At 42.1% G+C, this 144,179-nt stretch overlaps 2 protein-coding genes across 3 annotated transcripts; one reads left to right on the forward strand and one right to left on the reverse strand.

Annotated features, from left to right (window-relative positions):
* Positions 1 to 2,967: 2,967 nt before the first annotated feature.
* Positions 2,968 to 44,868, reverse strand: mRpL10 (mitochondrial ribosomal protein L10). Of its 2 annotated transcripts, none has more exons than XM_080281002.1 (6): positions 44,803 to 44,868; positions 15,502 to 15,749; positions 8,951 to 9,115; positions 8,496 to 8,597; positions 3,878 to 4,066; positions 2,968 to 3,096 (listed from the first exon to the last, which is right to left on the reverse strand). In XM_080281002.1, the coding sequence occupies exons 2-6, from the start codon at positions 15,721 to 15,723 to the stop codon at positions 3,013 to 3,015; spliced, it is 762 nt and encodes a 253-aa protein (XP_080137128.1). In that variant the 5' UTR covers positions 15,724 to 15,749; positions 44,803 to 44,868; the 3' UTR covers positions 2,968 to 3,012. The 2 variants fall into 2 exon arrangements, with proteins under 2 accessions (XP_080137128.1, XP_080137129.1); XM_080281003.1 differs by lacking the exon at positions 44,803 to 44,868 and adding an exon at positions 22,482 to 22,621.
* A 257-nt stretch (positions 44,869 to 45,125) lies between these two features.
* LOC145410948 (nuclear nucleic acid-binding protein C1D-like) lies at positions 45,126 to 86,522 on the forward strand. The gene is made up of 3 exons (XM_080281004.1): positions 45,126 to 45,393; positions 64,916 to 64,982; positions 85,627 to 86,522. Exons 1-3 carry the CDS (start codon positions 45,223 to 45,225, stop codon positions 85,839 to 85,841), a joined length of 453 nt encoding a protein of 150 aa, XP_080137130.1. The 5' UTR covers positions 45,126 to 45,222; the 3' UTR covers positions 85,842 to 86,522.
* The last annotated feature ends 57,657 nt before the right edge of the window (positions 86,523 to 144,179 follow it).

Raw genomic sequence — 144,179 nt, forward strand, 5'->3', positions numbered from 1 at the left:
CACCTCATCCTATGTGATTTAGTTAATGTGTTGCATGTTCATACTGTCAGTACTTGTCTATTGCTGGACGCCTCAGTCCGATAAGAGGTGGCCACACAAATCACCTCCATGTCGCCCTGACCTCTCCCATTTGGCAACCCTCCTTCCAACTTACACCCTTCTCTCCCATATATTTCTCCACTCCATCCCACCATCTCATCCTTCATCTCTCCCTCCACCTCATTCACATACACTTTTCTAGTCAGTCTTTCATTCTCTGTCCTCTCCACATGGCCAGTCCATCTCAAAGTATTTCTCTTGACATTTTCAGTCATATCTTGTATGTTATGTATATCATTTTAACTCCAATTTTGTTTGCATTATTATCATTTAAATTTGAATAAATCACCAGGGAAGTGTTATGAAATATCCTAGGCTTGGCTGATGAAGTTACAGGTACTGCCTTTTGTTATGTTGTGCCAACTGTTTGTACTACTGTATACTTTGATGGGTACTGTACAGTGGTTTATAGCAAAACATCTTGAGGTGAGGCTTGGCATGTTTGGAATTTTGTGTATACAATACTGAAACAAGTAAAATTTGTAGATAAATTTTTTTCACTGAATGCACAGCATAATTATTCCCTTGACCAGAGATTTTTGTACTGTATTTTATAAGAGTACAGTATTGTTTTAATTCTTTGTATTCAAGCAGTAGCTGTGTCTTGTACTGAGGATACTTTGACATTGGTGTCAGTAACAGAGGTGTACTGTATCTCTGCTGAAAGTACAAAAGTTGTTTTTGGTATATCACCCAAATTTCATTGCCCTTATCAGTACCTATAATTTCCTTCATTAAAATATTGACATGTACTTAATGAGTTGTACACTGTAATGCATTTAATATGGCAGTTGGCAGTAAGGCTTTGCAGTACATCATTGCTTTCAAGATCCAAAGAAGCATTACATCATACCTGTATATTACACTTAGAGGGATGTTTTTCTTCTTCTGCCAGACTTCATTATGGGTATTCTGGATTCAAACTAACTTCTCTGTTAAGTATTATGGTACTTCAGAGTATAGTCTGGGGAAATAGACTTGTAAAGTGCATAGATTTTTCTATTTTATATACCGGTATATATATATATATATATATATATATATATATATATATATATATAATGAATCAACTTTTTTTTAGTATATTTTTGCTACGACCAAATGATTTAATCCAGCTTAAGAAGAGTCCTCAAGTATTGAAGGGTTTAATGAAGGTTACATCTAGCCCCTCTAGTTCAAAAATTATATTCTGAGCTGGGTAAAACCATGTGGAGGTAGCAAGAGTAACAAATGAAAGACATCATAGGACTGAAGGGCTCAAATGGTTCAGATACCAATTTAAATTATGGTAACATGTAGAGATGTATTGTTTGATATGCCTTGTTTGACCTGTGCTTCAAGGTCACTTGTGGAGTGTGTGTTATAGTGAATGGAAATATGATGGAATAATCCTGAAATTCTTTCCAGGCATAGCTTCTGATGCAAAGTGCTTTGTCCATGAGATAATACATTTTTAATTTAATGTCATGAATCACCATATATCACTTTGTATTCATATCCAAACATGCCTAATAAAATAAAAAAAAGAGAATCTGATTACCTCTTGGAACATTTTTGCATTGCCATATCTGATTACCAGTATTCATCATCATTTCTTGAAATTCTGTAATTTTCATAGAACAGCTGTAGAGATAAGCTGGATGGATGGGTAGAATAAGTGACCAAGAAATTTATGAGAATTAATGTATGAAAGAGCATTAAGAGTGGGATGTGTCATTGTCAAATGGATTAACAGTTTGAGAAGGTACTGTTGTCAAATGGAGACTACATGTACTGTATTATGAAAAAGATGAAAACCTGTAAGAGAATGAAAAACTGTCTAGAAAAGTGTATGTAAGTAAGGTGGAGGGAGAGATCAAGGATGAAGTGGAGGGATGCAATGGAGAGAGATATGAGAGAGGGAGGTGAGGGTTGGTGGGAGGGTAACCAAATGGCAGAGGACAAGGTGATATGGTGGTTTGTTTGTGGTTGCTCCTTTTTGGATTGAGGCATATGGCAGTAGACAGATAGATAGAAGAGAAATATGAAAATGGGTGACAGAGAGAGTACCAGTACATGAAGCCTGAGTAGCGTGGACATGGTTTTATTATGACCACTCCCTTCAAGAGGATATCCAGGCGGGAGCAGAGTGTCAGAGATGAAGACAATGAAGCACACATGAGCATGTTAAAATAGATGAACCCCCCAAATATGCAGGGGTGAGTGATGAGTAATTGTCACTCTTAACCCTTTCAGGTCTCCTGGCCTCGATCATGGCTAACCTATTTGTGTGCATCTGAAAACTGTGGCGGGAAGCTGGTGAATGTTATCAGTATTTCTTGTAATGTTTATATACTCATTTCCTGGGTATTGGACAATCTGGCTGAGAAAATATAACACAGATTTATGATTTATGATTTTAGGTTAATAGGAGTGTTTTTCATTCTGTATACAGAAATACACTTATTTGTGACACCACACACCACTTAATGCAACTTCCCATTGTTATTACAGCTCTTGTATAGTAAGCAGAGCCCTAATATTTTGTAAACAATATTAGTTCCTTTTGCATGAATATTATATTCTTCTTTAAGTTTACAAGCCTTGATTTTATGGTAAAAAATGCGATTTTTCAGACTGGACATATGGACCTATTTGCAACCCAAAAGGTTAATAGTTTCTATTTTTATACTGTCCTCCATTTTATATCCTACCCACCCCTCTGAAAAGTGCAACAGTGGCTTATGATTTTTTTCTCCCATATCTAAAATTCCTGTTTTGATACAATATAAGTACTAATGGTATATACACTAATAATTATACAGTACAGTACTTTATATGTTTATTTTTTACTAATATAAAATATATACATAATCGACAACGTTCTTAGTAGTTAGTACAGTACATCAAATCCTTTCAGTTATCATCCTTCTCTTATGAAGGAGTCGAGTCATTTGCCTCTTCCAACGGAGTAGATTCATTTGCTATATGTCGACCCAGTAAAGATGCTAATTCCACCTGTAGATAAAAAATAAGAAATAAACTCCATGATGGAAAAATTGAGAAACGGCAATACAATACTGTTAATTTTATAGTAATGTACAGTACTATCCATCCATCTATCATCTAATCCTATGCTGCCCCATGAGGAGCGTAGGAGCCCGGGGTTAGGCAAATTGGTCCTGACATTTAACAGTACTAACTTTAAGCAAACGAACTGTAGGTGAGGAATATTTGAATCTTAACCCACTGAGCCTGGGGATGTCTTGAACATTTTACTCTTGCCAACTGCTGATGATTATAAGATTTTCCAAACTGCTGGGGCAGCAAGAATATACTTAAAAGGAGTCACCCAGATTCAAGGGATTAAGAAATACATTATATAAAACTCTTACATAAATATACACATCATATGTCATTTACAGTGCTACAGACAGTCCTCATAATAAGTCAGGGATGTGCTCTAACTTATTACAACAATTAGCATAAGATTGGTGCTGCAAATTCACGAAAACCTGGCAAACCAGTTTTATCAGTAGCAACAGAATTTCAATTAGGCAATTGTGAGCAGTGGATCCCTTACAATACCACTTTGTAATTTTTATTTTACTCTTGCTATTTATCAGAAAGTTTGGGGGACATGTCTTACAGTGTAATGAAGGGGTTACTGAAGGCCATACTGAATCCTTCCAGTTCGAGTTCAAGTAAATAAAATCATTTGGATGCAGCAAGAATTACCCAAAAGAAAAAGAAAAGAAAAAAGTGACAAGGATTTCTCATGTTGCACAAAGAATCCCACCTGCTGAGCCACAAGGTTCTGTGAGATGAGCTGGGCCGCAGATGAGAGCGTGTGCACCACCTGTGCCTGCATCACATCCAGTGAAGGAAGGGCTGCATACTGCTTCAGCTCACTCACACTCAACAGCCGACCCTCTAACACACCTCCCAGCAGTAGCAGGCCACGGATTTTCTTCTCCAGTTTGAGTAACTAGGAAAGTGAAAAAAATTAAAAATGGTATGTGCTGGAGGTGGGACTGGAGTTTGCTTGGTAGCAAGGGTAAGGAGTGGTTAGAGGTTTAGAGTTGTTGTCCCTCCTGACATGGAGAGCGCTCTCTCTCAGTGTTAAGAGGTCTTTGTATGTTGCATGTACTGCGAGTGTACTACTGTATAATAGCGAGGTGGGCAGGAGAGGAGGAGGATCTTCCTAGGCTCAAATGTACATCAATGATGATGAAATGGATGTGTAGTGCATCCATGAATGACAGGCCTCGGGGACTTTGGACTGCAAAAGAAGAGTTAAGAAGAAGAAGGGGACATGAATGTATTTGTGCTGTGATGAGAAGAGGCAAACTGAAATAGTTAGGATATGGGGAGAGGATAAAAGATGACAAACGCGTGCAGAAGGTTAGAGGTGTGAAAAACCAGAGGGAAGTACGTGTAGCAAGAGGCTGACTGATAAAGACTTGGGATGAAGTCATAAAGTGTGACCTAAGATTTAAGGGAATAAAGAGAAATGCTGCTAGATATCATGCAGCACAGAGTGCTGCCAGGAGATGGCTTAAGACTGGCAACTGCAATCTTCTTGGGGGCATTATAAATTAATTGAATATGTATCATACACATTACTGCATTTCCCACACACACGTGGGACAGCAACTATCTGGTTAGAATATCAAATCCTTGTCATGTACTTCTACAGACATACTGTACTTTATTCATCCACAATTATCTTTGGTCAATTTCTTTACTTCAGATTCCATACCTTACTTCTCATATTCATTTACTGTATTCATCCCCATCCTCATTTCGTTTCATTGTTGTTTCAATTATAAAGGCTCCAACGTGCTTGCATGCGTCAGCCTTGGTCTTCTAATAGCAGCTCTCCCTGCTGCTCAATCTCTGGCAGCCTCCTTATTTAGTCTCTTATCCCTAAGGTCACACTCAATGACCTCATCCCATGTCTTTTTCAGTCTACGTCTCACAACCCTACCCTTAATGTTAACATTTCTCATTTTCTGCACCCAACTGTCGTCCCCCATCCTCTCCACATGCCCAAACCATCTCAATCTATCTCTCCTCATCACAATACCAATACACTCCAGTCCCATTCTACCTCTTAACTCTTCCATTGTAAACCTAGCCCCCACCCCCCATGCCTCAAATTCAAGGACGCACTGCACATCCACCTAATCATTGTCATTTCTGCATATCTGAGCCAGGGAATATCCTCTTCCTTTACTGCCCAGGTCTCAATACCATACAGCATTACACTCCTAACACATGCCACATACAAAGACCCAGTAGCATGTAGGGACAGTCCTCCTCCTGTCAGGAGAGGCAACAGCTCCCTGAATATCAAACCACTTCTCACCCTAGCCACAGGGCTAGCTCCAGCCCCACCTCCAGCACATAACATGTCTCCTAAATAATAAAACTCTTCTATACACTCAAGAGACTCACCAGCAAGTTCAATCCTTTCACGCCTGACAATCTCCACCTGATCTCCCCGGCATGCCGCACAAATAAGATCAGCATTATCTTGCAGTCTACCTGTAATACCACTACATCTCTTGTGCACCCACTTACCGCAAACACTACACAAGTTGGAATTACTTCCCATACCCTTGTGGCAAATTACATATGGCCACTCCACTCTCCCTCTTCTTTGACATTACCGCCACCAGCCTTAGATATCATCACTTTTGTTTTATCTGCATTTACTTTTAAGCCCTTGTGCCCCATACCATCTCTCCACTTGGTAAATCTTTCCTCCGCCTCCCTTTCATTCTCTGCAGTCAACACCAAATCATCAGCATACAACATCTCCCACGGGAGTCCATTTCTGAAATCATGTGAGAGGGCTTCAAGTACCATGATAAGCAACAAGGGACTCAAAACTGACCCTTGATGCACACCAATATTCACGGAAAACTCATCACTCAAATCTCCATTCACTCTTACCTGGGTGCGAGCACCCACATACAGTACATGGCCATAACCACCCTAACCAGCCATTCCTCCATCCCAAGCTTTCTCATTGCCCACTTCACCACCTCTCTTGGGACTCTGTCAAAGGCCTTCTTCAAATCAACAAAAGCCAAGAACAGTTCCCTTTTCATTCCTATATATTTTTCCTGAAGCTGTCAAACAATGAATATGGCATCAGTGGTCCCCCTGCCTGGCATAAACCCAAACTGCATCTCGTCAATATTCACTTTTTCTCTAATCATACCTTCTAGAACTCTCTCCATTACCTTCATTATCTGATCTAAAGGCTTTATACCTCTATAATTTCCTCTTTCCAGGGCATCACCCTTCCCCTTTACACATTTATAATTACACTCTTCAGGCAATCATCTGGGACAACACACTCATAAATAATCCTATTTATCAGGTCAGTGACTAACCTCACCCCTATATCTCCTGAGGCCTTCAACATTTCAGCAGTCAACTCAGACACAACTGCTGCCTTCCCCACCTGCATCCTGCCTCACTCACAGTAGCAGCGTCAATCAAAGGCCAAGGGCCAAACACTGGATCTGCTGGCTCCAAGCCTTCCCTGTCCCAGTCAAACTCCTCGTTCAGTAATACTCTCTCCATGCATCTTTAATATCCCTACTGTTCACCACTACCCGTCCTTCATCATCCTTAACACACTGCTCACCAATAATATAAGAGGGATCTCTCCACCTAATCTGCCACCTTAAATATCATATTTTTCCATTCCACACAATTTAGGTTCAGTAAAAGTCTCATTGACTCAGACTTCACCCTGTATACCTCTCTTCTAGCTCTACACTTGGCAGCCAAGTATTTCTCCTTGTTACCACCCATCTTCCATTCCCGGAAAAGCCTTCTTTTCTCCTTTACCGCAGCTTCTACACCATCATCCCACCACCAAGTTATATTATGTCTTGGTGGGCCTCTTGTCCAACTGCATACTGCATCAGTAACTCTCAAGAAGTTGTTCTTGAGGGCTCTGTACTGTTCATTAATGCCAAATGGTTTCCTGTACACCAGGAAACCATTTATTACACTGGGTGGTAACCATATATCCAAACTATGGCACCTGGTGGTTTAGTGGGTAATTAAGGCACTCCAATCGGATTGAGCCAGTGCAGGTTTATGTCCAATGGATGGTTGGGGTTTATTGCTCATGTACTGCCACTCAGGGATGAGTGTGGTTGGTCCCTCTCATTTTAACCCATGGACTGCACAATTACCTTGTTTTATCCCATCCTGTGCTGTGCAAAAAATGATGATGATTTTTTTTTTTTTTTTTTAAGTTTTTGTTTATTATAAACTTGAAGATAACCATTCAGGGCATTATCTGGTAAAAAAAAAAAAAAATAATAATAATAATAATCTCTCTCTCTCTTTCCACCTTTGTGTAGGGCCATGCATAACTTAATGTAGGAGAGTAGTGAAAAAATGAATTAAAAAAAAAAAAATTTGGTTTTTGTTTATTATAAAGTTTAAGACAAACATCCCCAGCATCATCTGGTGAAAAGAAAAAATCTCTCTCTCTCTCTCTCTCTCCGTCTTTGCGTAGCGCCATGCGTAAGTTTGAGTAGGGTTGGAGTAGTTAGCAGTGATGCACGGCCAGCACAGCCTGAGCTGTGGCTCGCAACAGGACGCTACCCAGCCTAAGCTGTGGCTCGCAATCTACGGGTTAAATGTCAGGACCATCTTGCCTAACCCCGGGCTCCTACGCTTCTCGTGGGGTAATGCAGGATTAAATGATGATGATGATGATCAAACATATTGAGATTCTTGAAAGATGCAGAGTAAGGAAGTCTACTGGTACAAGAACAAATGCATATGCTTCAATGGTATTTTCCCTTGGACAAGGTGATCTACTTTCATGGCATTAAGTTATAAGTTAATGGCTGTGACTGTACAAATCAAATTGACATAATTGCAAACAGCATCTACTGTCTAAATATATATACAGTATAAATGAAGACTATGGACAACCAGGTACTAAAAATGACAGGAAAAATAGGAGAAACAGGAAGAGAGGAGGGCAGACAAAGAAAAAGAATGATAAAGGTGAAGGACAAAGTAGGAAGTACCACTCACTTGATGGAGTGCGGCCTACTTCGTCCTTCACCTAGTCACTCTTTTTCTGTATCTACCCTCCCCTCCTCCTATTTCTCCTTTCTTTCCTGTCACTTTTTATTATTGTTCTTTCCCTTTAAGGTGGCTTCACACTGAGTGACAAGCCTAATGATTTCCTGAAAGTCAGGAAACCATTTACAATGCTAGGTGGTAACCATATAACCAATGTGTCAACAAGTGGACTGGTGGAGGGTTAATGCCCCCTCTCCCCCATAAAACACCTGACCCAGAGACAAACGGCCCCCCCTTAGGGGGTTATGGCATCAGGCTGTAGGTACACATACAGATAGACATACCTTAGTTACATTAAGCTGGTCACTCACAAAGGTCACTGTTTCTGATTCGTACAGTTTCAACACTGCTTCATACTTGGTACCAGTAAATGCAAGTCTCATGATCTGAAAGGAAGTATGTTATTTATTTAGTGAAAGGCTCCAGAATTTTACATTACTGATATAACCCCGTTTGGGAGCAAGATTGCTGATAACTGTTCAGTACACTATCATGTAACCTGAGGGAACAGGATGCATTGTACAGAAGGCATAATTAGTTTAATTTATGATAGCACACTGAATGCCTCTCAATTAAATATTGTGAAGGGTGTAATAAATATAAATCAGTACATTATTATCCTGCAACAACAGTAAATGTATCTAATTTCAATATAAATCAGTACATTATTATCCTGCAACAACAGTAAATGTATCTAATTTCAATATCTGCTTTTATGTGCTAATTGCTCCTTACTTACATTATTATTGTGATGGACATATTGCAGGTTGATCTTGTTCAGCTGCAGTCTCGCAGCAAACAATCCAGCCTGAGTCATGGAATATTTATGAAATATGGCCACCAGCTTAGCATTGTCAATTTTCTCAAAAACTTCTTTGGCAAGGATTTCTTCAAAAGGGTTAATCTGAAAGAAAAACAAACATATTAATGAAAACTCAAAGATAATTACTGTATACTCATGATCAGGAGTATATGAGGTACAGCATAGTACTGAATGTGACACTTCCTGCTTGTAAATGTCTAGGCATACTGACACAAAGAACACATGTTTCACGGATGTGAACACCTTACAAGGTATATTGGACAGCCTGGATAAAGACTCACTCTGACACTGGTAAAGTATTAGCAAACTTTCACCATTTCAGAATTCTGTACTGTACTGTATTTCTAGCTGTACCATACCTGGTTACAGTCTAATATTCATCATCATCATCATCATAAGCCTACTTTCTTCTCATAAACAGGGTGGGTAAGATTCTAAAGTATGAATAAGAAAGTAATCAGAGGACTTTGTTCTAGCTCTACCAATCCCATAACAACAGGAAATGATGTGAGGATAATGGAATGTCAATTTTGGCTTTAAATTTGACTTTGTTCAATGTGCAGAAATTTTTCTTGATTAAACAACCTGTCCAAATGTTCAGTGTGTGGTCAGTTGCAAAAATCTCACCCCACTGGATACAATATGATAATGAAGGCCTAGTCCCTTTCATTGTTATGATTTATGAAGGATGCTGCATCTAAAGCAATTCTTGGAGCACCTTTGTACAGTACCTGTAGTCTGCACCAGCCAACTTGTTCTTACAGTATACCCTCTCAACCACCTTCCCATAATCATGGAAGGTCAATGTGGAATTTAAAAATAAAAACAAACTGTATGACACACATAACCATTATATCAAAGGGAAACAAATTACCTTAGCCAATTGGAGACGACTGTTGGGTGTCAATCTATAGGCATGTCGGCTGTTATGGAGTATGTACTGTAGGTTTGTACTGATGATGACTATAGTTCTTTTACACTAACTTGGCCCAAATTCTCATCTACATGCTGCCAATATAATGTGATTCAGTAGCAGAAAAATGCAATGCTATGGCTCTACATCCTTTCCATAGCACTTCCTTGTGACTAGCACCATAATCCACTGTCAATCTATTGTTGCAGCTCAGCACTGGAGATGGAGGGACGTCAATTTTAGGCAAAGGTAAACTAATAAGAGTATAGTGTTCTAGCTTGCTATAATTTAATTCTTATGTCTAAGGGATGATTCACTTCATTTTTCACCGCATTCTGTAACTTTATTCTTCGTGCAAATATGTAAAGCAATTATGTAAATTTTGTTTTATCTATCTATCTACTGTATGTGACTGCATATAAGTCGACATTTGAAACATCAAAAAATCTCTCAAATACAAGGGGTCGACTAATACGCCAAGTACAAAGTCGTCAATACATGGCAGACAAAAATAAGGCCATAGCATGTACCGAAGGAGGGAAGTGACACCACCAGTAGGCCTACAGCCGTATGGTATCAAGCTAGTCTTGTACTGCAACTTCTGTGACAGAGTGAAGTTTTATATACAGTATACAGGCTACACTACTACTTCTTCCCTGGTTAACTTTTGTAGTCAACACAAGATATTTAATACAACCAAGTCATGGTTACTGGTAATTACCAGTGTTTACACCTAAAATAAGAGGAATATCCTATGCCATGTGCCTTTCCACAAAGTAAACAAGCACCAACTAGGGAACGCTATTTGAGACGGTGAATCTGATACGCTGTTACCATCGGCTTTTCATGGATAGAGACGATATGTGTTTCAGACAGTTTTTGCTACGGTGATTGGTTGGACACCACGTCGATAAGTCATGTAATGAAAATTCAAAAATAACTGAAAATTTTATATTTTCGCCAACAAAGATAATACAGAAAGAAAGACTGAATCATGGAAAACAATGGTATGGAAACTAATGACATTATTTGTCTGCTGGTTAACACATACAAATTCCTGACAGTCAGATGGAAGTGGTGCTGCCTTATTTCGGGAGTCAACTTATCCAGCAAATATGGGCCTAAACTTGAATTACTATCTATCTGTCTACTGCCAGACGCCTCAATCCCGTTTGGGGTGGCCACAAACAAATCGCCTCCAAGTCGCCCTGTCCCACGCCATTTCACTGCCCTGCTCCCAACTCACACCCCCCTCTCTCATATACCCCTCCACCCCATCCCTCCATCTCATCCTCGGCCTCCCCCTCCCTCTTTCCCCCTCCACCTCACTCACATACACTCTCTTCGTCAGTCTTTCACCCTCCATCCTCTCCACATGGCCAAACCACCTCAGTGTGTTCCTCATAACGCTTCCTATCACATCCACACCACAACGCTCCTTTATATCTTCATTCGTCAGCCTGTCTCTCCAGGTGACTCCACAGGCTCCTCTTAAATAACTCATTTCCACTGCTCTCACTCTTGACTTGTGTCCTTCCAACAACGTCCAAGCTTCACTTCCGTACGTTAGAGTTGGTATCACAATACTGTCATGTAACTTTTTCACTTCCATGCTCACTTCCCTGTTTTTTATCACTGCTTTCAAAGAACCAGCAACCTTTCTTCCCTGCTGTACCCTTTCAAGCACTTCACCCTCCAAACCTCCATCCTTACTCATCACACTACCCAAGTACTTAAACGTACTCACATTTTCCAGTTCCTCACCATCCAACCTCGCTGTACATTCACTGACTTCACCTCTCTCAAAGACCATCACTTTACTCTTCCCTACATTCACCTTTAGATTCCGTTTCTTATACACTCTCCCAAACTCATCCACCAAGCCTTGCAGCTCCTCTTCACTCAACAACACAGTATCATCTGCAAACAACAGTACAGGGAGTTTCCAAACACTATCCTCTCTCACCAGCGCCACTCCAACATCCACTACCCTACCTTGTAACTCTTTTATTACCCCATCCATGTACAGATTGAACAACCATGGAGACATGACACATCACTGTTTCAACCCAACTTTCAAAGAGAAAAATTCACTTAGTTCACCATCCACACGCACTGCAGCCTTCGCATCATCGTACGTACTCTTCACAGCATTCAACAACTTCCCATCTACTACATATATTCTTAACACTTTCCACAATCCTTGTCTATCCACCCTGTCATATGCTTTCTCCAAATCCATGAAAGCCACATACAACTTCTTTCCCTTCTCTAGAAACTTTTCCACTAAAGATCTAAGAATGAATATTTGATCTACACAACCTCTTCCCTTCCTAAAGCCTCCCTGTTCTTCTCCAACTAATTTCTCTGTTCTTTCTCTAACTCTGTCAATAAGTATCCTACCATACACTTTTCCTATTATACTAAGAAGACAAATGCCCCTGTGATTACCACACACTTCTTTTTCCCCTTTTCCTTTGTACAAGGGAATAATTATACCTGACTTCCAATCCTCCGGGACTCTACCTTCTTCCCAGGCCAATCTGCACATCTTCCACATCCATTCTACTACTATCTCTCCCCCATGCTTCAGCATTTCACCACACATTCCATCAATTCAGAATTTTAGGGGTCAACTCATACTCCGGCATATACGGTACCTACTGCCAGATGCCTTAATCCCATACGGGGTGGCCACAAACAAATTGCCTGTATGTTGCCCTGTCCCCCGCCATTTCACTGCCCTTCCCCCAGCCCACATCCCCCATTCTCATATACCTCTCCACTTCCCCCCTCCACCTCACTCACATACAATCTCCTCATTCGTCTCTCACCCTCCATCTTCTCCACATGGTCAAACCACCACAATGTATTGCTCCAAATCACATCAAAATCCACACCAAAACACTCCTTCCTCATCTGTCAGTCTGTCTCTCCATGTAATTCCACATGTTCCTCTCAAATCATTTTTTTCCACTGCTCTCACTCTTGACTTGTGTCCTTCCAACAAGGTCCAAGCTTTATTTCCATATGTCAGAGTTGGTATCACAGTAATATCATGCAGTGACTTTTTTACTTCCATACTCACTTCCCTATTTCTTATCATGGCTTTCAAAGAACCAGTAAAAATGTATAAGAGCATGGGATATTACAGTTTGAGACATAGAATATTACTGGCATTTATTTTCAACCCGTACACCTGTTGTACTCTTTCAAGCACTTCATCCTCCAAACTTCTATCCTTGAACGTCACACTACCCAAGTACAGCTATACTGTACTTAAATGCATTCACAATTTCCATTTCCTCATCATCCAGCCTTACTGTACATTCATTAACTTCACTTCTCTTGAAGATCATATCTTTATTCATCCCTAGTTTCACCTTTAGATTCCATTTCTTAAACTCCCAAACTCATTCACCAACCCTTGCAGTTCCCCATCGTCTTCACTTACCAGTAAAGTATCATCTGCAAGCAACAGTACAGGAAGTTTCCAAACACTGCCCTTCTCATTAGGGCTGCTCCAATATCCACTGCCCTACCATGCATCTCTTTTATAATCCCATCTATGTACAGACTGAACACCCATAGAGACATGACACATCCTTGTTTCAATCTAACCCTCAAATAGAAAAATTCACTCAGTTCAGCATCCATATTCACAGCAGCCTTAGCACCTTCATACATACTCATCACAGCATTCAACAGCTTCCCATTTACTCCTTATATTTTTAATATTTTCCACATTCTTTGTCTATCCACTATGTCATATGCTTTCTCTAAATCTATGAAGGCTGCATACAACTTCTTTTCCTTCTCTAGAAACTTTTCCACTAAAGACCTAAGGATGAATATCTGATCTACACAACACCTTCCCTTCTTAAAACCTCCCTGTTCTTCTTCAAAACTCCCCAGTTATGTCCCTCACCCTGTCAATAAGTATCCTACCATATACTTTTCCTATTACACCAAGCACACAAATGCCCCTATGATTACCACACACATCTTTTCCCCCTTTTCCTTTGTACAAAGGAATATTTATACCTGACTTCCAATCCTCCAGCACTCTACCTTCCTCCCAGGCCAATCTGCACATCTTCCATATCCATTTTGCTACTATCTCTCCCCCATGCTTCAGCATTTCACCATACACTCCATCAATTCCTGGGGCTTTCCCCATTTTGACTTTCTTCACTGCTTCCAGTACTTCCAACCTACTGATATCTTCCTCCCTGCTCACCTCCCTCCTTCTCCCACCCACTTATACTTGCATTACTTTCCCCCATCAATTCCTGGGGCTTTCCTCATTTTGACTTTCTTCATTGCTTCCACTACTTCCATCCTACTGATCTCTTCCTCCTTTCTCACCTCCCTCCTTCTCCCAGCCAGTCCCCAGCGACTTATACTTGCATTACTTTCATTCTCTATGTTTAACAATTCATTAACCCGTTAACTGCTCTATACAGCCTGGGCTGTTCCGAGTCCGACTGCTCAATACAGCCCTGGCTGCACAGGTGAATTTCGAATATAGCGCCATGGTGACCAAGGCCGACCCATGCAAGCATGTCTGAGCCTTCAAAACCAAAACCGAAACCAAAATCGAAGAGGAAAATGAAAACCATACACATTCCAATTGGGAATCAGACACTTCGATGTTCATCCATGGCTTTACCAAGGTAAATGTTGAGCTAATATTTTGTTACTATATACTTTGGCATGTGTTCTCTCAATTCCTGAGACAAAATTTGGCCTTTGGGAAATTTCATTTTTATCCTTATGTCTACGCACCACGGACACCTCTAAAAAACCGCCATGCGCAATTAACGAGTTAAAGCATTCTCTCCATCTGCTTACTTTTTCTCCCTTCTCCACTAGCAATCTACCATTTTTATCTTTCACTCCCCTGCTAACTTCTTTATCACCCTGTCTAACTCTATTTATCTCCTTCCAGAACATTTTCTTACATTCTCTCCGCTTTATACTCAAATTCCTTTCAAATTCCTAATCCACTCTCTTCTTATTCTCTCTCACTAATCTTTTCATCTCTCTCTTCCTCTCTACATGTACTGTAGCTCTCTCTTCTGTCCTCAACTTCCTCCATGCTTCTGCTTACCATCCACTTACTATATGCTCTCTTCATTTGCACCACAGTTTGTTTCACCTCTTCATTCTACCATGCTGTTCCTTGCACCTCCTTTTGTCTCCTCTTCACCCCACACACCACCTCACATGCTGCAGATTTCTTCTGTGAATATCATGCACACATCTTCCACCTCTCCCATCTGCTGCAAATCATATTTACCCAATCGCTCCTCCACTTCTCTTTTATATTCTGCCTTTTTTCCATCCTCACGCAACCTTTCTACCCTCCTTGTATGGACTACTTCCTCCTGTCATTTCCTGCAGTTCATCCATTGCATTTGTACCTTGTTTTTATGTTTTTCATAAATTTAATACAGTATATGCGATACATTTAAAAATACACAATAACAATACTAGTGTTGATGTAAAGGGTCATGACATAACAACTGTCCACAATCAATAATTACCATACCTCCTTTACTGCTTTGCTGAGATTTTTTATCTGCTTTTTACAAAATTCAGATGGATGCTTGCCCTCATTAGGATCTTTGTAGACTGGTTTTGTCAGCTCTAGCACAACAGCTCTCTTCCAGTGAGGAATATCTTTTCTTCTGATATCAGGTGTTCTGTTTCTGAGTGACTGGATCAGGGGCGTTCTCACTGACAACAGTCGACCTCCGTGTGACAACGACATGGTTTCGTGATCACAAACTTGACCAGCTGTAGAAAACAACAAATACTACACACATATTCACTCAAAATACAAGCTAGAGTCTAAGAAAGTTCCTTAGCACAAATGCTGAAGACTGTTACAAGAAAGTTTCCTCATATAACCTAGTACATAATCCTACATATGGTATTGATTTTTGCTCAGAAAAATTTTACTTACAATGTCATGCCACACACACAAACATCTCTCTCTCTATTGACAGATGCCTTAATCCTTTAAGTGGTATCCACAAACAATCCCCTCCATGTCGCCCTGCTTCCTACCATTTCACTGCCCATCCCCCAGCTCACACCTCCCTCTCATATACCTCTTTACTCCATCCCTCCATTTCCTTCTCAGCCTCCCCCTCCCTCTCCCCCCTTTCCACCTCACTCACATACACTCTCCTCGTTCCTCTCTTGCTTTTCATCCTCTCCACATAGCCAAACCACCTCAATGTATTTTTCCTAATGCTTTCAATCACATCCACATCCACACCACTACGCTCTCGCTTTCTCATCTGTCAGTCTGTCTCTCCATGTAACTCCACATGCTCCTCTCAAATAACTCATTTCCACTGCTCTCACTCTTGACTTGAGTCCTTCCAACAAGGTCAAAGCTTCACTTCTATACGTTAGAGTTGGTATCAAAATACTATCATGCAGTGACTTTTTTATTTCCATACTCACTTCCCTATATCTTATCACTGCTTTCAAAGAACCAGCAACCTTTCTTCCTTGTTGAACCCTTTCAAGCATTTCATCCTCCAAACTTCCATCCTTACTCACCAAAGTACCCAAGTACTTAAATGCACTCACATTTTCCATTTCTTCATCATCCAGACTCACTGCACATTCAGTGACTTCATTTCTCTCAAAGACCATAACTTTACTCCTCCCTAGATTCACCTATACAGTAGATTCCATTCCTTACACACTCTCCCAAACTCATTCACCAAGCCTTGCAGTTTCCCTTCGTCTTCACTTATCAATACAGTATCATCTGCAAACAACAGTACAGGAAGGTCCAAAAACTGCCCTCTCTCATTAGGGCTGCTCCAACATCCACTGCCCTACCTTGTATCTCTCTTTATAACCCCATCCATATACAGACTGAACAACCATGAAGATATGACACATCCCTGTTTCAATTCAACATTCTGATGGAAAAATGCACTCTGTTCACTATCCACACGCACAAACATGAATGAACATTAAATTCTCCCCAAAATATACAAATTCAACACACTTTCCTTTTCAAATACAATAGAGGAAGTGTTATGAACAAGGAATTTGGAGAGATGGGATATAAGATGTTCCAAGAGAACGGTTATATGAACAAAACTGATAGTGAGAAGGACTTGGGAGTGATTATTGATGCCGTAAAAAGCTGAGTTTTGAAAACCACATAGCAGACAGAATTTGGTGTGATAAAGTACCAAATCAGCGGTCATTTACCGAACTGGCAATTTAATAGGAAAATATTATCTTTTTCAACATATAGGCTCATACCCACCTAATTACCTGAAATCCTGTAAAAAAACTCCGCTTAATATAACAGTGAATAAAAAATTAGGATTCAGAGCAAAAATGTGCTAAAGCTTGCTGATATTTCCCATTTAGATCACCAACATGCCTTGACAGACTTCCGTTTTGCATAAATAGCTACTGATTTACATTGAAAGTAAATGTATTTGCATATTGAGGCAATATTTATACAAAGTAGAAGTCTGTCAAGGTGAGTTATTGAGCCAAACACAAAACACTTCGGCTAACTTTAGCAAGTTTTTCCTCTGAACCCTGAATTTTTTTTTTTTAAGATAAACACAAAAGTCTGATCAGATTTCTGATAATTAGGTGTGTATGAACCTATACAGTGATAAAATTTATAATATTTTCCAATCATACGTGCCGATTTGGTAAATGACCGATGATTCGGTATTTAGTCGCACCCAAAAAAATTAGTAAAGCAAATATGACAGTTGGGTTAATTTGGAGAATTTAAGAATTTCGATAAGGACATGTTTAAAACACTGTTTATCACTTTGGTAAGGCCTCACTTAAAATTTCCAAATCAAGTGTGGTGTCTGCACTTTAGAAAGGCTACTGAAACCACTGAAAAAGTACAATGGAGAGCCACTAAGTTAGTAAAAGGTTTGAAACATTTGTCATATACAGAAAGACTGAAACTACCTACATTAGTATCTAGACATATCAGAGGAGATATGACTGAATGCTTCAAGATACTGACCTGTATACAGTATACTGTACAGTTCAGATGTGGCATGGATCTACAGTAAAATCTCGATATGACAGACTTCAGTAGACCGGAATTTGCTTTCTTCGGAAGTGATGAGCTACCAGACTAAATTCGTATACGGGTATAGTATGTCGGAAAAAGTGCGATAAAGCCAGAAATAATCTGGACTGCCTGACCATTTCAGCTATGTTCACCATAATAAGGTAAATAAAAGACATGTTTATCAGTGTACAGTACAGTATTATTATATATATTATACCATTTGATTATTGCAGTGAAGGTATAATACAATACAGTACTGCATTGGTAGTGAAAACAGTTTAAAAACCGTTGGTGCGATCTGGACTAATGTCTGATTTATTAGAAAAAGCCTGGATTGGTAAGGGGAAGTCTGGATGTCACTTTTATCAGAATTTCGCATTTTTGGAATGGCTTGGGCCCCAATTAGTCCATTGTAGTGAGGATTTACAATATTTGAATTAAGAGAATTCACATAATATGGGACATCAGTATAAAAGATACAAGGAAAGAGCCTCCATGAACTTATGGAGACATATTGCCACATTTAGAATGGTTGATTTATGGAACAACTTGCCTGAGCACATTGTTATGGCACCAGATACGTTAACTTTTGAAAAATGCCTTGATGAGCACAGGATGCACAGAGATATAATCCACGACCACACAGCAAAAATACAGAGCTACAGTTACAGGCCGAAAAGCCTCTTCAAATTCTTCTCTAATGAATCTACACATGTTCAAGCAAGAAAATCGTTACAACCAATCTCAATGTGGTTACTTTGTGATGTAGGGAGGCTTTGCATGTCTGAATACTTTCCAATTATTTCGTATGGATTTATCCTGTCAAAAGCCATCGTTTCAACAAGGGTGCTGTGAATCTAGCAGAAAACACAGCTATCTATCTATCTATCTATTGCCAGACACCTCAATCCCGTTTGGGGTGGCCACAAACAAATCGCCTCCAAGTCGCCCTGTCCCCCGCCATTTCACTGCCCTGCTCCCAACTCACACCCCCCTCTCTCATATTCCTCTCCACCCCATCCCTCCATCTCATCCTCAGCCTCCCCCTCCCTCTTCCCCCCTCCACCTCACTCACATACACTCTCTTCGTCCGTCTTTCACCCTGCATCCTCTCCACATGGCCAAACCACCTCAGTGTGTTCCTCATAACGCTTCCTATCACATCCACATCCACACCACAACGCTCCTTTATATCCTCATTCGTCAGCCTGTCTCTCCACATGACTCCACAGGCTCCTCTTAAATAACTCATTTCCACTGCTCTCACTCTTGACTTGTGTCCTTCCAACAATGTCCAAGCTTCACTTCCGTACGTTAGAGATGGTATCACAATACTGTCATGTAGTAACTTTTTCACTTCCATGCTCACTTCCCTGTTTCTTATCACTGCTTTCAAGGAACCAGCAACCTTTCTTCCCTGCTGTACCCTTTCAAGCACTTCACCCTCCAAACCTCCATCCTTACTCATCACACTACCCAAATACTTAAACGTACTCACATTTTCCAATTCCTCACCATCTAACCTCGCTGTACATTCACTAACTTCACCTCTCTCAAAGACCATCACTTTACTCTTCCCTACATTCACCTTTAGGTTCCGTTTCTTACACACACTCTCAAACTCATCCACCAAGCCTTGCAGCTCCCCTTCGTCTTCACTCAACAACACAGTATCATCTGCAAACAACAGTACAGGGAGTTTCCAAACACTATCCTCTCTCACCAGGGCCACTCCAACATCCACTACCCTACCTTGTACCTCTTTTATTACCCCATCCATGTACAGATTGAACAACCATGGAGACATGACACATCCCTGTTTCAACCCAACTTTCAAAGAGAAAAATTCACTTAGTTCACCATCCACACGCACTGCAGCCTTCGCACCATCGTACATACTCTTCACAGCATTCAACAACTTCCCATCTACTCCATATATTCTTAACACTTTCCACAATCCTTGTCTATCCACCCTGTCATATGCTTTCTCCAAATCCATGAAAGTCGCATACAACTTCTTTCCCTTCTCTAGAAACTTTTCCACTAAAGATCTAAGAATGAATATCTGATCTACACAACCTCTTCCCTTCCTAAAGCCTCCCTGTTCTTCTCCAACTAATTTCTCTGTTCTTTCTCTAACTCTGTCTATAAGTATCCTACCATACACTTTTCCTATTATACTAAGAAGACAAATGCCCCTATGATTACCACACACTTCTTTTTCCCCTTTTCCTTAGTACAAGGGAATAATTATACCTGACTTCCAATCCTCCGGGACTCTACCTTCCTCCCAGGCCAATCTGCACATCTTCCACATCCATTCTACTACTATCTCTCCCCCATCCTTCAGCATTTCACCACACACTCCATCAATTCCTGGGGCTTTCCCCGATTTAACTTTCTTCATTGCTTCCACAACTTCTATCCTACTGATTTCTTCCTGTCTTCTCACCTCCCTCCTTCTCCCAGCCATTCCCCAGCCACTTATACCCGCATTACTTCCATCCTCTACGTTCAACAATTCCTTAAAGTGTTCTCTCCATCTGCTCACTTTTTCTCCCTTCTCCACTAGTAATCTACTATTTTTATCTTTCACTCCCCTGCTAACTTCACTTCCACCCTGTCTTACTCTTTTCACTTCTCTCCAGAACATTTTCTTCCAGTCCCTCCACTTTACACTCAAATTCCTTCCAAATTCCTCATCCACTCTCTTCTTACTCTCTCTTACTAATCTTTTCACCTCTCTCTTCCTTTCCACATATAACTCTCTCTTCCGCCTCTCAACTTCTTCCACGCCCCTATTTCTCACCCATTCATTGTATGCTTTCTTCTTTTGTGCCACAGCCTGTTTCACCTCTTCAGTCCACCACGCTGTTCCTTACACCCCCCTCCGCCTTCTCTTCCTTCCACACACCACATCACATGCTGCACATATTTCTTCTGTAAATATCTTACACACACCTTCCACGTCTCCCATCTGCTCCAATTCATATTTGCCCAATCGTTCCTCCACTTCTCTCTTATACGCTGCCTTTTTCTCATCCTCTTGTAACCTTTCCACTCTCCTTGCAACTACTCCTTCCTCTCGTCTTTCCCTTCTTCTATTCCTCCATCTCACTTGCATCCTAATTCTGGCCACCACCAAGTAGTGGTCAGAAAGTCCACTCCCCCAACCTCTATACACTCTTGCATCCTTTACACATCTTCACATCCTTTCATCCACACACACATAATCAATCATTGCCTTCCTTTCATTCAGTTCACCACCCACCCTTCTCATCACTCGCCATGTATACCTGTGGATCATTTTATGCCTGAAGAGGGTATTGGCTATCACCAACCCCCTCCCAGCACAAATGTCCACTAACGCACTCCCATTCTCATCTATCTCGGCAGGCACACCCCACTCACCAACTATTCCATCCACCTTCACATTACCAACTTTACCATTCATATCACCAATCAAAAACACTCTCTCATTCCTTCCAAACTTTTCCATGCACACTTCCACATTTGTCCAGAACTCTTCTCTCACTCTTCTAGCACGATCTTGCGTTGGCGCATACACACACACAATCGCCCACATTTGTATTCCAACTTTCAACTTTACCCACACAATCCTTGACCCAACTGATCCATACTGTCTTATGCTCTTCTTCCATCTTTTACTCACAACTATACACACTCCTTCCTTTGCCCTCTCATTCTCATCTACTCCTGCACATATACCCCATCCATACTCCCATTCTCTCACACTTTCTCCTCTCCATTTTGTTTCAGTTATTCCACATACATCCACTTTCGCACCCTCAAGCACCTGGACAATCTCTCTCTCTTTCACCTCATCATTCGCTCCTCTTACATTCCATGTACTCATTACCAAGTTCTTTGTCCGGTCCTGGGTCGTCATCATTTGGTCAGTCCTTGTCCGAGGCTTCTTGTTTGTTTTTTTAGTTAGTTGTTTTCCGGGGAGGGGCACTAACCCTCCCCCAACCCTTTCAGTCGCTTTTTACGACAAGCATGGATACTGGGGGAGTATTCTTGAAAAACCCCCCTACCCTCAGGGGGGGGGGTAATGGTACAATACCAAAATGCTACATTAAACATTATTTTTGCAGTTTCAGATAGACACATCCTTCACTTAAGAAAAGTTTAGTTAAATTAGGCTAGACAGGTTTAGCTCTGGTAGTTTCATGTGTTACATTAGTTAAAGAGGGATAGGCTATATATGAAACCTAGTATGGTGCCCCTGATAATTAAAGGAGAGACACAACTGTGACATCCATCCAACAACTAAACCTCAGCACTTTTCCCTACACTTTACTGTGGCAGGATGCTGTATGCTGCAGGAGGGCATCAGATCATAACATGGGACAGCCCTGGCCCTTGCCTGGCCAGAATGACAGGGGTTATTCAAAATGTTACTTACTTACTGTACTTACTTGAATTACTTGAAGAAGTCTAGAGGCTGAGGCCTCACAGTCGTGGTTGTCCACCACTGCGCCCAAGCCCTGAGTCCCTTTGTTTGACGTTCAGCTGATCTGGGATAGGCTAAAGTTTGAGGCTGCCCTGCAGAGTTGGGTGTAACCTGGGACAGGAGGTTCGTCTGGTACAATATCTCTATCAGGAATCTGTCCAGAGCTCTCCTAAGTCCTCTGCTGAGCAACCCTTTTAGTCTCTCAGTTCTTTGGGGAGACTGTTAAAGATTTTTGGTCCATTTATGTTGAAACTGGATCCTAAGAGGGTTTTAATTTTGTGTAGTGCCTGGCTGGGTAGTGTTCTTCTTGTACACAGCCATCCAGCATGGTCATTTGTATGCAGAACTATTCCTGTTGATTCTGATGGATTTCGAACTAGTCTCTCCAGACACAGATTGCAATATATCTCTCTCTTCTTCTCTGTTGACAGTACATGTCCAGGGATTTTAGCCTGCTCCAGTAGTTGTGATTTCATTCCCCTGATCTGGCGTGTGAAGAGATGCTGGACACATTCTAGGACTTGAATGTCTATAACCCTTATGGGATGACAAGAGCTGGCTGCAGTAGTCTAGGATGGGTTGGGGAAAAGCCTTCCATAGGGTCACAAGGCATTCCTCTTCTCTTGTGCTGAAAGTTGTTAGTATCCACCCAACTACTCTGTTTGCTTTCTTTATTGTTTCCTGAATGTGTTACTGAAATTTGCCATCTGCACTGAGATAAACTCCGAGGCATTTGACCTCACTATTGGTTTTTATGACCAGTCCATCATCATTGCAGACATCTATTGAGCAGTTTAGAATTTCTATGGGATCCACATTACTGCCAGCCACCAGTTGGTTTAGCAGGTGATCATGATGTTGTAACAGCTGAGAGAGACATGACCTCCCTTAATGAAAACCATGTTGGTTTCTGTTCATTAGTTTTTGGTCTTTTAGGTAATCAACAACATGATTCCTTACAACCATTTCAAATATTTAGATTACATGAGATGTTAAGGTCACTGGATGATAGTTATTGAAAAGACCTCTTTCTCTCCTTTCTGTACTGGTGTTATAATGGTTCTTTTCAGTTCTTTGGGTATTTTCCCAGCGTCCAGTGATCTGCGCCAGAGAAGGTATGAGGGTCGTGCAATAGTGTCTTTACATTTCTTTATTAATGCTGCTTGGACTCTATCCAGAGCTGGTGCTGAACTTGACTTTAATTCACCAATTGCCTTGATAACATCTTCACTGAAGCTAAAGTCAGTCAGGGTATGTTGCTGTTGTCTAGCTGGGTCAGTCCTGAAGAAAAGTTATGGGTCATGGATGAGCTTTGTGTTGTCTGGTTTACTGTAGACCACATCATACTAGTTTGCAAGAATGTGGCATACTTCATGTGGGTCCATTACCAGGTCACCTTCTTCCGACAGCAGACACCCAATTTGAGATTTTGTTCTGGAGTACCTTTCAGTATACGAGACGAAATTCTTGGGATTACTCTTGATTTTTGTCACAGCCTTGGTTTCTTCCCTCATTCGTTGATCATCATGAATCTCTTAGTTTTCTCTCAAATTGTGATTTTACTTCTAGTTTAGCTTTTCTTTGGATACCAGTTGCTATGCTGAGCTGTTTACATAGAGATGCCCTTCTTCTCACGAGTATTTTTCTAGTCCGAGGTATGGGTTTGCTTCAAGCTGATTCAGGTGTTTTCTTTGGTGGTATCCAGTTCTTGCATACTTAAAGCAGTGTAGATGGGAATGTCTCTAGTATACCATCAACGTCTCTGTTTTCCAGGGCCAGCTCCCAATTTAGCTGCAGCAGGTTTATGTTGACTTTATCCCATTCCATATTGTCATGAAAGAAGTTTAGGGCACTGAGGTCTTGAGGATTTATTTCTGCTTCAATTAGATATTTTCCTTCTTTTCTGCAGTGTGTTCTTTTTTGATGAGCTTGTGGTCTGAGAAGATATTTTTTTTTCTTATTGGTAGCCACGCATTAGTTGATGGTTATTTGTAAATACCAGATCTAATGTACTGTATTTTCACTTCTTGTGGCTTTCTCTATGACTTGGGAGAGGAAGTATTTGTTTGCATGGTTTATTAGATCATTTGCTTGCTCCTGGTCATTATGTGTGCCTCCTGTTATTTTTCTTGATGGCCACAGTATTATGGGGAAGTTTAAGTCTCCTGTTACAGTTATGTCTGCCACTGGTGCCGAAAGGGAATCAAATGCCATTTTTATTGCTCTAGTTGAAGTTTGGAAGTTTTCCTTGGTGTAGTTTGAAGGACAGTACAGTATATACTGACCGAGACCATGGCTATTCCTTTGATATGTATTATACAATATTTATTTCAACTTGCCTGTTCGAGAATGAGAGCAAAGTATCAACAGTTATGGCCAAATAATTTTATACAAAGGTTATGTCAGAATAATAATATGATAATAACCTTGATAATCCAAAACTGCATACTTATCCATTAAGCATATCAGTCAGTCTGTAATGGGGTCTATAAAAGCCCACACTGCTTAAGAGGCAAAGTAAGGATCCTCTCTTTGACTGAGTGGTAACATGCGCGCCTATGAAGCGCGATGGCCCAGGATTGAATACCGGCCAGACCAGTGATTAATTTGTTAAGTTTCAGTTCAGTCATTACATTGGTTGGCAGCGGTGTGAGATATAACGCGAGGCTTAGAGGGCAATGATGCTGTTGTTGACAGCGTCTTAGGCCTTACATCCCGGGAATGAGCTGTCCGGTGTGGTCCGCAACGCCCCCGATGGTGGCCTCCAATGCTGTGCTACCACGTGTGTTCAAAACTTACCAAATTAATCACCAAGGGGAGAAAAGAGTAATGTAATGGGGTCTATAAAAGCCCATGTTGCTTAGAGGCAAAGCAGAGATCCTCCCTTTGGCTTAGTGGTAACATGCGTGCCTATGAAGCGCGAGGGACTGAGTTCAAATCTCAGTCAGGACAGTGTGATTAATTTGTTAAGTTTCAGTTTGGTTATTACATGTCATCACGAAATATACTTACACCAGACGAGGTTAGCATGCCACCCCCACCACCCACCATACCCTAATATCCTCCCGCCGAAACCAGTTACACGTGATTGATTGAAATATTTATTGTCCAGTCCAGTCCAGTAGAAGGGATGGGATAAGCCTTTATAATGCTCACACTTACTCATGTTTATTTATTTTTCTTAAATATTTTCATTATTATTATTATTATTATTATTATTATTATTTTAACTACAGCATTTTATATACATCTTTTATTTTATTTTCTGTTTCTGTCCTCGTTCTGTACTTCACGGATAATGGCTATTTTTTTTTTTTACTTTTATTTGTTATAATTATTAATGTAATTTTTGGCTTATATTGTTTCTTTTTGCCCAGATTCTACTGATGATGCCCTTGCTAATTTCAGTTTCTCCACAATTTGATATATCAAATGCTAGCATGTTTGCTATTCTATCATCTTTGCATCTATTTTGAATATTATGTATGAACTGAAAATTTCATCTTACGTCATTGTAGCCTATTCAGTACAGTCCAGTAGGATGTGTTCTAGTGTTTCTATTTCTAATTTGCTGCATGGACATTTCTCTCTTTTTCTCTGAAATCTATTTCTCCAGTTTAAAGCGAGTGAGTTTGTTCTAGCTCTTACAAGTATTTTGGTGCCTATCGTGCTGTCAACCCAACTTTCCTCTTTTATGTTATTCTTGTACTTTTTATATATATTAGGTGTTGATTTTGTTTGTATATCTGTTCTCCGCATTGCTGTGTCCCATTCCTTTATTCTGTTCACAACATTCTCTTTGGTCATTCTATTAATGTCAGTTATATTTATATTTAGTTCATTAGTATATCTTTTTAGTGTTTTTATCCATTCTGTTTCTTCATTTTCAAATTCTTTTATAAACATTTTCCTAACAAGTTCATTTTTGTCCTCTTTTATTAAGTGCTTTGTAAAAAGTATTTTAATTTTCCTGTCTCTAGCTCCACTTGAGGTGGCTCCAATCTCTCCTCTTAAGGCACAATTTGCTGTGTATGTGGGAACCTGAAATATTGCCCTATATTCTGAGTTTTCAATATTCTGTTATTTCCTCTTCTGTAAAGTCTACTACCTCTGCTGCATACAGTACTGTTGCCAGTGCTAGTTCTTTCCAATAACTTTTTATCATAAGCCCGTTGCAACACCTTGCAACATCACTGAACATCATATTTGCTAACTGATTTCCATCCATCCATCCATTGCCAGACGCCTCAATCCCGTTTGGGGTGGCCACAAACAAATCGCCTCCAAGTCGCCCTGTCCCCTGCCATTTCACTGCCCTGCTCCCAACTCACACCCCCCTCTCTCATATACCTCTCCACCCCATCCCTCTATCTCATCCTTGGCCTCCCCTTCCCTCTTCCCCCCTCCTCACTCACATACACTCTCTTTGTCAGTCTTTCACCCTCCATCCTCTCCACATGGCCAAACCACCTCAGTGTGTTCCTCATAACGCTTCCTATCACATCCACATCCACACCACAACGCTCCTTTATATCCTCATTCGTCAGCCTGTCTCTCCATGTGACTCCACAGGCTCCTCTTAAATAACTCATTTCCACTGCTCTCACTCTTGACTTGTGTCCTTGCAACAACGTCCAAGCTTCACTTCCATACATTAGCGTTGGTATCACAATACTGTCATGTAGTAAATTTTTCACTTCCATGCTCACTTCCCTGTTTCTTATCACTACTTTCAAGGAACCAGCAACCTTTCTTCCCTGCTGTACCCTTTCAAGCACTTCACCCTCCAAACCTCCATCCTTACTCATCACACTACCCAAGTACTTAAACGTACTCACATTTTCCCAATTCCTCACCATCCAACCTCGCTGTACATTCACTGACTTCACTTCTCTCAAAGACCATCACTTTACTATTCCCTACATTCACCTTTAGATTCCGTTTCTTACACACACTCCCAAACTCATCCACCAAGCCTTGCAGCTCCCCTTCGTCTTCACTCAACAACACAGTATCATCTGCAAACAACAGTGCAGGGAGTTTCCAAACACTATCCTCTCTCACCAGGGCCACTCCAACATCCACTACCCTACCTTGTACCTCTTTTATTACCCCATCCATGTACAGATTGAACAACCATGGAGACATGACACATCCCTGTTTTAACCCAACTTTCAAAGAGAAAAATTCACTTAGTTCACCATCCACACGCACTGCAGCCTTCGCACCACCGTACATACTCTTCACAGCATTCAACAACTTCTCATCTACTCCATATATTCCTAACACTTTCCACAATCCTTGTCTATTCACCCTGTCATATGCTTTCTCCAAATCCATGAAAGCCGCATACAACTTCTTTCCCTTCTCTAGAAACTTTTCCACTAAAGATCTAAGAATGAATATCTGATCTACACAACCTCTTCCCTTCCTAAAGCCTCCCTGTTCTTCTCCAACTAATTTCTCTGTTCTTTCTCTAACTCTGTCAATAAGTATCCTACCATACACTTTTCCTATTATACTAAGAAGACAAATGCCCCTATGATTACCACACACTTCTTTTTCCCCTTTTCCTTTGTACAAGGGAATAATTATACCTAACTTCCAATCCTCCGGGACTCTACCTTCCTCCCAGGCCAATCTGCACATCTTCCACATCCATTCTATTACTATCTCTCCCCCATGCTTCAGCATTTCACCACACACTCCATCAATTCCTGGGGCTTTCCCCGATTTAACTTTCTTCATTGCTTCTACAACTTCTATCCTACTGATTTCTTCCTGTCTTCTCACCTCCCTCCTTCTCCCAGCCATTCCCCAGCCACTTATACTCGCATTTGCTTTGTTTAATCTTTGCCTTTTATACTCTGTAAAGCAGTTTTTCTTGTTTGTGATACTGACTCCTAAAAGGTGATGGATTTGTATATTTAGATGTTTTCAATACTTGGTGGTTGTTCCTTGTTATTGCATATACAGTATTTTGCTTTTCTCTTTATTTACCTTCAGTCCATAACTCTCTGCTACCTCCTGAATAAATCTATGCTCTTCCCTGCTTCCTCCAATGAGACAACATTAGTCCATCATTAGCATAATATATTATTGGTACTTTGATATATTCATTCTGAATTCCTAAATTTGCTGCTCCTAGTCTATTTATTACTTCATATGTTATTAATAGGAATAAGAATGTTGATGCATTACAGCCTTGTTTGATCCTATTTGCTATGCCAATGGTGGTTTACTTTGTCCCATTCAGATATAGGTCTGTTTTATCATCTGTATACAGTACATTATTGGTATTACAGTACATTTATGATTTTTGGATGTATGCTGTGGTTCATTAGTGCTCTTATAAGACCATCTGTCAGTGGAACTGAATGCCTTTTGGAAGTCTAGTGATGTTACTATTAGTGCTTTTTTCATTTTGTAGCTTTCATTAACACAGTAGCTATACACTTTATCAGTGATTCTTCTGTTTTCTGTAAAACCTGCTTGTAATTCACTGGTACTAGTTGTTTTCCTCATATGTTGCTCTAGTTTTTGCCTGAGTATCCCCATTAAAATTTTATATGAGGAGTTTGTCAAAGCAATTGGTCGCAAATCAGCAACAGTGGGTTTAGATATCTTTTGGATCAATATAGTACTTGAGGTCTTCCAACTATTGCATATCTCCTCTTCATTAAGTATTTTGTTTAATCATTTCTTAAGCTGACTGATATATACATTACTGTCCTCCAGCATTTTAAACGTCTGATTTTAGGCCATCTGGACCGGGTGCCTTTTTGTATTTTGTGTTGTAAAGTTGTTTTTTTATTTCTTCAGTTGTTATGTATATGACTGTGTCCTTCATAGGTTCAATTTCGATGTTGCACATTCATAGGCCATATCTAGGTGTTCTCTCAAGGTCTGGGCTGACTTTCCATTCAGTCCACTGAATTGTGCTCCCCTCTTTTACTTTTAAACTGTTATTGATTTTTAGTTTGGTAGCTTCAAGGTTTATGGTGTACTTTCGTCTAGTATTGACATTCCATACTTCATATATCTTACTCTCTCTCATTTTGTATATCTTTCTCCAGAATTCCTCTACCACTGCCAGCTGACTGGATACAATCATTTTACTACCATCACTGTTATATAATAAGATATCCTTTTTTGTAGTGCTTTCTCCCTTTAATTTCTAAATGTGGTCCCAAAGCTTTACTGTTTTACTTTGATCTACTCTTACGGCTTCTGTAATTTTCTTTTCATGCTTCCAAATTGCATTTCTCACTGAAAATTGGACTTTTCTCATTTGTTCCTGATACATCACACTGAATCTCTCTCTATCTCTATTGGTCTGTGCTTTTTGCTTCTTTTTGTTATAAAGTCTTCTTTTACCTACTGGTATTTCTCTCTTTATTTTTGTTATTCATATTGGTTCCATCTCTTCATTGCTGCTTTGTTTTACTCTTTTTATTTTTGTTTCAAGGGAAGGTCCGATGCCTCTTTCATCAGATTTTCTAATTCCTCTGGCTTGTTGTATGAATTACTATTTAAAGATTATTTTCAATAAAAGATTTGAAGCTATTTTTTGTGTCTGCAGTTATTTTTAAGTCATAAATCTCTCTTTTCTCATTGCTATATGTATTTTTACAGCATTCTATATTAAAATTTTCTGAAACTATGCTGTGATCTGATAAATCAAATCTCTCTTTTTCCACATCAATCACCGTATATACAGATTTCTTATACACTGCTTGGTTTACTAAAATGAAATCAGTTGCACTTCTCATTTCTCTGTTTTCCTAGGTAATCTCCCCATTATCTCTTAGATCATCATTTAATAATACCAAATTGTTATCTACAATCCAGTTTAATACTCTCTCACCATTCATGTTGACTGCCTGTGGTCCCAGGAAGCCTATATGACCATTAAAGGCTCCTAAAAAGATGATTGGTTCTCCTTTGTTGGAGCTTAGTATATCGTCAACTTCATTCTTCATTGCTTTATTTCTTTCATTATCATTTGTGGACAAGTACACCAGTATGATTTTAAATGTAAAAGATTTTACTGGAAACTTAGCATACAGTACATCTTTTTGCTTAGTTTTTATCTTCTCAATTGCCCTTTCTTTATCTTTCTTACACTTACAGTATTATGGGTTTTCCTGTTAAATTCCAGGTCTAGTTGAGTACCCATATCCCATACTTTTCCAAAATCTGTCAAAGCTGTTCTTGAAAACAGTAACAGATTCAGCTAGGACTATGTATTCAGGAAGCCTGTTCCAGTCATTCACCACTCACTGAGTAAAAAAGTCTGATCTTACTAAGAGTCTACTTCTCATCTTACTATGGCCTCTTGTTGTCAGTCCTGTTTCATACGAAAAAAGTTTATCTCTGTTAACATTCTCTAGCTTCTTGGTTATTTTGAAGGCTTCTATTAGGTCTCCTCTCTTTCTCATAAAAAGTGAATACAAGTTAAGAAACTTCAGCCTTTCTTCATATGTAATATGACTACATTCCCCTAGAGCCTTTGTAGTTCTTCTCTGAACTTGCTCTAAGATGTATATATCCTTGGCAAAGTAGGGATTCCAAGCCTGGACTGAGGTTTCTGTGTGTGCTCTCACGTACCCTGGATATACTCTCTTGAATATGCCTGCATCCATATGCTTCAAGCTATTTTTCAGTCTCCTCATCGCAGATATTGCCTTCGCTGCTGCTACTTAGCACTGTTTGGATGGCTTCAGGTCATTTGTTATATAGATCCCCAGAGGTTTCTCCTCTGTTGCTATTTCATGCAGGACTTCTTCATCTCTATACATTCTTTCATTTGATATACTTTACCTTCATTCTGTCTGCCAATATGCATTACTTTACACTTATTTACATTAAACTTCATAAGCCATTAATCTGACCATTTACATAATTGAAATATGTCTTCCTGTAACATATCTTGGTCTTCCTTTGCTGTGGCTCTACTGTACACTTTTGTGTCATTGGCAAACATCTTGATCTGTGACTGTATTTGCTGTGGCAGACCACTGACAAATAATATGAACAGTAATGGACCTAACACAGACCCCTGTGGAACACCGCTCTTGACTGGTGCCCAGGATGACATCGCACCACTGACCACAACTCTCTGTCTTCTATTGCTTAGAAAGTCCTCCATCCATCCATCCATCATCCAATCCTACATTGCCCCATGAGGAGCACAGGAGCCCGGGGCTAGACGGTTGGTCCTGACAATTAAGATGAGAGTGACCAGCCTCAATCATCCCTGAGTGGCATTACGTGAGCAATCAACCCCAACCATCCCTTGGATATAAACCTTCACCGGCTCAATCCGATAGGAGCACAATAATTACCCACTAAACCACCAGGCGCCATAATTTGGAAAGTCCTCAATCCAGTTTATCACCTTTCCTTTGATACCATAACCTTGAAGCTTAATGCACAGTCTTTTGTGTGGGACCGTATCAAAGGCTTTCTGGTAGTCCAAATATACAACATCTGCTGTATCCCCTTCATCTACTGCCTTTGTCCATTCTTCCAGAGTCTTCTGTCAAGCATGACTTCCCTTTAATGAAGCCATGCTGATTACAAGTTACTAGCCAGTTCTTCTCTGTGTGTTTCCACAAGTGATCTTTTATGCAGGCCTCCATTGTCTTACATACATGTGACATCAAGCTTACTGGTCTATAGTTTTGAGGTAACCTGTTGCTGCCTTTTCTGTAAATGGGAAACACATCTCCTTCCTTCCAAGCTGGTGGTATGATTCCCTCCTCCATCCTTTTATTGAAGATCATTCTTAATGGTGTTATTAATTCATCAGCACACTCCCACAGCATTTTGGGATAAATCTTGTCTAGTCCCATGGCTTTGTCCACTTTCAAGTCCTTAAGTTTGCCTAGGATCTCTTCATCCTGGAAGGTAATGTTTCTAAGACTTCCAGTCCTCGATTAGTGAAGAAAATCTTGGAATTTCATCATCCTTCTCCTGTACATATACCAACTGAAAGAATTCACTTAATATCTCTGCTTTTCCCTTATCAGTTGTGCCTACCATTCCCTCCTTTCCTTGAAGGATTCCGATCCCAGCCCATATCTTCTGCTTCTTCCGAAAGTAGCTGTGTAGTCTCTTTGGGTTATCCTTAAAATCCATCACCAGATTCCTTTCGGTTTCTTTTTCATATTTGTGCAGCAATGTTGTTGTCTTGTTTCTTTCTCTAGTATAGGCCTCATAGTCTTCTTTAAGCTGAGTCTTCTTGTACCGGCGGAATTTCTCTTGCTTTCTAAGTGACGCCTTTTTTATCCAATTTGGAACCTTTTTCCTCTTCTGGGGCTTCTCATTTCTCAGTGGGATGTATTTGCTGCTCAGGTTATGTAATATGTTGACAATCCTGGTGTACATACTGTCGATGTTCAAGTCGCTAAGAATATCTTCCCAATTGTATTGTTGCAGTTTTTCCCATATCTTCTTGTAATCCCCTTTAAAGAAATCTCTTTTGTTTTCAGACTTGTTTTCTGACTGAGCCGTGTAGCAAACAAATTTAAACAGGATTCTGCAGTGATCATTTAACAATGGATCAGTAATCTTAACCTCATCTATCATGTGTTCCTCATTTGTCAAAATTTTCTTAAACATAACAGATAAACCTCCTCCTTTTCTGTCATTTTCATTTCTGTGTGAGTGGATATGTTCAGTACTGTCTGAGATATTAACCTTTAAAAATTTGTCTTGGGTTTCCGTTACACACATAACTGTGTTAGTTTCTATGAGTCCCTCAGTCTCTATCTGTTTTTCTTGTGTTAGCTGCTGAATATTTATCATGCTTATTTCTAAATACATGCATTCTTCTTGTGGGATTACCTGATTACCTTTGCCTACAAAATAGGTTTTCTACACAGCTGTCCTTTCTTAATGTATCATAAACTGGGGTGACTTCAGATGATTTTGAGGCTTTTTTCAACCTACTGCAAAATATTTGGGACAAAATACATATGTTAAGCATTACATATGTGCATGAGACGGTAACCTCTCAGTACCTATCAGCATGAAAACCTCAGTATCTCCATTATTCTAGAAAAAAAAATAGTTTATAGGTGTCCGAAGTCACCCCACTTTTCGGTGACTTCGGACAGCCCTGGGGTGACTTTGGACATCCCTCTAAAATACACTGAAACAGACCTCCAGTAGCTCAGTTGCATTTCTGGAAAAGTCTGGGGGGCTTGGGACACCTTGGAACTTTTTAAAAAATGCTGCAAAAATTACAGAAAAATACAGAGCAACTGATTTGAATATTTTGATATATCTGTTGGTGTTTTCAATGTTGGTGTTTTCAAAGAAAAGATTCACTGAAAATATTAATAAGAAATTTACAAGTTGATGGCCTCCTTTTAAGTATAATATTAAAGAAAAAGCATCAAACTATACAGCAAAATTTAGTTTTTATGATAATCATCATCCAACAGTACAGGGGAATTTTTGTAAAATGACTGAAAAAAATAGACATTTTCTGAACTTACATACGACGACACTTTTAAGAGTACTGGGATTACAAGCCTGTCTGCTTAAGGCACTATTATGTGCTTGAATATAAAAAGAACACATCAAAATGTAACAGGAACTTTAGTTTGAAAGAAAAAAATGGTGAATAGTGGTTTGCCAAAAAAAAAAGACGATGACGACGACAAAATATTTAAAGATAATATCAAAAGTTAAATAAAATCTCTTCTCAGATTAAACTAACTAAACTAAACTAAATAATATCTCTTCTCAGATTAGAAAAATGAAAAGAATATACCGTAACTTTGTCTCAGACTAGAAAAATGAAAAGAATACTGTACTGTACACCTGGCACTCTAGATCATGGTGATTTAGTGTGGCCATGAATTAACATCAAGGTCAAAAATCAATCATTCTCATTTGTCCATGAGTGGTTCCTGTAAGTACACTACAATATCTGACTCATCTATGACACACATTTCATCACCCGGAACGTTAGAAATGACAAATACCAGTACTTTTTTGTACCTCTGACATGTTTTAAGAACCGAACTTTCAATGTTGGCACAACTTCTATGACTATAGCTACAAAATATTTCTTCTTCTTTCTTTTCTCAACTGAGATTTGAACAATTAGCCCCCTTTCGGGACTTTGGCGAAAGCTTTGCCATTGCACTTGACATCTCAAAGGCTTTCGATCGAGTCTGGCATAAATCTTTAATTTCCAAACTGCCCTCCTATGGTTTCTATCCTTCTATCTGTACCTTCATCGCTAGCTTCCTTTCTGGTCGTTCTATAGCTGCCGTCGTAGACGGCCATCGTTCTTCTCCTAGATCTATCAACAGTGGTGTTCCTCAGGGCTCTGTCCTATCACCAACTCTCTTCCTTTTATTCATCAATGATCTTCTAAGCTGTACATCTAACCCTATCCACTCATACGCTGATGACTCCACCCTTCACCTTTCCATTCGGTTCCCGCAACGCCCAACTCAACAGTTACTTCAAGAAACAAGGGATGAGGCTATGGCACACCTAATGTCTGACTTGGCTCATTTCTCTGACTGGGGTAAAAATAATATGGTTGTCTTTAATGCTTCTAAGACTCAGTTCTTACACCTATCAACCCGACAAAATCTTCCACAGGTATACCCACTAATGTTTAATAATATTCAGATTAATCCTGCATCATCCTTGAACATGCTTGGGGTTTCATTTACTCGGGACTTATCTTGGAAAGATCATATTACATCTCTTGTAAAATCTGCTTCCAAGAGATTGGGTGTGCTAAGCAGACTCCGCTCTTTCTTTACCCCTGCACAATTGTTGACTCTATACAGGGGTTTTATCCGCCCCTGTGTGGAGTACAACTCTCATGTGTGGGGAGGCTCCCCACATACAGCTCTTCTCAATAGGGTGGAGTCAAAGGCTTTTCTTCTCATTAACTCTCCTCCTCTTACTGACTCCCTTCAACCTCTGTCTCTTCGCCGCACTGTTGCATCTTTATCTCTTTTCTATCGCTACTTTAATGGTCACTGCTCCTCTGAACTGTCTGCTTGCATTCCTCCACCTCTACGACGGGCGCGTAGCACCCGTCTGGCAGCAAACTCTCATCCCTTTTCTGTCCAACTCTCTAATGCAAGAGTTAACCGTTACTCCCAGTCTTTCATTCATGCAACAGGTCAGCTCTGGAACTGTCTCCCTCTGTCTGTATTTCCTCCTGCCTATGATCTCCAGTCTTTCAAACGCAGTGTGTCCAGGCATCTCAAAATGATCGGATCTTGAATTTGGCTCTCTATTGTATTTTGTTTTTCTCTTGGAGGGAACTGTTACTGCGGGCTCATGGCCTTTGGTTCCTTCTTCCTCGCATAAAAAAAAAAAAAAAAAAATGTAGCTTTGGAGTATGCTGCACATCTGTCTCTGCTGTCTCACCAGTACTTGCTCCTGTTGTTCCAGCTGCAACTGTTTCTTCAGCTTGTACCTGTTCTCTTGACTTTGTGTCTTCTCTTGGCCTTACCTCAGCTGAATCCTCTTCTGGTGGACTCACTGCACTTATTATCAATTCATCTCCTTTTACATCTATAACAGGGATCTCTGCCTCTTTTATCATGTCATCTTTTGTCAGGTGTGTAACAGACCCTGGTGAAATGAGTGACTCTGGACAAGTTCCACGTGATGTTGAAGGTCTTGCCTTCAGCAATGCTACCTGTACTATTCTCATGTGTCTCTGCTGTGCAAACATCAGAATCTGTACTACTTGTGGTTTCAGTATCTGTCCGTTGCCATAGTCGCTTAGCTTTCACACTCTTGCCTGCAGGAACATTTAACTTCCTCTTCCGGAGGCATGATTCTTTCTGTCCATACCTCATTTCTGAAAGAACAGAGACTAATGAAACATCGAAGTCTGATGCAAAGTCACCTCTCTGACTTTCTGTATGGTTTGGGGTTGCTGAATGATGTGAAGTATCTGTAGTGGCAGTTGTATCAGTACTCGTACCAATAGGTTGTGGTAGATGAGATAGTACCTCCTGTGGATTAAATGGCACTATCCCACACTTGCGAAAGCCTTTGGATATGTTCTTCATTATGTTCTCATTTAACTTAATGAGCAGTTGTCCTAGAAGCTTGGGAAATTCTGCTTTCGGAAGGGATACCCATCCCTTTCAAATAGGCCTACCTAAGATTTTGAATTCAGTGAGAATATTTCGCCAGTGAGTTTTCAGTGGTCTGAAGACAGCAGCATCCAAGGGATGGGTGAGATGCATTGAATTAGGAGGCAGTAAGACAAAGGCAATGTTATTTTCTTCACAAGCTGTCGCAACAGTTCGAGACACATGGCTGGCAAGATTATCACCAATGATAACTATTTTGCCTTCCTGACGTTTTGCATATGGAAGGCCAAATTTGAAGAACCAGTCTTCAAACGTGCTGCTATCAAACCAGCCACTGTCAGTTCAGTTGTATCGCACATGTGATGGGCCACCTTCTGTCCATGTGTCATACAAGTTTTTCCCTTTGTACACTACATATGGTGCAAGCAATTTCCCAGATGCTGTGCAGGAAAACATGATGGAGATGTTGGATTTAGTGTGATTCATCACCCTTTCTGGATATCTTACTCCACAGCAAACTATGACTTTCTTGCTTCCTGGGTCATCTGCGAGGTTTGTCTCACTGTAATTAATAATACTGTATTACTAGGAGAAACAACTTGCAGAGTCTTTTTAAGGTTATGGTACTGAAATAATCACTGATCACATTTGGACTTACTTTAGCATGAGCAACTTTGATATTTTGAGAAATTCTTTGAGCCTGTTTTTCTTTGTGACAACACAAAAAGCACGAGACCAATCAGTTCCAGGCAAATTGTTTTTGAACCATTTCACAGTGACTAAGTAGCATTTGATCAACATGTGCAATTCAAAGGTGTCCAGGGTCAAACCCCAATCACAAGTGTAATCAGCCTGTTCACTATATGCACTTCTTCCACTGGGGTTAACACAGTTTGTCCACCAGGTTTTCTTACATGTTTCTTTTTTATAAAGTCATGCAAAGTACTGTTGGAAACATCATACTTCTTAGCAGCCTGGCTGACATTTAGTTTTCCATCTGCTACATCTTTACTAGCTCACTCTAAAAGGGTGCCACGACATTCCACTGTATAATGTCCCCCACTATAAATGGTTGAAACCACCTTTTTCTTGTAATTGCAAGGCATTGGAGCTGATTAAATCTCACATATCATCTGTAATATTAATGCAAAACCAAAAGATTACCATACAGACTATGCAGAGTACAAAATTAGTTATCTATCTATCTATCTATCTATTGCCAGACGCCTCAATCCTGTTTGGGGTGGCCACAAACAAATCGCCTCCAAGTCGCCCTGTCCCCCGCCATTTCACTGCCCTGCTCCCAACTCACACCCCCCTCTCTCATATACCTCTCCACCCCATCCCTCCATCTCATCCTCGGCCTCCCCCTCCCTCTTCCACCCTCCACCTCACTCACATACACTCTCTTCATCAGTCTTTCACCCTCCATCCTCTCCACATGGCCAAACCACCTCAGTGTGTTCCTCACAACGCTTCCTATCACATCCACATCCACACCACAACGCTCCTTTATATCCTCATTCGTCAGCCTGTCTCTCCACATGACTCCACAGGCTCCTCTTAAATAACTCATTTCCACTGCTCTCACTCTTGACTTGTGTCCTTCCAACAATGTCCAAGCTTCACTTCCGTATGTTAGAGTTGGTATCACAATACTGTCATGTAGTAACTTTTTTACTTCCATGCTCACTTCCCTGCTCTCAAGGAACCAGCAACCTTTCTTCCCTGCTGTACCCTTTCAAGCACTTCACCCTCCAAACCTCCATCCTTACTCATCACACTACCCAAATACTTAAACGTACTCACATTTTCCAATTCCTCACCATCCAACCTCGCTGTACATTCACTGACTTCACCTCTCTCAAAGACCATCACTTTACTCTTCCCTACATTCACCTTTAGGTTCCGTTTCTTACACACTCTCTCAAACTCATCCACCAAGCCTTGCAGCTCCCCTTCGTCTTCACTCAACAACACAGTATCATCTGCAAACAACAGTACAGGGAGTTTCCAAACACTATCCTCTCTCACCAGGGCCACTCCAACATCCACTACCCTACCTTGTACCTCTTTTATTACCCCATCCATGTACAGATTGAACAACCATGGAGACATGACACATCCCTGTTTCAAACCAACTTACAAAGAGAAAAATTCACTTAGTTCACCATCCACACGCACTGCAGCCTTCGCACCATCGTACATACTCTTCACAGCATTCAACAACTTCCCATCTACTCCATATATTCTTAACACTTTCCACAATCCTTGTCTATCCACCCTGTCATATGCTTTCTCCAAATCCATGAAAGCCGCATACAACTTCTTTCCCTTCTCTAGAAACTTTTCCACTAAAGATCTAAGAATGAATATCTGATCTACACAACCTCTTCCCTTCCTAAAGCCTCCCTGTTCTTCTCCAACTAATTTCTCTGTTCTTTCTCTAACTCTGTCTATAAGTATCCTACCATACACTTTTCCTATTATACTAAGAAGACAAATGCCCCTATGATTACCACACACTTCTTTTTCCCCTTTTCCTTTGTACAAGGGAATAATTATACCTGCCTTCCAATCCTCCGGGACTCTACCTTCCTCCCAGGCCAATCTGCACATCTTCCACATCCATTCTACTACTATCTCTCCCCCATGCTTCAGCATTTCACCACACACTCCATCAATTCCTGGGGCTTTCCCTGATTTAACTTTCTTCATTGCTTCCACAACTTCTATCCTACTGATTTCTTCCTGTCTTCTCACCTCCCTCCTTCTCCCAGCCATTCCCCAGCCACTTATACTCGCATTACTTCCATCCTCTACGTTCAACAATTCCTTAAAGTGTAGAAAATCTAGTTACGCCGTAGTGTCCAAAGTCACCCCCTTAAATCCCCAAAAAGTAGTGTCCGAAGTCATCCCTTTAAATCCCCCAAATGCATACACATACACCCACATCACATATTAACATATTTAAAGTACAGATCTTAACCCTCTTTCTGTTTCAATCTTCCAGATGGACATTAACACAAACCTCTGAACCTGCAGAATCATGCTATGGGTTATGACTTGTTCCCACCAGAGAAAGTTTTGCAGTTCTCATTTTTCCAAAAAATTTAAGTATTTTCTGCACTAATTAAAATTCACAATGAAACATTAGCTTAGAAAGAGGTAATTATAGGGAAATATGTATAGTTCCAATTCAATATTTTGCTGTTAAAATACTTATTTTTGCATCCTTCTTTTAGCAGTTGTGTAACATTTAAACTTTTTATCCAAATAATGTCCAAAGTTACCCCATGTCCGACGTCACCCTGGTTTACGGTACCATTCTTCTTCCCCAGCATTTCTTTTTTCCTTTAGCTCTTCTCATAATTTTTTATCAGTTTCTCTTTCCTTTTTTGTAAGATCAGGTACTACAGTCACATTTTTAAAAGATTCTACCTTTGTCTTCTTAAGCTTTCTTTCATTTTTTATAATGTCCCATTTTAGTTTGGTGTCAGTTTGACTACCAGGGGACAGGGTTTAGGGTTATGCCTTTCTATCATTTTCTTGTAGCTACCAATCATTTTTGCATCTACCGGTACTATTTCTTTATTCTCTACCTCTACTCCTACTTCCTTAAACAGTCTATCTATCTATCTAACTATTGCCAGATGCCACAATCCTGCAAGGGGTGGCCATTTGACTCTGAGTTATTTGTTTTACAGGGAGGGGCACTAACCCTCCACCAACCCACTTGTTGACACATAGGGAGCACGTATGGCTCGGTTATATGGTTACCACCCAGTGTTGTAAATGGTTTCTTGGCTTACAGGAAACCATTTGGCTTGTCACTCAATGTAAAGCCACCTGTAATGGAAAGAAATAGCACTTCATAGAATTTCAGCTTATGTTCAAGCCTGTCCTGTCTTGTCTTGTCTCGAAAGTTTTCTCTTCTGCATAAAATATATAATAAGGTTAATCTTCTTTTCTTCCTTTTCCTTTACTTCTTCTAAGTCTCCAGCAACTTCTTTTACTATTTCTTGCTTACTTTGGTTTTTAATGCCTTCAAACTTATCTTCTATGCTCTTTACTCATTCCACTAGTATACTATTGGTTTCTTTTAACTCATTCCTCTCCTCTTTGATTATCTTATACTCTTCCTTGAGTAACTCATTTTCCATCTTCATATTTTTTATTTCATTTTTGATTTCTTCATTTACTTTTTTGAGGACTTTGAACATTCCATTGCACTGCAAGCAGAACCACTTAGATTTACATATTTTTTCTGTGTATAGTTTGTACTTGTTGACTGTGACCTTCTGACATCCTATGTGATACCAATTATCGCAAAACTCACAAAACAAGCCATTATGGTTAGATCTCACCGGTCTGTCGCATGTGCCACAATGGTCTTCCTCCTTCTGGGTGATCTTCTCCAACCCTCTCATTTACTCATTCTTTAGCCATTTCCCGTGAAGTACGGAAGTTCTGTCAATAAGTCTTTTCTTAGCAGCAGAATTACTACATTAGTATAATAATATAATCAACCCTGGACTTCACAGGACTTCACAGGAAGAGGCGGGAAACGTTTATTGCCGGCCTTGGTTGTACCCACAGCATACAGAGTACTTATACAACAAAAGGTGGTGGGTCCTGCCAAAACTTTAGGTCCTACCACACACCTTCAGCAAATAGTTATTTACTGTCACAAAAAAAGAAAGCATACTGGCACAAAAGAAGAATGCATTCAATGAATGGATGAGAAATAGGGGCGAGGAAAAAGTTGAGAGGCAGAAGAGAGAGTTATATGTAGAAAGGAAGAGAGAGGTGAAGAGAGAGAGTAAGCAGAGAGTGGATGAGGAATTTGGAAGGAATCTGAGTGTAAAGTGGAGGGATTAAGAAAACGTTCTGGAAAGAGGTGCAGAGAGTAAGACAGGGTGGCAGTGAAGTTAGCAGGGGAGTGAAAGATAAAAATGATACTGGTAGATTACTAATGGAGAAGGGAGAAAAAGTGAACAGATAGAGAGAACACTTTAGGAATTGTTGAACACAAAGGATGGAAGTAATGTGAGTATAAGTGGCTAGAGAATGGCTGGGAGAAGGAGGGAGGTGAGAAGACAATAAGAAATCAGTAGGATAGAAGTTGTGGAAGCAATGAAGAAAGTCAAATTGGGGAATGCCCCAGGAATTGATGGAGTGTGTGGTGAAATGCTGAAGCATGGGGGAAAGATAGTAGTAGAATGGATGTGGAAGATGTGCAGATTGGCCTGGGAGGAAGGTAGAGTCCCAGATTTTTTTTTTTTTTTTTTTTCTTTTTAATGCGAGGAAGAAGGAACCAAAGGCCATGAGCCTGCAGTAACGGTTCCCTCCAAGAGAAAAACAAAATACAATATAGAGCCAAATTCAAGAACCGATCAATTTGAGATGCCTGGACACACTGCGTTTGAAAGACTGGAGATCATAGGCAGCAGGAAATACAGACAGAGGGAGACAGTTCCAGAGCTGACCTGTTGCATAAATGAAAGACTGGGAGTAATGGTTAACTCTTGCATTAGAGAGTTGGACAGAAAAAGGAAGAGAGTTTGCTGCCAGACGGGTGCTACGCACCCGTCGTAGAGGTGGAGGAATGCAAGCAGAGAGTTCAGAGGAGCAGTGACCATTAAAGTAGCGATAGAAAAGAGATAAAGATGCAACAGTGCGGCGAAGAGACAGAGGTTGAAGGGAGTCAGTAAGAGGAGGAGAGTTAATGAGACGAAAAGCCTTTGACTCCACCCTATTGAGAAGAGCTGTATGTGGGAAGCCTCCCCACACATGAGAGTTGTACTCCACACAGGGGTGGATAAAACCCCTGTATAGAGTCAACAATTGCGCTGGGGTAAAGAAAGAGCGGAGTCAGCTTAGCATACCCAATCTCTTGGAAGCAGATTTTACAAGAGATGTAATATGATCTTTCCAAGATAAGTCCCGAGTAAATGAAACCCCAAGCATTTTCAAGGATGATGCAGGATTAAGCTGAATATTATTAAACATTGGTGGGTATACCTGTGGAAGATTTTGTCGGGTTGATAGGTATAAAAACTGAGTCTTCGATGCATTAAAGACAACCATATCATTTTTACCCCAGTCAGAGATACGAGCCAAGTCAGACATTAGGTGTGCCATAGCCTCATCCCTTGATTGTTGAAGTAACTGTTGAGATGGGCGTTGCGGGAACCGAATGGAAAGGTGAAGAGTGGAGTCATCAGCGTATGAGTGGATAGGGTTAGATGTACAGCTTAGAAGATCATTGATGAATAAAAGGAAGAGAGTTGGTGATAGGACAGAGCCCTGAGGAACACCACTGTTGATAGATCTAGGAGAAGAACGATGGCCGTCTACAACAGCGGCTATGGAACGACCAGAAAGGAAGCTAGCGATGAAGGCACAGATAGAAGGATAGAAACTGTAGGAGGGCAGTTTGGAAATTAAAGATTTATGCCAGACTCGATCGAAAGCCTTTGAGATGTCAAGTGCAATGGCAAAGCTTTCGCCAAAGTCCCGAAAGGAGGATGACCAGGAGTCAGGTATAACTATTCCCTTGTACAAAGGAAAAGGGGAAAAAGAAGTGTGTGGTAATCATAGGGGCATTTGTCTTCTTAGTGTAATAGGAAAAGTGTATGGTAGGATACTTATTGACAGAGTTAGGGAAAGAACAGAGGAATTAGTTGGAGAAGAGCAGGGACGTTTTAGGAAGGGACGAGGTTGGGTAGATCAGATATTCATTCTTAGATCTTTAGTGGAAAAGTTTTTAGAGAAGGGAAAGAAGTTGTATGCGGCTTTCATGGATTTGGAAAAAGCATATGACAGGGTGAATACACAAGGATTGTGGAAAGTATTGAATATATGGAGTAGATGGGAAGTTGTTGAATGCTGTGAAGAGTATGTATGATGGTGCTAAGGCTGCAGTGCATGTGGATGGTGAACTGAGAGAATTTTTCTCTTTGAAGGTTGGGTTGAAACAGGGATGTGTCATGTCTCCATGGTTGTTCAATCTGTACATGGATGGGGTAATAAAAGAGCTACAAGGTAGGGCAGTGGATGTTGAAGTGGCCCTGGTGAGAGAGGGAAGTGGCCCTGTACTGTTGTTTGCAGATGATACTGTGTTGCTGAGTGAAGACGAAGGAGAGCTGCTAGGCTTGGTGGATGAGTCTGGGAGAATGTGTAATAAACGGAATGTAAAGGTGAATGTAGGGAAAAGTAAAGTGATGGTCTTTGAAAGCTGTGAAGTCAGTGAATGTACAGCGAGGTTGGATGGTAAGGAAATGGAAAATGTAAGTACATTTAAGTACTTGGGTAGTGTGATGAGTAAGGATGGAAGTTTGGAGGGTGAAATGCTTGAAAGGGTACAATAAGGAAGAAAGGTTGCCAGTTCCTTGAAAGCAGTGATAAGAAACAGGAAAGTGAGCACGGAAGTGAAAAAGTTATTACGTGACAGTATTGTAATACCAACTCTAATGTATGGAAGTGAAGCTTGGACACTGTTGGAAGGACACAAGTCAAGAGTGAGAGCAGTGGAAATGAGTTATCTGAGAGAAGCCTGTGGAGTCACATGGAAAGACAGGCTGACAAATGAGGATATAAGGCAGCATTGTGGTGTGGATGTGGATGTGATAGGAAGCGTTAGAAGGAACACACTGAGGTGGTTTGGCCATGTGGAGAGGTTGGAGGGTGAGAGACTGATAAGGAGAGTGTATGAGTGAGGTAGAGGGGGGGAGAGGGAGAGGGAGGCCGAGGATGAGATGGAGGGATGGGGTGGAGAGGTATATGAGTGAGGGGGTGTGAGTTGGGAGCAGGGCAGTGAAATGGCAGGGGACAAGGCGACGTGGAGGCAATTTGTTTGTGGCCACCCCGTACGGGATTAAGGCGTCTTGCAATAGATAGATAGGTTATAAAATCGTGGGTGTAACCACACGCCTTTGGCAAATATTAGCTATAGTACCAAAAGAGTAGCGCTGGCTCACTGATAGGGACACAGAGATTACTTCTGACTATTTAAAGTAAACCTTCAGTAATTAATAGGAACTTATGGGCCACTTTATATTTGCAATGGTAGCCTATCTCGGCTTCACTCCTGTTCACTGTTGTTTTTATTGGTTTGGAAATTCGCAAAATATAATATACTTCAGACATTGTTATAGTATTGTATTGCACAACGTAATGATACATTACCGTTAGACGACGAGTTGTAATTCAAGACGAAAGGCCAGAAAACCCGAAACACGATTCTTTAGTCACGAACGTCAACACGGAGAGTAAATGAAGCCAAGTTAGCGTTTTTTTTTTTGGGGGGGGGAGAGGGGCTTTTAAAATATCCATTAATCTTCTCACTTAACCGACTAGTCAGGAAATTTCAGGATATTCTAAAGATTTTCATAGTTGTATTATATGGTTGTTATTATTTGTACCGACATTCTTGCTATATGGCGAAGGAAGTTTAGCGATATTTGTATATTCACCAACAGTTTATGTTCTAAAGAAGAAGAAGGTCAGGTGTCACATACCCTTCCACAAGAAGAACGAAGAGCGAGTGTTGTATGTTTGGCATTCAGTAGGATATCAAAGTATTTTCTTTTTTCTTTTTATTACAAGATGGACTCTGAAGATGTTAAGCCTGATCTGGGTGAAGAAGTACTGACTTCCGTTCATGATTTTCCTCCTGGCATGGCTCCGAAGATGCTGAATTTGGTGAAAGTTTTGAATGACTTGGAAAAGGATCTCCAGTCTTTAATTTCACAGCCATACCACGAGGTCTTGAGTAAGGTTAGGAAAATTAATGGTACAAGTTTTCATTAATTCTTTACCAAACGGGTGCGGACTTGATATAATGAGTCTTTCACAGGTTACTTGTTATTATTCCTTGGTTACCACAGTTATTGATGATGTTTATACACTTACCTCTGAAAACTATAAATAAAGATTTAGCGTGCATAAATATTTCGCCCACGTCTGCCACTAGCCAGCCATATTTAATATTAAACACTGTCATGGGCGACCTGGTCATGTCCTTAAATACCCCCAAAATAGGTATATTTTGTCTTTTTCCAATCACTTCTTCCAGTTACAATGGAAACAGTTAACTATCTGTGTTGCTTATGTACCAAAATGATGTACCTTGAGATTGTGAGTTTGTTATAATACCGGTATACCAGTAGAAAGACTCGCTGTGCCCTTTTGGTAAAAAATTACCAAGTTTTCTGTGGGGAAAATATAGAGTTTCCTCACACTAGTGTTATAAAGCTTGTATGGTAGCTTGGTTACGAGAAGAATTCATTCATATCACTTTTGAAGGCTCCTATGTGCCAGCATGCATTGGCCTTTAATTTATAGTAAGTTTATTCATTTGTCACTTAAGTTCTGCCAAAATAACTGCAGTACTGTAGTAGGTAAAACTTAACCATAGTTGTGGCAATTGCAACTGTCTTCTTACACTGCCGTGATCTTCAGGAAAGTAATTTTAGTACAATATGGAACACATGTAGTTGTCTAGTTATTTTAAACTACAAAAAGTGTTGAGGAAAAATAAAACTACCTGTACCTACTTTGAGGTATTTAAGGAAGCCACGAGTTGGCCTGTGGCAGCATGTAACTGACTGTACGCTTTGATTACTGACAATCTTGGTGACGGAATATGTCAGTGCATCAAACATCGAAATTTATAGGAAATCAAATGGTCATACCTAACTTATTTATGTGGCAGTTGCTATAATCCCGTAGTGAGTGGCCACTTGTTTTTGAGTTAGCTAGTTGTTTTACAGGTCGGGGCACGAACCTGCTGCTAGCCAACTTGTTGACACATTGGGAACACATGGGTTCGTTTTCGTTTTTAAAGGCTCCAACATGCTTGCATGTGTTGGCCTTGGTCACCTAATGGCGGCTCTCCACGCTGCACGATCCATTGCAGCCTCCTTGTTCAGTCCCTTAACCCTGAGGTCACACTTAATGACCTCGTCCCATGTCTTTCTCGGTCTACCCCTCATAACCCCACCCCCAATATTAACACTTCTCACCTTCCTCACCCAATTATCATCCCCCATCCTCTCCACATGTCCAAACCATCTCAATCTACCTCTCCACATCACAACACCAATACACTCCAGTCCCATCCTACCTCTCAACTCTTCAATCGTAAACCCAGGCCCTCCAGGCCTTGGACGCAGGGGCACACTGCACATCCACCTAATCATTGTCATTTCTGTATGTCTGAGCCTGCAAGTATCCTCCTCCTTCACTGCCCAGGTCTCACTACCATACAGCATTACACTCCTAACACATGCTGCATACAAAGACCCCTTAGCACGTAGGGAGAGTCCTCTCAGTGTCAGGAGAGGCAAGAGCTCCCTGAACTTTTTCCAACCACTTCTCACCCTAGCCACAGAGCTAGCTCCAGCCCCACCTCCAGCACACAACATGTCTCCCAAATAACAAAACTCTTCCACACACTCAAGAGATTCACCAGCAAGTTCAATCCTTTCACGTCTGACAATCTCCACCTGCTCACCCCGACACGCCATACACATAAAATCAGCATTATCTCGCAGTCTACCTCTGATACCACTACATCTCTTATGCACCCATTTATCACACACACCGCACAAGATGGAATTACTTCCCACGCCTTTGTGGCAAACTGCACATGGCCACTCTCCCTCGTCTTTGACAGTACCGCCACCAACCCTAGATATCATCACTTATGTTTTATCTGCATTTACCCTTAAACCCTTTTGCCCTATACCATCTCTCCACTTCCTAAACCTTTCCTTCGCCTCCCTTTCGTTCTCTGCAATCAACACCAAATCATCAGCATACAGCAACTCCCACGGGAGTCCGTTTCTAAAGTCACATGAAAGGGCACCAAGTACCATAATAAACAACAAAGGACTCAAGACTGACCCCTGATGCACACCAACAATCACGGAAAACTCATCACTCAAATCTCCATTCACTCTTACCTGGGTGTGAGCACCCACATACATAGCCATAACCACCCTAACCTGGCTTAGAGGAAATCATTAGGCTTATCATTCAATGTAAAGCCACCTGAAAAAGGAAAGAAGAGTAATAAAAAGTGACAGGAAAGATGAGCCTTCTTCTTTACTATACTTGTATTATTGTAGTACCCGGTACAATAATCCCTCATTTATCTGGACATAATAGAGCCAAAGTCGTGTCCGGGTAGTGGCAACATCCAGATAATGAACACTGTTCCCCTGTCATACCCAGACCCTACCTACTGGATACCTAACCTCCAACCTATACCTAACCTTTTTGTACAGTACCTGTGCTTAATTTGGCAGTGTTTTCCGCTCATTCAGGCATATTTAGACGTCAACACACACAAAGGATATATCCAGAATAATGCTTATCACCAAGAAAACCTTGCAGAAAAACCACTGAAAAACAAAAAACACCCTACCTATTCACTACTGTATGTACAGTACTCCTTATTTTGGCGGTGTTTTCTGGTCATTCTGCCATATTTTGACATCAAAACATACAGAGGATTATCCAAAATAATTTTCAACACCAAGAAAACCATGCAAAACAAACACTGAAAACCAAAAAACACTACCTATACACTACTGTATGTACAGTAACTCTCCTAGTTTTGGCACTGTTTTCAGGTCAGTCTGCCATATTTAGACATCAGAACACACATGGGAATATCCAAAGTAATGCTAAACACCAAGTAAACCATGGAAAAAAATACTGAAAACCAAAAAGCACCTGACCTCTACACTACTGAAAGTGCAGTACCCCTCCTAATTTTGTCACTCTTTTCAGGTCAATATGCTATATTTAGACATCAAAACACACATAAGAGTATCCAAAGTAATGCCAAACACCAAGAAAATCATGAAAAACAAACACTGAAAACCAAAAAACACCCGACCAATACACTATGTACAGTACACCTCCTAATATTGGCACTGTTTTCCATTCATTCTGCCATATTGAGACATCAAAACACACATAGGATTATCCATATTAATGCTAAACATCAAGAAAACAATGCATAACCAACCAAAATCCACAAACAAACTGAAGACAGTTTGAAAGTCGGTTATAAGTGATGAGTGATTGCTCCCGGGGAAAAAAAAAAAAAAAAAAAAATCCACGGCCAAATATGCCACTGGAAATTGGTTATATTGGTATAAATGTATACCGTTATCTTCGCTGGTGTTTATACTATATAAGCCAACAAAAAAAACATAAAACTGACAAGTACCTTAAAAGTACAGAAATGCAGTGAGAATAAAGCGTTCAGTAGTAACACTTACCTTCATATAACTTCCCACCATCCTAGTGCAAAATTTGGCAGCACCTTCCAAGAGTTAAGCATATTTCTAGATGCAGAATTTCATGAGCTTTCTTGTGGATTTTGCGGAATTTCAACATGATCAATAGCAGTCGAATAAACCACAAAAAAAGGTGGAAACTCATGAGTCAGTGTTATCACCACAAAGGAGGGTAGGGACAGAGGGAGTGAGGGGGGGAACCGGGAGGGTATGGAGGAGGGATGGGAAGGGGGGAGAAGCAAGGCTGTGGGCAGGATTCTCCCTCTTCTGTCAACAGGTGAGCTTGCGCTTTTACCTTACTTTTACTCGTGGCTTGTGGTCTGTTAGACGCCAAGTGGTCATGCAGAAATACAACTCACAGTGACCAGGGGACTTTTGATGTTCGGTAGAGAGGCGGATGGCCACTGTCACTGAACATGTACTTGTGGCTTGTGGTCTGTGTTCGATGGTGGTGGTGGTTGGGAAAGACTTTGCCTGGTGGCTGCATGATATTGGACAATCAGTGGGGATGCATACAGATGTTTTGACACCACTTGCGGGTTACAGTCGTATTACTCGGGTACTGGAGGTTCACTGGGAGTGATCGGACGACTGCATGGCTTTGACCATTCAGTACAGGGGCGGACGGACATTTTAGCTCTGGTTGTGGGTTATTGACTACTTCCTGCTCACGGCTTGAGCCCAGCAGCCACTATACCAAATGTTTGAACATGTCGGCTGGCCAGCCGAAGTTCTCAGGGACTTTTACATCTGGATAATAGTTTATAAATTAGGATTATAGTTTAACAGAGCCAAGGTCCAGCATCCGGATAAAGAACACATCTGGATACTGAGCATCCAGAGAAATGAGGGACTACTGTAGTTTAGTTATTCTTGAGGAGCTGCACTGGCCTACTGCAATAATCCTCTCTTCACATACTCTCATATTCTTCTTAAATAGGAAGAAAGGAGGGCAGAGTCAGAAAAAGAATGATGAAGGTGACAGGAGACGTAGACAGCACTACATCATGTGAGTGGATGGTGGTTGCCACCACTTACCACTGGCCTAGCCCAGCTTATCCTAACTGAGCGGCTTTTCCCCACTCATACCCTCCCCTAATTTTAACCAAATAGGATTATCAGCCTGAATACCTGTCAGAACAATTCCCAATTTAAACCCTAGCTTACTAAACCTAATCTGATTTATTATAACCAGACTTATCCTAACTAAACCTAACCTATCCTGATGTAATCAGCTGAAATTATCCAAACTGAACATATTGATAGAAAATTTGAAATTTTGCCATGGGTATGATGTACATTTGGAGTTTGGCAGCAAATTACGGTATATATTCATTTGGTGGTGGTGGGAACTTCTTTGAGGTGACAGTTTGTGTGATATAACCAAGTCTTTATGTAGAGAATATATTTCACAGCTAAATGTTAAAACCATTTATGTATGGTAATCAGTGAAGCATAACAAGTGACCTATGAAAGAATATTTTCAGTAGGAAATAGCTTAGAAAAGGCACAGGTGCCCAGTTATGCTTTTGGTGAGTACATCACCATGGTGACAGTATGTGTGGTATAAACAAGTCTTTATGTATATAGCCTATTTGACAGGTAAATTTAAAAAACTGCTCTTTATGTATGGTAATCAATGAAGCATAACAAGTAACCTGTGGAAGAATAATTTCAGTAGGAAATAAGGAAAGGAATAGCTGCCCACCTGCCAAAGTATCAGTAAGGCAAATGTGGAAGCATGTTGATTTTATGGTTTTGTAAGGTTCTATTAGGCTTGGTTTGCATATAAAACTGGTAAGGTTCTACAGTTGGTTATGTTGATTACAGATTTCCACAATTTTATATACCTGTATCTTTGATAAGTTTGTTATTTTGTATTATTCAGTAAATTAGTGCAGATTTCAAGAACAGGGAACTCTTCTAGCGTTTCACCAATGTTTTGTTTTTACTGCCGGTTCTTAGGCTTGAATTTTTCAGTTTCTTTCTGCTGTTGCTCCAGTACTGGAAATATAGCCTACGTCTACTAGTGCTTGCCTGCTCACTGAATGTACAATGAAGCTGGCTGATGAGGAAATGGAAGATGTGAGTGCATTTAAGTACTTAAGTAGTGTGAATATGAGTACATTTAACTACATAGGTAGTGTGATGAGTAAGGGTGGAAGTTTGGAGGGTGAAGTGCTTGAAAGGGTACAACAAGAAAGAAAGGTTGCTGGTTCATTGAAAGCCGTGATAAGAAACGGAAATGAGCATGGAAGTAAAGAAGTTGCTGCTTGACGGTATTCTGATACCAACTTCAACATATGAAAGTGAAGCATTGACCTTGTTGGAAGGACACAAGTCGAGTGAGAGCAGTGGTAAAGAGTTATTTGAGAAGAGCATGTGGAGTTACATGGAGAGACAGACCGACAAATGAGAAAGTGAAGGAGCATTGTGGTGTGGATGTAGATGTGGTAGAAAGCATTAGGAGAAATTCATTGAGGTGCTTTGCTCATGTGGAGAGGATGGAGAGTGAGAGACTAACAAGGAGAGTATGTGAGTGAGGTGGAGGGGGCAAGAGGGAGGGGGACGCCAAGGATGGGATGGAGGGATGGAGTGGAGAGGTATATGAGAGAGGGGGGTGTGAGCTGGGAGCAGGGCAGTGACATGGAGGCGATTTGTTTGTGTCCACCTCTTATGAGATTATGGCATATGGCAGTATAGATAGATAGATAGATAGATAGATTACCCACAAAAATTTGCAGGACTACTTAATAGCCCCTCCCTCACAGAATTGTTGCAAATACCATTATGTTTGTTTCCATACTGTTACTGAACCCACCATAACCAATTCTAACAAAAAGTTGCAAAAATTATATTCGCGTATTTTCACATGTTGATTTCCAATAATTTCGTGCCACCCCATCACTCATGATTGCCCCCTCCCCTCCCCTTCTTTTTTTTTTGACACTCCCTGGACTTATACTGACATAATGCAAAAAGAGTTAAGTTGATATCTATTACCGTTCTTGTGTAAGAAATGAAGAAATGCACAGACAAACACTTGCATACACAACTTGATTATTATTTAAGTGTGTGTGTGTGTGTGTGTGTGTGTGTGTGTGTGTGCATGCATGCATGCATGCACGCATACTTGCGTATGTGCATGTGTTTTTCCTGCCAGGAAACAGAAAGTTCCTACCAAATAAAAGAACCAACAAACTCGACAGTCAGATCAGTTGGTGAGGAGAGTAGCAGCCAGTGCCCATGGCTTCTCACCAAATGTTCTCCTGGTAAGAAAACCTTATCCAAGACAGTAACAGAAGACAGCGAAGGCTGCAGACAATCTCCTAAGGTGTGAGATGTTTAAAACTCTTAGTATTTTGACAGTGCAATTCACAAGTTAATCATCCAACACTCCTACAGCATGTCTCTGTCTGCATCATGCAACACTGTAGAAGGACCTGAACCTGTTGTCATGCATGCCAGCCAAGAAACCACTTCTGATCAAACAAATGCACCAAAAATGGCTTGACTTTACAAGAAAATTCAAAGATTGGAGGAAGATGATGTTCTCGTATGAGAACACCTTCGTATGTTTTTGTACTTGTGTTGGGTGGGTAAGGAGGTCTTGCAACGTCAGCTGCTGCGACCCCCACTACACACAGAAGACTGTCAAACACAGTGATATCATAATGATGTGGGGTTGTTATAGCGGGAAAGTGGGCAGGGGGAGCCTGTACATTCTTCCTAAGAACATGATGATGAATACTAATCAGTATCTGGTATATGCAGGTACTGGACAACCATCTGCAATTTTATGATGTTCATGGTTGCACACATTTTATGCAGAACTCTGCCCCATGTCACAAGGCAAAAAAGGTTATGAAATTCCTCGCAGATCATGACACTGAAGTGCTGGATTGGCTTTGTAACTCTCTAGTTTTGCATCCCATCGAAAACGCAGTGATTTATATGAGGGACAAGCATACAGCATGCAACACCTCAGCATTGCCTCACCTTGTTGATGAGATTCACAACCTGTATGTCAAGGAGATGGATGTAGAATACTTCCAAAATTAAGCAAACAGCATGCCCAAATGCCTTCAGTTTGTCATTGAGGCCATGGGCAACATGACCAAGTATTAAGCTGCAGTTATGCTTGGAGTATTTCGTGGAGTATGATTTTTGTTTACATTATGCCCTCTGGAATCAGTTTCATTTATGGAGTCTGTACATAATTATCTAATCATTATAAAGGCTTCAACATGCTTGTATGCATCAGCCTTTCTTCACCTAATTACTGCTTTCCCATCTGCTCAATCTCTGGCAGCATTCTTGTTCAGTCATTTATCCCTGAGGTCACACACTGTGATTTCATCCCTGGTCTTTTTTGATCAGCCTCTCTCAGTCTGCCCTCAGCATTCATGTGTGTCACCTGCTATTCCCAATTTTCAGCCTCCATCTTCTCAAAATGCCCAAACCATTTCAATCTACACCTCCTTATCACAACAGTACATTCAAGTCTCATCCTTCCTCTCAACTCTACACTTACAGTCCTAGCCCCCCCCAGGCCTTGCATTCACGAACACACTACACCTCCATCTAATTGTTGTCATATCTGTACATTTGAGCCTTCAAATATCCTGTTTCTTTACTGCCCAGGTCTTGCTACCATACATTATTACACTCCTAACACATGCTGCATACAAGGATCCCTTAGCACAGAGGGTGAGCCCACTTAGTGTTCAGACAGGCAACAGTTCCCTGAACTTCCTCTGACCACTCCATATCCTAGCCACAAAACTAGCTCCAACCCCACTTCCAGCACATAACATGTTCACCCAAATAACAAAACTCCTCCACACACTCAAGAGACTCTCCAGCAAAATCAATCCCTTTGTTCCTGTCAATCTGTTCATGTTTTCGTTTTCGTTTTTAAAGGCTCCAACATGCTTGCATGTGTCGACCTTGGTCACCTAATGGCGGCTTTCCACGCTGCACGATCCATTGCAGCCTCCCTGTTCAGTCCCTTAACCCTAAGGTCACACTTAATGACCTCGTCCCATGTCTTTCTCGGTCTACCCCTCGTAACCCCACCCCCAATATTAACACTTCTCACCTTCCTCACCCAATTATCATCCCCCATCCTCTCCACATGTCCAAACCACCTCAATCTACCTCTCCTCATCACAACACCAATACACTCCAGTCCCATCCTACCTCTCAACTCTTCCATTGTAAACCCAGCCCCTCCAGGCCTTGGACGCAGGGACGCACTGCACATCCACCTAATCATTGTCATTTCTGTACGTCTGAGCTGGCGAATATCTTCCTCCTTCACTGCCCAGGTCTCACTGCCATACAGCATGACACTCCTAACACATGCTGCATACAAAGACCCCTTAGCACGTAGGGAGAGCCCTCTCGATGTCAGGAGAGACAAGAGCTCCCTGAACTTTTTCCAACCACTTCTCACCCTAGCCATGGAGCTAGCTCCAGCCCCACCTCCAGCACACAACATGTCTCCCAAATAACAAAACTCTTCCACACACTCAAGAGATTCACCAGCAAGTTCAATCCTTTCACGTCTGACAATCTCCACCTGCTCACCCCGGCACGCCGTACACATAAAATCAGCATTATCTGACAGTCTACCTCTGATACCACTACATCTCTTATGCACCCATTTATCACACACACCGCACAAGATGGAATTACTTCCCACGCCTTTGTGGCAAACTGCACATGGCCACTCTCCCTCGTCTTTGACAGTACCGCCACCAACCCTAGATATCATCACTTTTGTTTTATCTGCATTTACCCTTAAACCCTTTTGCCCCATACCATCTCTCCACTTCCTAAACCTTTCCTCCGCCTCCCTTTCATTCTCTGCAATCAACACCAAATCATCAGCATACAACAACTCCCACGGGAGTCCGTTTCTAAAGTCACGTGAAAGGGCTTCAAGGACCATGATAAACAACATGGGACTCAAGACTGACCCCTGATGCACACCAGCATTCACGGAGAACTCATCACTCAAATCTCCATTCACTCTCACCTGGGTGTGAGCACCCACATACATGGCCATAACCACCCTAACCAGCCACTCCTCCAAGCCAAGCTTTCTCATTGTCCACTTCACCACCTCTCTAGGGACTCTGTCAAAGGCCTTTTCCAAATCAACAAAAACAAAATAAAGATCCCTTCTCCTACCAATATATTTTTCCTGAAGCTGGCGAATAATGAATATGGCATCAGTGGTCCCCCTACCTGGCATGAACCCGAACTGCATCTCATCAATATTCACTCTTTCTCTAATCATACCTTCTAAAACTCTCTCCATTACCTTCATTATCTGATCTAAAAGCTTTATACCTCTATAATCTCCTCTTTCCAGGGCATCACCTTTCCCTTTATACACATTTACAATTACACTCTTCAGCCAATCATCTGGGACAACACACTCATAAATAATCCTATTTATCAGGTCAGTGACTAAACTCACCCCTATATCGCCTGAGGCCTTCAACATTTCGGCAGTCAACCCAGACACACCTGCTGCCTTCCCCACCCTCATCCTGCCTATTGCCTCACTCACAGTAGCAGTATCAATCAAAGGCCAGGGGCCAGACACTGGATCTGCTGGCTCCAAACCTTCCCTGTCCCAGTCAAACTCCTCATTCAACAACTGGTTATAATGCTCTCTCCATGCATCTTTAATATCCTCACTGTTCACCACTACCCTTCCTTCATCATTCTTCAGACACTGCTCACCTATGATATCCCGATTATCCCTCTTTACCTGACCTGCCACCCTAAATATATTTTTCCTTTCCCCATGATTTAGGTTATCAAGTAATTGTCTCTGTGACTCAGACTTTGCCCTGTATACCTCTCTTCTAGCCCTACACTTGGCAGCCAAATGTTCCTCTTTGCTACCACCCTTCTTTCATTCCCGGAAAAGCCTTCTTTTCTCCTTTACTTTAACGTAAAATCATTGGTTCTTAAGAAGGAATAAAATACTGTATATTGTGCCTTACTGTAGATTGAACTGACACCCATCAACTGAGCAGTATGTGGTAAATACATTTATGATATCAAAATATAGGATTGCTTGTTTATAGGAGTAAAGTTGATAAAGAAAGCTCTTAACTCCTGAGCATATATGGTATAGGACTTCATGTTTATTGCAGTCATATTATACTGTATCATTTATAAATGTTCCAGTATGCTCATATTCATTGGCATTGGTCATCTAATGATGCCTGTCCATGCTGCTTGTTCTCTGGTAGCCTCCCTGTTTAGTCCCTTATCCCTGAGGTCATGCTTTATGACCTCATCTCAGGTCTTTTGGGGTCTGCCTTTTGTAGCCCTATCCCAGACATTCACACTTCTCACCCTCCACATCCAGATATCATCGCCCTTCCTCTCAGTGTGTCCAAACCATCTCAATATACCCCTCTCATTACAGCACCAATACCTTCAAGTCCCATCCTTCCTTTCAACTCTTCAGTGTAGAGACTTCAATGTATAGGTGTTGTGATGAGGATGAGATGGCAGGAAGTAGGCCGTAGCACCACCTGATCAGGGCAGTACTCCCAAGGAGGATGGGAATGCTGGTGATAGGGTGAGCTGGTGCTCCTGTTTCACTAGCCATCAGGATACCCTGACCATCCCCATTTGCTGACCTTTATCAGTGACACTAACACAGAAAGTGAGCCAGCATACTCTCCCAAACACATTTCTCTAACTGTCTTATGCACCACTCTACAGGAACTTAACATGCTACACAATATACCCCACAGCATCACAGGAAATGACACTAGCAAGAGCATGCAGCCAGAAAACTTGCCCCCACTACCTGGTGGTGGACTTGAGGGGATGCATGGCATGGGCTCCACCAGCACAATTTTAGATCAGGATGGGATAGGGCTCGGATCCCTGCTAGAGGGTACAGAGCATTGCAGTTGCTAGGCTGCCACTTCTGGCCAATAGAGAAGGGCCCGAACCTAGGAGTAGTGTCTCAGGAGGTTGTCTTATCAGTGGGTGCATAATGGCAGTGCAGTTACAATGATAAGGCGCGCTTGGAGGATGTCCCTGTAGTTGTCCTGGTTGAGTGCTCCGAGGCCACTGCCACTGGCCATGGCTGGTGGGTTATGAGTCCTTGGTCCCATGCCTGGACTCAGGACTATGCGGGTGGGTGAGGTCTGTGGTTCATCTTCCCCTTCATTTATCCTACACATAACTAAGCAGTACAATAAGTATATTAATCTGTATGTTTACAAGTAAAATAATAATAACTTGTAGAATGACTGAAGACATACTGTGGATGAAGTATGTATGGAGTTGCACATAACAAAGGTTGCACCCTACTTTTAACTTGATATGATAGTCAGTGGAATTACTATCCCACAGGTATTTGTGAAGCCTGTTAAAGAACAGATGTACAGAATTATATGTGTGGATTGTGGAGCAGTTTCAGATCAAACATTGATCTGCTACTGGTACCACGTAATCCAGTACAACGTATTTCGTGGTCAGATTGTTGGCAGCTATACCAACAAGACCATTGGTTCTACCTAGTAAGGGGGGTGACTAGACATCCACCATGATGAGAAACAAGGTCTGTCAAAGGGCAGAGAGTAGGAGGACTAGACACCAGGGTTGGCATTAACATCCCCCCCCATCCCCCAAAAATGCCCCCCCCCCTTTTTTTTTTACACTTAATTTTTGCATAAAATGTCCTGTTTGTAAGGTTAGGTTACGCTACGTTAGGTTAGGTTAGGATAGGTTCGGGTAGTTAGGATTTAAAACTGGGGAACATAGGACCCTGGGAACATACATACTGGTACACCCACTCTCTCTGCAGTCATATTTGTACATGCAGACAATACAAAATTATCTTAAAAATATACAAATGTTGCTCCAGATACAGTATTGTAATTATTTATTTCTAACTGCCTTGGTTATCTGCCTTTTCCCTCTAATGAGCTTTCCTCTTGGAACACTTTTGGATGTGTGTTCTCACTCTTTCTATTTTAGCACTTGTTATTTAGTTGCAGTATTTGGGGGCTGCTTTCGGTTTGTTATTTTCTAAAACATCAACTTCATCCCACTCAGTTGCCATTTTTCTCCCACAACCAGCAGGCATTTTGTTGCTATGGTCCTTTCACTACCAAGGAAAAACGGAGACCGAGACACTGAATACTGAGTCAGCCGAAGTCAAGCCTCACCTGTCCATTTCCCTGTATTAACATGTATAGTACAAGTTATCAAAGGCTTGGTCCAACTGGACCAATTTGTATCAACATGTCTAAACAAGTATCTCTTCTCTAGGTAACACTCCAAACCTTTTATTTAGTTTTAAATTACCTTGTAATTGCATATTTTAACTGATGTACATATAAATGTGAGGAATAATAATAAAGCCAAATAAAACCCCCCAAAGTTTTTTTTTTTACCCTGGTTTTTTCCAACTCTGCTAGACACCCACTGTGATGAAAAACAAGGTCTGTCAAAGGGTAATGAGGAGGGTGACTAGACACCCACCATGATGAAAAACAAGATCTTTCAAAGGACAGTTAAGAGGGTGACTAGACACCCACCATGATGAAAAATAAGATCTGTCAAATGACAGTGAGGAGGGTGACTAGACACCCATCTTGATGAAAAATAAGATCTTTCAAAGGACAGTGAGAATGGTGACTAGACATCCACCATGATGAAAAATAAGATCTTTCAAAGGGCAGTGAGGAGAGTGATTAGACACCCACCATGATGAGAAACAGATCTGTCAGAGGGCAGTGAGGAGAGTGATGAAACACCCACCATGATGGAAAACAAAATCTGTCAAAGGGCAGTGAGGAAGGAGACTACACACCCATCATTATGAAAAACAAGATCTGTCAGAGAGTGAGTTCTTTTATGAAGCTTTTGCCTCCAGCCATCTAGTAGAGTAGGTGGAGCTTGTTAGCCATGGTTAGCAGTCCACTTAGATAGCCATGCCTGATGTCAGGGATTCTATGTCCTTGTCCATAAACCTGTGATAGATTTCTCCATTGGCATGGGAGGTTAGGGAATGGCCAGCACCCCATCCCCATAAAAGGTGCTACTGCCCTGAGTATGAGAAGGAAATGTGTGAGAGTCAGGTGGTTTGGGCTGACCCTACCCTAGGTCTCTCTCTGTCTCTGTCTGTCTGTCTGTCTGTCTCTCTCTCTCTCTCTCTCTCTCTCTCTCTCTCATGTTTTTTCCCTGCTGGTGTAGCAACACTTTGTCCTGGCCGGTTTGGGGCCTTGTCAGGATGGCACCAGCTGTTGAAAAAATCCTATTAACCCCTAAAAGACGAGCATCAGAATGTTTTGACATACGGTAGCTGAGGACAGGCATAATCGGCAGGTGCAATATGGTGGGAGGTTTGTGGGGGGGTTGTGGGGTGGTGAGGGGGGGTGGTTGGGGGTTTTGGGGTGGAGGTTGGGGTAGGGTAGGGTGGGGGTGGCAGTATGAGAGACCTGGGTGCTGGAAGGGGATGGGATATGGGTGGAGGGTGGGGGTGGTCTTGGGGGTTGGGGGGTGAGGTATGGGTTGAAGATGCAGGTGGTCTTGCAGGTGGGGGGTTGGGCAGGGGGGTTTGGGGGGTGAGGTATGGGTGGAAGGTAGGGGTGGTCTTGGGGGTGGGGTGTTGGGGGTGTGGGGGATGGGGGTTGGAGGAGTAAGGAGAGGAGTAGGGGGTGGGAGGGGGTTGGGGGTAGGAGGGGGTTGGGGGTGAAGGGTGGTTTTGGGGATGGTGGGGGTTGTGGAAGGGTGGTAGAGGGCATGGGTGGTTGGGGGTGGGGGGATGGGGGTGGGGGTGGAGGGGATGAGGGGTGGTGTGTGAGTGTGATGGTAGGGGGGTGGAGGGAGTGGGGTTGGAGTGGGGGGTGACTGCATATGTGGACACCTGTCTTTAGGCTCTAGTACCGTCGGACAGCATATGCGGACACGCATCTTTTAAAGGTTTAGACGCCAGTAGTGGCCGGATATAATATGGGGTCCCCTAACCCCCCTTCTGCTTTAACCCCTTAACCGCGGGGCGTCACTTTCGTGACGCTTGGGAGCAAGGGATCATACCGCGGGGCGTCGCTTTTGTGATTCTGTGTTATTTTGAATTCACCCAGGCTTCCATGTGGGGGCTTGTATCATCTATCAGTACTGCCAATGTCCAACACTAGTCAGCACTCCTAATCTCATCTGTACTCCCATCCATTGTTGACAAATTAGCCATTTCTCCCCCTTCTTGACTCCCATCCCTACCCCCCCTCCATTACCCTCTCCTCTCGCCTGCCCGGCCGTGCTACGCTAAGTAAATCTTCCCTGGAATTTTTCACTGATTTCATCCATTGAAATAAGCCCTATGCCCTGTTCTTATACCAAATAATTTATACAAGAAAGAAATAAGGTAAGTGAGAGTGCCATACACCTGGAATTGGCTAATTATCACCTGACAACACCTCACGTGCACTCGTTCGCTAATTTTCGCTGTTTATTTCCCCTTGAAATATTCCGTATAATCTATTTTCGTAATAAATATACATATAAGGAGGGAAGGGAGAAGCCTAAGTGATATTTACATTCACCTGGAACTACCTAATTTATAATGTATTGTCTAGATTTCCTGCCAATCATTTCACTGCTATAAATTAGCTGTGTCAAGAGGCTAATGTTGGAAGTAATGAATTTCCCTAGGTAGGCCACCACCCCGGCCCACCCTTATCAGTTCACTCTCATCTTCCGAAGTGAAGGTACGTCTGTTCGCTCTTGCTAGCTTCAGGGACTTTTCACCCCCATGCAAAGGGCCCTGTGACCTTTACCCCCTACTAAACCTCGTGTGGAAAGAGGTAAAGGGCTGACAATTGATAAAAGAGTGACTACGATCTTTCTGTTGAGTAAAACAGTGCAAGTGGAATTGTAAATAATGTGTAAATAATGTGTGAACAGCAAGTGAAAGTAATAAATGTAAATATACGTGAACAGTGGAAAATAGTTTTATAAGTTACTTCAAGTGACAATGCATAACACAGTGTAAATAAAATAGAAATGTAAATAACGTAAATAAAATAGAGAACATAAATAGAAATGTAAATGAGTAGTATTATAAGAATACGAGTATATACCCTAGGAGTAATGAAAGTGAAAGTTTCACTCTAGCATGTCTGAATACTATGAGTTATGAGAGTGAAGGTGAAAGTGACATTCACTCTCAATGCTAGTATACAGGACAAGAAAGTGAATGCTACGTATTTTACTGAAAGAAATTGAATCCCTACAGTGACAATAAACTAATACTACTGAAGGAAACTTATGGATAAAGACTGTAGATATATATAAGTGTTATATAGTATTAGAAATATAAAGTGTGAGGGGTTTTATGAATAATAAATGACAGAGTACCAAGAGCGAACTAGCGGAAGTGAGATGGTCAGACGCGCTCGTAAATTTCATTGCTTTCACAGTGTTTTTTTTTTTTGGAATATGGATCCCAAACTACTTGAAAATCATAGAGTAGTGTTTATAGTGTTAATATCTGGCTGTGGTAATCATATTACGCGTTGTCGGGAAGTGTAAAGTGGAGACTTTGTTACCCAACTTCAGAGGTCTCCACAAGTCCTACGGTAACCGACGAAGGCTCAACAAACATTCCAGGAGAAAGCTGAAGGTATGTGCCATAAGCATATGTAATTTTAATATTCTAGGACTAATAACTGATTTTTGGCAAATATTTTTTGAGAGTCTGTCGGAGCCCGAACAACCCCGCGGCACACGCAAAACATTGGTAAACATGCCTGCGGTGTAGGGGTTAATTGACATCATGATAGTGCAGAGGACACATATTGTGTAGTTTTGCTTGCGTGTTTAACCTTCAGAGGGCATTTCAGGTGGGGGCTTGAAACATTCTAAACCTTTATTGTCACGAGCATTTGGGTGACTGAAGGTCAGCATAGCTGCAGTTTCTGAGGTGAGGCAGCCTTGCCATGTTGAGATCAGCCACGATAGTTACCTGACCAACAGTGGGACCCACTTTGTTGGTGCTGCTGTGGCAGTTTCTACGTGTATTGTCTCATTTGTTGAGAGGGTTGCTTGGATTGATGAGTGTATTATATTGGTGAGGTATAAGCTTCATCTCTCTTATTGCAGTGTAGCATGTGCTGACTGAGATGATTGATCTTGAGATGAAAGAAGCGTTCTGTACCAAACCTGACCATTGTGGAGCATTGCTACTGGCCCTGACAGGAAAGACATTGAGGAAAGTGTTTGTCCCCGTTGCTCTTTAACCAGAAATAGCTTTTCTTTCCTTCTGGATTTTACAAAATTCCATGGGTTGAAAATTGCTGGATGCTACCTCAAGCAACAAGATTTTCACCTCAGGACTTGGCATTCCAATAGCAGAGGGGGGGGGGATAAGGAGATTGACTTTATCCTTGTAAGTACAAGTACTGTACTTGTTGGAGAAGCTTTCAGAACTGCAGGTTTTAAGGAGTGCAGATCTCTTTGCTTTTGAACACAAGACTAGTTGTTGCTGCTTTCAGGATGCAAGTCAGATCTGAGAGAAATCCAAGATGCCACCTAAACATTTCTATCTTGAGGAATGCAGGAATGAGGAGTGTGTTTGTGAATATGCAGTGGCAGCCTCAAATCAGTTTGAGGTATTCAGAGATTTTGAGGATCCTATTAAATAATGGGATACCTGTAAGTTTATTACTCTGATAGTATTGCCCAAAGTCTGAGAGGAAGTACATCATACCAGGAACACCAACCACAGCTGAAAAGTTGTGATGCCATACTGGCTGAGGTTTGGGAGCAGCATTTGTCAGGGAAGTTTTGCTGAGAAGTGAGAGGGAGAGGTATTCTAGGGACATCACAGAGGAGGTAGAAAGTCTCTTGCATGTAGTTGACCTTTGATTTGCTTATTGAGCCCTGAAGAAGCTTCTCATCAATTACATCTCCCAGGTTAACTCAGTTGAACAGCAAAATGACAGCTCATGTCAGAGATGAGTGAATGTAGGATTTGTTGGGCTAAGTACTTTGAGCAGTTTAATATGGCAGAGTCCCTCAGTGGAGAGTTTCCAGTGAGTGCAACTGCTGGCTGCTGTCCCACCTGTTGACAATGTTGTGCCTTCTCTAATTGAAATCAGGAAGGCATTGACCGGGTTGAAAAGTGGTAGGGTGGTTGGTGTTTGTTGCATCTTTGTGGAACCGATCAAATGTCTGGGTGAGGCCATGATCCAGAGATTATATGCAGTCTTGAAAGCTGTTTGATGTACTGATATCTTTTCTTCTGCCAGGACAGGGGATTTGATCATTCATGTCTGGAAAGAGAAAAGGAGATCGATGTGACTGCAGTACTTATCATGGCATTACATTGCAGAATGTGCCATGCAAGGCTCTTCCTCATGTACTTTTGATGTGAATTCAGGGCCATTTGCTGAAGTTTCAGGGGCCTGAACAATCTTATTCACACCCAAGAAGTCTACTGCTGATCATATCCTAGCTTTTCAAGTTCTTGTGAAACACCAATGTTAGCTTCAGGAGAGACTGCTTGCAGTCTACAGTTTGTTGGACTGAAGAAGGCATTTCATTTAGTAAATCCCTGGGCAGTATGGGTACTCCTGTGACACTGTGAGGACTCCTTGGGGATTATCTACTTTGTAACAGACCACTACTCAGACACTGAAAGTGCTCTCCAGTGTAGAGGGGAACATCTGATATCTTTCCAGTAAGTTCTGAGTAAGATAGGTACGTGACTCGCCCCCTCACTTCTCAGTGTATGTATGGATTTAGTGCTGGGTCTTGCTGTGTGTTGGAGTCACTGTGGTGTATCAATGGGCAGTTTTATAGTTACCATCCTTGACTTTGCTGCAGATGCAGTATCCTAACAGAGTGCTCATAAGGCACTTTAAGGAGTGGTGAAACCACAAGGATGAAAAGTCTCCTAGGCCAAGACCATGATTTAGGCATCTGATGACTTGTTTAATGAAGCAGCACAGTCTATTCAAACTTGTACTGAGAACATAGAGGTGTTGGAGAGATTCACATATCATGGCAGTGAGGTCCATAACAATGGTAAGTCAGGTGATGACATGATATTTGTGTAGGACAAAAAGTCATATCTTCAGGATGCTGGTGCTCCCTGTTTTATATATTTTCTGGCTGTGTCACGTGGACACTGAATAATGCTTTGGAGTGGTAAAGCAATTCCTGCAGTACAAAGTACCTTCATATTTTCACTGGGTGTTGGCAGTAGGATGGAGTGTGTAATGACCAGTTATTTGTAGGAGTCTGAGGTAAGATGTATAACCTGCCTAATTGGAGAACACCAGCATCACCTATATGGTCACATGGCGTGTCTCCCTGAGGTTGACCCTGTCAAAGACAACTTGGATTCAAAGAGACCATGAGGGAAGCCACAAAACTCATGGCTGGAGAAAGTGAGTCATTTTTGTCAGGAGTTATTTGGGATGAGATGCATTGCTGCTTGGAGGCTTGGACAGAGCAACCTTGTGATTGAAGTCAGGGGGTGATAGAGGCTATGTGCTTCTGTGGCATTTGACCTGATTAAGTGAGTGAATGATACGCCAGGCTTTTGAAGGTTTGATTAATGTCATAGATTGTGTGGCCCATTTTGTGAGGCAATATGTTGAAAGCTCTCCCACTTCTGTTCTCTCCATCTCTTGATGTTATAGCTTATTTGCGACATTCATTAGTATGATTGAGGGTTAGGATAGTGATAATGACGTTGATGATTTAATACTGTTCATTCACCACGTACTAGATTAGGCTTGCTTGACAGCAGAGTTAACAGAAATTGACTGTTGAAAACAAGTGAACATGAGTTCAGGTACCGTACCATAACAAAGATATGCAATTTTTAATTGTCTTTTGACAGCGCTGTTGGTTGTGCTGGTAATGATATATTGTGTTTATTTTAGTAGTGCAGTGTTTATTATGTGACTCTCTCAATATTTCAGCTTAGTCCTCTGGAGCGGGCAAAAGTGGGAATGATGGAGATCTACACTATCAATTCATTGTTTTGGGGTATGTATCAGTGAAGTACAGTAATTGCAGTCATCCCATGTTTTTCACAGGTATTAAGGCACAGACACACCCACAAAGCACAAAAATCCATAAATACAACTCATCAAGCTGGATTCCGACAGCCATAATTTAACTATAGTCATTCTAAAATATTGAGATCGTTTGGGCATTGTCCCTCATGGGAATTCACCCACCCGCGGCGCTGCCGAATCTGCACCAACACACACCTCTCTGTCTCATGTCAGCTATTTACTGCTTTTAAATGAAATTTATTTACGGTATATATATATATATATATATATATATATATATATATATATATATATATATATATATATATATATATACAGTATATATATATATATACTGTATCTATCTATCTATCTATCCATCTATCTATATATTATATACTGTATATATATAATTCTCGAATAAGGCTATATAATGTAAGAAATGTCTATTGTTTTTAATAATAACAATGACTTTTTATAAATACCTCAACGCTTGGCAATGTTGCTTTCCAACGTTGTCACGCTTGTAGGTGGGTCAGGTGTCAATCTGCAGGTCCCTTCCTCTCTGACCGCCATCAGAGATGGCAGCTCCTACCCCTGCTACTCGTATAGACTTTTTATAAAACCATATAGACTTTTTATAGAAATAATTCTCCATAAAATGTTGATTTTGTATACAGAGAGAGAGACAGAGACAGACAGACAGTCAGGAGGCTTTTCCTCAAATTCTAATAATTCATGAAACCATATACTGTATACTTTTTATAGAAATAAATCTACATAAAATGTAGATTTTATATGCAGAGAGAGAGAGAGAGAGGTAGTGAGCTGGGAGTGAGGGTTGTCCCTTGAGCTTTGTCTCTAATCTAATAATTTGCCCAGTACAAAGTTCGGCAACGTTGCGGGTAGGGGAATTCCTGTGAGGGACAACACCTAAATGATCTCGATATTTTAGAAGGACTATACAGTATGTCTATCTATCTGTGGCCAGATGCCTTAATCCTGGAAGGGGTGGCCACAAACAAATCGCCTCCATGTCACACTGTCCCCCACCGTTTCACTGCCCTGCTCCCAGCTCATACACCCCTCTCTCGTGTACATTTCGACTCCATCCCTCCATCTCATCCTCGGCCTCCCCCTCTCTGGCCCCCCCCTCTTCACCTCACTCACATACACACTCCTCGTCAGTCTCTTGCTCTCCATCTTCTCCATAGGGCCAAACCTATTTATCTATCTATAGCCTGACGTCCTAATCCCGCAAAAGGTGGCTGCAGACAAAACGCCTCCAAGTCGCTCTATCACTCAACATTTGACTACCCTCCCCCCTCCCTCATATACCTCTCAACTCCATCCCTCCATCTCATCCTCGGTCTACCCCTCCCTCTCCCTCCCTTCACCTCACCTACATACACCCTCTTAGTCAGTCTTTCATTCTCCATTCTCTCCACATGTCCAAACCATCTCAGTGTATTTCTCCTAATCTTCTCAACCACATCCACATCCACCCCACAACGTTCCTTCACTTCTTCATTCGTCAACCTGTCCCTCCATGTCACTCCACATGCTCCTCTCAAGTACTCATTTCCACTGCTCTTACTCTTGACTTGTTCCCGTCTTGCAAGGTCCATGCCTCACTTCCATACGTCAGGGTAGGGATCACAATACTATCATGCAGTGACTTCTAACTTCCATACTCACCTCCCTATTTCTCATCACTGCTTTCAGTGAACCAACAACCTTCCTTCCCTGCTGTACCCTTTCACGCACTTCATCCCCAAAGTTCCATCCTTACTCATCACACAACCCAAGCAGTTGAATGCACTCACATTCTCCATATCCTCACCATCCAACCTCACTGTACATTCTGACTTCATTCCTCTCAAACACCATAACTTTACTTTTGTTTACATTAACTTTCAGCTTCCTCCTACACAGTGTCCCAAATTCATTCACCAAACCTTGCAACTCCCATTCATCTTCACTCAACAATACTGTATCATCAGCAAACAGCAACACTGGAATCTTCCAAATCTCACCCTCATTCATTAGAGCCACCCCCACATCCACTGCCCTACCTTGCACCTCCTGTACAACCCCATCCATGTATATATTAAACAGCCATGGAGACATCACACAAACCTGTTTCAGTCCCACATTGAGATCAAAGAACTCACTCAGCTCACCATCTGCTCGCACCGTAGCCCTAGCTCCTTTGTTCATACTCTTCACAGCACTCAACAATTTCCCCTTCACTCCATATACCCTTAATACCTTCCACATACCTTGCCTGTCTATTCTGTCATAAGCTTTCTCCAAGTCCATGAAGGCAGCAAACACTTTCTTTCCCTTCTCTAGATACTTCTCCACTAAACATCTTCGAACAAATATCTGATCTACACACCCTTTTCCATTCTTAAATCCCCCTTGTTCTTCTCCAACTAGCTCCTTTGTCATATGTCTAACCCTATCAATGAGTATTCTGCCATATATTTTACCAGTCACACTAAGAAGGCAAATACCCCTATGGTTACCACATACTTCTCTCTCCCCTTTTCCTTTGTATAAAGGAACAATTATACCTGAATCCCAGTCCTCTGGAACCCTTCCCTCTTCCCAAGCCAATCTACACAACTTCCATATCCACTCCACAACAATCTCACCCCCATACCTCAGCATTTCACCACACACTCCATCAATTCTTGGAGCCTTTCCCAACTTGATCTTCTTCATTGCTTCCACTACTTCCACCCTACTGATCTCTTCCTCCCTCCTCTCATCTCTTCTTCTCCCAGCCATTCCCCAACCACTTATACTTGCACTGCTCTCACTCTCTACATTCAACAAATCCTCAAAGTGCTCCTTCCATCTCCTCAATTTCTCTCTCTTCTCCACCAACAATCTATTATTCTTATTTTTCACTCCCCTACTATTTCCCCTTTCACACTGCCTTACTTTCTTTACCTCCTTCCAAAACAATTTCTTACTCTCCCTCCATTTCACACTCAGATTCCTCCCAAACTCTTCATCCACTTTCTTCTTACTCTCCTTCACCAGTTTCTTCACTTCCCTTCTGCTCACATTTACCTCTCTCTTCTCTTTTTCATCTTCTCCCCTACCTCTACTCGCTAACCATTCACTATATGCCTTCTTCTTTTGTTCCACAGCTCGTTTCACCTCATCATTCCACCATGCTGTCCCTTGCACGCCCTTGCATCTCTTCCTCACTCCACAAACCATCTCACACGCTGCGCCTATCTCTTCCGTGAATATCTTACATACGTCTTCCACCCCTTCCATCTGCTCTAGCTCATACCTTCCCAATCTTTCTTCCACTGTGCTCTTATACTCTGTCATTTTCTCACTGTCTTCCAAATTCTTCTCTCTTCCCACAGGAGCTGTTTCCTCCTGTCTTCCCCTTCGTCTCCTCAACCATTTTCTTTGCAGCTATACCTTGGCCATCACTAGGTGATGGTCCGAGACTCCATTCCCCCACCCTCTTCACACTCTTGCATCCAACACTTGTCTTCTCATTCACTCATCCACACACACGTAGTCTATCATTGCCTTTCATTCAACAAGTTCACCATCCATCCTCCTCATTACTCTCCATGTATACCGGTGGATCATCTTATGCTGAAAGTAGGTGTTGGCTATTGCCAACCCTTTACCAGCACAGATGTCCACCAAAGCACTACCATTCCCATCTACTTCAGCTGGCACACCCCACTGACCAACCACTCCATCCACTCGTACATTCCCAACTTTGCCATTCATGTCTCCAATCAAAAGCACTCTCTCGCTCCTCTCAGATTTGTCCATACATGCTTCTACTCTCGCCCAAAACTCATCTTTCACTCATGCCACTCGGTCCTCTGTCAGAGCATACACACATACAATCGCCCATGCCTGTATGCCTACTTTCATCCTCACCCATACAATCCTTGCACCCACTGTTCCATACTCTCTTATATTCTCCTTTCACTTCTTGCTTATCATCAGACATACTCCCTCTCTTGCCATCTCATTCTCATTAACTCCCGCACATATACCTAAACCATATTCCCATTCTCTCACCCTTTCACCTTTTCATTTAGTTTCAGTCAGTCCACATATATCCACTTTTGCATCCTCGAGCACCTGAACAATCTCTCTCTCTCTTTCACTTCAGCATTCACTCCTCTCACATTCCACGTTCCCACCCTCAGAATGTCCTTTGTCCGTTCCTTAGTCGTCAATGTATGGTCCGTCCTGGTCCGAGACGGTTTATTCGCTTGTTTAGTTAGTTCTTTTTATTGGATGAGGCACTAACCCACCACCAACCCTTTTAGTCACCTCGTATGACAAGCAGTGATACTGGGGGAGTATTCTTGAAACCTCCCTACCCCCAGGGGGGTGAATTTTTCCTAATGCTTCCTATCACATCCACATCCACATCCACACCACAATGCTCTTTCACTTCCTCATTTGTCAGTCTGTCTCTCCATGTGACTCCTCATGCTCGTCTCAAATAACTCATTTCTACTGCTCTCATTCTTGACTTGTGTCCGTCCAACAAGGTCCAAGCTTCACTTCCATATGTTAGTTGGTATCACAATACTGTCATGCAGCAACTTTTTTACATCCCTGTTTCTCATCACTGCTTTTAAAGAACCTTCAACCTTTCTTCCTTGTTGTACCCTTTCAAGCACTTCACCCTCCAAACTTCCTTCCTTACTCATCACACTCCCAAGTACTTAAATGCACTCACATTTTCCATTTCCTTCTCATCCAGGCTCACTGTACATTCAGTGACTTAATTTATCTCGAAGACCATTAACTTTACTCTTCCCTACATTCACCTTTAGATTGCATTTCTTACACTTTCTCCCAAACTCATTCACCAAACCTTGCAGCTCCCCTTCATCTTCACTTAACAACACAGTATCATCTGCAAACAACAGTACAGGGAGTTTTCAGACACTGCCCTCTGTCATTAGGGCCACCTCAACATCCACTGCCCTACCTTGCATCTTTTTTTTAACCCCATCCATATACAGTTTGAACAGCCATGGAGACGTGACACTTCCCTGTTCCACTCCAACCTCCAAATAGAGAAATTCACCCAGTTCACTGTTTACATGCACAGCAGCCTTAGCACCCTCATACATTTCACAGCATTCAGCGACTTCCTATTTACCATAAACTCCTGATTATCCGGCATAGAAGAGCCAAAGGCCTGACGTATACTGTCAAAATGCCGAGTTATGCTAAAGTCCCCTCTAGGGGCCCCTAACCCCCCAACCCTGTAACACTTATCTACTGTCTAACCCCTACAAAATGCTTTAAAACTTGAAGAGGCAGCTAATAGATGTTCCTAGAAATAAAATACTGTAATGTACTGTTAAGTGCACTTTACTTTTATGTACAGAAGCAATTTCATGTTGACGATGGGGATAATAGCGAAATCCCCCCAGCCAGAAGACCCATTTTCTTTCACCTGGCAGTACATGTACTGTATAACACACACATTGTAAACACTATACATCGTTGAAAATCAGCTAAAAAACGTTCCTAATATTGAAATACTCTATATACTATGAAGTACAGTGTAATCTTGTGTACAGAAGCACATTTCATGTTGATGGTGGTAATGATGATGATGGTGGTGGTGTAGACATTATTGGAGAACAGTGTACAATAACACCCAAAATAAACTATCAGAACATCCAAAAAACTGAAAAAAACATGAATGAAATGAAGCATACTTCACTGTACTGTACTGTGTACACCACATTGTACTTTTTTCATTCAGAATTCTAGTACATGACTCTGCCACATGGAACACAACAAAATTTTCGTCTTGCAGTAGCAAGGACAAACTTCACTTGGGAAAAAACAGTTGTCTTAATGATTTTATATATTGTGTTAATGATTCCTTTGTTGCACGATTATTTTGCATAGTACAGTAAAATAAACACATTTTTAACAACTCTTCTTGTTTAGTAACACAATTTAATTGACATCTCTTTCCAATACACTTTCATCGGTGCCTTAGCAGAATCCAACAGTCACTTGTACAGTGCTGTAATGTACACTTCAGAACACTGTAAGTTGTACTTACCAGAGGAGAGGAGAGGGGGGGGCAGCAGAATGACAGGTCAGAAAGCCAGAGCAGCACTAGAAGGCCAGCCAGGTTTTGGAGGGAAACCCATCGCAACATTACCATTTAATAATAATATTTTGGAAGAGACACAGAGTGCAGTGTAGGTTCGTTTGAATATCGGCATCATAGTGGCAGAGGAATACAATGGAAAGTAAGAGAACATCCACCTTACTGCTGCCAGCCAATGAAAACTCTGCATTAGAATTCTCCCTCCCCTGCCTTAGCCAGTCAAAACTCTTTTACAGTACTCCCAACCACTGCATCTCCTCTCCCTACCCACCACCAAACACCCCATGAGCTGTTAGGCCCACCAGTTGTCAGTCCTCCCTCCCTTCCTCCCTCAGCACTCCATCCCATACTTATTACATGCCATATACAGTATAACTTCATTCTTTTTGTGTATTTTATTTCTTAATTTTCTTTTTATGTGATTGTGGCTGGATGTTTGATGACAACAACTGTCTCATGCAGCCATTTTAGTTCAGCCATTGGCTGCGCCAAATAGTGTCATATGCCGGGTAGTGCCGAGACGGATAATTGGGAGTTTATTGTACCCCATATATTCTTAATACTTAACACATTCCTTGTCTATCCATCCTGTCGTATGCTTTCTCCAAATCCATGAACGCTGCATACAACTTCTTTCCCTTCTCCAGAAATTTTTCCACTAAAGACCTAATAATGAATATCTGATCTACACAACCTCCTAAAACCTCCCTGTTCTTCTCCAGTTGATGCCTCTGTTATTTCCCTAACTCTGTCAATAAGTATCCTACAATATACTTTTCCTGTTACACTAAGAAAACAAATGCCCCTATGATTACCACACACTTCATTTTCCCCATTTCCTTTGTACAGGGGAGTAATTATATCTGACTTCCAGTTCTCTGGGACATTATCTTCCTCCCAGGCCAATCTGCACATCTCCCACATCCATTCTACTACTATCTCTCCACCATGCTTCAGCATTTCACCACACACTCCATCAATTCCTAGGGCTTTCCCAATTTTGACTTTCTTCATTGCTTCCACAACTTCCATCCTAATGATTTCCTCCTCTCATCTCACATTCCCCCTTCTCCCAGCCATTCTCCAGCCACTTATACTTGCATTACTTTCATTCTCAATATTCAGCATTTCCTTAAAGTATTCTCTCCATGTGCTCACTTTTTCTCCCTTGTCCTTTAGCAATCTACCATTTTTATCTTTCATATCCCAGCTAAAGTCTGTATCACCGTAAATCTCTTTACCTCTTTCCAAAACATTTTCTTTCATTCCCTCCATTTTACACACAAATTCTTTCCAAATTCGTCATCCACTTTCATCATACTGCTATCAGTTTTTACCCCTCTTTCTTCCTGTCCACATATAATTCTCTCTTCTGTCTCTCAACTTCCTCCATGCCCCTGTTTCTCATCTACGCACTATTTGCTTTCTTCCATTGTGCCATAGTCTGTCTCATCTCTTCATTCCACCATGCTGTTCCTTGCACCCTCTTTCATCTTCTCTGCACCCACACACCACCTTACATGCCACACGGATTTCTTCTGTGAATATCTTGCACACATCTTCCACATCCCCCATCTGCTCCAGATCATATTTACCCAATTGCTCCTCCACTTCTCTCTTATATTCTGCCTTTTTTTCATCTTCTTGCAACCTTTTTACCCTCCTTGTGTGAACTACGGTACTTCCTCCTGTCCTTTACTTCTTCTGTTCCTCCATTTAATTTGAACCCTTGAATTTCACCACCACCAAGTGGCGGTCAGAAAGTCCACTCCCCGAACCACTATATGTTCTTGCATCCATTACACACCATCTCATTCTGTCATCCACACACACATAATCAATCATTGCCTTTCATTCGTTCAGTTCACCACCCACCGTTCTCATCACTCACCACTAATACCTGTGGATCATTTTGTGTCAAAAGAGGGTATTGGTTATCACCATCCCCCTTCTAGCACAAATGACCACTAGAGTACTGCCATTCTCATCCACTTCTGCAGGCACTCCCCACTCACCAACTATTCCATGCACCTTCACATTCCCTACTTTTCCATTCATATCTCCAGTCAAAAACACTCTCTCATGCCTTTTCCATGAATGCGTCCACATTTTTCCAGAAGTCTTCTTTCACTCTTCTTGCACAGTCTTGCACTGGCGCATACACACACACAATTTCCCACATTTGTAGTCCAGCTTTCAGTCTTACCTACATAATCATTGAGCCAACTGATCCATACTCTTTTATACTCTCCATCCATCTCTTGCACGCAACAATACACACACCTTCTTTTGCCCTCTCATTCTCACCCACTTCCATGCATATGCCCCACCCTTATTCCCATTCTCTCACACTCTCACCTCTCTATTTAGTCTCAGTTATTTCACATACTTCCACTTTTGCACCCTCAAGCACCTGGACAATCTCTCTCTTTCACTTCATCATTCACACTCCTTACATTCCGTGTCGCAATCCATACTATGTCCTTTGTTCGGTCCTTAGTCATCACCTGGTCTTCAGTCCTGGTCCGAGGCTTCTTGTTTGTATTTTTGGTTGGTTGTTTTCCGGGTAGGAGCACTAACACTCTGCCAAGCCATTTGTTGTCACGTAGGGAACACATGTTGGTTGGTTATAAGGTTACCACCCAACGTTGTCAGTGATTTTCTGGTTTACAGGAAATCATTTGGCTTGTCACTCAGTAGAGAGCTACCCTAAAACAGAGCACTGTTACATTAAGTGGGTGGATGATGGGTGTCCCCAACCTGCCTACAGTACTTGAGTGCCTAGAAACTCTGTGTAGTGGCCCTAGACATCACAGAAAATTAGAATGTACTTGTTTAATGTGTATTTTCAGATGATCTAGGGGCAGATTTTTTTATTCATCCTAAATTACACCATCAACCAATGTATTTTGTGATGGTTTAGTTTACTCATGCAATAATAATTGAAACTAGCAAAGCTGAAACCACAGAAAGTAAAGGGATGGCTATTCAGTTTTTGTTGTAGTAATTGCTTTACCTTGAACTTCTCTAGCAGTACAGTAAAACCTTATTATAGTGGACTAATTGGGGCCCAAGCCATTCTGAAAAAAGCGAAATTCCGATAAAAGTTACATCTGGACTTCCCCCTGCTAACCCGCACATATTCCGATCTGTCAGACATTAGTCCGGATCGTACCAACGGTTTTAAAACTGTTTTCACTATCATTGCAGTACTCCTCTGTATTATACATTCAGTACAATAATCAAATGGTATAGTATATACAATAATACTGTACTCTACACTGATAAATATATCTTTTATTTACCTTATTGTGGTGATTATAGCTGAAGTGGTCAGGCAGTCCGGACCGCTTCTGGCTTTATCGGACTTTTTCTGATATGCTGTACAGTATAAGAATTTAATCCAGTCAGCTCCTTAGTTCTGATAAAAGTGAATTTCAGTCTATTGAAGTCCATTATATCAAGGTTTTACTGTATATGAGTACAGTAGACTCTCAGTTGTCTGTCGTCACAATATCCGTCCTATTGCTTTGTCCAGTGCTTTTGGGTTGGTTCTATTAAAACAATATCCAGGGAAATTAGGCAGTATCCAGCTCAGAAATGGGGAGCAATCAGTGGTACTGTGCAGTTTTTGGCGGTAATGTGTTTTATTCGGCTGAGACACGGGACCCAGTCGGTGTGCAGGCAGACCCAACAACACACACCAGCCTCTAAAGTCACTGAATGACTGATACTACAACTAGTCACACCTCACATTCCCCTAGCCCAGTCACAACATAGCTTTAGGCCACTACACTCCACAAACACCCCTCTTACAGACCTTACACAGAGAGTTTTCGATGGCATGAATTCAGCTAGGCCACCACACGGAACAATCCTAATCACATTAGACATTAGCAAAGCTTTTGATGCCATCCCTTACCACAACCTCACAAACAAAATACTCAGCACAAATATGCACAATAACACAAAAAGATGGCTGGCAAACTACTTAGCAGGCAGATGTGCACACGTAACATTTGCCGGTCAGTCTTCTAACATCAGGAACTTCATAAACGGCGTCCCCCAAGGATCTGTGTTGTCCTCTACACTCTTTAACCTATACATGCACAACGTACCCACACCCCATACACCATATACATGCACGACGTACCCACACCCCACACACCACATATATACATAGCTTCCTATGCAGATGATATAACACGCACCAAAATGCAAACACAGCTGCACACATCATTCAACCTTACCTCAACACACTACACGAATGGTTTACCACAAACAGGCTCAAAATAGCCCCAGCCAAATCTACAGTGACTCTTCTCACAAACTGGACAGCAAAACAGTCACATCCCACACCTCACCATAAACAACAGTCCCCTATCACACACACACACACACACACACACACACACACACACACACACACACACACACACACACACACACACAAAATCCTTGGTGTAACATACAATACATCAGTGTCATTTAAACAACACATCACAAACATTAAAAATAAAATAACACCAAGACTCAATGCCTTGAGGTCACTTGTCCATACACCATTCGGACACAACAAGGAAACCACCAAAACACACTACAACACTTTACAGACCATACAGAACAAGGCCCTAAAAATAATCACAGGCTGCACAGCTACCACACCCACAGACCACCTACATCAAGAAACCAAAGTTCTCAAAGTCAAGGATCACCTAGACATGAGAGGCACCCAGTTTCTTGCTGCAGCCTCCACAAACCTACAACATCCACTACAGTACATGGCAGCACATCCACCCACACCAAGGAACATCAAAACAACACCCAGCACACAATACCATACACAAATACTGTCATCTCTCCCCCCTCGCCCACCTCAAACCAGCTTTCAGAAGCATATCCACACTCAGATCACTCACCTCTCCATTCAGTCACTTAAAGACAACACACAGCTGCATGCACAGCCTCCTGACATCCACCCTTCTGAATCCTATCTTCCTCGTGAGGACAGGGTCCACCTGGCCAGGCTGAGATGTGGGCACCATCCAGCCCTCTTAAGCTACCAGAAGAGGCTGGATGACTCCGTCGTTGATGCCTGTCCAGGATGCAACACAGCACCCAATACTATTAAGCACATTATGGAAGACTGCATTGCACACAACCACCTACGCCAACAACACAACATACACTCTTTGAGAGCTCTGTGGGAAAGCCCGGTCTCGGCCATGGCCTCCCTAAGGGACTCGGGGCTGTTCGGCCAGACTGCCTAGGGAACAACTACTACTACTACTACTACACACACCAGCCAGTCACAGTACGTTACAGGAGTGTCCTAACTGACACGCCGAACCAACTTTCGCCCTCTCATTCTCTCCACTGGATGTTATATGGTGAGGATCTGTCTGTGCTTGCTTGCTTTTGTCTTTATCTATCTATCTGTTGCCAGACGCCTTAATCCCGTAAGGGGTAGCCACAAACAAATTGCCTCCATGTCACCCTGTCCTCTGCCATTTCATTGGCCTGCTTCTAGCTCACAACCCCCTCTCTCATATACCTCTCCACTCCATCCCTTCATCTCATCCTTGGCCTCCCCCTCCATTTCCCCCCCCTCCACCTCACTCACATGCACTCTCCTCATCAGTCTCTCACTCTCCATCCTCTCCACATGGCCAAACCACCTCACTGTGTTGCTCTTAACACTTCCTGTCACATCCACAGCCACACCACAATGCTCCTTCACTTCTCATTTGTCAGTCTCTCTCTCCATGTGACTTCACATGCACCTCACAAATAACTCATTTCCACTGCTCATTTGATTGTAATTATACCTGTATATGATCAATGTATATACAGTATTCATGATATGTATGATTATATTAAATGTACAGTATTACTGTACCATGTGTACTGTATCAGTACTGTATTGTATTTTATGTATGATTTTAATCTGCTTGTGGGTGATATTGTAGACAAGTTTTTTGGATACATGGTTGAGACGGATAGCTAAGGGTGGTGGCATATTATCCAGCTTAGCACTGAATGGATAACCAGCTGGGGGAACCGACGCAGTATCCATAATTTTGCAATATCCGACAGGGGGTTTGGCTGAACTGTTCAAGATATTTGAGAGACTATTACCAGAGATAATGAAAGTATTGAGGTTCATGCCATTCTTTATATTACAAAGCACTGGATGAAGAGCTTTGAAATAGTCTACTGTGTTATATTTCAGTACCTTATCACATATGGCATAGTCACTTTAAAGTAAAATACTTTGGCATTAACCTGAATTTTCAGTCACACCATAGTACTCAGAATTACCAGGCAGACTGAAACATACAGAGAATATCACTTGGGTTCAGTTTCATCAGACATGGGGTATTGATGCTTTAGTTGTTGTCTGCATAAGTTTCATCTAGTATTCTGGGTGGCCCATAACCCATGGATTGTGTAATTACCTTTTTTTATCCCACCCTGGAGTGCACAAAAAATGAAGGAAAACAATTTTTTTTTTTTTTTTAGTTTTTTGTTATTATAAACTTGAAGATAAACATCCAGAGCATCATCTGGTGAAAAAAAAAAAAAAAAAATCTCTCTCCATCTTTGCATAGGGCCATGCATAAGTTTATGTAGGGGAGTAGTGAAAAAAAAAAAAAAAAAAAAGTTTTTGTTTATTATAAACTTGAAGATAAATATTCAGGGTATCATCCGGTGAAAAGAAATAATCTCTCTTTCTCTCCGTCTTTGCGTAGCGCTATGCGTAAATTTGCATAGGGGTCAGGTAGTTAATAGTGATGCACAGCCAGCACGGCCTGAGCTGTGGCTTGCAGCACAATGCTGCCCAGCCTGAGCTGTGGCTCGCAATCCACGGATTAAATAACACTCCACTAGCAAATCATTTGGTGGTATTCATATGTTGTTGGGACAGCTCAGTACTCTGCCATGGACATGATTATGGCAGTGGGAGTAAGAAATGAATAAATGGTGCAGAATAGACATTCATAGCCCTGACAGCCATCCCTGCAACTCAAGATATCACCCAATGGATTGGAAGAAGAGCATCATATATGGGCCACCCTGTATGTATTAGGATTGTAAATGGCGGATCATGTAATTTTCATTCGTATTTTAGAGTGCAAAGGAGTAGAGTATCACCAGAAAAATGCAGTGAGTGAAATGTTATCATATAACATTGTAGGTTGTCTTGATAGGAAATAATTTGTATTTTAATCCTGTCATTTTTAGTGTGCCATATGAACTTGGAAAAGAAAGGAGGGTGACTTTGTATGGAGTTTCATATGAATGATTCCTGCACTCCAGAAAGCCATTTACTATGTTGGGTGGTAACCCTGTAACTAACTAATGGATTCCTGGTGTCCAGTGAGTTAAGGTTTTCCATATGGATGTGGCCTCCGCAGGAGGAGGCCGTAGCACGGGCCGAACAGGGTAGTACTCCCGAGGGGAATGGGAATGCTGGTGATAGGGAGAGCTGGAGCTCCTGTTTCACTAGCTATCTAACCATCCCCCTTTGCTGACCTTTTCAGTGTGACAGTAACATGGAGAGTAGACCAGCATACTCTCCCAAACATTTCCTCTAACTATCTATGCACTACACCACATGCACTTTACATTTCACACAACGTATCCCACTACATTACAGGGGTTGGCGCCAGCAAGGGCATGCGGCCAGAAAACTTTGCCCCCGCTACCTAGTGGCGGACTTCTGGGGGGAGGCGTGGCGGGGGTTCCGCCGGCATAGATCATGGGTCCAGGGCGAGATGGGGCTCGGGCCTGTGCTAGAGGGTACAGGGCATTGCGGTTCCCAGGCTGCCGCTTCCGCCCAATAGAGAGGGGCCCGAACCTGGGAGTAGCGCCTCAGGAGGCTGCCCTATCAGTGGGTGTATAATGGCGGGATAGTTGTAGTGCCAAGACGCGCTTGGAGGGTGTCCCTGCAGCTGTCCTGGCAGGGTGCCCCGAGGCCACTACCACAGCCACTGGTAAGCTGGTGGGCTAGGGGTCCCAGATCCATTCCTGGACCTGGGATTGTGCAGTGAGTGGGACCTGTGCTGTGTCTGTCCCCATTTATTAATACTGAAGATGACAAAACAAAAAAGGTTTCAAAGCAAGCCTGAGGACAGTAAATCACCCATGGGGATGAGGGTGGGTTCATGGAATGTGGGAAGTTTGAGGGGAAGAGCAGGGGAAGTCGTTGAGGCATTCAGTAGGAGGTGGGTGGATGTGGCGTGTTTGCAGGAAGTCCGGTACAGGGGTGGATCAGTCAGAAAGATTGTTGGGAAGGACTGTTGCTATAAGTTGTTTTGGCAGGGGGGGACAGACGGATATGGAGGTGTTGGTGTGATGGTTGCGGAGAAATGGGTGGAATATGTTATGAATGTTTTGAGAGTAAGCGATAGGATATTGGTAGTGAAAATTCTGTTGGGAAGAAAGATAGCTGTGATTATATCGGCATATGCCCCACAGGCAGGATTGGATGAATCAGAGAAAGATAGATTTTGGGATGATTTAATACGTGTAGTGGGTGGTATGCGGGATGATGAGATAGTGATTTTGGGAGGGGACTTAAATGGTCATGTAGGTGAAGCAGCACAAGGTTATGAAGGAGTGCATGGGGGATGTGCATATGGTCTAAGAAATGCAGAAGGGGAAAGGATACTTGAGTTTGGGGAGGCAACGGACATGATTGTGTGCAACACATATTTTAGGAAAAGAGACAGTAGGTTAATTATGTATGAGTCTGGGGGAAATAGCAGTCAGATAGATTATTTTCTGGTTAGGAGGACCGATAGGAGGTTAGTGAGGGATGTTAAAGTTATAGGAAGTGAGGAGTGTGTGCAGCAGCACAAACTATTGATTTGTGATATGGTGCTTAAAGAACAAGTGATGAAAAAGAGGACTTATGTACCTAGGAGGAAAATATGGAAGCTGAAAAACCAAGTAGTAAGGGATGCCTTCTATAGCGAGTTGAGGAGAGTGGTGGCTGAACATGGAGCTGTAGACAGAGGCGTTAATGAACAGTACAGAGCCCTCAAGAACAATTTCTTGAGAGTTACTGATGTAACATGCGGCTGGACAAGAGGACCACCAAGACATAAAGTTACTTGGTGGTGGGATGAGGGTGTAGAAGCTGCAATTAAGGAGAAAAGAAGGCTTTTCCGGGAATGGAAGAAGGGTGGTAGCAAAGAGGAATATTTGGCTGCCAAGCGTAGGGCTAGGAGAGAGGTATACAGGGCAAAGTCTGAGTCACAGAGACAATTACTTGATAACCTAAATCATGGGGAAAGGAAAAATATATTTAGGGTGGCAGGTCAGGTGAAGAGGGATAATCGGGATATCATAGGTGAGCAGTGTGTGAAGAATGATGAAGGAAGGTAGTGGTGAACAGTGAGGATATTAAAGATGCATGGAGAGAGCATTATAACCGGTTGTTGAATGAGGAGTTTGACTGGGACAGGGAAGGTTTGGAGCCAGCAGATCCAGTGTCTGGCCCTTGGCCTTTGATTGATACTGCTACTGTGAGTGAGGCAATAGGCAGGATGAGGGTGGGGATGGCAGCAGGTGTGTCTGGGTTGACTGCCAAAATGTTGAAGGCCTCAGGCGATATAGGGGTGAGTTTAGTCACTGACCTGATAAATAGGATTATTTATGAGTGTGTTGTCCCAGATGATTGGCTGAAGAGTGTAATTGTAAATGTGTATAAAGGGAAGGGTGATGCCCTGGAAAGAGGAAATTATAGAGGTATAAAGCTTTTAGATCAGATAATGAAGGTAATGGAGAGAGTTTTAGAAGGTATGATTAGAGAAAGAGTGAATATTGATGAGATGCAGTTTGGGTTTATGCCAGGTAGGGGGACCACTGATGCCATATTCATTGTTCGACAGCTTCAGGAAAAATATATTGGTAGGAGAAGGGATCTTTATTTTGTTTTTGTTGATTTGGAAAAGGCCTTTGACAGAGTCCCTAGAGAGGTGGTGAAGTGGGCAATGAGAAAGCTTGGGTTGGAGGAGTGGCTGGTTAGGGTGGTTATGGCCATGTATGTGGGTGCTCACACCCAGGTGAGAGTGAATGGAGATTTGAGTGATGAGTTTTCCGTGAATGTTGGTGTGCATCAGGGGTCAGTCTTGAGTCCCATGTTGTTTATCATGGTACTTGAAGCCCTTTCACGTGACTTTAGAAACGGACTCCCGTGGGAGTTGTTGTATGCTGATGATTTGGTGTTGATTGCAGAGAATGAAAGGGAGGCGGAGGAAAGATTTAGGAAGTGGAGAGATGGTGTGGGGCAAAAGGGTTTAAGGGTAAATGCAAATAAAACAAAAGTGATGATATCTAGGGTTGGTGGCGGTACTGTCAAAGACGAGGGAGAGTGGCCATGTGCAGTTTGCCACAAGGGCGTGGGAAGTAATTCCATCTTGTGCGGTGTGTGTGATAAATGGGTGCATAAGAGATGTAGTGGTATCAGAGGTAGACTGCAAGATAATGCTGATTTTATGTGTACGGCGTGCCAGGGTGAGCAGGTGGAGATCGTCAGACGTGAAAGGATTGAACTTGCTGGTGAATCTCTTGAGTGTGTGGAAGAGTTTTGTTATTTGGGAGACATGTTGTGTGCTGGAGGTGGGGCTGGAGCTGGCTCTGTGGCTAGGGTGAGAAGTGGTTGGAAGAAGTTCAGGGAGCTCTTGCCTCTCCTGACATTGAGAGGGCTCTCCCTATGTGCTAAGGGGTCTTTGTATGCAGCATGTGTTAGGAGTGTAATGCTGTATGGCAGTGAGACCTGGGCAGTGAAGGAGGAAGACATTCGCCGGCTCAGACGTACAGAAAAGACAATGATTAGGTGGATGTGCAGTGCGTCCCTGCGCCCAAGGCCTGGAGGGGCTGGGTTTACAATGGAAGAGTTGAGAGGTAGGATGGGACTGGAGTGTATTGGTGTTGTGATGAGGAGAGGTAGATTGAGGTGGTTTGGACATGTGGAGAGGATGGGGGATGATAATTGGGTGAGGAAGGTGAGAAGTGTTAATATTGGGGGTGGGGTTATGAGGGGTAGACCGAGAAAGACATGGGACGAGGTCATTAAGTGTGACCTTAGGGTTAAGGGACTGAACAGGGAGGCTGCAATGGATCGTGCAGCGTGGAGAGCCGCCATTAGGTGACCAAGGCCGACACATGCAAGCATGTTGGAGCCTTTAAAAACGAAACGAAACGAAACGAAACGAAAACGAAACGTGTGTGTGTGTGTGTGTGTGTGTGTGTGTGTGTGTGTGTGTGTGTTTCTTACCTAATTGTACCTTGACAGGAATGAGTTAAGCTTGTATTGTCCCGTGTATTAAACCAATTTTATCATACATGTTTTCAAATTTATGAATAGTTTTGGCACACATTATTTCATTCAGTAGTGCATTCCACTGATTAATTGCCTTATTTGGGAAACTGAATTTCCTTACATCTTTATCACCTATCTTTTTATGTAGTTTTTTTTGCAGTGTCCTCTTGCCGAAGCTTCCCCATAGGTTATATATTCGTTTATGTCCATTTTCTCTTTCCCTAAGATGCATTTATATAGCATAATCACGTCTCCTCTTTTCCTTCTCTTGTGTAGTGTTGGTAGAGTCAGTTTTTCTAGTCTTTCTTTGTAGCTTAGGTCGCTTAAGCTTGGTACTCATCTTGTAGCCACCCTTTGAACTTTTTCAGTCTTATCTATGTGTTTTTTGAGATGAGGATTCCAGACTACTGATGCATACTCCAGGGTTGTCCGATGAATGATGTTATTATCCTTCTCAGCATGTCGTCATTTATATATGGGAATGCTATTCTTATATTTGCAAGTCGTGTATACATGTTCCATTCAGCCAGAGAGTGTCTGTTATTGATAATCACTCCTAAGTCCTTCTCTCGTTCAGATATGTGTAGGGTTGAACTTCCTAACTTATAATCTCAATTTGGTCTTTTTTCACTTTTACCAAACTTAATTACATGCCACTTGTCCACATTAAATTCCATTTGCCATTTATTGCTCCATTCATGAAGTTTATTTAATTATTCTTTTAGCTGTCTGCAAGAATCTGTGTTAATAATTTTCCTTTGTATTTTTGCATCGTCAGCAAACATATGTAGATAGCTTCCAATTCCAATGTTACTGTCTGTGTCATCTACATATACAATACTTAAAACATAATTGGTGCCAGCAGTGAGCCCTGTGGAACTCTGCTAGTCACATCCCTCCATGATGAGTAATTTTCTCATTGTACTGTTCGCATTTCCCTTTTCTGAGAAAATCCTGCATCCAGCAGTACAGGTTGCCTTGGATTCCTCCTTGATGGTACAGTTTCAGTTAAAGTCTTTGATGCGGTACTCTTTCAAAAGCTTTCTTGAAATCTAAATAGATACTGTCCACCCATCCTTCTCTTTTCTATAATGTTTCTGTAACTCTGTCATAGTAGCTTAATAGATTAGTAGCACATTCCCATTCTAAAACCAAACTGCCTTTTTTTTTATCATAATGTGTTCTTCCAGATGGTTTACCCAAACTTTTCTTATTAGATTTTCTATTACAGTATCTTACTTACAGCACTGATCAGTGATACTGGTCGGTAGTTGAGTGGATTTTATCTGTTCTCTTTCTTGAATAGGGTAACATCGTTTTCATCCATATATCAGGTAGTTTACCTTGACTTAAGTATTCTTTGAATATTAAATACAGTAATCCCTCCAATATCCGATATAATAGAGCCAAAGGCATGTCTGGATAGTGATCCTGTCTGGATATTGGGCCCCAGCCTCCTGGACTTGTACTTATGGACCCTAACACAGAAAAACACCTATACAACTCCCTGTGGACATGCATTGCACCTATTTAAGACCCAAATTACACCAATAAGGGACATAAAAGACTTAAATAAATGCAAAAGAACCATAAAATGAGGTTTTAGAGGTGAGTTTATACAATATTAAACATTCTGGGTACTTACAAGTTCCTGGCTCCTGGACTAGTTTGAACTGCCAGTTTGCGGTCCACAGTTAATCCTCTGCACTCTAAATTCTAATTTCTTAACACTGCACAACACTGTAAATTCTTGTGTGTTCTAGTGGCGAGGTATTGCAGTTTATTCACTGTTTATTCACAAAAAACAAGCACCTGTGGCTTGCACAACTATAAGCATCTGCTCTCAATCGGAGTTAGACTGTGACTGTTGATGATGGCGGGGTAACAGAGTTGCCAGATCGCAACGGCCACATTACCAAACTCCTCAATTTTCATTACCATTTTTAATTTTCATTACCAAATTCGTAAAGCAAGCATCTATTCTTCACTAATTATATACACAAGTGGAAATACATGTAATCACTCTTCTTATAATTAACAGCATGTTGATTATTATCACACTATATAGGCTACCAAATTAATCAGAGAGAGCAAACAATCCACCATCTCCATCCTGTGTATCCTCACACATGTGAAAAATCCATTTGGAAATGCATTATTCTGATTCATTACCAAACGAATTTTTCATTACCTAATTGGCCCACACTTGGTAATGAAAAATACCAAATGGCAACGCTGACAGGGGAGGGGGGAGGGGGGAGGAAGGAAGGGGTGAAGGGACCATGGTGTAACGGCTGTTCGGCGCCACGTGGCAATTTCAAATTACGGGTGGGAAAAAAGTCAGATTTTTTTCAAATTTTTTGCAGTTTTTGGCCCATTTTGGGAATATTGGATCCCAGGACGATTATGGCCGGTTAGTGGGGATGTTCGGATATTGGGCGTTCGGATATTAGAGGGATTACTATTGGTCTACTTAACTCTTCCACACATTATGTAGCACCTAACCTGAAATTTCATCAGGACCATTTGCTTTTCCATTGTCTAATTTACTTAACTCTTCTCGTACTTCTTTTTCTGATATTTGTATGTCTTGTAATATGTGTGGGCATGCATGTTCCATATCATCTCTTTCAAAATTATTTTCTTCTGTAAAAACTGATTGGAAATTTTTATTCAGTGCATCACAAATATCTTTCTCATGTGTATAGGTGATCCCCTTGTCCTTAATGGACTATACTTCTTTTTTAACTTTGGTTTTGCTCTGGATGTAACTGTAATACAGTATAGCTTAGGTTGATCACTACGTTTATTTGTAACGTCTTCTTCAGACTGTCTTTGGGCTTCCCTCAATGTCCTTGTATAATCATTTCTTGCCCGTTTATAGCTGTTAAATGCCTTTTCACTATTGTGTCTTCAGTATCTGTTCCACAGCAAGTCTTTTTTCTTTTGATTATTTGAAATTCTGTATTAAACCATTTCTTTATTTTCATTTCTGTTTCTTTGTGTGTGTATGTGTGTGTGTGTGTGTGTGTGTGTGTGTGTGTGTGTGTGTGTGTGTGTGTGTGTGTGTCTATCTGTCTGTCTGCATGCATGCACTTGTGTTTTCTTTTTTATGGTTAAAATCTATAGAATGGTGTGATTTTGCCACAGTGTTAATGAAGGCCAGTGGTGAGGGTTCAGACAACACCATGCGAGAAGACTGGAAGGTTGAAATGGGGCGACTGAAAGAGACACAAGCCCGTCTTTCTGAAGTGGAAGCCAGAGCCCACAGGAGCCAGGTGGACACGGAGGCTGCTGCTCGCTTCATCCAACATGGCTTGGGTATTAAGAGTAAGAGACAGCGAACTGGGGGTGACGATAGCTGAGTTAGTGATGAGAGTGGTGCATTGTTGCCTGAGGAAGAGTTATGTGCACATAAGTATATGTAATTTATTGTTATACAATATTCTTGTCCCTCCTAGTTAGGCCAAAACTATTGTATCTTCAGCAATAATTTCCATGTGGATGTAATTCTTCCACTTGAACAGTTAAAAGGACTGTGAAATCAAGACACATCTATCGTAGACAAACTATTCAACATGAGTATTTATTGTTCTCTTGCTGCTACCAGATGATTACAGGTTAAAGAATTTGGATTAGAAGAGCACAAGCAGCAAAAAGATCAATGAAAGCAATATCTGAACATACCCTTTCACTTCAGAAAGTAAAATTATGTACAGGTAGCATGGACAGAATGAAAAGGATATGAATGTGGTGAAAGGGTGCTGAAAAAATACAACACTTCTTTATGTGATGTAATAACATTACTCATGCATAAAGGGTTATTAACACGAAGACAACGTATATGAGTTTTATTTTATGATAAATGATATTTCAGCCTACATGAAACTAAGTGTGTAATCATCACCAGCTTATGGTTTCATAGTGAAGCAGAAGCAAATTTATTTGAAAACAGATATTAAATCCAGCATCTTAATGTGGTATTGTAGTGAAGCAGAGACAAACTTATGTGAAAATAAGTGTGAAATCATCAGTAACTATACATAACAGTGTGAAGAGGAATAAAGATTGTCATCTATAACCACCTAGTCTTCCAAGTTGCAGTCATAACAGAGGTTTTTATGTAATTTTGATTTTTTAATTTCTTTTAGCAAGATGAAGGAAGTGTCTTTCCCCCCCCCCCCACTCACTCAGTGTTCTTTGAATTCTGATATAATCTTGGCTGAAGTGTGATTTCAGTACATTAAATTCCAGTGAATCCTTGCTGTATCAAATCTCGATAGAATGGATTTCAGGTTTATTGAATCCCTCAAGAGTCCACTGACCTTTCTTCTTCAGCTATACTGAACAATGGTTGATAAATGGAGCACATCACTTGGCTCTTCTGAATGCCTCCGAGCCCACCAAACCGTTTTTCAGCAATACCAAACTTGGTTCAATAAATGGGGCGCATTACACTGCCCTCCCGAACTGAAGTTGCCCTCTCCCCATTGTGATTACTGAGTCATAATAACAGATTAGAGTAAGGCTATACTAACCATGAAGAAGTGCTATGACAAGGATCTGAAATAAGGTGCAAAAGGGCAAAATTATGAGCCAGGTTAGTGTAAGATGGGTATAGTTTTCATTTTTAGTTCTAGAATGAGCTATTGTTCTCATTTATTTTCAGACAAATGCATGAATTCCCACCTGGGGAGGGAAACGGAAAGGGAAAAGTTCCGCTGAGCTAGACCTTATTAGATCATATAGCCCTGCAAGGTGACTGGAGGGCGCTACCCCTCCCTGCATGGCAGTTACCGGGCGTGGCTCGAACTTGTGACCCCCCGTCCCAAGTCTGATGCTCTACCACTGAGCCACCCTACCCCCATAAACCTAAGAGAGGGGAGGGTACCTTCAGATTTAATTAATTTTTGGCTTAATTGAATCTGATTTCCCCCTAATTAGTCGTTAGACTGAGGGTCTACTTTTCCTTATTTCTTTTTATTTCTGAAAGTTTACAGGGTAGTGTTGATTTTCTTACACATAACAGCTGTTCTAGCATGACTAAACAAACTGTTTTCCATCAGTTTATCTATCTATTGCCAGAGGCCTTAATTGCATAAGGAGTGGCCACAAGCAAATCGCCTATATTTCTCCCTTTTCCCCACCATTTCACTGCCCTCCTCCCAGCTTACACCCCTGTCTCTCATGTACCCCTCCACTCCATGCCTCCCTCCCCCCCCTCCACCTCACTCACATACACTCTGCTCATTAGTTTCTCGCTCTCCATCCTCTCCACATGGCCAAACGTTGTTCTAGATCTTATTATAATTATCATATGCACATTATTTACCCAGATTTTAACTAATGTCATGTACTATGCCCTTTTTACACTAACAGCCCAAAATTACAGTTTTTCCACCATGAATACCAAGTTGTAACAAGAGATGAGAGATTGACAGTAGAAAATGAGGCTAGTTATGAAGGATTGCTGTGAAAAGAATGTGGAGGCACAGTATAAAAATAGATTATTTATATTCCAGTTTCCACTCAGTGCCAGCATGCCATAAAGATAAGTCCTGACTCCAACCATGTTCCCAATTCATATTAATGATCCCTTGTCTGTCACCCATAATCCCACTCACTCATATGGAAATGGCTCAAAGCTTCACAGTTCCTTCACACTTTAACACCTATTCACCAAGGTATATCTCTAACTCAGTGTAACAGTTTCCATAAATCAAGACTTATATAAGATTACTGCATGGTGACAAAATAACATTGTCTCATTTAATGCTAAGAAAACCAAATATATTCAGTTTACTAATAGACAGATATTACCTGATTCTAGTGTCTTCAGTGCATCATTTATTCCTATCTAAAAGTATTGATATTTTCGGCGATTCTGAAAGAATTGTCATTCTTGGTGTTTCAGTTAACAGTACCATCAGTTGGACATCTCATGTTAGATCTGTCTATAGCCAGATGTCATAATCCCGTAAGTGGTCGCCACAAACAAATCGCATCTATGTCGCCCTGTCTCCTGCCATTATGCTGCTCATCCCCCAACTCACACCCTCCTCTCTCATATACATTTCCATTCCATCCCGTCATCTCATCCTCCCTCACCTTCCCTCCACCTCACTTGCTAATATCGCCTCAAAGAATCTTGGATTATCGTACAGAATCTGTAACTTCATCACTGATGAACAGTTAGTTATAATTTACAAGAGTCATGTGTGCTCTCAGCTGGAATACTGCTCACCCTTGCAGAGAGGTTGCATTAGAACAACTGGACAAAATTCAGAACAGAGCTATAAGAATTACAGTAAAACCTCTGCAAGTTGGCATCCTATAAGTCAGAATTACGCACAAGTCGCAGTGGCATATGATAATCGTTAATGAAAATAATTTTAAATGTTCAAAATTGGTAAAAAAAAATCTAGGAAAAATTTCCCCAAAGTCGTAAAATGACGTCCAACGGAAGGCCCATCTTGGAATGATGATGCATCATTCTAGGTTGTGAGAGCTTGTGCTGCTCCACTGGTCAGAAAATTCTTGTGAAACTACTCCTGAGATGTAAAGTCTCGGCTAAGGGAAACAATATCTCGGTAAGATGATGGACTGGCCCATCATGTTCTAGCCTGTGAGGACCCGCCAGCCACCTCCCACCCAGTGTTGCTAATATGGCGGCTTGCCCGCTAAATGTAGAGGTTTATAAAAAAAAAAAAGTGTGGAGGATAATAAATGATAAAGCTTACTCTATATCTGGCATATTGTAAAGTCTTATCAGCATTGTTTTCCATAATGTTCTCTAATTTCCATCAGTCTGGTGGATTTTTTTCACTGTTTAGGCCAGTCTAGCAGATTTCTGTGCTATACAGTACTGTACATTCCGTTTGGTAGTGCTGCTAAGTCCCGCAACCTCCCGCCTCACTCTGCCTCAATCTAGCGTCTGCTACCACTCGCGTCGGTATTCTGTCGCATTCCACTCCATATTCCACATTTTTATTCCTAAGCAGCATGGCTTCCAAGGCTCCCAAGGCTCCTTCAGGTAGGAAGGGGATGAAGCTGAAGACCCTGAGCATTCGCAAGAAGCTGAAAGTTTTGGAATGGATCGATGTTGGTAGCCCAATGCTTGCCATATGTGCGGAGTTTAACCTGAAGCCGAGCACGTTTTACGATATAAAGAACTGTTGTTCACTTGTGATTATGGTTGAGAAATGTTGAACAGAAGCGATCATATGCTCCCCTAGCACCTCTACTTCCTACCAAGAGGTTCTCCTTGTGCTTGGAGTACACCCTCTGCAAGCATGGTAAGTGATTTTTTTTTTTTTTTTTGTTTCTGGTTAGTCAGGAATCTCATATTTCCTATAAGTTGGAATTACAGTCAAGCTGAAATGGCTTCAGCCCCAGTTATTCTGACTTAGAGAGGTTTTGCTGTATTAATAAACCATCAATTACAGATGAACTACCTCCCCAACGGGGAAGATGGAATGTTGTCTCCCTTGCATTATTTTATGGCAAATGCTCAGATGAAGTTGCATCCACTGTGCCACCTCTCCATGCCTTCCCGTGCTACACGGGCATCTGGTAGCGCTCATGACTGGACCCTCTGTCACACTGCCATATTGCAGAACTTCTGCCTCTCAGAATTCAGAATTCATTTATTCCCCAAACTGCTTTTCTTTGGAACTTGCCTACCCAGAATAGTTTCCTCCCAGACTTCAACCTACAGCAGTTCAGGTCCAACTGTCAGATTTTTTTTTGTGAATGGAGTACACTCGTAATCTGGTGCATGGATATTTATAGTTTGTTTTCCTTCCTCTGTTCATCATCATCATCATCATCCAGACCTCCTTTCCCACGCTAGAGCAGGGTGAGGAGTAGCAATGTCCGGACAGCCCAAATTTGCCCGATCCAGTGGGCCACGCTTCCATTCACTCATCATTCAAGCCCCTGGAATCCTGACTCTATCGGATATGCCAAAAACATTCCTGTAGTTTCACATAATCATATCCGAGAGTCAATCCAGACGCTGCCATGTTAAAAAGGGGTGCCAAAATCTCTGATCATGCACTTCTCCTCGCAACGTTCATCCAGCCAGCTCGATCTCCTGTCAGTTCCCTAGCCTCACCAACTTCCAAACCTCTCTTCCTGACACATTCATCCACCATATCTCTCCACCTTCTCCTTGGCCTACCTCACCTCTTCCCTCCTTCGAATTTGCTCAGATATACCTTTTTCACCGCTATTGTTATCCATTCTTTCCATATGACCATACCATCTCAGTACACTCTCTTCAATTCTGGTGTCCACCGACTTCCTCACTCTGCATCTTTCACAAATCACATTATTTCGTATCCTGTCCACCCTCTGTACTCCACATACATTACTCGACAGTCTCATTTCCACTGCGCCTTCTCTTGATTTTTCATTTTCATGCCACACCATAGTCTCACATCCATATGTTCAAGGTGGCACTAACACTCCTTCATGTAAGCCTTGTTCAGCTGCAGCACTGAAGCCTCTGTTTCTTATCAATGCCTTCTTTGCACCAGCTACTTTTCTTCCTTGTGTCACTCTACTTTCAACTTCTTTTGCTCATTTTCCTTTCTTCTATCACTGTACCCAGGTGTTTGAACTCTCTCACCAATTCCAGTCTCTCTCCATTCACTGTTACATCGCACTGGGAGTCACCTTCTCTCTCAATAACCATCACTTTACTCCTTGCTACATGTACTCTCAAGGCACGACACTTACAGACATCAGCAAAACTCTGCACTAGCCTACCAAGTTCTTGTCTGGTACTTGCAAGCGGTACTGCATCATCAGCATACAACAAATTTGAGATATTCCATCCATCACCATTCATTACCATCGCCATCCCTCTCTCCAGTACTCATGTTTTTACTTCTCTCCCCACCCCATTCATATATATATACTGAACAACCATGGGAACATCACACAATCTTGTCGCACGCCCACACCAATTGTGAACCATTCACTTAGATGCCCATTAACCCTTACACATGCTTCGCTACCATCATAAAAACTCTTGACGGCACCTATCAGCTTACCCTTTACACCATACATGCACAAAACTTTCCACAGTCCTTCTCTGTTCACTTTGTCATATGCATTTTCCAGATCCATGAATGCCATAAACACCTTATGGTCCTTCTCACAAGCCATCTCTGCTGTCTGTCTCACTGCAAATGTTTGGTCCACACATCCACTGCCACTCCCAAAGCCACCCTGTTCATCACTCACTAGGACTTTTGAAATCTCTCTCACTTTCTCTATAATAATTCTTCCATATACCTTCCCTACCACATTCAGTAAACTTATGCCACGATAATTCTTACACTGACTTTGCTCACCTTTATTTTTTTACAGGGGTGCAATCACAGCCTTCTTCCACTCTGCAGGCACAGTTTCACCCATCAATGCCTTCTTACATATCTCCAACAAGCACTTCATTACACTCTCTCCACTGCACTAAGCTTCTCTGCATACACCTCATCAACCCCAGCTGCTTTCCCATTTTTTAGTCACTTCACAGCACTCCTCTATTCTTCTTAAAAAAAAATATATATATATTGTCTTATTTTGCCACAGAGCTATGTGAAATGAGTTGCAAAAGGACAAAAATCTGGGCCGGGCTAGGTAAAAGGACTGTAAGTGTGCTCTTCATGGTAGAGTTTGGCAGATTTATAAATGCTCTCAACCCTCCTACTCGAATTCTTCCCGCTCCTTCTGGCACCTTGCCAAAAACCTTTCTAACAACTGTACTCATCATCCTTCCCACCTCTTTTCTACTCTGATGGTTCTGTAGCTATTTCTTCTACTGATAAAGCAGATCTCTTTGCACAGACTTTCTCCTCCAATTCCACCTTAGACGATTCCGGTGCTGTTCCTCCATCACTTCCCCCCTCTGACTTCCTCGTGGCTGACATTAAAATTTCTTCAGGTGATGTATTTTCTGCCATTACTGGCCTCAATACTAACAAGGTATATGGGCCTGATGGAGTCCTTCTTAAGAACTGTGCTTCAGTGCTTACGCCCTGCCAAGGCAAACTCTTTCACCTTTGTCTGTCAACTTGTACCTTTCCTTCTTGTTGGAAGTTTGCTCTCATTCAGCCAGTCCCAAAGAAGGGTGACCACTCCCAACCCTCCAACTATCGTCCAATTGCTTTAATGTCCTGTATTTCAAAAGTTTTTGAGTCAGTTCTCAATAGAAAAATTTTAAGGCATCTTTCCTATCACAACCTTTCTGATTGTCAGTACGGGTTCTGTCAGGGACGCTCCACTGGCAATCTTCTCACCTACCTTTCAGACTCCTGGTCGTCCTCCTTTCGGGAGTTTGGCGAAAGCTTTGCCATTGCACTTGACATCTCAAAGGCTTTTGATCGAGTCTAGGATAAATCTTTAATTTCCAAACTGCCCTCTTACGGTTTCTGTCCTTCTATCTGTGCCTTCATCTCTAGCTTCCTTTCTGGTCGTTCTATAGCCGCTGTTGTAGACGGCCATCGTTCTTCTCCTAGATCTTTCAACAGTGGTGTTCCTCAGAGCTCTGTCCTATCACCAACTCTCTTCCTTTTATTCATCAATGACCTTCTAAGCTGTACATCTAACCCTATCCACTCATACGCTGATGACTCTACCCTTCACCTTTCCATTCGGTTCCCGCAACGTCCATCTCAGCAGTTACTTCAACAAACAAGGGATGAGGCTATGGCACACCTAATGTCTGACTTGGCTCGTATCTCTGACTGGGGTAAAAATAATCTGGTTGTTTTTAGTGCATCTAAGACTCAGTTTTTACACCTATCATCCACAGGTATACCCACTAATGTTTAATAATATTCAGCTTAATCCTGCATCATCCTTGAACATGCTTGGGGTTTCATTTACTCAGGACTTATCTTGGAAAGATCATATTGCATCTCTTGTAAAATCTGCTTCCAAGAGATTGGGTGTGCTAAGCCGACTCCGTTCTTTCTTTACCCCTGCACAATTGTTGACTCTATACAGGGTTTTATCCGCCCCTGTGTGGAGTACAACTCTTATGTGTGGGGAGGCTCCCCACATACAGCTCTTCTCAATAGGGTGGAGTCAAAGGCTTTTCGTCTCATTAACTCTCCTCCTCTTACTGACTCCCTTCAACCTCTGTCTCTTTGCCGCACTGTTGCATCTTTATCTCTTTTCTATCGCTACTTTAATGGTCACTTCTCCTCTGAACTGTCTGCTTGCATCCCTCCACCTCTACGACGGGCGCGTGGTGCCTGTCTAGCAGCAAACCATCATCCCTTTTCTGTCCAACTCTCTAATGCAAGAGTTAACTGTTGCTCCCAGTCTTTCATTTATGCAACAGGTCAGCTCTGGAACTGTCTCCCTCTGTCTGTATTTCCTGCTGCCTGTGATCTTCAGTCTTTCAAACGCAGTGTGTCCAGGCATCTCAAAATGATCGGATCTTGAATTTGGCTCTCTATTGTATTTTCTTTTTCTCTTGGAGGGAACTGTTTTGCGGGCTCATGGCCTTTGGTTCCTTCTTCCTCGCATAAAAAAAAAAAAAACTTTATTCTGTACAGTATTCAGTAGTATCACAAATAGAGACTTATTGACATCATTTGGTATATGAAAGTGGGGTAACTGTAGTTTTTCAAGAAATTTCTGAGAATGTGAGGAGATAGTTTTTAACACCTTCCACTCAGGGACATCATTCTTACTTTATTCATCATCATCATTGCCATAATCCTGTGTCCAATTATTGTGAAGAATTGGACATGACACAACAAGGAATTTTCATATGTGCATACCACACAGTTCATATTATCTTCACATAGATCAGTAACTGATTCAAGACATTTTTAAAGAAGTTAATGAGATAGTTTTTAATGCCTACCACCCAGTGACATCTTTCTTACCCTGTTCATCATCATTGCCCTAATCCTGTCTTCCATTATTATAGAGGGTTGAATAGGACCCAAACAAATAATTTTCATATATGCATGCCACATAATTTATGTCATTGCCACAGCCACACTTCATTATACAGACTATCAACACCCTCCCTCCTCCTTGATTCTCCAGCACAATGCTCTGTGGGCCTTGCCTTTCCAATTGGAAGTGTGATTTTCTCTTTTAGCTCATTTTATTAAATAAAAGTCATATGTCTATTTTAGTCATCCATTGATTATCAGGCATAATTGGTACTGTGCCTAATATGTGATAATGAAATGTGTGATAACAAAAGCACTAAACCTAAGGGATTTATCTTAATTGGTACGGGGCACCCTGTTTGTAAACCCAAATTTTCTCTTTTACAACAATTTAGACCCACTAAATACATACGTACTGTTGTGGTAAGTATCAGAAACACAAATAGGCATGGTTAGGTTAATGGAGCATGATGAAAAGGGCACAATATGTAAGAAACACTTACCACATGGAGACCTGAGATGGGCTTGAGGTATGGGGTTCAGAGACTAGGGTGTGGGGAGTTAGGGGTCCACCATGTAGGATTAACCCCTCAGGTAGGGCCTCATCTCTGAATCCCTCAAACCCATCAGAAACCACAGATTTTACACCATCATTGTCAGCAAAAACCAGTTCAGGTGTGCAATAACAAAGTTTTTCACAAAAAAAAAAAAAAAAAAAAAAAAAGCGCAGTGACAGCAGGGAGTGCTGATTTTCATCTAGTAGGGATAACAAAAACCACTATAATCCAGTGCACAGTACCTAAGGGATAATTGTAGTTACGAAAATCAGATACTCTCAGGTAAATGTGTAGTTAAGTACAAATCACTGGGATTTTAACATAAATATTACATGATCCCAACTTGGTAATAATGCTTACCAGTGTAAATTTGTTATATCAGTACAGTAAACCCTCATTATTCGATGGGGTTCCGTTCCTGAAAACCCCATCGTAAAGCAATCCATCGTATAGCAGTCCCATTATAACATGGAGTCAACATCTGAATCACTCTCCCAATTTAAAATTGCTAGAAATCATGCAAAAGCTGTATTAAATCTATCTAAATCAAACTTTCTTCAAAAGCAAGCATCAAAACTACTTAAAAACCCTAATGACAATAGAATATTCTGGTCAACTCTTAATTCTTTCAATAATAACTTTAACAAGTCATCTTCCATTCCCCCACTAAAATCTTCAGATGGCAATATTACAAATGACCCACATGGGAAAGCAGATATCTTTGCTAGTACCTTTGCAAGAAACTCTACCGTAGATGATTCCAGCCAGAATGTCTCGGTACTGGAACTTGATTCTCCCGAAATTGCCCCACTTAAAATACAGACAAGATTCGTAAAATCCATCCTAGACAATTTACCTACCAACAAAGCTCCAGGCCCAGATGGAATTCCGCCAATTGTTTTGAAAAAGTGTTCCCCTGAACTTGCCTCTGTCCTAGCTAAATTATTCAGACTATGCATACGTACTTCTTTATTCCCAAATTCATGGAAAGAAGCCAATATCCACCCAGTTCCGAAGAAAGGAAGTTCGTCTGACCCCTCCAATTACAGACCAATAGCTGTCACATCTCTTGGTAAGGTATTTGAAACTTTAATTAATAAGCATATTGTTAAACATCTTGAATCCAACAACTTAATTAGTGATAGACAATACGGTTTTCGCCACGAAAGATCCACCATTGACATACTCAGTCTCTTAACTCATACCATCCATCAGTCAATTGATCTTTCTGGAGAAACTCATGCAGTAGCTCTTGATATCTCTAAAGCTTTCGACAGAGTATGGCACCGTTCCCTGCTGTCCAAACTCCCTTGCTATGGACTAACGTCTTTTGTTCCTTTGATTTCTTCTTATCTTAGTGACAGGAAAATAAGAGTAAAAGTAGATGATGTATATTCGAATTTCCACTCAATTAATGCCGGCGTGCCGCAGGGATCAGTTCTGGCGCCAACCCTATTTCTGGTTCATATTAATGATCTCTTATCTGTCACTCACAATCCCATTCACTCATATACAGATGACTCAACACTACATAGTACATTCACACTCAGACATCCAATTACAAAGTCTAATATCTCTACCTCTCAACTCAGTACAGCCATCTCCATAAATCAAGATCTATCTACAATCAGTGAATGGGGACAAAACAACCTTGTCTCTTTTAATGCTTGTAAAACTAAATATATACAGTTTACTAATAGACAGATATTACCAGATTCGTACATTATTCCCATCTCCAAAAGTATTGAAATTCTTGGTGTCTCACTTAACAGTGCCCTCAGCTGGACCTCTCATGTCAGATCACTTGCTAAAACCGCCTCAAAGAAACTTGGATTACTGTACAGAGTCCATTACTTTTTCGCCGATGAGCAGTTAGCTATAATTTATAAGAGTCATGTGTGCTCTCAGCTTGAATATTGCTCACCCTTGTGGAATGGTTGTGGAGAGGTTGCATTAAGACAACTAGACAAAATTCAGAATAAAGCTGTTAGAATCATTAACAACCCTGCCATTACATATAAACTACCTCCCCTGCAAGTAAGAAGGAATGTTGCCTCCCTTGCATTATTTTACAGATATTTTTTTGGCAAATGCTCAGACGAAGTTGCGTCCATGGTGCCACCTCTCCATGCCTTCCCCCGTGCTACACGGGCATCTGGTAGCGCTCATGACTGGAATGTCACTCAGCCATATTGCAGAATTTCTGCCTATCAGAATTCTTTCATTCCCCGAACTGCATCTCTCTGGAACTCGCTTCCCCAGAGTTGTTTTCATCCAAATTTCAACCTACAACTGTTCAAGTCTAACTGTTACAGATATTTTATGAACAGAGGACACCAGTAATCTGGTGTATGGATTTTTTTTTTTTCCCATTTGTTTTTCCTTCCTCCATTCTGTTAAAAAAAATAAATAAATAAAAAAACAACATGGAGTCAATGGGGATACGTTCCCAGACGTGCCTAAACTCTCACATACACACACCTTAGCACTCACATACATGAAATATCCTTATGTTTAAACATTTAAAGTAACACATTAACCCGCGGCGTCCCGTCGACGTACTTCCACGTCCTAACGTTATGTCACAGCTAATCCCGTCGACGTACTTCAACGTCCTGCAATTGCAAGGTTCATAATTTCCACAATTTTCAAAATTCGCGCGAGATTTTCGATTCGCCCACATACCCAAGCCTCCCCTACCTGCCGCCAGGCGGGCAGCATCCTAGACCCCGCGTGACCCGCGCTCGCCCTTGTCTCGGTCACTCACCTGCTAGCAGTGACCCAGGTCAGACATGGCACGGAAAGGTCTCTCAGACGAGGAAATCGCATCCGTCCTGGAAGCCTTCACTGGAGATAGTGATTCTCCACTCGACGATGATGTGGTAGATCGCGATTATGTCCAGCCAGAGGAAGAAATAAGTAGCAGTGATGAGGAGGTCCCTTCGCCCCGAAAAACGCGGTATGTGACATACCGTAAGGCAAGGGAAGGCCAGCCTGCTCCCCAACCACATGCACAGCTATCTCTCCATCCCGAATCTGATGAGGACGAGGATGAGGACGATGAGGATGACGGAGACTTAGGACGTGATATCGCCGCGTGGTTGGGAAAAGAGAAAATATCACCACGAGGATCAGAAGGTGGGGCGAGACGACATATAAGGTATGGTGAAAGTACTTTGTCTGGGGAAGTGGCAAGTGGTGTGGTGGGATTGCTGGGAGAAAGGGAAAGTGTTGTGGCGGCAGCGCGGGGTGAAAGTGAGAGTGGTGTGGGGGTAGTGCGGGGTGAAGGGGCAAGTGGTGTGAGGGTGGCAGCACGAGCACGTGGTGCTCGTAGGCCTAGGGGAGAGGAGGTGGAGTCACTCCCCAGCACTTCTTTCGCCCCTGAATATTCCCAGACTTCCTCCCCACAGCCCCAGGATGTGGGGAAAGGAAAGAAAGGTAAGGGAAAGGGTAAAGGAAAAGGGAGAGGGAAGAGAAGTGCGAGTGATGAGAGGCGCCGCTCTCCACCTCCCCAACCTCCCCCACCACCCTCACCTCCCCACCCTGACGAAGGGGACGATGGTGACGTGGCTGGAGACGGTGGTGTCACGTGGAACTGGGAAGATGGGAGTAATTTTACTCCCATCATTCACCCTTTCACTGAGGAGTGGCGGTCAGGTTGCACGGCTCCAGGTGTAAATGCAGGTTCGTCACGGGTGGATTTTTTCAACTTGTTCTTTGGTGAGGCGTTTGTGGGGCGCATAGTTGAACAAACTAATATTTTTTCACAATCACAGCGCCGTGAAAGTGAACGTTTGGGAACCACGAGCAGGCATTCCCAACAGTATGACTATCCCGTGACAATTTCAGAGATGTTCCTATTTTTGGCCCTGGTTATCTTGATGGGTGTGGTAAGGAAAAACCAAATTCCTGCCTACTGGACAACTGACCCAATCATCCTCACACCTTTCTTTGGAAAGGTGATGAGTCGTAACCGATTTCAGTATATTCTCGGCCACCTCCACTTTTTTGATGCAGAAGATCCAGCCAATGCAAATAACACCGATAAAATGAGGAGAATTAGGCTGGTATTTGATCATTTACGGCAAATGTTCCGCTCCTCATTTTATCCCTACAGAGACCTCGTCATAGACGAGTCTTGTGTTGTGGAGAGGCAATATTACCTTTAGGCAGTACATACCCAGCAAGAGACACCGTTTCGGGTTCAAGATCTTTGTTATGTGTGACTGTAAGACTGGTTATGTGCAAGACATAGTCTTGTACACGGGCGCACAGACAGATACAGTATAACAGAAGATCGGAGTATAGGACTCCCTGGGGCCATGGTGAAGACAATGATAGAAGAGTACCTTCATCGTGGTCATGTGTTGTACCTGGACAACTGGTACACTAGCCCTCTTCTCGCTAGGTTCCTCCACCAACACGACACCGGAGTCTGTGGTACAGTCAAGAGAAACCGTCGCCATATGGTCAAGATAGGGAGGAAACTTGACAAGAACGAGGTGGTTTTCTTCCAGGCCAATAACATCCTTGCAACCCTGTGGAACCACAACAGGAAAGTTTGCCTCCTATCAACTGTTCACAGCCCCCTGATGCACCGCACAGACTCCGTGGATCACCGTAGCAAGAGGAGGCGCAACGTATGGAAACCCGAGTCTGTACTTGCCTATAATCTGAACATGAGGCAAGTTGATCAGTCAGACTCGATGATTTCAAGTGTTGACTGTGCCAGGACCACGATGAAGTGGTACAAGAAACTCTTTTTCCACTTGCTCGACATCACGGTCCTGAACGCCCACTACCTGCACGCAATGACCACCGGAGTATCCGAGACCTTTGAGGGGTTTGTGAGGGAGCTGGCACGTGAAATAATCGCCAAGCATGCCCAGGACAGACCCACACACCGCACCCGCACCCCCATGGCTGCTCAGACTCCCCTACGTCTTGCAGGACGCCACAATCCCAGCGCAATCCCTTCCGACCCAAACCGTCGTAAACCCCAGCGTCGCTGCCATGTATGTAAGCACTCGACAGTCAGACCATCCACTCAGAGAAAAGACACAAGATACGAGTGTGTCGAGTGCAATGTTGCGTTGTGCCTTCAGCCTTGTTTCAAGGAGTATCAGAATTTCTTACACTACTGAAACTGTGTGGGAAGGCGAAATGACGCTCATTATAATGGTAAGGCCAGTCAGTAGGTGCTAAGTCAAATATAAAGTTGAAATGGGTGTTATTTTTTCAGAAAAATGTATAAGTTGAGAATTAGTGTAAGTGGAAAGAATTGATATCAAAACTACACCCGCTGTGTAAATCTGGTCAGTAAATATGTGATAGCAAGGAAATAAAGTGGAAACGGGTGTAATGTTAGCATGAATAAAACGTATAAGTTGAACAATAGTGTAAGTTGTAATAATTGATGTCACGAGTACACCCACATTCTGGTCAGTAAGTATGTGATAGGAATTATATACAGTGGAATTTGTTGTAATGTTAGTAGTAAGGTATTTTATAAGCTGAATACTAGTGTAAGATGAAACAAATGATATCGCGATAACACTCCCTGTGTAAGTACGCGCAAATATGACGCTCAGTTCCATCGTAAGTTCAGAAATTATGTGATATCAATTATATCAAGTGTAAACATGTGCAATGTTAGTGGAGAATTATTATATAAGTACAAAAATAGGTTGTAAGTTGAAATAGTTGTCATAGCGACTTCACCATGTGTGTTATTATGTGCTATTATTACGCTATATATTTACGTAAGGCCTGAAATAATCTCAAAACAGTTCTATAAAGTTGAAAAGTGTATAATAATATTAGAAAAGTATTATGTAAGTAGAAAAAACACAATACGAGTTGAAACAACAGTCACAGCGAGTTCACTCACTACGTAAATAAGCGCTAACATTACGCTAAATGTTACCAAAAGGCCTGTGAATACGTAAAAACAGTTCAATAAAATGTAAAATGGTATAATGTTATTGTAGAAGTATTATGTAAGTAAAAAAAATTATATGTATCATGATTTTAGAATGTTAGCGATTCATCGTGACCAAGTTGGCCGATTTTGCTCGTTTCGCACGATGGTACAATGCTTATTTCTGCTCTATTTTTGTATAAAATCCAATATACTCTTTTATCACATGTTTTTATGTTTGTAATATATACATTTCTACTTACTCTCATTGGTTTCCCAGACCTATAATACCATAGAAAACGTTAGAGGCTCAGACCGCCTACAGAGAACACGGGGCCAGGTGGGACCAAGGCATACCTGGTTAGGGTAATTAGGGACCCCGGGGACCAATTTCTTTGCCACTGACCATTGTTTCTGACCAAAAGCGAAAGTTTAAGCAAAAAAAAAAAAAAGGGTCGAAAAATGGTCGGGATTGGGGGGTACCAGTGGTCGAAAAGTGGTCGGGACGGGGCGGGTTAATAGTGAAGAAAGAGAAAAAAGCATGAAAACTACAGTATACAGTAGATCTTACCTTTACTGAAGCAAGCAACAGTTGTTTATGTGGTTCCTAGAGAATTCGCCATGAAGTCGACAATTCGTCGTCATAATATGGACGTTCCCCGTCAGGACAATTCCCCGTCATTCTATAAACATACTTACTACTGCTTAGCTGATACTTTAATAACTAATTCTCAGGGGGATCTATCAAAGTCTATTTTCATTCAATAGCATTGGCTTTGGATATCGTTTGTAAGTTGCACTTTTAGACAATATTTAACTTGTTTCTACCTTGCTGTAGTTGACTTTGAATTATGTTCTAGCATCACCCACAGCTGTTTTCATTAATTTCCATTGGTACTACAACATCCCAGGTATATTTTAAAATGACTTTGAAGAGGTACAAGTACAGTACTAAAAAACTAGTGTACTTCTTAAATAAACTGATATGGAAATAAACGACGGGGAATCATCCTGATGACGAAAAGTCCCGATGGCGAATTGTCTTGTTATTGTTGTGATGGCGAATTGACTTGATGGCGAAATATCCCGAAACATTTATATAGACGTAACATGAAGATTATTTGTATAATTCCAAAGTATGTTGATTGTTCACTTGAGGTAATTAGGCATTTATATAAATGCCAATGTCTCGTATGTAGCCTTATGCTAAGATGAAGGATCGATCATAAATCAGCTGATTCACGTTTCAATATATTATTATTTTTCATTTAATGCCCATGATTTGATGCCATATTCTATATAAACAATAAACCACCATGACTTTTATAACTTACATAATTAAAAAACTAGTGTACTTGCTAAATAAACTGATACCTAAATAAATGATGGGAAATCGTTCTGACGGCGAATTGTCCCGACTCGGCCTCACAGTCACAGGGACTCACAGCCCTCACTCATCAGTGTCAGAACTGCCTGGCTGGGCAGGGCTGGCTGGCTGGGCAGGGCTAGCTAATGAGGCTGGACTGGTGGACAAGTGTGTGTGGTCTAATGCCGACAGTGTGAGGACGTTTTTGTTGCGTTTGCACATTCGCTGTTCACTGAGCTGCGGATGATCCATCGTTGTTGCAAGTCGTTCCCATTGTATAGTGGGCATAGGGTACTAAAATTTTGACATTGTATAAGCGAAATATCGTACAAAGAGGCATCGTATAATGAGGGTTTACTGTACAACTCATTATTGTGTACAAGCTCCTGGTTACTTGCCAATCATCTGCTTAAGCCAGGCCTTTCTTCAAGGTGCTCATATTTAATGTATGAGAGCCCCTTGTAGTTAAGGGGTTACTAAAGATTACTGAGTATATCTAAAACTTGTAGGGAATAAAATATTCTGGAGGCAGCAAGAACATAATAAAACTTACTTTCGTTGGCTGTAGGGGTTAATATTCTTTTAATGCACAAATGTATTTCAGTTTTTGGCACTTTGTATATCATTAAGGATCCCTGGAGTCCACTTTCAACTTATTAATATTTCTTATCACAAGATTTCCTTAGCCACAGGGAAATAATATATTAAAAGCCCAATAAGATAATAATTGAATTTCAGATATTACAGATGTAGTAGAAGTAAGATAATGAATTGACATCAGATATTAAAGTAAAGGGTTTAGAAGTTAACTTCCATAACTCAGAATATGACCATTTATAAGTAAACTTTCTTTCCCCCCCCCACTATGATGAGAGTGTGTGACCTTTTGTTGTATTTGGAATTGAGGCTGATGGATAATTTTCCAAATCACATAGTAGCACTACTAATTAATAAGCAGTAGGAATGTCATTTCTGCAAAGTGTTTTCAGTACTGAATTGTAATGCCACCAGGAATATAGGCAAGTCAGAAACCCATATACAGTATGTTTAGATTACAGTATCTTAGTCTTAGGTTCATGAAACTTATAAGAAATGGTATTGATATGGTTGTTGAGCAACTCCGGTCTGTCTGGTCGAGCAGACCCATCATCCGTGGGCTAGCAGTCGCCCTCCAGTGCTGTCCCATGCAGTGAACCAATGTTCCCTTGTCGTACTGTTATCTTTGTGTGTGTGTGTGTGTGTGTGTGTGTGTGTGTGTGTGTGTGTGTGTGTGTGTGTGTGTGTGTATGTATGTATGTATGTCTTAAAATTTTGTTCTGTTCATTATAAGAAGGGGTATTTTATTTCAACCATTTTCCTTGCATTCTTATCCTGTCATGTTTCCCAGATTATTTTTGCAGTGATAAATTAGTGTGCAGTACTTTAATATGTAGCCAAGCTTAATATAGTTTTGACCACTTCTTCCACCAGAGGGTCGTTCATCCTCTTCACCATGGACAACACATATCTGGAACTTACGATGCATAACAGGATATGAGAGCAGTAGTGGTACAGGTAGTGAGGGCAGTAGTGATGAGGATGAGGCAGGCAGTGCAGGAAAGAAGCATGGAAGAACCTGGTACCCTAGGAGGTGGTAACTTGAGAGGGAAGTTGGAAAAACCTGGTATTCTAGGAGGTGGCAGTTTGACAGGGAAATTTTCAGGGTTGTGTGGTGGTATGAATGTCCCAGTCAGAGTGACAGCCTTCCATAGTTTCAATTCCAGGCCTGCACACATACATTATAGTGATTAAATGGGATTTGCTGTCCCCCCCCTCTTATTTTTTACTCCTTGTTATATTTTCCCTTTGTTAATTCCTCAGTAAGTTACAGAAATATTGCCTCCTCAGGCATCATTGCTATCCTATTTACAGTACCAAACATCTGGAAAAGGTTTTAGTGTCATGGAACACATCCCTGACATAAACAAGGACTGTGTGTGTGTGTGTGTGTGTGTGTGTGTGTGTTCATTCATGCAGGTACCGTACTTGCATGCATGCATACACGTGTGTGTGTGTGTGTGTGTGTGTGTGTGTGTGTGTGTGTGCACACATGCTTGCACATCTGTGTGTACTTGCATGTGTGCATACATGTGTGTGTGTGTGTGTGTGTGTGTGTGTGTGTGTGTGTGTGTGTGTGTGTGTGTGTGTGTGTGTGTGTGCGTGCATGCACACATGCTTGCACATCTATGTGTGTACTTGCATGTGTGCATACATGTGTGTGTGTGTGTGCACACACATGCATGTTTATGTATGCATGTGTGCACATGCATGTGTATACATGCATGCATGCATACATGTGTGTGTGTGTGTGTGTGTGTGTGTGTGTGTGTATTTACCTATTTGTAGTATACAGGAATTGAGCAATGCTCGTGTTGTCCTGTCTCCATATCCACATTTATCAAGTCTACCTTTACACACATGAATGTTTTTCCCATGCACCACCTCTTTGTCTAAGTCGTTCCAAATATTTAAATATTTACCTAATATACCTAATTGTGATATACACGGAATGTACTATACTCGTGGGTTTCCGTCGCTGTTTCTCATTAAGTCGAATTTAACTTTAAACTCGTTTAAGTTTTTAGACTGGACGATCTCTTTGTCCAGGCTATTCCATAAGTCTATACTTCTGTAAGGAAAGCTATATTTCTTGATATCCTTCAAGCAGCTTGACTTTTTCAATTTCATTTCATGTCCTCTTGTTGCTCTCTTATCCCATACAAACAGATCCTCATTGTCAATTTTATCTACTCCCACCATCGTCCTGAACACCGCAGTCATGTCGCCCCTCTTTCTCCTTTCCTCTAACGAAGGCAAATCCAGTTTTTCCAGCCTCTCTCTGTATGACAGGTCTGTCAGACTGGGGACCATCTTGGTTGCTGTTCTTTGTATTCTCTCAATCTTGTTTATATCTTTCTTTTTGTGTGGGGACCACACTACTGCTGCATATTCTAACCTGGGGCGGATCATGGCCACTATCAATTTTTTCATCATTTCCTCATCCATATAATGAAATGCTACTCTTATGTTAGTCAAGAGCTTATAAGTCTCTCCAACTATCTTGTTAATGTGCTTTTCTGGTGACAAACTATCTTGGACCAGCACTCCCAAATCTTTCTCTTCTCTCCTTTTTGTGATTAATTCATTACCCAAAAAATAATTTAGTGATGGTCTCCTGGTACGTTTACCCATTTCCAATATTTTACATTTCTTTACATTAAATTTCATTTCCCACGTCCGGCTCCAATTGTGTATCCTATCCAAATCCACCTGCAGTATTTTACAATCCTCCTCAGCCTCTATCTTCCTCAAGATCTTTACATCATCAGCAAACAGACTTGCATAACTGTTCACTCCATCTACCATATCATTTACGTAAATCAGGAACATTACTGGCGCCAACACTGAGCCTTGAGGGACTCCACTTGTTACTTCCCTCCATCCAGACATCTTGTCCTTTATTACTGTCCTCATTTGTCTGTCTCTCAAAAAGTCTCTCATCCATTCCAGAAGTTTCCCCTTTAGTTCTCCTATATATACTAGTTTCCACATTAGTCTCTTATGAGGTACCTTGTCAAAGGCCTTCTCTAAGTCTAAGTACACACAATCCACCCAACCATCTCTCTCCTGTACCACATCAATCGCTCTTGAGTAAAAGCTCAACAAGTTTGAAACACATGACCTTCCACTTCTGAATCCAAACTGACATTCAGCCAAAATATTCATCTCTTCCAGATATTTTATCCATCTGTCTTTCAGGATTCTCTCACACAATTTTGCGACCATGCAGGTTAGAGACACTGGTCTATAATTCAGGGGTTCTTCCCTGTTTCCTCCCTTGTAAATTGGTACCACATTTGCCCTCTTCCATTCTTTTGGCACTTTCCCCTCTTCCAGTGAGCATACAATTAAGCTGTGAATTTTGTCCGCCAGTTGTTCTCTGCATTCCTTCAGTACCCAATTAGAAATTCCATCAGGTCCTGGGGCTTTCCTTACATCTTGAGTTTCCAGTAATTTATACACTTCCTGTACCTCCACTTTTATATCTTTCATCACCGGAACATTTCTAATCACTCTCTCCCCTTCCACAAGCTCCTTTTCTTTAGTGAAAACTGACTGGAAACGTTTGTTCATTATTTCTGCTTGCATTGCCGCATCCTTAAAGACCTCTCCTTCTACTTTCAGCTTGGTGATTCCTTCCTTTTGTTTCAGTTTGCCATTAACAAATCTATAAAACAGTTTGGGTTCATCCTTGCATTTGTCAATTATACCTTTTTCAAAATTCCTTTCTTCTTCTCTACGTATTCTTGTGTATTCATTTCTTGTTCTTTTATATTCTTCCTTTGTTCTGTCGTTACCTCTCTTTCTCCAATTGTTCCACACCTTATCTCTCTCTTTTTTTGCTATCATACACCTTCTATTAAACCACTCCTTTTTCCTGTTTTCTTTCCCTCTTACTCTTGGTACAAATTTTTCCACTCCCAAATTATAGAGGTCTAGAAAGATATCCCACTTCCTCTGTATCTCTCTTGTTTCTCTGAATTTTCTCCAATCCGCATTTTCAAAAAAGTTTCTCAGTCCTGTAAAATTTGCTTTGCCAAAGTTGTATCTTCCCTGTCTATGAAGCTTGTCTCTTGGCTCGACGTTTCCTATTAACATCTGGAACTCAATGACCACGTGATCACTTTTTCCCAAAGGACAGAGATATTCCAATGATTCTATTACATCGGGTTCTTTGGTGAACAGTAAATCCAACCTTGCTGGTGTGTCCTCACCTCGAAACCGTGTCTCTTCTTTGACCCATTGCGTCATCACATTATTCATTATTATATTTAATAACATAGTGCCCCACGAATCCTCGCCGCCTCCCGAGTACCATTCCTCCCAGTTCACCTCTTTACAATTAAAGTCGCCCACCAAAATTATATTATTGCTTTTCTCAATTATTTTTTGCAAGTAGCTAGCCATATCTGACATCTCATGGTATTCGTCATCCTTCCATGCTCTCGTCTTTGGGGGAACATACACTACCGCCATATCTCTCTTAACAGTCACTCCAGTTTCTAATTTCATATATATCACTTCAGCCCTGCCTTCTCCCATTTCCACAGTATCTACATTTATGTTGTTCTTCACTGCTATCATCACTCCTCCTCCCTTTTTTTTTTTTCTGTCTTTTCTCCATAGTTTGTATTTACCATCTCCCAAATGAACATCAATATCTTCTCTTAATTTGGTCTCTACAAAACACATGACATCAGGTTCATGTTCTCTCAAGAAATCATTAATTTCGATCCTTGTCGATATGAAACCATCAACATTAGTATATATCACCTCCAAATTATTTTTGACGTTTTTAATACCCTCTTCTCTCCTACTCTCTGTCCGTACCACTTCCTCAACTTCTGATCTTTCACAACCATCCCCCCTAGTTTCCTTCACTTCTATTTCCTTAAATACCATTTCCTTATTTTCATATCCAATACTCTCCAAAAAAAAGTATTACGTTCTTCCTCTGTCCTCTTATCATTTTTTTCCTTTACTTCTTCCTTTAATGATTTTAAAACTTCTCTTTCTTCTTCATTCAGATCTTTTCTTATTATAATATTTTCCATCCCCGCCTCTTTGCTTAATTTCCAGGTCACTTTAAGTATCTCATTTATTACACTTTCTGATGTAAACTTGACTCTCATTGGTCTTGATTCCCCTTTCTTATAAGGCCCTAACCTTCTTACTTCCTCAATTTCTTTTACCCACTTGTCTCCTTCGGGGTCAATCTTGCATAATATTCCTCTCACCATGTTCGTGTCTCTCTCGAGTCTTACGAACCTAACCTTTTCTTCCTCTTCCCTGTTTCCAAATACTACCACACATCTGTTCCTTTCTACAGTTTCTCTCACTATTTTCTCTTTTTTCTTCAATATTTTCACAACATTTTCTTCCATTTCTTTCTTGTTCATTTCCCTTTCTTCCTGGATGATCTCTCTTAAGCTGACCACTTCTTTCTGTTGTTCTTCTACGTGTGCCCACTTTGCCTTATGTTCTTCTAATACATTACTCACCTTCTCCGTTTTATTAGTACTCTCTTCTGTTTCCTCCTCAGTTCAACATTTTCACGCTTCAAATTCCTAATCTCTTCATTGGCTGTTTCATTGGACTGGATCAGACTCTGTATGGTAGTTTCCGTATTTTCTGACACATCCTTTATCACTAGATTCTCTACTTTCTTTTCGAGTTCACTAATCCTCATAATTAATGTTTTCACCAGGTCCATGACATTGGTATTAGCATCAAATCCTTGAAATTCCATTCCCTCACTGTTTACATTTTCGGCCATGTTTAATGTACCGGTAAAGTACCAAAACAGCTGTTACCGAATAAACCACAAACATTCATGTATACTATAGCCAACAAATCTTTACATTTTTGGTAGTCTACTGACTTTCATTATTTTAAATTTAAAGAAAGACCCTAGGAGACAGGACAGACAAAATTCCTGAAACTACTCAAGGTTAGGAGCGATGGATGGGACGTCTGCTCTCTCCGGCTGTTCGTGTGTGTGCACATGCATGCATATGTACACGTGTGTACATGCATGCATGCATACACGTGTGTGTGTGTGTGTGTGTTTAAGTATACTAGCAGTCCCCTTTGTAAATTAGGGATGTGTGCCAGACTATCACTAACCTTTTCAATATAACAGTGCCATATATTGAAGGAAACAGAAATCACATCCGTAGGTAGCAGTGAAGCTTTAGTACACTCTTGGGGTAATTTACTGTAATGTTAGTAGACTGTTTTGGCGTAATTTACGGTAGACTTATTAGCAAATATAATGTTGGGGAAAAAGGAGACATAATGATTGTTTATTTTACTGATAGTAATGTGTGTGTGTGTGTGTGTGTGTGTAATTTTTCTTTCGTTGTATAGCTGCATTATTTCATATTGTGCCATGTTGTGGAGGAGAGTCATATACATTATTGTTTTGTTTCGTTTTGTTTGTAAAGGCTCCAACAGCATGCATGCATTGGCTTTGATCACCTAATGGCAGCCCCCATACAAAGTCCCTTATCCCTGAGAGCACACTCTATGACCTCATCCCACGTCTTTTTTAGTCTGCCTCTTGCACCCATACCCCCAGTGTTAACACGTCTCACTTTCTGCACCTAATTGTCATCCCCCATCCTCCCCACATCCCAGAGCCATCTCAATCTACCTCTCATCACAACACCAATACACTCCAGTCCTATCCTTCCTCTTAACTCATTCATTGTAAACCTAGCTCCCCCAGGCCTCGCATTCAGTGATATACTGCACATCCACCTAATCGTTGTCATTTCTGTACGTTTGAGCCTGCGAATATCCTCTTACTTTACTTCCCAGGTCTCACTAACATACAGCATTACTCTCCTAACATATGCTGCATACAAAGGTCCCTTAGCACAGAGAGAGAGCCCTCTCAATGTCAGGAGAGGCAACAGCCTCCTGAACTTTTTCCAACCACTCCCCATTCTAGCCCCACCTTCAGCACTTAACATGTCTCTCAAGTAGCAGAACTCTTCCACACGCTCAAGACTCACCAGCAAGATCAGACCATTCACGCCTGACATTATCACCGCATAATTCCATTTATAGTCTTATGTGTCACTTATGCCATTTTACAGAGTTATTTATATACTTGAAGTAAACGAAGTATTTTGTTATGGAATTCTGTAGCAGGGTGAAGCCTTATTACTAGAAGAGGTAATGCTTTGTGGGTCATTTTTTTTTTTTTTCCCCTCTCTCAGTTTGATAATTGGTTATATTTCATTTTGCTTACATGGTACCAGATTGCATTTTTCAGCTTGAAAAAGATGTGCTCATGCTAAAGGAGTTATAAATACCATGTTAGTATATCTCTCAACTTTTTTTTTTATCACATCTTGGCCAACACTGGTCTACATCATACAGCTTTGGAATGATTCATGAGATGAAGGGGTTAAGAAAAGGTTCAGATGGTCTAATAAACCAAACAGATTCATGTCATAGGAATATTTGACAAAGATTAAATGGCATTTTCAGTTCTTTAGTGAATTCTTTTGAGACAAAGAAACAGAGGGATATCCAATGATGTTTGCACAGTATAGACACTGAAATAAACTAATGTTAAAACTGAGGAACTGCATATCCTAATTTGGCACTGGGTAAAAAAAAAATAATCTTATTTGAAACCATCTATTATTTCCCCCAGAGGGAGGGAGCTGTAGCACCTGTTGATTGGGATAGCATTCCTGAGGTGGGGTGGAAAATGGTTACTGGGAGGTCTTAGGTTCTCTTGAATACCAACTCTTGGCCACCCCCTTTTGGTGACCTTTTTCAGGGTTTTCTGTAACACTGAAAGTAGTTCATCCATTTCTTATATAAACACTTTTACAACCATATGTTACACAATATACAGTCTATTCATATTTAGCAAAACAGTAGTATGTAGTTGAACAGTGCCTCAGTCCTCAGAAGCATGGATCATAGCTATTCCATACAATGGTCCTTAGGTCTCCTCTATTCATCTCTCCCCTCTTCCATCACCCCCTTGCCTTGTGTCATTACTTCTTTTCTGTGATGAAGTGACAGAAGGAAAACAACTCTTGGATCTTAGTAAGAATAAAATGATATGATGGAAGGGGGAAATAGTGAGAGAAGTGGTGGAGGTATATACATGGCAGGGGGAAAGGGAGCAGGTGTAGGCAGTGTTGGACAATAGCAGGAGGTAGGAGAGGGACAGATGATGGGAAGTGATGGGGATTTGGAGTGGGAGAGAGAGAGAGGAGGGACAAAACAGAACAGAAGTAAGTAGAAGGGGAGAATGGTAGAGTTCTAGAGGAATGCCCACCTATCTTACTCTACTATGTTTCTTGATGATATGTTCTTTTCAGTTTGTTGTTGCTTAAAAAGTTGTCATCTTGACGTAGCTTACATAACATTTGTTCTTCCACCAAGATTCATATGGAGTCTTGGCATTCCATTATTTGTGGCCAGTCATTAATTATCTACAGTCATTACTCGTTTTACGATGGGGTTACGTCAGGTCATACCTTATCTTATACCGATTTTATCGTAAATCGGTAGATTGAAACCCATTATAAAAGGGGGTTACGTCAACTCAACTTCCCAAAGTCCCCTAACCGAGACTAAACCGTAAATGACAACCCACCTTCCTTCCTTCCTGTGTTGGTCCAAGTCGTCCCCCTAGAGGCTGGGGGACAGCCTGTGCTTACAGGCACTATTGGCTTTCTATTTTATGAAGGCAGTTTGGGTAGGGCCTCCTAAGACCTCACATCACTAGCTCTGTGCCACATCGCCGCCACACACGTGCTTCTCTCCCCCCCCCCTCCTCTCTCTCTCTCTCTCTCATATTTATATTTCTAATTTTATTTTCTTTATTTTTATATCTTGTTTTGAATTTTGATGGGCAAGCTTCCACGGTGGGACTCTGACGCAGTATGACCCGCACACACAAGGCTATCTCTCGTGTCACTCCACTTGACAATGTCGCAAAAGCAACATTGACAAGTCTTATGGGATTTTGTACTATACTATTTTTTTTTTTAAATTACATCTGTACAGAGTATGTAAAATTCATTTATAAGTAGTTGCTAACTTAAAATAGGAGAGAGGGAGAGACAGGTGAGCAGGCGTACACGTGTGTGGCGGCAGTGATGTGGCAACAGAGCTAGTGGTGTGAGGTCTTAGGTGACCCCACCCAAACTGCCTTCATAAAATAGAACGCCTATAGTGGTCAGCCTCTGAGTCAGACAGGAACAGGTTAGGGGAAGGGGAATCTGGCCCATACCTGCACCAACATTAGCACTGGGACCCATACCTGCACCAACCATAGCACTGGGACCTACACTGGCACTGACCTTACCACGGGGCACATAAATCCACAGTAATCCCTTAATTCACGTGATTTTGGTTATCCACGATTTTTTCGTACAATAACTGAAACAAAATTATAGTATTCAAATAAATAATTTTAATATATGAGAGAAATAAATATGAAAATGCCTACCCACTGCCAGTGCACATACATGTGTGTGTGTGTGTGTGTAATTCACCGGGTCGGTCATTAGCACTTGATGGTCGTGATCGTCAGCTTTTACCCTCCCAGAAGGGAGCTGAGAGCTCATATAGTCCGATCTAAGGGCAAGGCTGTGACCTTCACACACACACACACACACACACACCCATCCCCTTGCTCCAGGGGGACAGTAACCACCCACTTCAGTGAAACTTTTCGCAACCTGAGCGAGTCGCGAACTCCCGTCCACCAGTTGGCAAGCGAGAACGTTACCACTACGCCAGCAGTGTGTGGGAGGTCGGTCTACCACGCACCACACAGGCAATTTGAATCCGACGGTCAAACTGTGCATGACTGGTGGATCGTTATTTGTGGCTTATTTTTCTGCCTTCCAGTGATTGCTTGCCTTGTTTGTCAACATGGGGCCTAAGCGTGGTGCTAGTGATGCATGCGGTAACACACCAAAGCGGACTCGTAAAGTGATGTCACCGACAGAGAAAGTTAAAGTGTTGGACAAACTAAGGGAAGGAGTATCAGCAACAATTCGCCATCAGGACGATTCCCTGTCATTTACTTACATACCAATTTATTTAGCAAGGACAGTGCACTAGTTTTTTACTTACATTCATTATAAAATCCCCCAGAAAATTAGTTATTAAAGTATTAATTAATCAATAACAAGTATATTTATAGAATGACGGAGAATCGTCCAGGGTGCAAATTGTCGTGACGGGGAATCGTCCATGTTTTGATGGTGAATTGACTTTACAGGGAATTGTCTCGGAACCGTATGTTTGGGGTGAATGAGTCAACTGTTCATACAATAAAGGAGGCAGAACGTAGGATACGGGAGGCAGTGATGGCTAGTGCACCAGACTGTGCCAAAGTGTCTCCACCTACACCTGTACTTGTCAGTTTTCAGTAAGTGTTAGGGGTTACTGTACTGTAGTATGGTATTTGGCTGAGAGGTGACGATAACAGAGAGGCACACATGAACAAGTTGAAAAGACAGGGCTTTGAAGGGGACCTGAACCATAACAATGCGCTGCACGCCGGGGCCACCATCTTGCCTGAGACAAGCGACGGTCACCTTGCGTGTGCCTGGCGTTTCCCAATGGCAAAATCGTTATAGCAGGAAATTTATCGTAAATCGGATTTTGGGATGGAACTTTTCTATTATCGTTGTAGCGCAATATCATAAACCAAAACATCGTAAAATGAGTAATGACTGTATTTTATCCTCTTGTGGATCATCACGATGATACACCTCCACTCCACCTCTACTCGATTTACCCTCACTCACCAGTCGAGCATCACAGTCAAAGGCAACATTTTGTATCTGCTGCAGTAAATATATATATATATATATATATATATATATATATATATATATATATATATATATATATATATATATATATATATAGCCTTGAGACGAAAAGGCCCGACACAAGTTGTTATACTGTAAATGGAAAATGTGTGAAGGGATGCAGAACCGCGCACTGTTCCACTGACAGGCAGGAGCCCTGGCCAAGGCCGATGGCCTTACCAAGGTTAACCAAATGCCCACATGGCCAGTCCACCACTGGCACGGTCTGTCCTTTAACTTTCGCTGGCTTTATTTTTGCCCCCTCCAGTCAATGCTGGAATAATTCTGGCTCCACTGCCATGGAAGGATACGCAATACACTTGCTGTTAATTCCCTTAAGTATGATGTACTCTGCATGAAAATTATTTAAACTGATATTGCAAGTTCAGCATTTGACCTTGCCCTGTGACTTTGACCTTTGACGTATTGTAAAAAAAAAAAAGTTTCCTCTGGGCGGCCCTAAACATTCCACTAAGAGTAAAATCAGGTAATAGTTTGAGTTATACTGTTAATGAAATACCCACCCCATGGAGGAGCCACGGAAGGGGTGGTACAACACCCACCCCATGGAGGAAAATTACGGGGAGGCACACAGAGCGTGTAGAGGGCCTGGGCCAGACGGTCTCATGTCCATCACCACAATGCGCCCCTCTTCCTCTCAAGCAGACCCAGTGAGAGGTATGCAGTGCTGGTGCATTACCCTCTGACCAGGACAGCACTCACCAGACTCGGGGTGGGACTTGTTTTAATACAGTCCCAATAGGCCTTCGGTAGCAGAATCCACCAGACCTGTCACTACAAAAGGTAGAGAGGCCACTGGCCCTCATAGTCCTACTTTCCCCTGGAGGAGCAGCGATGCAGCAGAGTCCATCGGACCTGCTGTAGGAGGGGAGTCAACTGGACCTCCTTCTTCTGCCTCCCACCTTCGGGAGCAGGCGTCTCGGACCATCAATCAGATGACCCTCACCTGCAATCGCAGGGAAGGGACCAGAGCCATGGTAGAGTCCATTGGACCTACCACAGGCTGAGAAACCACCGGTCATCCCCCAGCTGCAATGTTCCCCAGACAGCAGGAGAGCGGTAGAGTCCATCGGACCTGCCATGGGAGCCAGAAAGTCCGCTGGACTTCTCCTCCTGTTGTCCCTGGGACGAGTGGTCCCCCGACAGAGTCCATTGGACCTGTCGGACTGAGGGAGAGTCCACCGGACCTCCTTCGTCCACTATCCCGGGAGGGAGCCTGGGTAGAGTTCATCGGACCTGCCAGACGAAAGGAGAGTCTACCGGCCCTCCTTCCTCTGCCCCAAAGTGGAGTTTCAGCAGAGTCCATTGGACCTGCCAGGCTGAGGGAGAAACCACCGGTCGTCCCTCCTCCACTATCCCAAAGGCTCCTTATGAGGGCGCAGTCTCTGGCTCAGCCTGCCCCTCCAAAGGCCAAGCAAGACACCCCTCCTGCTCCCCCTCCTCTACAAAGGGTGGAGACTGCTCCCCAACAGGACTCCTGTTGAAGAGTATCTGGAGTGGACATGTCGTAAGCCTGGGTGTCCTGTCCCTGCAGCCCAGCCCCCAACTCCCCCAGCAGCTGACGGACTCTCCAAGGGTGAGCGGCTGCAGATGACCCCTGACGGCCTTCCCCTCCCAGCGAGACTGCAGCCCTCGGACCTCGAGGGGCGCCCTGCAGCCGACCGCTGGCCTGGACCAGCCCAGACCCTCCTCCAGGACTCCTACCATGGCCAAGGGCAGGCACTGTGCAGTGCGCCTTTTAGCCCTGTTTGGCCCCAGTCCGGAGGGCCACCACACTCCAAAGGCCCCCACCAGGAAGGGGCTGTCCACCACGCCGCCCTCCTGCTTACACCGGACTCCAGAGTGTGCAGCCCGAGACCGGCGCCTCTATCGAGAGCGCACCCCTGATGGCCCTCCTCCCACACCGGGCCGTCACCTTCTTTTACCTGTGACTTAGCCTCTGTGCGCCTCAGTGCTCCACCTGTGGTGTTATCGACTCCGTGCAACACTTATGCCCCGTCCATAGTGTTATAGACTCTGAATGATATTTGCACCCCCGTCCGGAGTGTCAAGACCACACTGTAATATTTGTGACCCCAGTACAGTAGTATGGACTCTGTGTGTCATAGACTCTGTGTAACATTTGTACCCTGTCCATAGCGTTCATGACCCCTGGTAATACTTGTGACCCCTCTGTAGTATCACGGACTGTGTGTGTTATAGACTTTGTGTAATGTTTGTGCCCCATGACCCCTGCATAATACTTGTGCCCCAGTTGTAATGTCACGACCCTTGTGTAATACTTGTGCCCATCTATAGTGTCATAATTCTGTGGAATATTTGCCTCCCTTTTATACATAGTGTTGTGAGATACACCATACTTATGCCCTATATATAGTGCTGCCTCATGTACCAATTGCGAAAAGTCCACTGTATTTGTTTATATGGTAATATACGTGTAAGACTGTTAGCCTGTGTTTGAGCCCTACCCTTGTTTGCATGCAAGACCGGCCCTGTATAAAAGAACCCAAGTCCGTGCCCATATCAGAGTTCAAGGAGTTGGACCCAGAATACGCTGCATAACAGTTAAAACACACACACACACACACACACACACACACACACACACACATACACACACACACACACACACACACACACACACACACACACACACACACACACACACACACACACACACACACAATCGGGCACAGCCTTGCCCTTAGATCGGACTATATGAGCTCTCAGCTCCCTTCCGGGAGGGTAAAAGCTGACGATCACGACCATCAAGTGATCCTGACCGAACCGGTGAATTACACACACACAAACATGCTCTTTAAGTAATTGCCACACCGCAAGAACACCCTTTAAGACGGTTTCCATCTTATCTCTTATTCCTTCTTCCGTCCCTTCTTCTCTCCTTCCTTTTGTATCTTCGTTTTATTCCCTCCTTCCTTCTCTCCTTCCATTTCCATCTTCCGTTTATTCCTTCCTTCTTCATTCATTCTCTACCTTTTATTCCTTTCTTTCCTTTTGCATCTTCCCTCCTTTTCTGTCTTCCTTCTGTTCTTTCTTTCTTCCATTTCCATCATCCTTTTATTCCATCTTTTCTTCCTTTCATTTTTTAAATTTTCTTTTTTTTTTTTTTTTACTTTTTTCTTTGTTTCCTTTTGTTATGTTAGGTGTTTTTAGGTCGACTTCTCGCCCTAAAGCCACTAGCAACTGAGCGGGGTCCTCCTTGGAGACCGGATCTAGAACACACAAGAGGAACAGGGCATAAAAACTCGGCAGACCAACCTTACACATATATTGCCTTAATCTCGATTTCTTTACAATATACAGCAAGTATATTTGGGGGAGGCGGTGGCTCAACCGGTAGAGAGGTGGCTTGCGGTCCTAACGGACCCAGATTCAAATCCCGGCTGGGGCAGGGAACAGTTTAAGGATTTGAATTTCATTAAAATCAGGCTTTACTGATCTACCAGAAGACCCGCCGACATGTCGTAAAAATACCCCCGCTAATACCAATACACCAGTCCTGTATGAGACAGCCTTAGCATGTATTCAATATGGACTGTGGGTGTTAGCGTCGAAGTGGTGACATGTAGAGGTGTATGGTATGTAGGAGGACTGCTGGGCCTTGATAGCAGGCTGTGAAGCCTATGCCCAGAGTCGGACACACACACACACAAAATATATATATATATATATATATATATATATATATATATATACAATATAGGTATTATGGACAATGTCAGGCTTTTGGTTCACAATATTTACAGTACACAATACTTACAAGGGCAGTCACCATCAGTCAATAATATTCACTAATAGTACATAGGTATTATAGGCACAGTCCATACAGTCCTTCCCGTACAGTCCTAATGTACCACTGGTTACTTTCAGACTTAGGCAGTTCTCATTGTACATTAAAGGTGTCACTGTGATTCGGCCTTTACTGTACCACTGATATAAATAAGCAACATAATACAGACACTGTCAGTCCTTGATCGATAGGGAGTCACTTATTGCACTAGTTGGTTTTCTTGGGCTGCTGAAACCTGGGCTTATCATAGGTGGCGCCCGGGCGTAGGGGCTGGTCCTCGGGGTGCCCTCCCGTAGGGGACACGGGACTACTGCCGAAGGTGGGGTCGCCCGGGTGTGGTCACGTTCCAGGGTGCAGGGAGGCCCTTCCTTAGCGGGGCCTCTACCTGCCAGGTGGCCCTCAGGGCTGGGGCCAGACAAGGCTAGGAGCCTCGCCTGTCGTCGTCTGCTCCTAGCGGAGGGTCGACAGTGAGATGGGCTCGGGAGGTCCCGCCCCTGGGCCCTGGGTGTGTCCCTGGTTGGCTGGGGATTGAGGTCACCACTAGGTTGGACCGCCGTCAGGAGTGGCCTGCAGCGTCCCTTCCGGGTGGCGTCCGTCAGTACGGGGCGTCGTCCAGGGGCAACTCGTAGGGCGTGGACTCCCTCCCCCGGGATTGGGCCCGCCACCACTCCTCCAAGGGCAGCTCCTCCTCCTGGCCCCCCCCCCCCTTTGGGGAGAGTGGGAAGGGCTTCCCACGCTGCCTCTGGGGAGTAGGTGGGCCACGCCAGGGACTTCCTCTGCCGTGTAGGCCCTAGAGACTGCAGACGAAGGGCGTACAGCGGCCAACCCTTCCCCGATGTGGACAATGGCTGACGTCGCAGTTCCACAGCCCCTGAGGGCAGCAGCAGAAGGGCGTACAGGGGCCGCTCCTTCCCCGTTAAGGACAGTGGCCAATACCGCGGTGCTGCTCCCGGAGGAGGTGTAGGCAGATGAAGGGCATACAGTGGTCGCTCCTTCCCTGACGTGGACAGTGGCCGACGTCGCAGTTCTGCGTTTCCCTGGCTTGCCAGCCAACGTGAGTACTGTACGGTGGCCGTCACGTCCAACCCGGGGCGTACAGTGGCCGCCACTGCGGAGCTGGTTCCAGGTGTGGCTGCAGCAGAGGAGCGTACAGTGGCCGCTCCTTCCCTGGTATGGACAGTGGCTGATACCACGGTGCTGCAGGGGGCAACAGCTGAAGGTCGTACAGTGGCCGATCCTTCCCTGGTATGGACAGTGGCCGACACCGCGGTGCTGTCTGGGACTATCAGAAGACAAGTCCCACCCCGATCCTGGCGAGTGCTGGCCCGGCCGAACTGTAGTTGACTGGGACTGTTTGGTTGTCTCTGGCCGTGTTGAGGGGAAGAGGGGCGTAGGACCTGGTGCGCTATCTTCCTACCCCTCCGTGGTCTCCTTCTGGGATGGGAGTGCGGTCTTGGCTCCGTCCTAGGTGGGGTGTCTCCACGGGGGTGTGTAGGCTACTGTATATTAACCTTTCACGAATCATTCTTTTGATTCTTTTCTCATATTTCCCTTTTCATTTTTATTGCCTACTCATTTCTTCATTACGTGTTCCTTCTTTCTTCTCTTTCTTCATTCCTTCTCATTCTTGCATTTTTCGTCTTTCCTTCTTCCATATTCTTTCGTTTTTATTTCTTCGTATCCTTTTCATCCTTAATTTTATTTCTTCATGTTGCATCCTTTTTTCATTTTCATCTTTTTTCCATTCCAGCATTTATTATCCATTTTCATAGTCATTTTTTTTCTTCCATTCATCTCGTTATCTAGCGTTCCTTGGATGGAATCCTGGTTGGGGCAGGTGGCATTTACAGACTCAGGTGTCCAACCACTTTCAGTAGGTTGGTAGGTAACATAAGTACATGGGTAACACAGAGGAAGTAACTGTAGTAACATGATAGTGGCCTTGTATCCCAGAATATTAGATGAATAACCCGCCACAGGCTCAAAGGCCTATGTTACGGAGATGAGCACCCTGTCTAAGCGGTGTCTGTCCCAACCTTTACCCTAGTCTTTATCCTCGGACTATTTATCTCTGTTACGCTTAAAATTTTCGTCCTCTATTTCATGATTTACAGAACAGAAAACGTAAATAAATCCATGGCAAACTGAAATCTAGCACTTGTCTTAATCCGACCTTGGTAGGCAATATTATGAAGCTATGTGCGGATAGGTGTGTTCGTCAGGTGGAGCCAGGATTCCAGAGATTTGAATGGTGAACGAATGGGTGTGTGGCCCATTTCATCGGCCATGGTGTTCGTTCTTCCACCATCGTGACCATTCCTTTTTCTGGCACTCTGTACTCTGCCTCACTCCACCCGCAAGGTCGAAAAAGACACGGGAATAATGATGACAATGATGAACGGCATCTACGTCTAGCAATCGTACAAACAGCCTTTGCATTTTTTTTTTTTTTTTAATGGGGCCCAATTTTAGTCTAGTGAATGACGAGTTTATTTTCCACATGTGCTGACAATAAAATAGCTGGTCTGATGTGAGATGTAACTGTTTTTCTTCCATCAACATGTTCATTCATTCATTTACCATCTAATCCTGTGTTGCCCCATGAGGAGCGTAGGAGCCCGGGGCTAGGCAAGTTGTTCCTGACATTTAAGATGAGAATGACCAGCCTCACTCATCCCTGAGTGGCATTACGTGAGCAGTAAATCCAAACCACCCCTTGGATATAATCCTGCATAGGCTCAATCCGATTGGAGCGCCTTAATTACCCGTTAAATCACTATACGTCATAATTTGGTTATATGGTTACCACTCAACATAGTAAATGGTTTCCTGGTTTACAAGAAACCATTTGGCTTGACACTCGGTGTAGAGACCATGTTGCAGTACTACATTGAGTAGGTGGATGATGGGCGCTTTCACCCATGCTTTTACCTACCACAAACGACAAAAAACATAATCTTACAGTGTTTCTGGTTGACGAAGAACAAAGTCTTAGTACTCGACCAAAAACATAATTCATAGCAAAACTGAAATGAATAATAACTTGGAAATGATCGATACGACAATATATTAACAATAATAATAATATATTTTTCAGGAACAGAGATGACCATGAAGCAGGCATTCAGAGGGCAATAGCCAATCAGCGTCTGCCTTTCATCCCCCAGTGTTTATAGTCGCGCCTCAGCCAATCACCTGCGTCGTTTCATCAAGGTCTCAAGAGTCTCCTGAGAGTATGGACGCCATTACAGTTTCCTCACGTGTTTCAGTTTAATTTGGTAATTTAAGGAATCCCCTGGTCTCCTGGAACATTTAAAAGGTGGATAGTGTACTCGTGCATGTGCAGAGGCAGCAGAGTTGCAGCAACAGTTGAATAAAACCAGCTTTAAAGCATCCCAAGAACGGCGTGGGTCCTGAGTGAACCCATAAACTAACGGGAAACCTCTGCTCGCCAGTTACCTCCCCCCTTATCTGCATGAGATATTGCGCATTACGCTTAAAGTCTATAATTGGTAAGTTTTCATGCTATACATTAAATTTTCCCACTTGTATATAATCGCAAAAATAACGAATTGCCTCGGTAAAAGTTTGCTTTCTGCCACTTACGTATCTTATGGTCGTGGTTTTTCCCCATGTTTTTTGGTGTGATTCATTTGGTTTTCACCACAATTTTTAACAATTGTACAGTTTTGCCCCTATCCACCTCTTCCATCATTGCAGGAGGACGGATCAAACGTGGGGATTTTGGGTGCGGGAACACATCAAAACAGCATATCCTTTATTAGAACCAATTACATTAAGAAACCATACCGGTAGGGAAAACCATAGGATGTTTTGGGCTTTAACCTCCCCAGTAATCCGTGAGGAGTCCAGACCACCTCATAAAAATTAAAATATTAACCTATCTGAACTGGTTCAGTGACTAAAGGTGTATGGAAGTATGTTTTCAAGTACCGTATTCAGAGGATCCATCGATAAATAAGGAAAATATGATTACAAACGGGATAGGTTAGGATAAGTTTGGTTAGGTTAGCATAAAATTGGTTAGGTTAGAATAAATAAGATTGGTTGAAGTTACGAAGATTTTGGTCAGGTTTGGATAAGCAGGCACTGATAAGGATAATGTCGTTCTAAGGTGACATCTGTTTGTAAGCAAACACTGCTTTTTATATAGCATTTCACCACTGTCAAGTAAAAAAAAAAAGAAAAGAAAAAAAAAAATGCAGTCAGAAAATACTTAAAGAATTCCTTGCATAACTAAGGTAAGAAAACAAGAAATCTGCAAAATAACATGTTTCCTTAAGGATTACCAACTACCCAGACACCATTCAACCTAACCTAACTTAGACCTTGGCTGTCAAACGAGAGACCTTGTCAGCAGTAGACCAGTGTGATATTTGATAATCTCTTTGAGCTGTGTTGTGACTTTTATCTAACCACCAGTTAATAAATCCAAGTAGCTGCCAAGGCTCTAGGTGACTCCCCTGCATGAAAGTTTTACTGTAATCACTGCGGAGGTAATTACAGTAGCGGCGCTTCTTAGTTCTGGGGATCTGGTAGGATCTTATGCAGTAACACTGATTATTGCAATACAGGCATGTTACAGACTTCTGAAGAGCACTGTGTTGTCTGAAATACTCCAAACTTTTTGTCATGGAATGTCTTTGATAACTTGGTGTGGAAATATCTCACACCCAGCACACAAGGGCACCTTCGTGGTAATTCAGAGTTCAACTCGTTAACTGGTCATGGCGTTTTTTTTGGAGGTGTCCGTGATGCGCAGACATAGGGGTAAAAATGAAAATTCCCAAAGGCCAAATTTTGTCTTAGGAATTGAAAGAACACATGTCAAAGTTCAGTATATAGTAATGAAATATTAGCTCAATATTTACCGTACCTTGGTAAAGCCATGGATGAACATTGAAGTGTCTGATTCCCTATTAGAATGTATGGTTTTCGGTTTCGGTTTCGGTTTTGAAAGCTCAAACATGCTTGCATGGGTCGGCCTTGGTCACCATGGCACTATATTCGAAATTCACCTTGCGCAGCCAGGCTGTATTGAGCAGTCACACTCGGAACAGCCCAGGTTGTATTGAGCAGTTAATGGGTTAAAGTGTCATGGAGGACATGCTGAAGGTAGCTAATTGGCTGGGCATTGTGGTGTGATGATGTGTCATGACAGCATAGGCAGCATGCTCTACGCTATAGTCCAGCAGCATACCGGTAACAGAGTTGTCTGCTGTCCCTGTCCATCTTCCTCAGATTTCCAGCAGTAGACCAATAGATACACTCACCCAGCCAGGGTTAAATACAGTGAACCACGATATAATGGATGTCAGATTTAACAAATGCTATGAAGCCCACTGAAATTATTATTCTGTCAGGTATACTGAACAACATTTGTTGAATGGGGCACATCCTGTGGCCCTTCTGAACGCCTCTGAGCCCACCAGTCTTTTGGCTTTGCGGAACAGTGCTAATTCAATGGGGTGCATCACACAGCCCTTAACCCTTTAACCGCGGGTGTCATTCCAGAATGACATTGCAAAAACTGGACCAAACCGCGGGTGTCATTCTCGAATGTTTGTGAATATTTTGAATACCCCGCGTTTTTTCCGTGTGGCAATTGTTTCAAGGGAGAGTAGCTATCAAGTTCTTTCACTCCAGCCGACCCCCACCTCCCTCCTCCTCCCCCTGGGGCCCCACCTCCCACCCCCTGGGCCCCCCACCCCACCCCGGACCAAACACGCATCAGTATCTGTCCAGCTGTGTGAGTGACAACACTGCTGATGTGGAAGTGAAGTGCAGGCAATTACAGTGCCTTTTACCTGCCTCAGTGAACACAGAGTGGGTGTTTATCGTATGTGCAGTGTTCATATATGTTTATAGTATTATTATCAGAATGAGGTTGGCATTTGGTAATGGTGTGTGAGCGAAAAATAGTGATTACAACACCGCTGATGTGGCAGTGAAGTGCGGGTAATGACAGTGCCTTTTACCTGCCTCAGTGAACACAGAGTGGGTGTTTATCGTATGTGCAGTGTTCATATATGTTTATAGTATTATTATCAGAATGAGGTTGGCATTTGGTAATGGTGTATGAGCGAAGGTAATGGTGTGTGAGCGAAAAATAGTGATTTTAGATCGCTCACTTCTAATGGCACTGCCCATCCAGTGATAGTCAACGAAATCATGAAACCTACATCATTGCAAAGCCGAAGGTTAGTACTTTCTAATGGTACCTTATTTTTCGCTCTAGATTTATTCTGTGCCGAGTTACTGAAAGTGACAGTGATATACAGTGATGCGACAGTGACGTGCTTTACCAATAATTGTATAATGGATAATGTAGTAATAAGGGATATTTTGCCTAGAAAAAATGTAAATATTGGCCAGTATAATAAGTGATATTGTAATAAGAGAATCTGCGGCACTTGTGTAATTCTGTGATGCGACAGTGACGCAATATAGTAATAAGTGCAGTGTAAATATAGTGTATATTGCCCAGATTATATGTCAAATAATATTAGAAGTTAGAAATAATGAAAAGATCGCCTGAAACGTCAGTGAGCGGGTGACGCCGCAGTGAAGTGAGGCGCAGCCGCAGTGAAGTGAGGCGCAGCTGCAGTGAAGTGCCTTTTACCTACCTCAGTGAACACAGAGTGGATGTTTATCGTATGTGCAGTGTTCATATATGTTTATATTACTATTATCAGAGAGTGGTTGGCATTTGGTACTGGTGTGTGGGGCGTAAAATAGTGATTTTACACTCCTCATTTCTAACGGCTCTGCCTGTCCTGTGAAAGTCAACAAAGTCATGAAACCTACATCAGTAGAAAGCTGAAGGTTAGTACTTTCTAATGGTACCTTATTTTTTTCTCTAGCTTTATTCTGTGCAGAGTTATTAAGGTTTAAAGGTTTGTTTACATTTGGCTGAAACCCCCACGGGAGAGGACAGTCAGACCAAAACAATACCCGCGGTTAAAGGGTTAATGGACAACTCCTTGCATGCAGGGTGATGCAGGTGTGAATACCAGTAGGTGATGAGCTGGGGTATTTTATGGCTACATCTGGAAGGCCTGGGTGGGTCCAGAGTCTGTGGACACATGGTACGGTACCATATCACACATGATTGGCCTTAGTCTTGCTGAATCTTTGTCTTCAGACAACCATGTGCACATGTCACCTCTTAACTTTGCCAAGTGTTTTGTCCATTTTGATTGTGAAAAATGGTTTCCAGTAAGGAATCTCCCAGCACCTCTGCTTCTTGAAAAGCGGAAAAGGAAAGAGGAGGATTATCATATTTCTTGGGACACAAGATGCTGCACTGAGTAAAACGTACGTTGATTTTGGGAGCAGTTCCCCCCCCCAGCACCCTCTGAAACCTTAGCTTGATATAGTCCTATTTACAGAATTGCACACTCACCCTATATTTCCAGTCAGTAGTTTCATTATTACTATTGGTACCATATATAAACAAAAATAATGAAAATCTGTACCAGTCATTCATATAAACACTACAAGTTACTTCAGTCCATCCTTCTGTTTCTTTACTGAGTTTGAACGAAGTTGGTGTACATATAATACAGGTACTGGATATACAGTATGTATACAGTAGCCTATTATTATCAAAACAGTTTTATATAAGCAAAGACTGAAGGGGTAGTATATGTTGTTCATTAGTCCCTGCGTTATAGGTTACTCAGGCTGAAGATTTAATTTAAAAATGAATACAGTACTATAGCAGCAAGAGTATACCAGCACCATATAAATTGCCCTTTTCTGGGGGTTAGTCAGTCATTGTCATTGCCCTGAGCTGAAAAAATTGTTTGGTAGCTGCAAGAATATGATTTACATAAAAAACTGAATTGCAATAGCTCAACAAAGCAGTCCAACCAAGACTCATTTATTTCTAATTATCTATCTATTGCCAGACGCCACAGTCCCGTATGGGGTGGCCATTTGACTCTGAGTTATTTGTTTTACAGGGAGGGGCGCTAACCCTCCACCAACCCACTTGACACGTAGGGAGCACGTATGGTTTGGTTATATGGTTACCACCCAGCGTTGTAAATGGTTTCTTGGCTTACAGGAAACCGTTTTGCTTGTCACTCAATGTAAAGCCACCTGTAACGGAAAGAAAAGCATTAAGTAGTGTCAGGAAAGATGGGAGAAATAGGAAGAGGGGAGGGCAGGCACAGAAAAAGAATGATAAAGGCTAAGGAAGAAGTAGGCAGCATTACATCAAGAGAGTGGATTGTCACGGGGTTTTTAAAATAAATGCAAATATTTTATTTAAATGATAATAATGTTCAGTAATACTGAACAGCAGGAACAAGAATTGTCTTGCTAAATCAAGCAACGATTACTTTACGCTGGCTTGCTTCGCACGATTCTCTAAGAACGAGAATTTATAAACTTTCTCAACAGTACACAGCAGAGACTAATTACTCAATTGCTGTTTATTAGTACTGTTAGCCTCTGGAGAAAGTTACTTCACCCCTGACAATAAATAACTAATACTAATAATAGTATCAGGTTCTTGCTGGTGCTTAACTCCTAGAAGGCACAATGGATTTTAAACTTAATACAAGACTGGCCTAAGTACCAGTTATGAATAGCAAAACGTTTATGCAAGCTAGGAGCTATATGGGAAATAAGCTTAATTATGGAGAAATGAAACACGACTTTACATTACATTAAGCTCAAGAAAAAGAACTGTTAAATTTATTGATTACAAAATAAATTTAACGTTACATTTCAAAATCAAATTAATGAGATCGTACTCACTCACTCACTCCAGAGCTAAATTCGTACGCCTAGGAAAAACACCTTATATATCTAAGCTCTTAAGACTAGGAAAACGAAAAGAAATACTGGTCAATGAATGCGGTGTATCACCAACGAAGGGTGGGAGCCTGGAGAACTGTAGTCTCGTGGAGACTGGGTTGACCTCTCACTTCTGGAGCACAGTACCTCACTCCGTCACAGCAGACACTGGACTCAATAAACTCGTGGGAAAAAGGGAGTGCTAGGGGCCACATTTTTTAACGGCTAGATTGAGCGAAACGCGCCCAAAACAAATCGCTCAGCGGAAGCGCTAATGTCTCACACAAAGACGATCACGTATGACAATGAAAAATTGATTTGACAAGGCTTCCGACCGAATGAGCGGTTACTGAACGATAAACTGGGATTCCACTTGAGTTCGTGGTTTCCCACAAAAGCCAATGTCACTAGCCGACTCGTGACATTACGCCCCATAAAAATCAAATCTTTCTTTCCTCAGAAAAAAAGATTTCAGTCTACATACATATAAATCCTAACTCAGTCACGCAAGATTCACACTGTGGTGTGTGTGCTATCCTGCTACAGGAGAAAGTCGCAGTCGCCAGTGAGCGAAAAAACCTCGTATTTACGTTAATAGAAGCAAGCTCGAGGGAAAAACTCCGTGATGACGGTGAAAATCCTGTACAGGTAACTCGCACGGAACACGTGGGTTTCGTTCCTACGGTGAAGTGTTAGGTGCGAAATCGCGTATATTTAAACTACTGTACTTTGTATTTTGCTCCCTAGACCCCCCAAATGTGTTGTTTTGCTGTTATCTGTCACTGGTAATCACTAGAAAGCACTTTAAGTGGTTAGAAGGTTTATTTAATGTTATAACTCACAAATACAGTACTTCAGAGCAAAACTTCAACACACAAATACTGTACGTAAACACAAGGAAACATTCCGACGCCGATCATAGGTAATCTTATAAATCAGGTTAACTGGTACCAGTGCTTTAACCTACAAGTACATATTTAACTTAGAAATGCAGTACTGTGATATCGAATGATTTCAGTACTGTTAGGAATGGCTGGAAAAAAAAAATGTTATGAATATATTTTCACCTTTTTGATATACTGTATGTTTATGGTAGTTTCGAGTTATTTTTTACATTATCGTTGTGCCCATGCTTGGAAAAGAGAGCGAAAGAGTTGAATTTTCAGTCCTAAATGAGAAAACTGCACGTCCTCCAAGGCTAGACTCTGTCACGGGAGAATAAGTGGAGGGTCAGTCCGATTAGCAATAAGGAAGTTGTGTCACAACTTCCAGCTCCCACACCACGAGAATGGCTAAAAATAGAATCGTAATGCAGTTTCAGAACCAACAATAAGTCTAATTATTACAAATACAGATACAAAGCAGAAATAAATACGTTTACAGACGGGGAAAACGTACTTCTTCCGTCATAACATGTTCATCTTTATCATTTTACGTTCATCTTTATCATTTTACCTTGTTATTTTCGCAATATATATTGCTGTCTCGTAAACAGGGTGGTTGTTTGTGTTTTGCAAGGGAGGAAAAAGATTGTATTTTCTGTCTGGGTCGAGATAATGGGTGTAACTATGTGTGGTTAGGCATGGCCACGAGCGAAAAAATCGTACATCCACTCATCACGACAGCAGGTGGTGAACTGACAGATGATACATGAGAGGGTGAAGTCAAGGTCAGTCTCATGTCCCAGATTTTCGTTCACTTCCCGAAAGTTTTCACAGTTTTCTACAAGTTGCATTGCATCAAATGGTCCAAACCATTACAGCAAACCTGAGCAAATAGGTAAAGATACCAAGACAAAAATGTATTTTTCTCTTATTATAATTCTTTAACGAACAAACAAAAAAGGCAGTATTCCGACGCCAATCATGGGTAATCATATAAATCAGGTTAACTGGTTACAAGGCTTTATTTAATGCTTTAATTGCTTACAAGTACATACCAGAACAGTAAATATTTAACTTACAAATACAGTTTGTACTGTAGAAAAGCAGTACAGTAAGAGTTTAACAAACAAACAAAAAAGGCAATATTCCGACGCCGATCATGGGCAATCATATAATTCGGGTTAACTGGTTACAAGGCTTTATTTAATGATTTAACTTTATTTAAGTGCTTACAAGTACAGTACATACGAGAACAGTAAATATTTAACTTACAAATACTGTACAGTACTGTGGAAAAAACGAACAAATAAAAAAGGCAATATTCTGACGCCTATCAGGTAAACTGGTTATAAGACTTTATTTCTTGCTTTAACGTTATTTAATAGTACTGTACTTTAAGTTGCACATAAACTTACCAGAACAGTACAGTACTGTAAATATTTAACTAACAAATACTTTGCTACTGTACTCGGGAATGTCTCACTCACTGAATAATTTCCCGCCTAGATCGTCACGTAATCAAAACAAACTGCACGCGCTGCGGTGACGTTCGAGGATTTGATCTTTCAAAGGCCTCTCCTGCGTTAATTTGTAGTTTTCATAATGGTTTTTTAATCTTACGTTGTCTTATATGTATCCCAGCCCTTACCGTGTATAATTGCGAGCGCGTTCCGTGAGATCGTGTTCCGTGCGAGTTGCCTGTACTCAGGTCAAACTGAGCGAAAAGTCGCTACATTTACACTGACAACTAATTGTTGTGTAGCGTAATGTATGTAATACATGGTGTAGGTGTGACAGTTGTGGTGTAACTGTACCAGCGTGTAAAATGACACAGTAAATATTAATAATATGGTGACGACGAAGGCAGAGGAGAAGAGGCGGCAGCGTGCGGCAGACGATCAGCTGGCCCGCACAGCAAAACTGCTACACCCATTGCTGTACCTGCAAAATCAATTAAGGTGGAGCATCAAAAGTGTCAATGAGACAAAAATTCTTATTACGTTACAATTACTCTCTCTGCCTAGCAATCAGGACATGCTACGAAAAGTACGCTCTAGCTGAAAAATAAGAGTGACAGCCTAAGCTTCGTACATTCGAGGTCGCCATTAACCCTTTAACCGCGGGCATTGTTTTGCCCCGACTGGCCTCTCCCGCGGGGGTTCCAGCCAAAATGTAAACAAACTTTAAACCTTTATAACTGCACAGAATAAATCTAGTGCGAAAAATAAGGTACCATTAGAAAGTACTAACCTTCGGCTTTGCATTGATGTAGGTTTCATGATTTCGTTGACTATCACTGGATGGACAGTGCCGTTAGAAGTGAGCGATCTAAAATCACTATTTTTCGCTCACACACCATTACCTTTGCTCACACACCATTACCAGATGCCAACCTCATTCTGATAATAATACTATAAACATATATGAACACTGCACATACGATAAACACCCACTCTGTGTTCATTGAGGCAGGTAAAAGGCACTGTAATTGCCCGCACTTCACTGCCACATCAGCAGTGTTGTAATCACTATTTTTCGCTCACACACCATTACCAAATGCCAACCTCATTCTGATAATAATACTATAAACATATATGAACACTGCACAAGGTAGGGCAGTGGATGTGGGGGTGGCCTTAATGAATGAGGGTGAGATTTGGAAGCTTCCGGTGTTGCTGTTTGCTGATGATACAGTATTGTTGAGTGAAGATGAATGGGAGTTGCAAGGTTTGGTGAATGAATTTGGGACAGTGTGTAGGAGGAGGAAGCTGAAAGTTAATGTAAACAAAAGTAAAGTTATGGTGTTTGAGAGGAATGAAGTCACAGAGTGTGCAGTGAGGTTGGATGGTGAGGATATGGAGAATGTGAGTGCATTCAAGTACTTGGGTAGTGTGATGAGTAAGGATGGAACTTTGGGGGATGAAGTACGTGAAAGGGTACAGCAGGGAAGGAAGGTTGTTGGCACACTGAAAGCAGTGATGAGAAATAGGGAGGTGAGTATGGAAGTTAAGAAGTCACTGCATGATGGTATTGTGATCCCTACCCTGACGTATGGAAGCGAGGCGTGGACCTTGCAAGAGGGGAACAAGTCAAGAGTGAGAGCAGTGGAAATGAGTTACTTGAGAGGAGCATGTGGAGTGACATGGAGGGACAGGTTGACGAATGAAGAAGTGAAGGAACGTTGTGGGGTAGATGTGGATGTGGTTGAAAAGATTAGGAGAAATACACTGAGGTGGTTTGGACATGTGGAGAGGATGGAGAATGAAAGACTGACTAAGAGGGTGTATGTAGGTGAGGTGGAGGGAGGGAGAGGGAGGGGTAGACCGAGGATGAGGTGGAGGGATGGAGTTGAGAGGTATATGAGGGAGGGGGGGGTGAGTTGGGGGGAGGGGAGTCAAATGGTGGGTGACAGAGTGACTTGGAGGCGTTTTGTCTGCGGCCACCCTTTGCGGGATTAGGGCGTCGGGCTATAGATAGATAGATAGATAGACATACGATAAACACCCACTCTATGTTCACTGAGGCAGGTAAAAGGCACTGTAATTGCCCGCACTTCACTGCCACATCAGCGATGTTGTCACTCACACAGCTGGACAGATACTGATGCGTGTTGGTCAGGGGTGGGGTGGGGGGCCCGGGGGGTGGGAGGAGGGAGGTGGGGGTCGGCTGGAGTGAAAGAACTTAATAGCTACTCTCCCTTGAAACAATTGGCGCACGGAAAAAACGCGGGGTATTCAAAATATTCACAAACATTCGAGAATGACACCCGCAGTTTGGTCCAGTTTTTGCAATGTCATTCTGGAATGACACCCGCGGTTAAAGGGTTAATTACAGCACACGATTATTGTCGGCAAGTTGAGAATCCCCATGCAAACTCGGGCTTACGTAGCCTCGAACCGCACACGGGTCCTTAACCTGTGCCTTAACCTAGTGCCTATATTATCGGGGAGCTGAGAATCCTTGAGCAAACTCAGGCTTCCGTAGCCTCGAGTCGCCTCTGTGAAGTTCTCTCTCGAACTTCCCCCTTAACCTACAGTACTTATATTAATATCGGGGAGCTGAGAATCCTCGTGCAAACTCGGGCTTCCGTAGCCTCAAGTCGCCTCTGCGGAGTTCTCAAACTTCCCTTAACTTACGGTACATAATATGTATGTACAGGCCCTGGACATGATGTGTCCTGTGGGGCCAATGGGCGAGACGTCAGGTCTGCACCCACTTCACCACTACCCTGTCTCTCAACTGTCTCAGAGATTACAGGTGTGGTTACAAACGGCACAGGAAGGACATGTCCCTGATTAGTGGTGTTACTTTGACACACACTGCAGGAACGGACAAAACTATCTATGTCTCGTCCCATCCCTGGCCAGAAAAAGTCAGCTCAGATATGGCCCTGGGTCTTCCTTTTGCCCATGTGACCTCCTGAGGCTGAACAATGACCCCATTGTAACACTGCTAGGTGGTACTTGTCGGGAACGACAAACTGCAGTCGAACCTCGCCCTCGGGTGTTTGTGACTCACAGTAGAGCCGTCCTTGTTTGCGAAGGAACTTGGCTCGACCTCCCCGTGAATACTTAATCACTCGACCCTTTTGTTTGTTCCGCACGGCAGCAAGTGTCGGGTCAGAATGTTTTTCTTGTACAACAAGTTGGCTACACATCAGATCTTGCGGCGATTTAATGATCACTGGGGTAACACAGTCTGGAGCCTCAGCCATGGCTCGTGTTACCGCAGCAGCCGAAGTCTGAGTAGCGTCATCATCGGAGCAGCTATCCTTGACACCGGAAATATTGCTGATGATGAGTTCAAATAAAGGTTCTGGTATGACAACTGCAAGTGTCGTACCAGTATAAAATGGAGATGCCACCTGGATACATGCCTCAGGGAACAATCTCACTGATCCATCAATAAGGTTTGCATGGATCTGTCGACCTGTATACTGCTCAGGCCGAACTAGACTCTGCTTGACAGAGCAACCCGAGGAACCATTATCTCTCAGGACCTTTACAGGAATGCCTCCCACAAACCCTGGCTGAACAAGGAAGGTACTGTCACCTGTGGGAGGGCCTGTGGAGGAAGCAGCTAGCCACTCATGAGGCTGCTGAATTGATGCGGCAAACATTGTGTCTTGAGAATTATATACTTGAGGGGTCGTACTTACTGCCTGGGAAGATGGAACATTGGCCATCTGTGGAGGGGGGTTCACTGTCACTGTGGGACTAGTGAGCTGTGGGGGAGTACCCATACTGGTAGGGATGTGACCACCGTGCTGCTGCTGAGGAATGAAGGTTACGTTCGCTTCCTGCCTCTTTTGAGCTGGTGGTGAAAAAGTTTGTCCCGACGGTCGGTTGCGTGGCTGATACTGCTGCTGGTTAGGGTACTTGTTGTACCTCTTCCACTCAGGTTTCTGAGTGTTTTTCCCCTGGTCCTTCCACTGCGGTTTTGGACCTTGGCCATTATTCTGAGAATGGCCTTGTTGGTGGGATTCAGTCTGAGACGGCTTCCCAGACTTATCAGCTTTTCTGTTCCAGGTATGCTGCTTGCGAGTTTGATACCCGTATGCAGTAAAGAATGCGTCAGCCTTTTCTGCCATTTGGCTGGCATCTTTCACCTGGCAGATCTTAAGCTGTGCTATGAGCTCAGCAGGCCACGACCTCTCTAGCTGTGTACGCAGCATAAGGTCAGTTATCCCCTCACGCGTGGAAGGAGTTTCATCTTTCTCCATCCACTCATTTAAATAAGCAGTGAGACGGTCAAGGAACTGAACAGCTGTCTCCTTGTCTTGGAGACGAGCTCACATGAACTGAACTTTGGCGTCGTCTACTGTGAGACCACACGCCTTAATGAGTGCAGCTTTCATCATCTCATACGTGAGATTGTCTCCACGAATTCTGTGGAGAATATCGAGGGCAGGGCCCTCAAATAAACTAAGAAATTGGATCTGCTTAGCTGCCTCATCCAGTTGATACATGTCTGCCATGTCCTCAAAATGAGCTATGTACGGCTCGATTCGCTCGCTTTCCTTGTATGAAGGAAGCTTGATGCGTGGGGTCGCCAGGACATGTGTAGGAAGAGCGCTAGTGGAGCTTGGATTAACTGCACCGATGTGTCTGAAGCCAAGGAATCTCGCTTGAGCTTCAGCACTTCAAGTTCATGTTTTTCGCATGCTTCTCGCTCGGCACGTTCGTGTTCTCGTTCTCTGTCTTGTTGTTCACGCTCGTATTCGCGTTGTTCTCGCTCTTGTACTAGCTCGAGTTCGCGTTGTTTTTGCTCGTGTTCGTGCAGTTTCTGCCGTGTTCGCGCTGTTCTCGCTCGTATTTGCGCTCCTTTTCACGTTCCTCATGCTGTTCTCGCTCGTATTCGCGCTGAATCTTACGCTCTTCACGGGCATCATTCTCGCGCTGCTGGTCCATGTTATGCCGTGAGAGTATGTACTCTTTAATTTCAGTTGGGTCTGTAAGACCCATATCTTTGGCTTCCTGTAAAAATACAGTGGTAGCCATGTCGCTAATTTACTGAGCAAGCCGAGACTGAGTACTGACTGCTGCTTCGCAAACGAATACTAATAAACACAAGTAAAGAATACAGACACAAGCTAGTGGTGACCAGTCTTATCTAGTTAACTGGAAAAGAATAAAGCAAAAATGCAAATAACTGAGAAGACTCAATAATTAACACAATTGGTACGGCGGGTACCCTGGAGCGAATAAAATTGTCTGGCATTACCAAGAATAAAGAACTAAATAGAGTTAAGTACTCTATTGATTAATAAAGCAAAAATTCACTTACTAAATTAACGGTAACCGCCAGTAAACTTGTGCCTATAAACTTTAATGATAAATACCTAAATATGAACGAGTGAGCACTATCTCGTGAATAGCTTTAGAGCTAGGAGTTAATATCCTGGAATGAGGTCGCCAATTGTCACGGGGTTTTTAAAATAAATGCAAATATTTTATTTAAATGATAATGTTCAATAATACTGAACAGCAGGAACAAGAATTGTCTTGCTAAATCAAGCAACGATTACTTTACACTGGCTTGCTTCGCACGATTCTCTAAGAACGAGAATTTATAAACTTTGTCAACAGTAAACAGCAGAGACTAATTACTCAATTGCTGTTTATTAGTACTGTTAGCCTCTGGAGAAAGTTACTTCACCCCTGACAATAAATAACTAATACTAATAATAGTATCAGGTTCTTGCTGGTGCTTAACTCCTAGAAGGCACAATGGATTTTAAACTTAATACAAGACTGGCTTAAGTACCAGTTATGAATAGCAAAACGTTTATGCAAGCTAGGAGCTATATGGGAAATAAGCTTAATTATGGAGAAATGAAACACGACTTTACAGTACATTAAGCTCAAGAAAAAGAACTGTTAAATTTATTGATTACAAAATAAATTTAACGTTACATTTCAAAATCAAATTAATGAGATCGTACTCACTCACTCACTCAAGAGCTAAATTCTTACGCCTAGGAAAAACACCTTAACTAAGCTCTTAAGACTAGGAAAACGAAGAGAAATACTGGTCAATGAATGCGGTGTATCACCAACGAAGGGTGGGAGCCTGGAGAACTGTAGTCTCGTGGAGCCTGGGTTGACCTCTCACTTCTGGAGCACAGTACCTCACTCCATCACAGCAGACACTGGACTCAATAAACTTGTGGGAAAAAGGGAGCGCTAGGGGCCGCATTTTTTAACGGCTAGATTGAGCGAAACGTGCCCAAAACAAATCGCTCAGCGGAAGCGCTAACGTCTCACACAAAGACGATCACGTATGACAATGAAAAATTGATTTGACAAGGCTTCCGTCCGAATGAGCGGTTACTGAACGATAAACTGGGATTCCATTTGAGTTCGTGGTTTCCCACAAAAGCCAATGTCACTAGCCGACTCGTGACATGGATGATGGTCGCCACCTTATTTCCCCTTTCATATTTACCCACAGCACATTGGGTGGCTGGCTGGGTGTGGTGGTGATGATATTTATTTGCAGGTGATTGGCTGGCCAAGTATGCTGGTATAGGTCTGATTGAAGGAGATGCAGCAACATAAGAGTGACGGAATATTGTTGGCCTGGGTGACAACTCGTTACCATGGCAGCCACGTGATGGGTTAGTGCTCATATCTTTGCAGAGTTATTGTAGCATATTTATCTTATCTTGAGGAGGATATAAGGCAGTATTTCAAAGTGTACAGGGCATGCTTACCATCCTAGGTATTGTACTGAGTCATTGCTGTTGATAGTTATTTATTTATTTTTTGTCAAGATTTTTTATTTGCTCAACTAAGAACAGCTTTAACTACCCAGTGTTCTGAATCTTATATGTATTTTGCATTTTTTTTCTTTTTTTGACTTTAACTCCATACCATAATATATACTGTATAATGTAATTTTTCAGTATATACTCATTTTTACCTTTTTTCTGTGAGATGGAGCCGAGATTTGGAGGCTTCAGTGATGAGTGAGTGCGTGTGGCATATTTAATTGGGCAGACTTGGGTTAGTTCTCATACTTGTGAGTTATTTCCTGCCCTCTAGACCATATACCTCACTTTATCATTAGATAGGAAAAGTTCAGGATGGTAATGATGATTGTTTTTTGTAGCACGGATAAGAAACAGCACTAAACATATTCACAACTTGCCAGCTGTTGTGGCGTGGTAAAAATATTTTCAAACTATCCTTGCTGTGAAGACCATTTTATTCAGACACAGAGACTTGGTCTGGTCTGTAATGCAGTACAATGAGCCCTTATGTTTCGTGCAATTTGGGTTCACGAAATTATCTTTTGCAGGAAAGCCCAAAATTTCCAGTAAGTTATGTCGCACGATTAAGAATTCACCTTTCGCGTCAAAATATGGGGTGCTGGTGGGCTAGGTGATCATCAGCCGTGGTCACTTTTGCCTTTCTCTTCATTCATTGGAGGACCAGGTAATATTGGTGACGGTGAAGTACTGGAAATTTCAAAGGATGGAGGAAAGAAGAGAAACGAACGTTGTGAGCGTCGAGTCGGTGTGAAGAGGAAAAAGTATATATTAGAGGATAAGACGAAGATTTTTCAGGCTGGTGATCCATTTATTTAATGTTTCTTAATGTTTTTATCATATTCATATGGTTGTCAGTTATTCTGGTATCCTGTTTTATGAGAATTATGTCTCAAAAGTGAGAAAGAGAGTGGCTTTGGTAGGGGCTCTAGAACCGATTAGATTTTTTACCATTGAATAAATATTTTTCGGTTCGCGAAATTCTGGTTTTGCGCCAACCTCATGGTACCAAGTAGACGCGAAACTTAAGGGCTCACTGTATGTAGCCTTCGTTAACTCCTCCATTACCACAGTACACTAAGCTGGAAAAAATTTAATCTGGTAGCAGCAAGGGTAAAATAAATACAAATTAAAATATAAATACGTCACCAGATTGGAGAGGTTAATAAATGAATCTGACCCTTGGCTGTGTTTGTTTCTTACTGTTAAGATTTATCCATAGTAGTGATTGAGCGGCTGAGTGTGGTGGTAGTGAATATGTTAATTATGTATTTACCCACAGGTTGGTTAGCTGGGTAGGTGTCGTGTTGGCAAGTGCATCTCATTGGTGGAGGTACAGCTGCAGAATAATGAACACTGTACTGTGATTGGTTGAGGCCAAGTTGACAGACTGTACCTTGGCAACCACCTTATCGGTTAGTGTCCATATCTTTGCTGAATAATTTTAGTTTGTGTGGTTGGAAAGTGGATGGATTTAGATAGTGAAGGTAAGAAAGTGAGTCATGTAAGCTTGGAAACCGGCAGGATTGATTTGGATGAAGCATAGAGCATCAGATGATAAAGATTTGGCACCCATTTTGACACATGATAATTGATTAACACTGTGTGGTAGGTATTGTGAAGTGCATATGTAAAAGAGAATTACCTCTCAAAAATATGCTGATGATTTGGTCTGTGAAGTCATGTCAGGACTTTGGGACTTGAATGTTGAGTGAATAAGTGAGTGTACTAGGCATGCTGTTGATTTGTTTGCTGTCTGTTGTGTATTTTTCACTTTTTAGACCCCTTCTCATCCTTTCCATTAATGGGGAAGAGATTATTGTTTTTAATTATTTTTGGTTGGTGCAGTCTTAACTGTACTTACTACAATATTAGGTAGGCATGTCAGTCTTTGAGAGTTAGTGTACAGTACAGTACATGGAGATACTGTAGTTTACCTCATGTTTTAATTTATTTTCACCCTGTGACATTAAGCTGCCATTCTGACAGTAATTATGATATATTGGGCCATGTCAGTTCTAACTGCAGTGTCGCTTTCAGAGTGGTGGATGCTTGGACAGTGGTGATGCTGGAAATGGACTGAGGTAGATCAGCCTTTTGGATCCATGGAATGTGGAAATGGAAGATTGATGTCAAGACTGGCAGCCCAGTATGGAGGATGGATTGATGGCAGGTTGCAGAGATAAATGAGGGTGATAGAGATTGAGGGGGAAGAATCACTGATATATAGTTCATACAGCAACACTGGATGAGTTGTCCTCCTCACATATATCACCATCAACAGTACACCACTCTCTGGGTGAGAACTTCACTTCATTATAAATTTCTCACACTTACTACCTATTGTGAGATGAGGAGATAGGAGAACAGGTCAGGGTGATTGAGGGGATAGGAGAACAGGTCAGGGTGATTGATTTTACTTATTGATATATATTACATGACAGGGGTATGTATATCACCCAACACTTGCAAACAGTCTCATATCTTCAAAGGCACATGGGAGGAAAAGAATGTACCTGGAGCTTTCTCCTGTCATTCATCCTACAGATCCAAAAGCCTTGGTAAAGACTCCCCTCCCCCCCCTTGTGATTATGGGATGTTAAGATGATGTTAACTTGAGGTGTACATGAAGTTTGTTTCCAAAGGCTTAGTAGTTTTAAGTCATGCAGTACAGGTACGCCATACTTCACTAGTCACTAGTAATCAACAGTATGTTGTGGTTTAATCAGTAGGAGTATAGACTAATGATGATGTTATCAGATTGATATGGTGCACAATAGCATTTTGGTAATTCACTTAACCCCTTAAAGGTGAGTGACTTTCTTTTTTCCCTGATTTGATTGAGTTTCAGGTAGACTTTTCAAATTGGAGTTGTTGTTGTGCAACCCCGGTCTCTGATCAAGCAAAGCCATCAACCACAGGAAAGTAAGTGCTCCGGCAGGGCTATCCTGTGTAGTGAACCAATGTTCCCATGTGTCTGAAAGTGCTTTGCCACATTGAGGTGCAGGGATTAGAGTGAATGGTTGTTTCCTGGGTTGACACTGCATTTGCATCTCCATCCAGTTAACGGGGGCACCATATCAGGCTCCGCATCACCTCTTTACTGTATTTTATTTTGGTCGCCACCCAGGTGTTGTAATGGTTTCCCTTGTTACAGGAAACCATTATACAGTAAGACCTCACTATAATGGACTAATTGGGACCAAAGCCATTCCAAAAAATGCGAAATTCCGATAAAAGTGACATCTGGACTTCCCCCAGCTAACCTGGACTTTTTCCAATATATCAGACATTAGTCCAGATTGCACCATTGGTTTACAAACTGTTTTGACAACCGTTGCGGTACTGTAGTGTGTTATACCTTCACAACAATAATCAGATGGTATAACATGTATATTAATACTGTACTGTACACTGATAAAGATGTCTTTTATTTACCTTATTGTGGTGAACATAGCTGAAGTGGTCAGGCAGTCTGGACTGCTTCTGGCTTCATCAGACTTTTTCTGATATATAGGAATTTAGTCCAGTAGCTCCACGATTCCGATAAAAGCAAATTCCGATCTCTTGAAGTCTGTTATATCGAGGTTTTACTGTAATTGTCACTCAGTATAGAGCTACCTGAAGTGGAAAGAAGGATAATGAATAGTGATAGAAAGATGGTAGAAATGGGAAGAGAGGAGGACAGATACAGAAAAAGCAAGATAGACGGGAAGTGAGTTTTTTTATGTGTTTGTGTGTGTGTCCAACTCTGGGCTAAGGCTTCACAGCCTGCTCCCAAGGCCCAGTAGTCCTCCTACATACCATACACCTCTACATGTCACCACTTCGGCGCTAACACCCGCCATCCTTACTGAATACATGCTAGGGCTGTCTCGTACAGGACTGGTGTATTGGTATTAGTGGGGGTATTTTTACGACATGCCAGAGGGTCTTCTGGTTAATGAGCAAAGTCTGCTTTTACTAGATTCAAATTCTTAAACTGTTCCCTGCCACAGTGAGGATTTGAACATGGGTACGGTAGGACTGCAGGCCACCTCTCTACTGACTGAGCTACTGCCTCCCTTTAGTTGGTGATGGGTGCCCACACCTACCGTCTTCAGATTGGAGTGGTTGGATATGGTCATAATAATCATTGTAGTACAGATTATAGGCTAAATTGGAGTGGTTAGATATACAGGTAACTTAAATAATCCTCTTGAATACAGATCTCTTACTGCCTCGTTGCCGGCCTCATCCTCATCTACTGCCAAACTCTTCCTCCTCTTCCTCTCTCAATGCCGGCCTCTGCTCTCCTTATTTCCAGAGTCTTCCTCCTCCTCCCCTCAATGGAGGCTTTATCTTCCTCCCTCTGTGTTAGCTGCCTTCTCCTGCCAGTGCCAGCATCTTTCTTGTCTAGTACCACAATCCGTCTTTCTCTTCCAGTACCAACCTCCTCCTCCTCCTCCTCCGTAACTTCTCTGCATTCCATTTTCCCTCCTACACCTTGGTTCTCCTCCCTCCCCCCTGTTAATGCTCCAAAACCTCCTGCCCCCCCTCCTCCTCCTCCATAACTTCTCTGCTTTCTGTTTCCTCTCCTACTCCTTGGTTCTCCTCCCTCCCCCCTCTTAACACTCCAAAACCCCCCACCCCCCCTCCTCCTCCTCCTCCTCCTCCTCCTCCTCCTCCTCCAAGCTCTTTCTTTCTCTTCCATCAGTTTCAGCCTCCTCCACTGCCTTTTCTCATAGTGCTAGCTTCTGCCACCTCCTCCTCCTCCTCCATTTCCACATCAGTGCCAACTTCTGTGGGATGACCTTGCAGGGGTGGTTGCTTGCCTGTGGTTGATGGCTCTGTCCAACAAGGCCGACTGAGGTTGATCAATAACAGCAGCAGCAGCCTACCCCCCCCCCCCCCCCCTTTTTTTTTTTTTTTTTTTTTTTTTTTTTTTTTTTTTTTTGAGGAAGAAGGAACCAAAGGCAGAGCCCACATTAACGTTGGTTCCAAGAAAGAAACAAAAACAATACAAAAGAGAAATTCAAGATCCATTCTTTTCAAGATGCCTGGACACGCTGCATTTGAAAGACGGGAGATCATTGGAAGTAGGAAATACAGACAGAGGGAGACAGTTCCAGAGTAGACCCATTGCATAAATGAAAGACTGAGAGTAATGGTTAACTCTTGCATTAGAGAGTTGGACAGCAAAGAGATGAGAGTTTGTTGCTAGACGGGTGCTACGCACCCATTGTAGAGGTGTAGGGATGCAAGCAGACAGTTCAGAGGAGCAGTGACCATTGAAGTAGCGATAGAAAAGAGATAAAGAGGCAACAGCGTGGCGAAGAGACAAAGGTTGAAGGGAGCCAGTAAGAGGAGGAGAGTTGATGAGACGAATAGCCTTTGACTCCACCCTATTGAGAAGAGCTGTATGTGGGGAGCCTCCCCACACAGGAGAGCTGTACTCTAAACAGGGGTGAATAAAACCCCTGTATAAAGTCAACAACTGTGCAGGAGTAAAGAAGGCACGGAGTCGGCTTAGCACACACAATCTCTTGGAAGCAGATTTTACAAGAGATGCAATATGATCTTTCCAAGATAAGTCCCGTGTGAATGAAACCCCAAGCATGTTCAAGGATGATGCAGGATTGAGATGGATATTATTAAACATTAGTGGGTATTCCTGTGGAAGATTCTGATGAGTTGATTGGTGTAAAAACTGAGTCTTTGATGCATTAAAAACAAGATTATTTTTACCCAATCAGAGATACGAGCCAAGTCAGACATTAGGTGTGCCATAGCCTCATCCCATGTTTGTTGAAGTAACTGCTGAGATGGACGTTGCGGGAACCGAATGGAAAGGTGAAGGGTGGAATCATCAGCGTACGAGTGGATAGGGTTAGATGTACAGCTTAGAAGATCATTGATGAATAAAGGAAGAGAGTTGGAGATAGGACAGAGCTCTGAGGAACACCACTGTTAATAGATCTAGGAGAAGAACGATGGCCATCTACAACAGCAGCTATAGAATGACCGGAAAGGAAGCTATAGATGAAAGTACAGATAGAAGGATAGAAACTGTAAGAGGGCAGTTTGGAAATTAAAGATTTATGCCAGACTCGATCGAAAGCCTTTGAGATGTCAAGTGCAATGGCAAAGCCAAAGTCCCGAAAGGAGAATGACCAGGAATCTGAAAGGTAGGTGAGAAGATCGCCAGTGGAGCATCCCTGACGGAACCCATACTGACAATCAGAAAGAAGATTGAAATAGGAAAGATGTTTTAAAATTTTTCTGTTAAGAATTGACTCAAAAACTTATGAAACACAGGATGTTAAAGCAATTAGACGATAGTAAGAGGGTTGGGAATGGTCACCCTTCTTTGGGACCGGCTGAATGAGAGCAAACTTCCAGCAAGAAGGAAAGGTACAAGTAGAAAGACAAAGGTGAAAGAGTTTACCTTGACACGGTGTAAGCACAGAAGCACAGTTCTTGAGGACAACAGGAGGAACCCCATCAGTCCCATATGCCTTGTTTGTATTGAGGCCAGTGATGGGAGAAAATACATCAGCTGAAGACATTTTAATGTTAGCCATGAGGAAGTCAGAGCAGGGAAGTGAGGGAGGAATAGCACCTGAACCATCTAAGGTGGAATTGGAGGAGAAAGTCTGAGCAAACAGATCTGCTTTATCAGTCGAAGAAATAGCTACAGAGCCATCAGAGTCGAAAAGAGGAGGGAAGGATGATCAGGTGAAGTTGTTAGAAAGGTTTTTGGCAAGGTGCCAGAAGGAATGGGAAGAATTTGAGTTGGAGAGTTGAGAGCATTTAGAATGGATGAAATTATATTTTGACGAACCAAGAACAGACTTAGCACGATTCCGGGCGGAAACATAAAAAAGATGTGATTCGGTGGTGGGTTGGCTCTGGTACCTTTTATAGGCCTTCTCCTTGTTGCGAACAGCTTTAGAACAAGCGTGATTAAACCAAGGCTTTCTTGAATTAGAGGATATGAGAAAGGAATGTATGCCTCCATGCCTGAGAGAATATCCTCCTTAATGTGCAAGGCACACTCAGATGGCTCCTGGCCACGGAAGCAATAATCATTCCAGGGAAAATCAAAGAAGTACTGCCTGAGTTGGGGAAAAGTCATGGAATGATGATATTGTATTATTATTATTATTATTATTATTATTATTATTATTACTACTACTACTACTACTACTACTACTACTATCATCATCATCATCATCATCATTGTTACCAATCATCATTATGCAGTGTGTTATATAGGTTGGTAGATGTTTATTAATGTTCATTTTCTCAACCTGAAGTGGATTTTCCACTTTCCCCAAGCTTTAGTAGTTCTTGTGGCCCCAGGCTCATCTGAAATGGGAACTTGGTGGACTGCATGCATGAAGTTAACCATCAGCAGTAATCTACTATCATCCTCTAAGGAACATTTATATAATCAGGCTGCACCTCCGGCTGCATCAGTACCATCACTAGAAGGCATCCCTCTCCACCACCAGTACTATAGGGGTTAATTGAGGTCTATATTGAACTCTTCACATACAGAGGGTTAATTATCAACAGACCTAAGAATATCTCATGAAAACTTGTCATTTTTCAGAGGCCAACAGTACTGCTGCTGCTGCTTCCAGGGCTCCTGCTGCTGCTGCTGGTGTTCTGCCGCTTCTGTCTTCTTGCCATGGCCAGGGGCTGCACTGGCCACTTTAAATCTCCAGGGGAATACCCACTGACCAGCCTGAAAACTTCACAGAACCACTGCATAACTGTCATGGCCACCCCAATCTTCAGTTCCCAGCTATGCCACTGCAGCTACAACTACAGCTGCCCCTACCTCAACTCCTACTGCTGCTACCACCCTTCTGAGATACATGAGTTTCACATTTTTTGGTCTCTCTACCTTGACTTGGCTTGACTTGGCTGAGATTTTTGTTCTGTGGCAGCCTAATTACCATAGCTCAGTTGCAGAATAAGACAAGGATAACAGTACCTGACTCGGCATTCCAATCCATATCACTTTTAAGCCAAGGTATGTGGACAGAGTATGTTAGCATTTCCTCCCCTACTTGGGATATTTTTATTGAGAATTCCTTACCCCATCCTTGAGTGGGAAAAGGAGGTTGTACTGATGATGACACTAGATTATGATACTGGATAATGATGCTAATAACTGTATGATCATTTCCATAACTTAAACCATTGACCATGTTGGAGATTATTCCACCACTATGGTATACAAGGCCACTCACATCGCCTAGGTACTCATTTTTCATGCTAATCAACAACAAAGATATTGATGATGATGATGCAGTGCCAGCAAACAACCCTTGGCACTATCAGGTTGGCAGCTAAGCATCTGTAACTCCTTTTAGTTTATGTATCATTCACTGTGATTCTTGGGAATAATTGATGAACCTGGGACTACAACAACTGGCATTAGTAAAACTTAAGGAGTTGGCAGCTTAAAAGATCTTGAATAAATGTGCCATATTGATGGACTTGCAAAGCAAAGCCATAGTGCTTTTTTTTAAGCTAATAATGAACATAGGTATTTTTTCTTTATTAATCCTGCATGAAATATTGAGATTGCATTATATATTTTTATTCCTATTTTTTGTGATGATGTGTTACTTGTGCATTTTTATTATTGCCATTTTGTA

The sequence above is a fragment of the Coenobita brevimanus genome, chromosome 87, assembly GCF_032717465.1.
Source record: "Coenobita brevimanus isolate Jiangsu-jjx chromosome 87, ASM3271746v2, whole genome shotgun sequence".
Classification (NCBI taxonomy): domain Eukaryota; kingdom Metazoa; phylum Arthropoda; class Malacostraca; order Decapoda; family Coenobitidae; genus Coenobita; species Coenobita brevimanus.

Excerpts from the sequence above, each read along its gene's own strand:
- LOC145410948 (XM_080281004.1), top strand. The coding sequence starts at position 45,223 with ATGGACTCTGAAGATGTTAAGCCTGATCTGGGTGAAGAAGTACTGACT. Across the intron at positions 45,394-64,915 it reads ACCACGAGGTCTTGAGTAAG|CTTAGTCCTCTGGAGCGGGC; the intron begins GTTAGGAAAATT and ends TCAATATTTCAG. Across the intron at positions 64,983-85,626 it reads TATCAATTCATTGTTTTGGG|TGTTAATGAAGGCCAGTGGT; the intron begins GTATGTATCAGT and ends ATTTTGCCACAG.
- mRpL10 (XM_080281002.1), bottom strand. The coding sequence starts at position 15,723 with ATGTCGTTGTCACACGGAGGTCGACTGTTGTCAGTGAGAACGCCCCTG. Across the intron at positions 9,116-15,501 it reads TCAGCAAAGCAGTAAAGGAG|ATTAACCCTTTTGAAGAAAT; the intron begins GTATGGTAATTA and ends TTTTTCTTTCAG. Across the intron at positions 4,067-8,495 it reads ACCAGCTTAATGTAACTAAG|TTACTCAAACTGGAGAAGAA; the intron begins GTATGTCTATCT and ends TCACTTTCCTAG.